At 39.0% G+C, this 144,179-nt stretch overlaps 1 protein-coding gene across 3 annotated transcripts; it reads left to right on the top strand.

The window, feature by feature from the left end:
* Positions 1-41,233: 41,233 nt before the first annotated feature.
* On the top strand, positions 41,234-115,564 carry MINDY4 (MINDY lysine 48 deubiquitinase 4). 3 transcript variants are annotated; one of them, XR_003992072.1, is made up of 18 exons: positions 41,234-41,461; positions 43,746-43,865; positions 45,274-45,482; positions 49,320-49,578; positions 50,632-51,050; positions 61,662-61,720; positions 61,936-62,045; positions 63,198-63,314; positions 65,134-65,222; positions 69,598-69,699; positions 70,649-70,712; positions 72,059-72,124; positions 72,382-72,449; positions 89,752-89,815; positions 91,417-91,516; positions 102,470-102,650; positions 107,415-107,487; positions 112,021-115,564. XR_003992072.1 is itself a non-coding variant. In XM_030490908.1 (18 exons), exons 1-18 carry the CDS (start codon positions 41,399-41,401, stop codon positions 112,067-112,069), a joined length of 2,232 nt encoding a protein of 743 aa, XP_030346768.1. In that variant the 5' UTR covers positions 41,234-41,398; the 3' UTR covers positions 112,070-115,564. The 3 variants fall into 3 exon arrangements, 2 of the variants coding, with proteins under 2 accessions (XP_030346768.1, XP_030346760.1); XM_030490908.1 differs by having other exon boundaries at positions 49,362-49,578; positions 91,417-91,578; XM_030490900.1 differs by having other exon boundaries at positions 41,235-41,461; positions 91,417-91,578.
* Positions 115,565-144,179: the final 28,615 nt, after the last annotated feature.

Genomic DNA, 144,179 nt, shown 5'->3' with positions numbered 1-144,179 from the left:
CCCTACTGCTCGAGAAAGAAAATATAGGAGGTACACGCCACGGGCCACCCTATGGTTTTACCTGCGGGATCACGGAGAAGACATGAGAAAGTGGGATGGAAAACCTACTTCAGCTCTGGAGCAATGGGTGTGTGAACTGAAGAGGAGAACAATGGTCAAGGATGATCCTCCCAGGAAAGCTGCTGCTCCAGCCTCTGGCGAGCAGTTTCCCGGATGGAGTGAAAGAGCTGATTTTACTCCAGCTCCTGTGATAAGGAATACTAATCCCTTTCTACAAGACAGAAGTGGAGAATTTTGTGATCACTATTAGAGGGGCCCTGCCTCCAGCCAGGTGGAGGAGAGGGATAATCGGGTTTACTGGACTGTGTGGATCAGATGGCCTGGCACATCAGTCCCACAGAAGTATAAGGCTCTAGTCGATACCGGTGCACAGTGTACTCTGATGCCATCAAGGTATCAAGGGGTGAAACCCATTTATATTTCTGGAGTGACAGGAGGATCCCAAGCGTTAACTATGCTGGAAGCTGAAATCAGCCTGACTGGGAGGAAGTGGCAAAAGCACCCCATTGTAACTGGTCCAGGGGCTCCATGCATCCTTGGCATAGACTATCTCAGGAGAGGGTACTTCAAAGACCCAAAAGGGTATAGATGGGCTTTTGGTATCGCTGCCTTGGAGACAGAGGAAATTAAGCAGCTGTCCACCTTACCCGGTCTCTCGGAGGATCCTTCTGTTGTGGGGTTGCTGAAGGTCGAAGAACAACAAGTGCCAATTGCGACCACAACAGTGCACCGGCGGCAATATCGCACCAACCGAGACTCCTTGATTCCCATCCATAAACTGATCCGCAGACTGGAGAGCTGAGGAGTGATCAGCAGGACCCGCTCACCCTTTAATAGCCCCATATGGCCAGTGCAAAAGTCTAATGGAGAGTGGAGATTAACAGTAGACTATCGTGGCCTGAACGAAGTCACACCACCATTGAGTGCTGCCGTACCGGACATGTTAGAACTTCAGTATGAACTGGAGTCAAAGGCAGCCAAGTGGTATGCCACAATTGACATTGCCAATGCATTTTTCTCAATCCCTTTGGCAGCAGAATGCAGGCCACAGTTTGCTTTCACTTGGAGGGGCGTCCAGTACACTTGGAACCGACTGCCCCAGGGGTGGAAACACAGCCCTACCATCTGCCATGGATCGATCCAGACTGCACTGGAACAGGGGCAAGCTCCAGAACACCTGCAGTACATTGATGACATCATCGTGTGGGGTGATACAGCGGAAGAAGTTTTTGAGAAAGGGAGGAAGATAATCCAAATCCTGCTGAAGGCCGGTTTTGCCATAAAACGGAATAAGGTCAAGGGACCTGCACAGGAGATTCAATTTTTGGGAATAAAATGGCAAGATGGACGCCGCCAGATCCCCACAGACGTGATCAACAAGATAACAGCAATGTCTCCACCAACTAACAAGAAAGAAACACAAGCTTTCTTAGGTGTTGTGGGGTTCTGGAGAATGCACATCCCAAATTACAGTCTGACTGTAAGACCTCTCTACCACGTGACCCGGAAGAAGAATGATTTCAAATGGGGCCCTGAGCAACAACAAGCCTTTGAACAAATTAAACGAGAAATAGTTCATGCAGTAGCCCTTGGACCAGTCCGGGCCGGGCCAGATGTGAAAAATGTGCTCTATACCGCAGCTGGGGAGAATGGTCCTACCTGGAGCCTCTGGCAGAAAGCTCCAGGGGAGACTCGAGGTCGACCCCTTGGCTTTTGGAGTCGGGGATATAAAGGATCCGAGGCCAGCTACACTCCCACTGAAAAAGAGATACTGGCAGCCTATGAAGGGGTTCGAGCTGCCTCAGAAGTGATGGGAACTGAAGCACAGCTCCTCCTGGCACCCTGGTTGCCTGTGCTGGGCTGGATGTTCAAAGGCAGGGTCTCCTCTACACATCATGCAACTGATGCTACATGGAGTAAGTGGGCCGCACTATTTACACGATGAGCTCGAATAGGAAATCCCAGTCATCCAGGAATTCTAGAAGTCATCATGGACTGGCCAGAGGGCAAAGATTTTGGGATGTCACCAGAAGAGGAGGTGACGTGTGCTGAAGAGGCCCCACCATATAATGAACTGTCAGAGAGTGAAAAGCAATATGCCTTGTTTACTGATGGGTCCTGCTGTATTGTGGGAAAGCATCGGAGACGGAAGGCAGCTGTGTGGAGTCCCCTGCGACAAGTTGCAGAAACTGCTGAGGGAGAGGGTGAATCGAGTCAGTTTGCAGAGGTGAAAGCCATCCAGCTGGCCTTGGACATTGCTGAACGAGAAAAATGGCTGGTACTTTATCTCTATACTGACTCATGGATGGTGGCAAATGCCCTGTGGGGGTGGTTGCAGCAATGGAAGCAGAGCAACTGGCAACGCAGAAGTAAACCCATCTGGGCTGCTGCATTGTGGCAAGATATCGCTGCTCGGGTGCAGAACCTGGTGGTGAAGGTACGCCACGTAGATGCTCATGTACCCAAGAGTCGGGCCACTGAGGAACACCAGAATAACCAGCAAGTGCATAAAGCTGCTAAGATTAAAGTGGCTCAGATGGACTTGGATTGGCAACATAAGGGTGAATTATTTTTAGCCCGGTGGGCCCATGACACCTCAGGCCATCAAGGCAGAGATGCAACATATAGATGGGCTCGTGATCGAGGGGTGGACTTAACGATGGACACTATTGCCCAGGTTATTCACGAATGTGAAACATGTGCTGCAATTAAGCAAGCCAAGCGGTTAAAGCCTCTCTGGTATGGAGGACGATGGCTGAAGTACAAATATGGGGAGGCCTGGCAGATTGACTATATCACACTCCCGCCAACCTGCCAAGGCAAGCGCTATGTGCTTACCATGGTGGAAGCAACCACCGGCTGGCTGGAAACATACGCTGTGTCCCATGCCACTGCCCGGAACGCTATCCTGGGCCTTGAGAAACAAGTCTTGTGGCGACACGGCACCCCAGAGAGAATTGAGTCAGACAATGGGACTCATTTCCGGAACAACCTCATAGACACTTGGGCCAAAGAGCATGGCAGTGAGTGGGTATATCACATCCCCTACCATGCACCAGCCTCTGGGAAAATCAAACGGTACAATGGGCTGTTAAAAACTACACTGAGAGCAATGGGTGGTGGGACTTTCAAACACTGGGATACACATTTACCAAAAGCCACCTGGTTGGTCAACAGTAGGGGATCTGCCAACAGGGCTGGCCCAGCCCAATCAGAACTTTTACGTACTGTAGAGGGGGATAAAGTTCCTGTGGTGCACATAAAGAATTTGTTGGGGAAGACAGTCTGGGTTATTCCTGCTTCAGGTAAAGGCAAACCCACTCGTGGGGTTGCTTTTGCTCAGGGACCTGGATATACTTGGTGGGTAATGCGGGAAGATGGGGAAGTCCGATGTGTACCTCAAGGGGATTTGATTTTGGGGGAAAACAGCCAATGAACTCAATTGTACGCTGTTGCCTGCTCTATAACACTTTTATAGCCCACCAGCTAGACATCTTCAGGTCGCCAGCAATTGACCCTGACTTCCCTCCGATCATCACCTCAACAAAGAATGAATTTTGAGGAAACCAGACGAGCTCAGCAGTGACCAGACGAGTTTGGCGGTATCATCAGCAGGCAACAACCCAACACTACGTACCGTCCCTCCTGCCCTGAAAGACTATTACAAGAGATGGAGCCTGACATCATGAACTGGATGAGTTCAGCAATTTTACAGGGATTGGTCCATGGACTAGGGAATGATATCTTTCTCTGTGTGTGGGTGTGGGTGTATATATATGTGTATATATGGGACAGGGGTGATGGTGTGCTGAGAGATGTGGGATCTGAGCATGACGTGAATGGTATGGAATAAGGGGTGGATACTGTCCTGGGTTCAGCTATAGCAGTCATTTTTCTCCTTCTTAGTAGCTGGTGCAGTGCTGTGTTTTTTAACTTTCAGCCTGGGAACAACGCTGATAACACCGATGTTTTTAGTTGTTGCTAAGTAATGTTTATTCCAACCAAGGACTTTCTCAGTCTCATGCTTTGCCAGGGAAGAGGGGAAGTCGGGAGGAAGCAGAGACAGGACACCTGACCCAAACTAGCAAAAGGGGTATTCCATACCACAGCACGTCATGCCCAGTATATAAACTGGGGGGAGTTACCCGGAAGGCCCAGATCACTGCTCGGGTCGGGCTGGGTATCGGTCGTCGGGTGGTGAGCAATTGTATCCTCTCCCCTTGTTATTTCACTAATCATTATTATCATTGGTGGTAGCAGTAGTGGTTTGTATTATACCTTAGTTGTGGGACTGCTCTTATCTCAACCCGTGGGAGTTACATTCTTCCGATTCTCCTCCCCATCCCTCCGGGAGCGGGGGGAGGAAGGGGGGGAGTGAGCGAGCGGCTGTGTGGTTCTGAGTTACCAGCTGGGCTCAAACCACGACACATCTCAATCGCCTTTCTGACAAAATGAAGAGACTGAGTTCATTAAATCACTTATCAGAAGTGTTTTCCCCAGCTCTCCAACCATTTTATGTGTTGCCTCTCCTCCCTGATTAGTTTATCCATATCTTGACACCAAAAGATACCAGTGTGGGTCTGCCCAATGCTCCCAGTTAAAGTGTTTTTGTTAACCAACTGCTTTCTCCCACCACACCTAAAAGGTTGATCAGACACACACACCCCCCAAAATCACACACATAACTCCCAGTCTGTGACTACCAGTGCACACTGAATTGCTCAGACTTATACACACAAGATTATCTTCAATGTTTTCAAAACACTATCATCTATTCTTCAAGAATTACCTGCATTCCTAGAGGCAGCAGATTGCATTTGTCTGTAATAAAAAGACCATTTGCACAGACCTAGCTGACAAGCAGTCAAAATTGCCCTCTCTAAATGTCTTGTCTTCATTATTATTTATAGGTGCTTCATCATTTTGATGCCCACAAATTTTATCAGCTGTGATTGCATATTTACTTTTGAATCATTAATGACACTGTTGACTAGTGCTGGGCTCAGTGCCAATCTTGTAAAATGACAGCAAAGCATCTCAAAAAGTTGTTTCATTAGCTACAGGAATGCTGTTTCTCTTGTTCTTAATCACTTGAAAGTTTTCTACAAACAAGGATATCTACTCATATGATCTATTGCTCATTATTGTCCAAAATATTGCTCAATACTAATTGAAAGCATTTGAAAGATGCTTTGGTATATTTATGCACAAAGCTCTCCAATTTCCTTTGATCAAGTGTCCGACAAGACCTATGTTCAATAAAGCCATGCTGACAAACATTATAATTGCACTACTATCATCTGTGTCTTCACTAATCAAATCCCATATCAGCTTTACCATTATTCTACCCAGGACTGGAAATCCCATAAACTGATATGTAGTTAAGTGGATTATCTGATACTTAAACCTCTAAAAAAAGTTCCTTGCTGAGTTCTCAAAAATGATATGCCACATACCATTGAATCCAGAAAAGATGAAATGTCTAAACATTTTCAATTGTTTGGCTTAATCCATTTGCAAAAACAAAATGTAAGGCTCCAATGCAGGGGCTCCAGAAGATTTAGCTGCACCAGTGAAGCTAGTGAAGTTAGATAAAAGGTGCTCTCAGCTCTTCAGCCACTTGAGCATCTTAACACAAACCTAACTTTGTTTAGCTATCTATATAATTATAGATAACATAGATAATTATATAGCCTGCTCATCACTACAGTGACCAAAATACTATATTCTAAGAATAAGATTGTGACTTCAGGAAGTGTATTTGTAATCAATCTTTCATCTATAAATGTCTCTGCTTAGCTCTGCATTAATCCCCACAGCTATTCACTTCACGCTAAAGTTGCAAGCTCAAGTAAGCACAAATGTGTGAACTCATAATCACGAAGGAGATTTCAAGAAATATCTGAAGCTTAGCACTTGAATTTATGGATGAGTTAGCCTGCTTCTTTCACTGTGAACAGTTTTGTCTCACAGCTTTAAGGAGCTCTGCTCACAACTCAAGACTTTCACACTCTCATGAGAGCAGAAACACTTGTTGGGAAATTAAAAGTATTGGTGGGTTTTTTTCTGTTATTTTCTCTGTGGGTTTTTTTTGTTGTTGTTGTTGGTTGGGGTTTTTTCTTTGTGGGTTTTGTTTGTTTTGTTTTGGTTTTTTTTACCAGAAAAAGTTTCAGATCTCTAGATTAGGTCCAGATCTAGACACAGTCAAACACAGAGTTACACTAGTAAACCCGAATTCTGTTCTTCTTAAATCCAAGGTTTGTATTGTCCTCCTATAAGGGTCCTGAATTCTACTATTCCATGGTCACTACTCCGAGCATGTCATACATTGTCATAACCCGGGGAGACCTTAGAGCAGCTTCCAGTATCTAGAGGGGCTGACAAGAAAGCTGGAACGGGACTTTTTGCTAGGTGAAGTAAGGATACGACAAGGGGGAATGGCTTTAAACTGACAGAGGGGAGATTTAGATTAGACATTAGGAAGAAGTTCCTCACACTGTGAGGGTGGTGAGGCCCTGGCACAGACTGCCCAAAGATGGCTGCCCCATCCCTGGCAGTGTTCTAGGCCAGGTTGGATGCGGCTTGGAGCAACCTCATCTAGTGGAAGGTGTCCCTGCCCATAGCAGGGAGGTTGGAACTAGATGATCTCTAAGATCCCCTCCAACACAAGTGTTTCCGTGATTTTATCATGATTCTATAATTAGCCATTGTTACAATAGGTTACTACACTAAAAAGAGCTCTACAAAGGGCCATAACAATGTGGAATAATGGCAAAATAAGAGAATTATACAGAATAAAAAATTTAAAAGTAGGCTATTAAAAATGCAGGTACATTGCAAGAACAAGTTCAGATGAAATACCCATAGAAAAGAGAGGAATAATATGAGGACAGGAAGTCAGAGCGGCTTAGGAAAGGAGACCAACTGGAGTCATGCCACAAGACTGACAGTTGACACTGTGTCAGCATTAAATACCACTTTCTAGCACAAACAAAAAAGGGCATCTATTGAGTTTTGATCTGTCCATTCCCATCAGCAGGGCACTTTTCATGTCACTGTTTCTTTCCATAATGGCAAAAACCTTCTGCTTAACGAGCGATATGTATCAACACCATGGACAGAGACACCTTCGCACCTCATGCCAGACCCAGCTGGAACTGGAGCTCGTTTCACTGTGAGCACATTTCAGTACCAACACTGACACCCTCCTCCCAACACCATTTCCACCCGTTCCCAGAGTCCAACAGCTTCCTCCTGCCAGCTGTAATTTTCAGCTCAGCCACCACCAACCACAGGCAAAATCCTCCCAGCAGCTGACGGCTCATTTCATTCCCTTCTGACAGCTGGTTAATATCAGAGTAGCTGTCGATTCAAAAATAGCACATATCCCATTGATGACAACGTGATAAGGTTGGCACAGGGGACAGTTCGTGGCTGTCCTTCGAACCTGATGACCACTGTCCACTCCCACAAACCTTGTTCTGCCAGACAGACATCCTAGTTCAAAATACTGCCCAGGCAGCTTGAATACTGTCACTGGCAGCGCTGTTGCGTCATGCATATTTGGGACAGTTCAGCATCTCTTCCCCCAGCCATTCCCCCTGTCGCAATGGCAGGGTCTATTTTGTGTTTATTTCCTGGCTCAAGTCTTTCCATTTGTTACATTTGGCTGTATTCCATGCACTGCTGAAGAGCCAAATAGCCAAGGGCAGAGGGCTGCTATTTCGCCTTTGATAGATGGGAACTTAAGTTACTCTTGGCAGCTGACTTGAAGCTTCTAAAAAGAAAAAAAAGGGGCTCAGTCACAAAAGGGCCATGCTTTTTCAGATTCTGCTAACAGGTTTAGTTAGGATTACCTGAGGTTGGTTTTAAATCAGCATGGGGAACATATTGTTTTCAGAATTATTTTCCTGAAGTGCAATTAGAAATGTCATGGTAAGAGCAGCTACAGGCTCCATCGACAAACAAAAAACCCCAAGCGAACACAAAAACAAACCCTCATTTGATCTTTTAAATAGCATCTCAGTTTTGCACTGTCAGGAAATACAGAACCGCACAAAATACAGGCAGTCTGATGTGAGAAGAGAGCCTGATGAAGTCAGAGATGTTAAATCTTTTGGAGCTTTCTTAATTACAAGAGTTCTAGTCCCTAAAGCTGTTGAGCCTTTTCCCATTTTTACTATACATTTTAGAATCATAGCAAGTGTTATGGTACACATATAATATTTATAAAAAGCAACATGAAGTTTTGTAGGAGTACACATGATATGGGAAATAGATTATAATGTCATTTAGTTTTATATGCTGTTCTTCTTTCAGAGTATCTCAAAGATAACTCTCAAGCAAACAACATCATCTTTTGATTTACACAGATAAGAAACTGCAGCACAATTGCTTTGTGTAGGATCCCCTAACTTGCTCTTGGTAGAGCCATGAACAGAATGGATGACTGTAGGGTCGAGTCTACTGCTTTAACTGTCAACCAGTGTTGCCTCTCATACACATACTGGCTATGAAAACTGTATGCCAGCCTACGTCAAACCTGATTTGGCTCCTGGCTGATGGAAGTGAATGCAGTTCCCCAAAACCCAACAGAGCTAAGCTTGTCAGCTGAAGGTTGAATCCACTATATTCCATATTCATGTATCCCTGCAATATACTATGTCTATTCTAAGTGTTTCTTAATCTTTTATTATTGCTACATCAACCATTGCAGAATTTGCCAGCTTTATATAATTTAGACTTCTGAGAACACCACAACATTCCACTTTAATATCTCCTTCTAATGGATAAGTATATAAAACCATACCTAATCAGTTAGCCTTACTTTCAGGGACAATCTCTGAATAAATAAAGTGTGACAAAAATGGACTCTGCAATACTAAGCACATAGATGGCTCTGGCATGATCTAGAGTTAATGACAAATGAATCCAGTCAAATACATGGGAGCCTGTTTTCATGTTAGCACTCATCAGGAATTAAATACCCTTGGAATATGGGGTGTTTAAGACTGGAACTTTTCAGTCTTGAAGTATAAAGAGGTGAAAACTTTAGAATACTCAAGTGACTTGGAAGTTAAGGTCTATCTTAACTTCAAAACATGTAACTTACAAAGACATGTACCTTTGATGATATTTCTCTCACAAGCTCTAAGTCTAAAACTGATGTGTGGAGGTAGCAGATCCTGAAATGAGTGTTAGGAAGTTAAGTCAGTAGGTGTGGAGGGGAAATAACTGCTTATGCTTGTAATTTCCTTTGTTCTTGTGCCTTGAGCTCTTCCCAATGGGCATGCAGTCCCCATTACCACTGCATATGGTAAGTAATGCAATACTGAATGCCACTATTTTGAAACAGTGGACTTTCTCCTCATTGCTTTGATTTCAGGAGGAAAACCACAAAACTAATTTCATTCTCCACTTCCAGCTCTGGAGGACAACTAACTTCTCTGTCTGAGTGACGGAGCCAGCAAGCCACGTATGCCACATGCAGATGAGGCCCCTGAGTTACAGAACAGTCCTCCTAGATGGCATGAAGGCAAAAAAATCCACTCTAGATAACGAAAGTGTACCATGATCTGCTGGCCTTTATCATCCTGACTTCTCTTCAGCTTGGTGCTCATCACTCAACAGGCTCTGTGTTTAGTCAATGCTACACAGTGTGTAGCAAGTAGCTGGAGAACGCCTGTGCTTGCTAAATCACTCCTGCAAGAGTTCAGCAGCTATTCTTTCCAGCTGGGAAAATCTGAATTGTTTCCAAACATTTTCCCTCCTGTAATACCAGAACTGATATAAAGAGCTTTCTTTGTCTGGCAAGCTTTGCTTTCTCAAATCTAGCTATTTCCCTTCTGCAGGACTTCCCCCTTTCTCATACATATCCCCCCTTTTGCAGCAGGTCAAGATAACTTAACCCAGAAAGCAGAGGCATCCTAGGCGAAGTGGGCTGTACGAACAACTGTGAGCTGCAGTTAAAAAACAAGCGGTTCAGGTGTGCAGAGTATAAATTACCACAGTCAAATAAGTAATAATAGTAATAATAATAAATAACTAAATAAACTTTCTTCTCTTCCAGATGTTTTACAAGTGACCTTGCCTGTAACTGGAAGCAATTTCTCTCATTCTGCTAGTCTCCTTTGGTTTCTTATGCAGACATCATATTCAGGTTTTCCAGACATATCAGACTTTTTACCAGCTGTCACAGGACAGTGGCAGGATTCTGCTTTTGGCTGAACATGTGTGTTAGTTAAACACTATACATCCAGAAAGATGCCAGAGAGATTATGGAGGAACTGGACCTTTTGAGATGTAGATCGAGATTAATTCCACCTCACTTCAACCTCCTTTGTACTTGCATCTTAGACTATTGGCTAAGATTTGACAGGTATGCTGACAGCAAAATCATGTTCAGGTAAAATACGGGTTGCTATGGGAAGGCTGTGGGAAGTTATTATTCTTCTCCATGTGTCACTTTCGAGGACACATCTGCAATACTGTGTCTGATTCAAAGCTTCCTATAAAAGTGAGATGTTGACAAACTTTAGGCAGGCCAGTGGAGGGCCATGAAGGTTGTTGGGGTCTACCAAACCAAAGAACATGATGCATGAGGGGAGCCTGAAAGGGTTTGTTCAGCCTGGAGAAGGCTAAGGAGATTTTAACTGATTTCTTTTAACCATCAAGTTGGAGGCAATAGAGGTGAAGAGCCAGGTTGCTGAAGAGTGCACAGTAGAAGGACAAGAAACAGCAGTTACAAGCTGAAGCAAGGAAAATCCCCATCTAAAAAATTAAAACTGGTTTTGCCATGACAGTGGTGAATCATGGGAATGGGGGCTTTTAGAGGCTGTGCAATCTCACAGAATCACAGAATTGCTGAGGTTGGCAGGGACTTCTAAAGATCTTCTAGTCCGACTGCCTTGCTTAAGGAGAGTCAATGACAGCAGGTTGCCAGGACCATGTCCAGCTGGGTTTTGAATATTTCCACAACCTCTTGTAGAAACCTGTTTCAATGTTCAACCACATTGTTGAACAATTTTCATCAACCTCATTTAATGTTCAATCTCACAGTAAAAGCCATTTTTCTTATGTTCAGATGGAGTTTCATGTGTTTGCGCTCTTTGCTTCTTGCTCTGTCAGTGGCCTCCACTAAGAAGAACCTGCCTCTGTCTTTTGTGCACCTTCCCATCAGTTATTTATGAAGCATCCCTGCGCCTTCTCTAGACTAAACAATCTCAGCTCTCTCAGCCTCTTCTCGTATGCCAGATGCTACAATGCTTTTAACAACCTGTGGCACTCACTGGACTCACTGGACCAAGTCTCCAGCAACTTCCCCATCATCATCATCCAGATTCTTAACTTCACTTTCTGCTTTTTGTATCAGCTTAACTTCATGAACTCCAACTCTACATATGCTTTCAGCTGTAAGTGCAGAGTATTACTTTTTAAAACCAGAAATGCATGAGAAACACGAGCAAAGTAAAATAATAATGCACAATAGATATCTGAGGTCCTATATCTGACACAAATATTGCATTGTGAAGAAATCATGTGGAGGTGTACATGGGCTTAAATTTGTGCACATAATTAGGATAACTTTGAGTGAACATCTGGATATGGACTCAAGATGACCCAAAAATACTGACAACCATAGTTATGACATGGAAATGTACTTAGAAGAAGTAGGTTTGTTCCTTCCTGCCAGAGAAGCGTAAGCCAGGAGGATGACAAATCTCCAAAGTATAAGTAAGGTGTGCTGTTCTGGGCAGATGTCTATCAGTTCTGCTCCATCCAAAAAAAAAAAAGTCTTTTGGAGATACTACTAAAAATCATCAGCCAGCCATAAGCACTGTACAGTGAGATTGCTGTGAAAGACTGTGACAAGTCTTAACCATGAGGAAGCTTAACTTCTGGTTTCTAGTCAAAAGCTGCTAATTTCGTACCTGCAGCTGGCTGCTCTTGGAAGAATGGCCCCAGTAGCCCACATGTGTCTCATCACGTGCTTCAGTACTAATGTACTTCCCTAGGAATATTGACAAAATCAATCTGGCTTGGCCTTTTAATTATTGACTGTTTCCCTGCTGTTGTTTTGCTTTGTTGGGTGGTTTTGGTTTGGTTGGTTGGTTGGGGTTTTTCTGCTGAGGGGTTTGTTTTTTTTTTTTTTTTTTTGTCCTTTGTTTTTTGGTGGGTTTGTTTTTTTTTTTTCTGATAGGGAGTTAATTTTCTTCTTTCTGAGCATTTTTGAAACAAGGACAAGAAATTATATTGGCCCCACATGTGAATGTTAGAGCAATGAACGTGCTCATTCCCGGAGAATAAGCAATTTTTGTAATCTTTTTTTTATTAGTATCTTCTTGGGAGAGCATAGAAATGAAATTCAAAGAAGCACTGTATCAACAAGTATTCTTGCTACTAAGAGAAAACTACACACATCTATTGAAGTCATATCACAGTTTCTACGTATTTAGCAGTTATTTAACCTTCCTTGCCAAGATGATGTTATCTGGAATTTGCATTACATTTTCTGTGCCTGCCTAGTACAGTTCCTGGTAAAAGGACTGATTTATCAGCATCAAGAGTACAAAGGTAACATTAGTCCTTCAAAAAGTGCTTCAACACGTGCTGTTAGAGCTACTTTGAAATTTGTGTGCAATAAATAGCACATTTTCCCCAAGACCCAAAGATTGCCCATTTCTATGCTCGTTCAACAAAAAACTGAAGGTTTTTTACCCAAGCAACACTGGTTCCCTAACTTGGCTTGACAAAATCTTTTACAAAGCAAAAAATTTGGTGACAACTAAAACAATTTACAAAAATATATGAAAAAGAAACACCTCTGCTACTGCAGCTGTCTGAAGGTCCCGTCCAAACTGCCCTGCAAAATTAAACCCTTCCAGGGAAGGCTGTGATGATTCCTCATCATATCAATTATTTCTATTAATTATGTCAGCATCAGGGGTCTCAGTGAGATGGAACTTTGGTACGTTTGTTGCTGTAGCATCCTTTGAAGAACAGTCTGGTGCCAAAAGCTTACAAACTAAGTAGAAAAGAGTCAAGGAGAGTGAGAAAAGGACAGCTATTCTTGTTTTATACTTGGAGACTTGAGGGGCAAAACGATAAAAGGGCTTCCACAAAGGGTTGCAAAAAAATCTATCTTCAAGCTGAGAGCAGAGTCCAGATGTCTTTGATCTCTTTGGAGCACAGCTGCAGGCTATTTGTCCTTGATACCAATCTGATAAAGTTTTTCATAATATTTTTGCTCAAGTCAGACAGAAAATTCCCTCTCTTATCTCCATACTACAGCCTGAAGCCTCCATACAATATATGGAAGTGTCTGACAACACCACTTCAGCCACAACATAGACTGCCCACCACCACAGTCATGGCAGCATTATTACATTAGCCCTACTTACACACCAGCCACAGGCTCATTTAAAAGCCTTCTGCAAAAAGGAATTGCTACCCACCCACTGAGTGACCATCTAAGTGTTCAAGAGGACTGGAATAGCAAAAGAAAGGTTTGTAACTGATTTGTGTTAATCCTGTCAGTAAAGTGAACTGCAATAGAGTTAGTACTGGTAATTTTGTCTCCTTTTTATAGTCACTGTTTTCAGGACAGCCTGAAATTTGATCTTCCAAATTTGATCATAAATTGGCCACTGATTCATCCTTGCAAGAATTACTGATTTTTTTGCTTGTTCTTTTCTTTTAATACGACCTGGGACTTATCACATTTCACAGCTGTAAAATTTCATTGAAATTTGAGTTATAACAACCTATTTCCACAGAACCATACTAAAAATCTGATTCTTTTCTCCCTTATCAGAATGCTTTAAGCAACTGTTCTCAGGGCCTCTTACAGGAGAATATCTAATTTGTCCCTTGATGCAAATCCAGTCATTCATTTTCTACATCTTCGTTTCCTACATCTACTCAAAAGTTATAAACTAGCCCTACGGAAGGTCCACGTGGTATCAAGACGACTGTGCTTGACCAAACATCAACATCTCACTTGACTAGATCCCAACATAAACATAATTAAAGTGTCCTTTCCATTTTAAACTAATACCACAAGTAGTTCATATGTATTGTAACCCTCTCTACTCACATTAAATCAAGATACAAAATATGCAGGAAACACATATTTCATAAGCAGAAATGTCACTCTTGGGAAGGAAACAATTTACTGCTGGCAAGTAAAGAGAGTCACTTCTTAATGACAATGTCATTAAGTCTACTCTACTAATGCTGCCACAACTGAATCCTGAGGATGTGCTTTGCTTTACAATAGAGTCATGCCCTTGGTTACACACAGGCAGGCTCTGGGCTTTTGAAAACTTGTGGGGTTTTTTAAGAATTATACCTTATTTTTGAGCTTCAAATCCCTCCCTGACAGAAGTACATTAGGAATGACCCATTGGAGTCAATGGGGTCAAACCAGTGACCAGGGGACAAGATAGCGGAAGAGCAGAAATAGTCAGTGTTATTTATACCTCATAACTGTTGTGAGTCTGTCCCTGCCCTGGAATAGGCATAGGACATAATAGAAAGCATTTCCCCCAAAGCTTACACTTCAAATGGGGGGGGATGACAAAAGGATGGATGATAAAATGGAAAACCAGAGAAAGAACAGACCAGATTGACCCAATACGACAACAGACACTTAAACAGGAACATCACCTTCTTTCCTTCTAAGCAACATAGAGATATTGGCACCTCCCGAGTTCTAGTGTATCCTTCTGTTGACTACACAGACCCAATTTAGGCGCCTATGTCAACTACCATAAAATCAGGCCAAATAACTTCCCCATATGCATAAAAAGAAGTCACTAGCAGGATGACAGGAACCTCAGGCCAGTGGATTGAAAACTATCTGAACTGCTAAACTGAAAGGGTTGTGATCAGTGGCATGAAGTTCACCTGGAGGCTAGTTGCTAGTGCTATAACTCAGGGGTCAATACTGTTTAATCTACTCATTAGTGACTTGCATGTTGAGACAGAGTGCACCTTCAGCAGATTCACAGACAATACAGAACTGGGAGGAGCAACTGACACACCAGGTGGTTGGTTGTGCTGCCATTCAGAGGGCCTTCCACAGGCTGCAGAAAAGGTCAGTGAGGAATCTCATGACCTTCAGCCAAGGCAAATGCAAAGTCCTGCACCTGGGGAGGAACAGCTCCATGTACCGGGATGGGCTGGGGACTGACCAGCTAGAAAGCAGCTTTGCAGAAAATGCCTTGGATGTCCTAGGAGACACCAACCTCAACATGTACCAGTAACGCACCCTTCCAGGAAAGAAGGCAGTCAGCATCATGGGCTGCATTAGGAGGAGCATCATCAATAGGTTGAAGGTGGTGATCCTTCTCCTTCACTCAGCACTGATGAAACACATCTGGAGTTCCATGTCTAGCTCTCAGTATGTGTCTCCCCAGCTCCAACAGCTCTCCACTGACAGTTGCCCTGGATAGTTTTTCAGTCACTTATACCTATACCCAATTAGATTTTCACCAACACTTTTGTGCACTGAGCTTACAAGACTATGACTCAGGACACACCAAGAGACCCAGAAAACGTCCCCCTTATCTAAAAAGCCTTTCTCCCTCTCAGAAAAAGGCATACACTGTTGTGCATAAACAGTATTGACAGAAAAAACTTTACAGCCAAAGAAAATTGTTACAAATGTGATGAAGCCTGATGTTTCGAAACATTAAAAATGTAATTCCAATAATTCATAAGTTCCAAGAAACAAGTTTTGATGTTTATGACAAAACTGGTGGTAGTTATGCTTCACAAAAGAAATCATTGATAGAATGAAACGGTTTTAATCTAAGCCATTGCTTTCAGTGGAGTGCTTGAAAATGAGATGAGATCCATCAAGACAAAAAAATAAAATCATTGCACAGCAATGAAACTGTACCTAAGTGGTTATTTACTATTAAAAAAAACCTTCAATACTAATGATGGAATGAAAAAACTAAATTCAGAGTAAGAGGATTGCTACAACAGCATCCCCCCTCCGAGGCTCCCTTTCCCAATGCACGGGTTAACATGCTGGTTTTTTGTACATGTGGTAGACTGGGATGCACAACAGGTTTCTACAGGAAGAACAGGGCTGAACAGGGATGCTATGCCCAAAGGACATCTACAGACTTTAAAACAACTCTCACAGGACACTGGGAGATGAACACCTACATCAGAGATCACCCACTCTCTCCAAGGGTACAGCTCAGTCTTGGCACCACATTCAGCACGTCACAACCATCCCAAGCACACCCTCGTGGTAAGTGCATCCCAAAGAAGAGCACAACCCAGGGAGATAGTTGCTTCAGCCACAAAACCACCCAGGCCTGTCCCATAACCATGAGTGACAAGTGCAATATGAAGACTGTTTATTTTGAACAGGAGGCACATAGAGGCCAACTGAGGTGACTGATTATTCTCCATTTGCCCTGCACATGGATGCATTCACACCCCAGTTAGTGTGAAAAACAACAAACTCGCTCACCCTTGCACTGTCACTTGGGATGAACAGATATATCTCTGAAGCCCCCTGCGGACTGCAAAGCCTCTCAGAGACTCTGCTCAGTGCAGAGCGCTGATGGACTTGAAGGAAATGGAGGCACACATCACTCAAGTGACAAAACCGTCCTCAGCTTGGCTGAGAGAAGAGCAGTGGGGAAGAGGGTGGACAATCCCTCTGCTAGGATGGGATAGCAAGTGGAGAAAGAGACCAATGGACTGAACTCTGATAGCCTGTGCTCCTTCCAGCTCCTTAAAAGGGCTGAGAAGCATCTTTCCGCATCCTGCCCAAGCTCCAGGGAAAGCAACAGCGCAGCATCCCTTCCACTCTGCTCGAGCAAGCTGCATGTTAGCAGAAACTTCATTTAATAGATTTTTCTTTCTGCACCTGCCTTTTCCTTTTTGTTCCCACTGAAAAATCATAGGAAGGACAAGGGAATATAATCCACAGTATGACTTTCTCATACAGGCCTGAGAACTGCTCCACCAGTGAAACCTAAACTTGTAATTTCTAGTCCACTGTGCTGTATCACAGTTTGAGAGAGTGATAAATAAGTGCAGGTCTCAAGGAGAGAGACTTTGTGTTTAAGTTAGTGCATCTGAGGCTGGTTTATTCTTGCTTTTATTTATTCTTTTCAATTCACTTGCTTCCACCTCTTCCAGCTCCTGTTGCGATCGCCATGCTCAGCTGTCAGCTCCATGGGACACACAGACCCGAGTCTGGGCAGTTTTCACACCAAATAACAACACATCAAGAATGAGAACATGGCTCCCGAGGCAGCGACTGTTTTCTGTGTCAGGCCCTCATGGAGCTTCTCACCTGGGCAGAGATTGGAAATTCTCCATCATCCCAGTCCCAATTATTATAAAGAAGTGGCAGAGAGAGGAAGGCCAATTCCAATAACTGCTTTTCAGGCAAACAGAAAAATTAACTGTTCTGAGTGATTTATCATCTCAGACCACTGATGTAATCCTTTACAAATTCAATTACAGCTAATTAAAAATAATTCTCTCTTCTGAATTGATCACTTGCAGTTCCAAGTTGTAGTTAAATCCTGCTGTAACAATGACCACACTGTAAGAAAGTTGCCAGGTTGGCTACTAATGTAATACCATAACATACTTGGTTGGCAGCCCTCTAGCACACTGGCTGGTTTTGAGTAAAGCAAGACTGGATTACAGTACTGAGTATCCTAATCTCTCTCGTTTTGTTTCACCTGTCCCCCCTGTTAATGTCAGGTTGCCTGGGAGAAAGCAGTGCTTGAGAAATGGCTGTTGCACTTCACACACTGCTTTACTTGGAATTACATTATCTCATTTGTAAAGAAGTGATGTTCTGGCTCCTGTCCACTCATTTTTTTTGTTTAGCACCAGCAGACATATGAATATATCATTATTAGCATATACTTAGTCTGAGGTCAAGTTCTAGTCACCAGCTCCAGTATTTGGTCTGGATAAAAATGCTCTGTACAGTCATCAATCTTCCTCTGACATTCAGGATGCATATGAAGCTGCTTGTTAGAATAATAATAGTAAGGAGATAGAAACTTGGAGCCATAGGCTTAATTATGGAAAGGGTTTAAAAGCCAAGCATCTCTCTTCCTGGCAGAGTATTGAGTAGGATCACATCTCCTCCAATTGTCAGGAGTTAGATCTTCATATTCTTCTATCACTCACTGTGAAACAAGGGCTTGGGAAGCAGCTACAAGAAATAAGCACCTTCCTCTGCTTACTGCCCCATGGCAGTAAGTGCTTAACTCCTGGGACTCTCTATTAGCAATTCTTTTATTATGTTATCTGGATAATAAACCAACTACTTACACAGCTTTTACTGACAAGATCAACTATGGGATTTGCAGTAGCAGAACAAAGCTGTTGTCTGCCTTCAAACTGCCAAGGTCAACACAAGCCAGAGCGTCACTAACAGCAAACGCAGCACACACAGGAAGGACATGGTTCAGGAGGTAAAACAATTTTCTGGTGTTTTCACCCTCAACCAAAGCAAGACTTGCCAGTGACTGACCCTATTACAATATCTGAAAATGGATGTTTCATCACACAGGCTCCAGAACAGAGGCCAGCAATCATTCTCATAGTGCATCACACTCTGTGTTCATCAGCACACAGAAATGCATGTCAAAAATATGATTTACCAGGAAGATTGACCACTCTCTGATACACCACCTCTTGAAGGGGCCAGAATATGGTAATCTGAAGAAAATCAGAACATCTGACTAGACCTCTAATCCAAGAAAATAACACTTCATAGGGGAAGAAATTTCCTCTGGCTCTTGCAGAGAACACGTTGCACATGATGTAATTATCCACATTTTTACTACTTTTTGTGCCTTAATTACTATTACAGTATGCCTGGCAAATCATCACTCAACAGCTTACACAGTCTTTTGACTACATTATTTCATTCATTAGATTATAGAAGCAGCCAAAGAAAGCTGCAACACAGATGCTGGTTCCTGTCCAACTACAACCCTCTAAACTCTCACATTCGACTGTATGGAGAGGCCTATTTACTCATTTGAAATTAACTGTCCTTCAATTAGGCTGCACTGCATCTTTTTGGCACATTTCTACAACAGTTGAGAAACTGCGAGTATTAGTCCCTGGGTAGATGCTGCTCTCTGTTTTATTTGCATTTTAAGGATGGGAAAAGAAAGTTACTGCACAATTTCAACATGCCTTCAGAGCAAACTTCATCCCATGAGAGAAGCAGAAGTATTTTGCATGTAGAGGATCATAGGAAGCCTCATTCAATGCGATTTTTATATCTTCTGTTCAGGTTGTCTGTCCTGCTCCAAGTAAGGCTCAGATCTGACAAAAGCTCTTCTGCTGTCAGAGCAATCTTAGCATTCCTCTCTCACACAGGCTTTCTGGAAGCTAGTGATGAAGCTGATCTCCCACACAGGCACTGGGGATAGCAACTGCTGTGGGCTAGGTCCTCACCACTGATTTTCACAGAACTTGTACGAATGCTATGGATTTCATATCTCTTTTCTGCGTCATGTTCCAAATCATGTAATCCTGTTAAGGATATTAGGTATTAACAGATAGGAAATAGAAAACAAGAAAAAACAAAATATTGTTGTATAAATTATAGAGGAGAGTAGAATAATTTCTATTGGAAGAGACCTACACTGATCATCTAGTCCAACTGCCTGACCAATTCAGGGAAAAACAATCTGCAGTTACTGCCCTGTTCACATGCTACAAGTGATTGATTATGGACTTATGATAATTGTTGTTCATCTCAAGAGTTTCCACAGGGTAACAAACCAGCTTTAATTAAAAGAAATTAAAAATAACTTGTTGAGATATGAGTTTGTTAATAGAACAGTGATAAATTACATGGTGGATTTAATTGGTGAGAAAGTGCTCTACCACGCTTAGTTCAGTTCTATCTATTTTCACACAGAATGTGTACACTTAAAGCATTTTAAATATACCTCTCTTAAAATGATTTAAGGAAAGAGAAACCTCAGTCTGTGACTCAGTACTGGCATTCAGACAATGTGGGGTGACTTAAAGGCCTTAAAGTAGTGCTGGGGAAGCACATCTAAAATATAGCAGCATATTCTGAAGGATTATCATTCTAGCAATAGCACAGAATTTATACAAAGCAAGTCTTCTGCTTAAACATTTGCAGTTAGACTACACCAAAAGGTATTTTTGGTGGGTTTTTATCTTTCCCTCCCCAGTTGCTACTTCTATATTGCTAAATTCATGTACACCAGGAGGCAACCACAAGATCTCAGAGAAACTCCTGCCAAATGGGTGGGTTCACTTCAGGAGCACTTGACTCAACTATGTGGCACTACTTGGGCTGTTAGACAACTCCTGTTGTTGTGAACATCTTTTCACCACTCCAGATATTGATGGTAACAAACTATGCAGCAGCCAACCAGATGTTTTTACGACGTAAATTGGAGGATGCAGAGCTTGCTGCAGCAGCACTGGAGAACAGGAGGAGCTTAGGCCTGTTTCTACTTATCATGGAAATCCTAGAATAATCCAAACCCAAGCTTCATTCCAGAAGAAACTGAATTTTGACTCCTATAAATGGCCTGGGAATTAACTAACATGGTAAATCACAGGCCCTAGAAAGCAGGGAGCCAAGTTAGTCAACAGTGTAGACATGTCCTGTATTAGTACAGCAGACTCTGGAGTGATCTGTTCTCCAAACCAGTAAGTTAGCTCAGGGACTGAGGTGTCTGTTGTCACTGGAAGGATGCTTGGTTTCTGAAAGATGTCAAATACCTGCTTTCTGCAAATCAATCTTCTCAGGGTATAACTGGGCATCTAGGGTCTGCCATTTTGTCACCCATGTTTCTCATATTTAATGCAATTTTTTTCAGTTAATTCTGTTCTGAGACTGATACCCCAAAAATATTCATGAGAAAGTATGCAGTTGAAATAATGTGGGTAAATAAACCTTTACATGTTTGGGAAGGATTGTTTTTGTGCTTGATTTCTATTGCCATAGTGATTTGCAGTGGGATGGCTGGTACTGAAAAAACACTGGTTCAGAAGAGGAACTGCACCAGTAAGCAGTATTAAAAAAGCAGGAGTCAGTATCTTCATGTCTAGACATAACAACACCCTACATCAGAGCAATATCATGAAGACATATGAGTTAGTAAATCAGAATTGTTAAATCAAAGCTGTTAATTTCTGCTTGTCTCCTCGCTTTTCCTCACAAAGAGGGGATTCTGCCAATGTTCCTCAGCTGTCCTCATCTTCCAGAGCCAGGACTGAATAGAGCTCAGGCTCTGTTGCTTTCACAGTCTTTTGAAAATTGCAGGAGTTCTTGGACTTGTCGTTTGGCAGCAACAGACAAAGAAAGACCACTATTAGAGAGCCACAGTAGGACAAAAAACCCTAACCAACACACAATTCTTTTTACAGGAGGTTGTCACTTTGAATTCACTGGTAAACAGTAAAAATATGATACAGATACTGCAGACCTCTGAGAGACCTCTGTATTTCTGAGAGTTTTGTCACTAAGTGCTATTAATCACTACTTCAACATAAAGGCAATCTCTTCTTTGAGTAAGGCAGAAGACCAGCTGTTACTCTTACCTCTGCAACAAGCTTACATTCTTCCCTTAACCCACAGTGGAATATCCTGTTTGTTTACTTGTTTGTTTGGTCTGACCAAAGTTTGCTACATAAACTAAAATGGGATCCAAGAAGGAGTAATTTCATTGAATTTCACTCCTCTTAAGGTAGACAGTAAGCTGCAGCTGCTCATTTGGTACAGTGAACCTGACTAGTGGGTCCCAGCTATTCTTCTAGACTGCCATTATCAGTAAATGAAGAGACAGGCACCTCCAGGAGGTGACTTATTTCACCTATTGGAGATATCCCTCTGAAACAGATGGCACAAATAGCTCACTAAATGCCACCTTCCTCATGTACTACCACAGCAACCTAGTGCAGCCACTCAGAAGTTCAGTACCTAGTTTGAAGTCAGATGATCCCTGTTACCAGAGGAAATCCATCCAGCTCCTTACCTCTTGTATTACAGTGTACTAAATCCATTGGATTCACTCTGCAGAGAAACTCCAGCACTTGCACAGTTATTACATGATCTTGCCCCTCAGGGTAGAAGCTCTTAGTATAGAAGCCCTCTCATTTTGAAGGCAGGCTGCATTCGGTGCAGATTTAGTGGGTGTGCAGCAGAGCCCAGCAGTTCTGCCAGAATCTCAATTCTCCAAGAAACCTGAAAAAGTGCCTCTGAACTCATTAAATACAATACAACTATAATAACAGTTACTCATAGTTAAAACGCCCTGGCTCCATAATCCATTTCCATGTGTTCAAAGCAGTACTAAAGACAGTAAGAAATTTAGCTGAGTTCTATTCTGGCTTGATATCATCGCAAGGGGACAAAATGCCACATGTAAGGAGTAACTGGGACTTCTCACTTGCATATCCAGTTTCTCAGGAAGGGACATATAGGCCGAAAACCTGCTGCTTGATTTACAACTGCCATTATAAAATTGTACAGTTGGGACGAGAGTCAGAAAAATGCTGGAGACAAATTTCCTACAATTTTGTATTCTTTTTCCCCATTCCAGGCACTTCTACTACAGTACCCCAGGACTTTAATAGTTGAAACGTGCTGCCACTCAACATGAGAGAGGATGAAGTGCCTTTCGCTAGCTACAGTAGATCAAATTCATCTCAGGGTTGACAGTGCTGGAACAAGTGGAGTTGTTTTGAATGACTGAAAGTAGAGAAAAAAAAGAAAAAAGAAAAAAAGACTGATTTGAATGGAATTCAGCTTGCTAACTGGCATGAAGGATTCATCAATGCCTTTAAATCATTCTTCTGGACCCTCTTACTTGTGTATCCTCACTAGTCCTTTGCTTCCCCCATTTCCTTCTCTATGTATCAAGGGATCTCATGCTTCATGCATCTCTAGTTCCTATGTTCTTCTTCCCAGAAGTTGGCTTCCACAGACACTAAGCTAGCTTTTTCCCAGCAACCAGCTGGACCTTCGGTAGTGTATTTCTCAGCTGTTATTCAAACACATTCTGCAAGACTTTCCTTTTCAAGGCATGATTTAGATCAAGTACTCTTTGTTTTCAGTAGCGCTGCATCATAAAATTAGGCAATTACTCTTGTAAATCTGTCAGGGCTGTAAGTAATTATCTAATTTAGAACATTTAAAATAAAAGGCAGGAAAATTCCACTCCCTCATATGTGTTGCTTAGAGGAATTAGCCTGGGGGATACGGGCATGCTGATGAAGTTTATTCTGTTGGGTGAGTAGGGTCAGCAATCAAAAAAGTCCATGAATATGTGGTCATCTTAAAATGAATTTTCCTTTGGCTGCATTCATCCTCCTTTTCTGCTCCAATTGCATCAAATAAGGAAGGTTATTGCAAGGAAATCAAATTTCTAACTTCAGCTATCTAGTGGAAGGTTATAGGGAAGACAAAGCCAGACTATCCTCAGAGGTGCACACTGAAAGGACAAGAGGCAACAGACACAAACTGCCACAAGGGAAATTTTAGGAGGACAAGGAGGAACAGCTTTTTTCAACGTAAGACTGGTACAACACTGGGACAGGTGCCTGAAGCGTTTGTGGAATCTCCGTCCTTGGGGATTTTCAGCACTTAGATGATGAAAATCTCAAGGCACATGATCTGACTTTGAAGTGAATCCTGCATGGGGCAGAGGTTGGACTGGAGACCTCCAGAGATCCCTTCCAACCTAAATGGATCTCTAATTCTAATAAGCAGAGACATGATTCTGTAATTCCGTATTTCTAACAAGCTTGCTAAGTACAGGCAAGGTTCACTCAAGCAAGATCACTTCACCCTGTCAAGCTGAAACCATGTGAACAGGAGCTCTAGTGCTGGGCTCATAGAAGCTCCTTCAGCATCAAGTGAGTGTAACTGAGGTGAAGCTGATGTTGAATCAAAATTCATTAAATACCTGGGTAGAGCAGTTCTCCAGTGATATTTTAGGCTTAAAGTCATTGTCCATCGTCCTAAATTGCTAGAAAATGAGGAAGAATGACTAAAAAAGCTTTAAAACAAGTTACACAGGCAAACATACTTCTCCTTATTCCCTCCCCCTCATTATATCTTTCAGATATAACACCAGGGCTCAAATCTCACTGCAAATAAAACATCTGACATCACTGAGAGCTTGTCTTCAACAACGAAGCCTGCCATTGCAGGAAGACTGCTTTCTCTCCAAATCTATCATGGAAGCACCATGCCTAGCTCCACACTAGCATCCACACATATTTCAAAGCGTCCCGATTTTTCACAAAGCAGATGTCCTGTTTCCCAGCCAGTTCTACTTGAGAGAGTCCCTACACCTCCCTCCATCTGCTCCCCAGGCCTACGCAGGCAACAAACTGTGCAACCTTGTAATGATGATCTTGGCTTTATGCCTTCACGAAAAAAAAAATAAAATAAAAAAAATAAAAAAAGTTCCTCCACTTCAGCTAGTTTTAGTATCTATAATTAGCTTCTATCAAAAAACATGAACATAAGACTGTAGATGTTTTTGATTAAGTTTGAGTGATGATCCTAAAGAGAGCACAAGAATATTTCAGAGCCACAAATGTTTCAAAGCTACCTTATGGACCTTTGTAATTTATAACGAGCTTTTAGTATCCAAGGCATGCCTTCAGTAAGAACGGAAACAGAATGATAAATGCTTGCTAAGGCTGCTGTAGAGCCAGGATACAATTTCCATTGGAATTTTACCCTTCCCTTCCCCCAGTGAAAAATTTTAATGTTTCTCCAGAACAGCAAATTCCAATACCTTTGATGGATGGACAGACCTCAAGATCTTCATTCAAATTAGATGAACATGTGAAGTAGGAACAGCCCTCCAGCACAAAACATTTTAAATCCAAATTTTAAATACCTCTGAATTTTGAAAGAGATTCAAGGTTCAGGGACTGTCTGTTACAAGAGGGAAGAACAAAACTGACACTGGAGTCAAAATACCAGTTTGATATTATAGAAGATGAACACTCATAACATCTGAAAGTTTTAATTGTAGGTTAACTGTAAATTACAGACTGTCTGAAGTAGAAAGATTTGGCCTTACTTTTTCTACAGAATTTCAATTAAAAATATTTTTTACTTCCCCCACATTCTCCTGAATTCCACTGTGCCTAATTTTAATTGAATGTTCTTGGTGTAATGAATTATTTAATCCCTACCCCACTTTCCAATCCAACACCACATCTATGAAGGTTTTCACTAAACAATCCTGAAACACAAACAAAACCTCTCCACACATCTGGATGAATGCTGGGGAAGCAGAGGCTCTAATAATTAGACATTGTTGTTAAACAACATAACACTAATGAGAACAGTTGTTTAAAACGGGAACACCATTGTTAGAAGGAAACAAATGCCCTGAAAAACAGAGCAATCAAAAGAACTGACATTCAAAAACATGTCAGCAACAACTATAACCTTACAGCCCCTTATCCATGCTGGAGTAAATAGATAATTGCTCATGCATAAACACAAGGGCTTAGGTCTCGATAAATAAAGGATTAAACTTTGAGAACATCCACAAACAACAGGAGAAAATACAAAGACTACAGACACCTCTTTTGGAAGCAAGTATGCAGCATTATGCTCTGACCTCCTGCACTTACAGACTGGCTCTGTGAAGCCTCTATCACAATTGAAAGCTGAAGATCCACTACTTTCTCCCTCAGTCTGATCTAAAATATGGGGAAAGTAATTGGTAAAATCGTAACATCCAAACAAATAATCTCTTCTTGAGGCTCACTTGCGCAGCAAAACCTGTGTGACGTAGGCTGATGAATGTGAGATGTAGACGAGGCAGAACTTTCTTCTCCAACTAAAACCCCCTGTCATTCATGGACTTTACTAGACTCACTCCTTACTCAACTTCTGTGAATCTTTGTTTTTAAACCCTTTTAGGCATGGATGGATTTCCCCACCATCAGAACTGTTGTTAATACAAGAAAGAATCCAATCAAAGTGAAGTCTGCTGGGTGCCATTCAGGTTTTGCCAGACCTATCCACTGTAGATTTTCTTGCACCTTCTTTTGAAATATCCAGTATGGCTTGGATAGATCTAGCCCAAAAAACATGACCCAGCAGCGTGCACTTGCAGCCTAGAAAGCCAACAGTGTCCTGGGCTGCACCACTAGCAGCGTGACCAGCAGGTCAAGGAAGGGGATTCTCCCCCTCTACTCTGCTTTTGTGAGACCCCATCCCTGCAGTCCTGCATCCAGCTTTGGGACCCCCAACATAAGAAGGATGTAGAGCTGTTGGAGCAAGTCCAGAGGAGGTCCATGAAGATGATCCGAAGGTTGGAGCACCTCTGCTATGGAGACAGGCTGAGAGAGTTGACATTGTTCAGCCTGGAGAAGAGAAGTTTTGGGGAGACCTCAGAGCAGCTCCAGTGCCTAAAGAGGTCAAGAAGAAATTTGGAGAGGGACATTTGACAATGGCCTGTACTGACAGGACAAGGAGCAATGGCCTTAAACTGAAAAAGAGGAAATTTAGATTAGACATTAAGAAGAAATTCTTCCCTGTGAGGATGGTGAGGCCCTGGCACAGGTTGCCCAGAGAAGCTGTGGCTGCCCCATCCCTGGCAGTGTTCAAGGCCAGGTTGGACGGGTCTTGGAGCAACCTGCTCTAGTGGAAGGTGTCCCTGCCTATGGCAGGGGGTTGGAACTGGATGAACTTTAAAGTCCCTTCCAACTCAAACCATTCTGTGATTCTAGGATTCTAGGAAAAAAAAACCATGATTTTATCTTGTTGGTTATGTAAATTATAGAATTGCCTCCAAAAGTTAGACTCCAAACCCTGCAAGTAGGGTCTGGATCAGCTAATCCAATTCTGAGTCAAACATATTTAAGAAGATTATTTGAGATCTTGCCATAATCTAGGATTGTGGTGCAAATATGCAGTACAGTTGTCTTGTATTTGATGGCAGCAGTGCTGAGGGCTGAAAAACTGGCCAGGACAGAAGCCAGAGAAACTATATGATTGTTCCTAACATATGCATATACACGACCCTAAATGCCTGCAAACCTATGGCTAACTTCAGCCTTATTTTTCAACCCAAACATTAACCATTTTCAATTGTTATGTAGTTTCTGCAGATTTCACACAGTCTGGGTACAAGACCCAAACAACTTTGCAAGCTGCTGGACTGGAATGGATTCAAATTACAGTGTAACAAATGCAACTAAGCTTAAATTCCCGCAGGAGCTTGGGATAGACACAGGCTCTCAGCAAATAGCCGAACATTCCTTTTTTAGCAGAAATACTCGTAAGAAATTAGTTTCAAGATCTCACGGGTGCATAGTTGAGGCTCCAAAGGCTATTCTGTACACACACAAGTATGTTATTCATGCCAGAACTGCTCATCCAATCAAGGAACGGAAACGCTGCTACTGTTTGTGGTTCATTTACCCAAATGTTCCCGAATACCTCAACGGAAATTTAGAATAGTTGGGACCACTACGACAGTGAAAATATTCAAGAAATGCATTATAAAAATCCTAACATTACACCAAAAATCCTGTGCTGCTCTCAGAGGAGGAAAAAAAGAAGAAAAAAGCTTATGTTAAATGGGTTCCAAAACACTGGAACTGTTACTGGCTAAAAAGGAAAAGTTTTTGGATAAGCAGTGGATGAAGACCTGTAAAAAATAGAGTTTTACTAATTCATTATTGAGAATATTATTTAGGTTTTGTATTAAATTACATTTCAACTTCAATTAACAAGACACCTCCCCAACCCCCACACACAAATTGCTACAATATGAAGTAAAAGGCAATATTTTGTTAAAAGTTTCTCTTTTATTTATGGTTAGGACAACGAGAGGAGGGTTAGCTCTCCAAACAAGCGTCTGAAAACAAAGGAATCACGAGTCATGAGCTCGCCCTAGTGTTGTAAAGTAAGATTGCATGGAGTAATTAGAAAATCCTTTATGTTCTACTTTGTGTTTTTATAAATCATTTTACTTGTCTACCTTTTCCATATTAAAGCCAAAAATTACTTGCCTAAACTCTGATTTGTTAGTATTTAACAAACGTTTACTTATCTGGGTCTCCCATTTTACAACAAACTGAACATACTCAGATGTTTTGATGTGCATTTTGAAGTCAGTTAATCAGCTAAGATCAAAGCAGTAAATTGTTTATTTTGCAGACCATAAGCATTGCAGTATTTATCACGGAGAAGCCCTAGCAAATTGCTAATTAAGATTTTACTCTATAGCTTCAGTGTAACACAGAAGAAAAGAGAGGGGGTAAAGAAGCAATAGCTAAAAATCTGAAGCATTTCATCTGGGATTTATAAGAAATTCCCAGTTCATTCATGACCTGGTTTTCAGAAACTACTCCATTTACATAAATACTGTCCACATGCAGCTACATGCTGTCTTCCTAATTTTCCTCCTCTTCCTGCCTTTTTTAATTCCCAATAAAACAACACATTTCAAGCACACAATTTGATGCCATTAATGATTATGCACTCCAGCTTAGAGGAGAAAAAACCAGACAGTGTTTTTGCAAAGCAGTACCTATCACAATTGGCAAAGCGGTCCTCTTCAGTCTGCCTATGAAGAAGAGGACAGAAGGTATCATGAGGTGTGGGATGGCCTACACTTCAATTTCAACGGATGTGTGCAGTGGGCTGCAAATTGTGGGAGAAAAAGAAAGGAAGGAGATGTCAAGCCTTTGAAAAGTACAGTAGGAAAAGCTTTTCAAGGACGTACGCAAAACCTTCTGCAGTTTGCTCAGTGCTGAGAAAAAAAACCCAGCAAGCACGTTGCCCACAGCGGGTGAATGCCTTAATAGTTAGATGCTGGTAGCACATTTTAGGAGAAGAAGAGAGTGTTTTGCAGCATGCAGAATATTGCTCTCCAACAGCCATACTGCACAGATGGGGGACGGGGGGGAACACTGTCATTTACCTGAGACACAACTGTGCTCCAAAGACATGCAGACCTCTATATTTTTCCTTAGAAAATACAATGACACCAGGAAGAAAACTGCTTGACTGTGCCAATGCATCAGTGTAACTGTATAAAAGAAACAGAATAGTAATGATTTGGTATGAGATGATGGTGATCAATTCATGTCTGATGTCCAAAACCACTGCAAACACACAGCAGGAAAAGCTTGAGATGGACTGAGAAATTTGATGGCAAAACTACAAGTAAAACATTTCTGTTTATTCTTAACAGCTTTAAAGGTGTCTGAAAGGAGGCTAAGGCAGGGCCTTCTGGTTGCTCCATCTTCTTCTTAATCCCTTGCTAAAATCCCCTCCCAAGGAAAAAAAAGGAATCTCAATTTCAAAACAAAATCTTTTATTTCTATCATCTCAAGCAGAACAGCTGGATTCTGCAAGAAGTAACTGCTTGACAGTAAAGGATTTAGAGAGAAAATACAAGAGCAAGGTTAGGCTGGAGAGGAAGCTCTACAGAATCAAAGCAAGCAAAAGTGTGAGACTCAGGGCAACAATTTATTTTGTTGACAATTATATGCACAGAAAAATGTAATATCTCCTGTATTCTTTTGATTCATATTCTTGCATCAAACATACCTTTTATCTGAAGGGAAAAAAATCTTAAAAGAGAAAAAGGTTGTTTGAAAACTGACTTGACAGTCAGAACACGTATTTTGTTCCTGTAATTTTATGCTGCATTTTGTTTATTTTTCAGTCTATGTGCCTAAGAATATTATTGTTTACTATTGGACTTGAGATAATTATTTTCCTGACAACAGTGCCAATTCTTATTTAAATGATGAAATATACTCTTGATTTTCCACAGTCATATAGCTTTTACTAGAGATAATTCAGAAGCAGTGATATCTTTCCACAAAGTTTATCAGTTTCTCTGGATCTTTGAGAGGCAGAATGTTGCAGAAAAAAAATTAGCTACCAAACTTACAATGCTTCTGTTGAGGTCTTCAAGCACAGGACTGGGCACTGGCTTAAGGTTTAGTTAACTGAACAAACCATGAAAAAATACTGGACACAACATTAGAAACTGCTGAACATAAAGAACAGAGTGAAAAGCTGAAGAAACTATACACAGTGCTGTGAAGGATAGAGAGATTTCACACGATGAAGGAGGAGTTTTGTGAGAAATGGCCAAATTCCAGAGGTAATCAGAGCGACCATTTGGGGACCGGGATCTTAAAAAGCCAACAGGACCCAAGTACTGTCACATCACCCAAATGACCTAGATGACAGTATCAGAAATATCAAATCTGGACACGAAGAGTAGCTCTATTCTGATTATTTGACTTTTGGGATGGTGGCAAGTGGACTCAGCAAAGGAATAATGGTCATTACAGAAGCATTCCTATGCAGGAAAGTAGCAACAGTTCCTATGAAAGGTAGAGAGAACACAGAAAGGCTTGCAAAGGGGTGGTGAAAATGCATTTGCTCAGAGCGCAGCAACCACCTAGATGAATACCCCCTCATTTGGACCAGAGGAATTGCTATCTTCATATGTGTTGTTTATATAGCCAAGAAAAATGAGCAATGTTTTAATGTAATGCATGTTGTAATGGGCACTTGCAAACACTGCACAAGAGCTTCATACTTTCAGGATCCTAAGCAAGCCATCTAAGTCACCACAGTATCAAGCCAATGGAGCTTGTTTCCATGGAAGTATGGGCTCAGGAGGACTTCTATGCTCAAACAACTGCTCCAGCAAACAAAGAATGTGTATCAGAAAAAGGAAAAAGAAGTTGGGTTGAAGTATGGTCATCTAAAATAGTCCGCAGTGAGGAGAGGTTGGCTGATACGAAATTCATCTATCCACAGCCTCCGTGTTCTCTCTCTTCTCCTGCTTCAGAAACTGTAGGGCAACAAAGTTCTGTAAGAATCTTAGCAGATTCTATCCGGTAAGACAAGATGAAACAAAAAGGGGAGAATACAAGAAAAATAGGCTATCAGCTACATGTAAGAGTTGCACAAAGAATGAACAACAAAGCCTACTGTTATCAGACACTGCACGAATGCTCCAAGTACAGTCCCACTGCTAAGTTGTATTGCTTCCAGATTTCCAACTGGATAATGACAAACATTTGTTTATATTTACTTTCCAAGCATTAAGGTAAGACTACTGCCTCTGACTCCTGCTGTTTAACATCTTGCATTAGCAAATAGTCCCGGAGATTTTTACTAAATTAGTTTTTAACTATTTAAAATGCAATATTCACAGAAGTATGTCAACCCGATATTAGGAAACTCATAGCAGCATTGTACTCAATAGATACACGTCATTACACACATGTGTGTAGTTAACAGTGAAGTATGCTTCAAGATATCCAGCAACATATCTCTGAACAACAGGGCTGATAAAGAACAAGGCATCCATCACACTCCTATATGAAATATTACAACAATATCAAAAATTACACAGCTGCTTACTCTCAAGGCCTCAGATGCAATTATAAAACTCAGTGGTAGAAAAGTACATATTGTTTGCTTTCATTTGTGTACTTCTATGAAATTTAACTCTTACCTGTGTTTCATACCTTTTTTATCACTGAAAGCTGAGATCCCCATTAAATCAGTACTACTTTTTCACAGCAGCAAGACAAAAAGATGGATGGAGTTCCAGACTGAAACGATGCCATAACTCACACTTTATGAGTTATATAAAGGATTACATTACTGTATTTCAAACTGCATCTGGCATCTCTGTGATTACTTGCTCTGTGTTTGTAACTCTGATGCACACAGAGCTGCACAAACCTTTAGAGAAACACCAGGGCTACCACGCAGTACAGAAATAAAGGCTTTTTTGAAGCCCTGTCCTTTGCTCCTAGTCCTCCTTAAATTGATGGGAAGTGAAGAATGCTGAAAAAACAGCATGGAAAAGCCTTTTCTTTTTACAAAATGAAACAGCTTTTCAATCCCACATCAAAAAAGTTCTTAAGAAAATATTAGCCAAAACCCATTGGAGGAATACAAATTATCTTCAACAAGACAGCTATTAAAAAAAATGTTTAGATTTAGTATACTTGTTAAACAATACATAGTAAGGTAAACAGAATCCACTTATGGACCAGGCAGATTCTGCTGGTTCCAGTCAATCAGCAGAAAGGCACCTTGATTCTGAACTGTTCAGAGGGTGGTATTCTAGTGTGCTTTTTTTTTAAGTGTGCATTCTTCATGTATCATTTTTGACAGGCTAATTCTTGCATCATGAATTTGCAGCAGTAGTCCTGAGCAGAAAAACAGTGCAACAGCTTTTAAGCATCATAATTTAACATCTCATCCTTGAAAAGCTTTTCAAAACTTCTTGCTGTTATTGTTTTAATCTTCCAGTCTTTCTACCTTTGATTTCTAACAGTTAAATGAAGAAAGTTCTGATAAACACAGGCAACAAGATGATATTTCTTTGAAGTTTCCTCTTTAAATGACAGATACTCAGTTGTCCGAAGGGAGATGATACAGCAGGCCCCCATCAGACCTCTTTAATTTACATTCACAAATATAAAATGGCCAGGGTGTGCAAGCAGGAACTAGCTGCTTAGCATAGCAGGCGGCCTAGAGGCGCAGCCCAGGAAGGTACCTCAGTGCAATGGTGATGTTCTACGTGAATGGAAGAGGTCTTGACCTAGATGAGAGCCCATGAGGAAAGATGTGGGTGCATGGAACATTGGGTCCTCCTTCCTGAGCCCAGGGCTGGGACTGCAGCAGCCACAATAAAGCAGGTGTGCTCTGGTCAAATTACTGAAACTGGAGACCTGGTGGGGGAGTCGAATGAAATGCTTGACATCTAATGACCACCCTAATGGCAACAGACGTCCTAAAGACGGAGTGAAAACAGGGTCTTTCAACAATGGGATGACTAAAGCCAAGTTATCAATTTTGCAAGAGTAACAGAGCCACATGTATGGGTGGGTGTGTTCCAATATATTTAAAGAATTGTGTACTTTTGCAGTGTAACAGTATAAAGATATTATAGGAAAAGAGAAGCATGGAAGAAACCCTGAGGTTAGGAATCCCATAATCTAATTCCAGTTTAGCACTGAAACTGCACACTACTGACTCCCATGAGGGAAATGACAGTGATCATGAAATGCTGAGTACAGAAACTGTCAGGTTTGGACTGGTAGCAATAGGAGGAGTTAAACTACTTACATACAGAATGGGTTGGCAATTCATCGGAATGAGATGCAGAAACAGAACTCCTAGAAGAACCTGCGTAGGAATCCACATGAGAGATGCTGTTTTGGATTTAGACTCAAGTGCTGCTTGGGAACCAGCTCAAGTGGAATCACTTGAAGAGCTGTTCTTTAGCAGTGATCAGAACACAATTAGGTTACTATAGAAAAGGGCAGATCAGTGAAGAAAGAACTAGATAAAAATTGGAAAGAAATGGAACAATGTAAAAACAAGGCTATTGTCAAGAAAAAGATGAAAAGAACAGCCCCCAAAGCAGGAACAATCACATCTACAAACAATCTAAGACCTATACAGAATACTGGATTAGAAGCCCAGATAAAAACACCACCAAAAGGGAAAAAAGGAGAAAAAAAATACAAGCCAACAAACAAAAAGATGATAAATCCTGCTTGGATCAACAGGGAGTTAAGAAGGCTGTCAGAAGGAAAAGGTCAGAAATCAAAGAAATGGAAAGCTTGCCCACATGCAGAGAAGAGAAAAGGCATACAAGATGGCAGGTCAGATGTAAACAATAAATTAAGAGGATGAAAATTAATTCAAACAGCACCTTACAATGGATACTCAACTTCATAGCAAAAAGCAAAAAGTTCTTCAGTAACATTCAAGGCAGGAGGCCAGCTAAGAAATCACCACGACTGTTTGATGAACAAAGTATAATAGGAGCATTCAGGGGTAGCCAAAAGCACTCTTGTACTTGTCTCTTCTGATGAAGACCTTGGGAAGATTCCCACATCTCCAACATCCTTTATAGTGAATAAACTTCCATACACAAGAATACTGGATCAAACAGACAATGCTAATAAAACACCAAAACTGGGTAGCATTCTCTCAAATGTGAATTTGCAAAACTGCTGGCAAAGCCACGCTACACACCCTTACTAACAGATCCTCTGCCAGAGGCCTGCAGTGCTGTTAACGCAATTCCCACCTACAAGAAGGGCTCCAGAAGGTATCTTAGAATTACAGGCTCACCAGTGACCTCCTTGGCAGTGACACAGTCCATAATAAAGAATAAATTTTGAGCACATGCACAAATACACTCTATTTGGAAAGAATTAGTACAGCTTTGTAAAGGGAAATCCAGCCTTGCAAGGCTGCTGGATTTGTGTGAGTGTTATCAGTCAGTACTTGGAGAATCCCATTAGCATGATATATTTGTATTTTGAAATAACTTCTCATTAATAAGCTATGTTGCCCCAGGGTTGAAAAGAAATTATCACATCCAGGACATCACCAAAGAGCACCCATGCTCAGAAACATGCTAATGTCACCTCCAGGTGATGATCAAAGTGCAGTACCATGCTTATGAGAGCAACTACCCTGGCGACAATTCAAAAGCCGTTCAAGTTTCCTTGTGCAACACTTCTTCCCACTATGTATTTTAATACTTATGCAGCTTATCACCAGTAATTTCCTACATTCCTGTTCACAGCAGATCCAGAAGAGAATAAGTCAACACAAACTACTTAACATTTTTAAATAAAATGTACAGTTGCAGAACTAAAATGATTTCTAATGAGTATCTGCACCAGTAAGTCAAGTTCAAGCTAAATGTATCATTTTGGTCAAACCCAGATTCTACAAATCAAAGTGGATATCATAGCCTTCAAGAGCTTAAACACTGCTTTAAAAGAATCTGTCAATTATTTAATAGAAAACCTTTCCTAGCATAGTGTTGCTGATCTATGTCTCCCACCCAAGGTTAATTTAATGCTTAAAATGTAGCACTTCAAGTACCATTGCCCAAAATTTATCTTGTAAAAAAGGTAGAGAACAAGGAAAGGCAATTATTCATGTGAATAAGAGAACATGAATCACAAAAGAGACAAAATTATATCTATATAATGCAGACATGCAAGGTCCATCCATTGTACTAGGTGACACAATGAAAGGAGATTTAAATTGTAGGGTAAAGCTACATACAGGACATACAGTACCTTTTTTTTTTTTTTTTTTTTAAAGCAGAAAGAAATCTATTTCACCACAGATTCTGGTCAAGTCAGTCAAGGTGCTACCATGCCATTCAGAAAACCTCTTTAAACCCACCCAAGTACATCTGTACTGTCAACACACAGTCTTCCTTCCAAAGGTTTCACATAATCAAGAACACACAAACATTTGTTAGTTCCACAGAGGAACCCACACCTGCGACATTTAGACAAAGGGTAGTCCCAAGGCAAAAACAAGGAGTAGAAGTATCAGGGATAGGACCTGCTTAGCAGGAAGAGGACCAGACACTTGACTATCTTTATCAGTGAGCCTAGATAATGATTAACAAAATGAAAAAACAACTGAGACCTCCCATGAAGTCTCAAAGGTTAGGTTCATCCTGTTTCCAAGTACCTTTCAGTAAGTGGCCAAGAATCAAAGCACTCTATCAAAACAGGCTGGTATAGCTGCCCACATTATTTGTGACCAGGACTCCATTTCAGAGCCCCTACCTTGGGGTCTGTCACCTTAACGTAGAGAATCCTAGAGCCAGAGGGCAACACGAAGAGCCACCTCCCTGTCAAGGGAGATTTGCTGCATCCCCTGGGTTTGGATCAAGGATGCTGAGGAGTGACTGCCCGGGCTCATCCAGCCCTTGGACACTTGCTGCTCATTCACATGGGCAGCAGTGAGTCAGGGGAGAACATGAGCACATCAAAACAAAAGGCCTGAATGACTAGAGCTGTATGACAGGCAGATTACAGGTTACAGTGAAGGAATTCAGAAACAGGCCAAAGCATATGGAAATGGTTCTAGAAAAGCCAGAGCTCATCCACAGTTCATGCTTGCAGGAGACTTTTAAGGGCTAAAAGAAAGTGCTTTTTCTTGCACATTAGCAGTGAAAGGCCGACCAAAAAAAATGTGGCCTGTTGCTCCTTAGAGCAGGTGACTTTAAAGGCAAAGACACATCAGGTTAAGTTAGCCAATTTCTTCTTTGCCTTATTTGTCACCGACAAGGTCTCCCAGGTCTCTGAGATCCTCTCCAAGATGAACTACTGGCGGGGAACATGGTTGAAGTCAAGTATTACCTGTGAAAGCATGATTTATCCAAGTCCATAGAACCACATGGGCTTCATTCATGGGTGCTGAGAAGTTACTGATATCACAGCAAGGCTGCTAACTATCATCTTTGAAAAGTTGTGGGGATCCAGGGAGGTCCTCAATCACTGATGAAAGATAAATGTTGCACCTGTCTCTAAAAAAAGGCCAAAAGTTCTACCCTTCAGCCTTCCTTCAGTTTGTGGGGAAATGATGAAACATGTCCTCCTGGAACACACTTCTGAGTACATGAAGGAGGCAGTGGTTATTTGGAATAGTCCATGGCAACGGACATGGAGGCCTCAGTAGTCAGCAACCTGCATACCAGGAGGCAGTGTGCCCTGGCAGCAAAGGCAGCTGACAGCATTCTTGGCTGTATTAAAAGGAGGATGGCCTGTTAATCGAGGAAAATTGACTGAAAGAAATTATTAACCCCCCTGGATCTGTACTCATTACATCAACACGATTTGTGGACAAGCAATGTCACATACATTTTTGGGACCCCTGGTACAACGAAGACACTGATCAACTGGACTGAGTTCAGTAGAGAGTCACCAAAATGGTCACAGGCTGGAGTACACGTCCTGAAAGAAGCCACTGAGAGATCAGGGCTTGTTAGGCCTGGACAAGAGAAAGCTGCAAGGAGCAAGAGACCTGTTAGACTGTATGAGTAAAGGTTCATCTTCACAGACACAAAGAAGCACAGAGATAGTGCTAAATGGGAAAACCTGAATAATACCCTGCCCTGACTATTCCAGGCTATCACCAGAGTCATTAACTTGAAGGAGCACAGATGAACAATAGCCAAGAGAACCCCAGTAACGTACCCAGAGAAAAAGAGCCCCTGCTGCAGCTCCTCTTAGGGTTGTCACAGGAGAGCCATCAATGAGAGTCGTGTTTCTTTCTTATGCTTTCAACTCATTATTTCCCTACACGTCTGCCTGAGCTAAGGACTGAAAAGACAGGCAACAGAAAGAAACAGCAGCAGACCTAAACAATGCTCTGGCAACAAGGAGCTCAACCAGATTTCTTGTTTAGCACCCCACCTACCAGACCTTTCCTGTATGAATCAGTCACTCTCCAAAACCCTTATTTACAAAAATGCCTTTTGTTCACAAAAAGTTTATGCATTTCACATTCAAAAAAATCTTCATACATTTCACTTTCTCCTTTAACATACAATGAAATGTTCTGCATTTTTACAAAAACCACAGGAACATTAACTAGTCAAAAAAGGTCATCTTAAACAGCATATAAAAATCAAGCTTAAGTGCAATTATGTTCTCCACAGCACAGAGCAAAGAATGAGTGGAGCCAACAAACCGCAGCACATACATAATTGTGTGCAATTATACAAGCAATACGTAACTTGTTCTAATTACTTTGCATTGATATCACTCCATTGTATTCCAAAATCTGTATCAAAAAGATGTCAGTCAACTCCGGGTGTCTTTTAAAAGCTAGATCTATTCCAATCATTGTGCATTACTCACTCTGGGAAATAATGGCATTTACAGACACCAAAATGTTCAAAAAATATCTTACGAATTCTTTCCAGACCTCACATTTGCTGTATTGCTGGAACTGTCACTCTCATTACTGACAGCATTTCCCTTAGTCCCTTAGCAGAAGAATGTTTCTAGACCGCATACATTCAGTAGCTAGTGGTGCTGAACTAGCCAAATTAAACTACATGCCATGCTACCCCAGCTGCTATGTGAACAGGCGGTGAGCTCGAAGTGTCTACCACTGTTGGTTCTCACCAACTGGGATCTGAAAGATGGGATAGTGGTATTTGTGAGTTTGATGACTAATTAAACCTAGAAGCCTATAAGGCAGCCCCAGCTAAAGTTACCTCTCTTGTAAGAAAACAGGTATCAAAATCTGGGTACAGATAAACAGTGCTGTCCTTTTTGCAAATGCATGCTGCATCATGTACTATAACAACACAAAATGCCAGCAAGTTAACGCATGCATGGCAGACAGCTGGGACAGCCAACAGGCTGTTTGCATATCCAGTTAACTGAATGGATGGCAAATTACCTCCCCTGATATCTTGAAGGCACATGATAGTTCAGTTCCATCGCAAGGCAATCTTCTTTTCTCCAGATGTCCCCAAAAGACATACAGAGGAACTAACTAAAACTGTTGCAAAACGTAATCTCCTCAAGCTCTCCAAGAACATACCAAGAGTACAGCACCTACCAACCAGGTTCTTTGAAATACTCCACATTTGGAGGGTATAATGCTCCATATCAAATTTACTTATTCATAGATATTCGATGTTACACAGGATTCCTGGTTTAGCAGAGCAATATAAAATATACCAACACCACAATATGAGTAAAAGTTACACTTAGCAAAATATATCAACTGCAATACACAGCTCAATCACATCACCAGTATGATCCCCATTACTGGTCTCTATAATATGTCCACTGTTACAAACTGGGCACTCCTGGTAACTGGGAAGAAATGCGTAGGCTGAAGCCAGGTCAAGCCTGTTGCTCTCTTCAAAATGACTTTGTGAGTTGTTTAGTTTTTATACTCTCTGTTGGGCTGAGCCATGTATACACTGGCCCTATGCTGTCTGGCTAACTCAGGGAGACACACTCTTCTAAAGAACTCAAGGAGAAATATTTACACCACCAGTTGATACACTCAACTGTTGATAGGTGTTTATCTAAAACAAAGGTTTATCCAGTCCCCTTTGTGTTGAGATGAAGTGGGCTTCTTTGCGTTATTCTCTGAGCTTCATGGGCACATCATCTTGCCCATCTCCACTGACCATTCCTCCATTGTAGGGGTTTATTTAGTAAGTCACATTCCATCCTCTGTCAGCCACAGAGCTGACATGCATGTGAATTCAGGCTGAGATTTCAGCTGATGCCCTACCAAGTAAAATTATACAAAAACCAGCTACTAGTCTTGCATATACACTATTTGGTACCTCTACAACACAAAACTAACCCATAAGTAAGCAAACCACCAGGCCTGGAAGCAGCTAAAACCAGCTGACTTGGCTGGAGAAGAGAAGCAGGGAAGAGGGGGAAGGAGAACTGTGCTGTAAGCAAAGCAGCAGCCTGAGTTCAGAGATCTACTACGCAACAAATGATGGGCCTTATGGGTCAGGACCAAAAGGAAGGTCAACAAAAGAGCTATTGCTGTGGGGATCTGCCACAACCTGTTCCACTGAGAAGAAATGACAACTTCTTTATAGAACTGTAAGAAGCATCATCATCACCAGGTCCTGCCTCTCATGGACGATTTTTTAAGCACCTCAACATTTCATGGAAGAGAAATGTGGCCTGGCACAACCAACCCAAGAGACTTGTGGAGTGTGTTGACAATAATGTTTTCATGTTGTGCTGGATGGACAAGCTGATGAAGAGGGGTGCTCTGCCTGATCTCCTACATATGCATATGGAAAAACTAGTGGGTGATGCAAAGTCACATGCAAAGTCCTGCAACTAGAGTGAAATAAATCCACTCAAAAAGACAGCCAGAGCGTTGGTTATGCAAGAAAGCAACTCTGCAGAACAGGATCCTGGAAAGCAGGTAAACAAGATGAAAATGAGTTGGTAGGATGCACTGGCACCCAGCCACATACTATAATGCACCAGTAAAAGTGCAAATGCCCCTCTGTGAAGCACTCCTGAAGTCACATATGGAACACCATGTTTTCCTTTCCCCACTACTCAGTTTAAGAAAGAAATGAATGAAGCGGACCAAGTACAATGAGGTACCAATGAGGCAATTTTAAGGGGCTGAAGCACACAAGGTGCAAGGAGCACCTGGGAGAGCAGTATCTGCTCAGCCTAAAAAGACCAGGGAAGAGTCTAGATGATATAGACAAATATTGAATGTGGGTTAAAGAAAAGATAGAGCTAGACTTGTTTCAAAGGGCACAGTTAAAAGGCAAGATGAAACAGCCAGAAGCTGGAGCAAGAGAATTTTTAACTAGATAAGGAAAATATTATACGAAGAGCGGTCAAATATTTGACAAGGTTGCCCAGGCTGCAGAATCTCCATCCTGGGACAATATCCTGCTTTGAGCAGGGTACTCAGCTATACAACCTCTCCAACCTAAATCAGATCCCCAAGCCTGAAGTATTATTCATCACAGTCCTTCCTGCATATATTGTATTGCCGGCTAATGCAGGTGCAATCTGAAAGGAAACATTCAGTTGATGAATGCTGCCACCCAGGACTTTGCCAGTATGAGGGATCGAGCTAAATTTAGCACCTGCATTTTCCTTTTGTTTGTTTTATACAAGAGCTCAATTTTACTAAAGAACATATATTGTTCACTCTGGAGAAGAGAAGGCTCCAGGGAGACTTTAGCACAGCTTCCAGTGCTTAAAGGGACCATCAAGAAATATGAAGAGCAACTTTTTAAAAAGGCTTGTAGGGATAGGACAAGGGGGAATGGCTTTAAACCGACAGAGGGGAGAGTTAGATTAGATATTATGAAGAAATTTTTCGTGTGAAGGTGGTGAAGCCCTGGCACAGGTTGCCCAGAGAAGCTGTAGCTGCCCTATCCCTGGAAGCATTCAAGGCCGGGGTGGACGGGGTTTTGAACAACCTAGTCTAGTGGAAGGTGTCCCTGCCCATGGCAGGGGGGTTGGAACCAGATGATCATTAGGGTCCCTTCCGCCCCAAACTATTCTGTGGCTCTATGACACGCTTAAAAACTGCATTAGCACAGGAGTAATAGGTTGCAAGTTAACTATGTGTATAATTCAAAAAAAAAAAAAAAAAAAAAAAAAAGAGAGAGAACTGTGCCTTCACTCTGACTTGAACATTCCTTTCCCCAAAATGTATTATTTAAAGCAATAAAGCAATTAATGGGATGCTTGCCGCAGCGTTACACCACGAGCTCTTCCAGTTCGAAGCCGCTCCTCGGCACCCTTCCAGGGGGAGGAGTTCTCCCTGTTGCCGATGACACGGTCTCCACAGCAACCCCCCCACCCCGGGCACCGGCCCGCCGCGCCGTGGGACCGCGGCCGTTCCGCCCGCACCGGGAGCTGGAATGCCGGGAGGCGAGAACGGTGTGGTAGATGGAGCGAAGAAAACGCACCCTAAGCACACTTTGGGTTAAAAATGGAGAACTCCTTTGTGGAAGAAGTGGCTGCATCACTCGTGAGAGAATTTCTCAGTAGAAAGGTAACTTGTCTCGATTTTCTCCAGCAAGTACAAATGAGAATGGCACATGAAAAATGTAAAGTATTAATGATAGATTGAGGAATGCTAGGGGGAAGGAAGGAAGGGGGATAGAACGACACACGACTTCTTCAGCCTTAAAGCAGCCAGACATGAAGGGTAACGAGCTGGGGAAGTACCGGCACTACATTTCCCACAAAGCCTTTCTATTGCTGAACTTGGAGGCCAGCATCCGCCTTGCTTGGGAAAGCCCGAGTCTTTCCCACAACACGCCTGCAAAACCCCAGATTAAATCAAGAAATCCAGTTTCAGGTTTTTGTGGTGGTTTTTTTTTTTTTTTCCTCCTCATTAATTACCCATCTTGCTGTTGTCCTTGTGTTTTCAAGCGGCACAGAAAAATTCCCAGGAGAAATATTTTTTTTTTTTAAAAAAGGCAAAAGGCAAATGGTTCTAGAGAGACTGGTAACGTTTTGGGGTTGGGTTTTGGGTTTTTTCCCCCATTTTCTTTTTTGGCTTTTTTTTTTTTTTTTTTTTTTGGTGTGCTTTCTTTTGATTTCGGGTTTGATTTTACACTTTGTTGTTGTTGGTTTTGTTGTTGTGTGGGGTTTTTTTTTTCTCTCTCCTCCTCCTCTCCCCCCCCCCCCTCCTCCCTCCCCCCCCCCCCGTTCTCAGCTGTAGCCTGTCAGCAGATTTCTCGGGAGGGGGAGAAAGAGGACGGGGAGGAAAGGAAAAAAAGAGGCCATTATACTTTTCCCAAACTTAATGCTGTAAAAGGAGTGTGGGACTGAGCAGAAGAAAAGGCACCATCACATTTCCAAGTGAAAGCACCAACCACCATGTACTTACATTCAACCCTAAGGAAATGCTGCTGATGTCCAGTCCTGTCAGTTCTCCCATGTCAGCAATGACTTAGCTTGTACCAGAAATTAAACAGCCACTATCTTACTAAGTGCTGCACAAGCCTCAATTTTCTTTACCTGTTTTGCATCCAGTCTCCAAATGCACATTTCAATGTTTGTGAGCAAAGCTGAAGCATTTGCCAACAGAATTTCAGGTGCAGAATTCATTATTTGCCATTTACTGCCAGGGGAGGCTCAAATCTGTCAGTTCACAGATTACAAAGATTTTTTCAGATGAAAAGACATATACATTTCTGAGTTAGATATGTGTCACGGTAAAACTGAATGAAAGCATAAAATAAAGGGGAATGCACTGCAGGTACACAGGCTCTATAGCTTACAATACTAATACACACTTGAACTGCCACATCTATTTTATACAATAGACTCTGGAGTCAAAACAATAATCCTTCGTGCTTCTGCACAAGCATTCCCCTGCTTCCCCCAAATCTTCAATACACACTGGAGCTGACTGTGATAATGATCCTTTATTTACCACAACTTATCCATCATTCCCTAAATCTAAGCCATCAGATCCATGTGCAGAAAAATATATCCTTTCTTGTAACAATAACCTTTCATAGAAGGAATTAAGACTTTCTATTTCAAAATGGTGGTCTGGTATTGTACCACTTAAATTGGTTTAATGCACAATAAATCAGGCTCTCCCGCCAGAAAGCGAGATGCCTGTATATTTTGTCTCTGAAGTGCCCATTTACGCTGACTAGAGATTCAAAGTACCTGAGGATGTTTGAAGCCTCCAAACCAGCTGATGCCAGAGACATCTCACTGATCTCTAACCCAAGACTGATCAGAGTAACTTCAATTCATGATAAAGGCTCTGAAACCACTGATAGCTGGAGCACATTTATGTTCAGACTTTGTAATTACCCATGTCAGAATCACATTTATGAAAAGCTGTCTCACATCTTGATGGAAAAACCAAACACAGTATTTCTGGAACTGTCTGTACCTGAAGTCCAGGTGTTTGCTGGGGCCTTCATACTGATCAGCCAGCCTTATGAGGCAGTTCAGCAGCTGAAGTCACTTGCATGGAAGCCTTTCTTCTTTTGTCATGCTCACTAATTTCCATCTCACACACAACACAGCCAACTTAATTATTTTCACGTCTGTGGGCTGTAATAAGGCAAGATTGTACCATTGAAGTACAGATTCTAACGGTTAGCTTCTTATTAATTACTGCCATCCAGAAGTTTCATATTACATCCAACGAAGTCATAGAATCATAGGATAGTTAGGGTTGGAATGAATCTTAAGATCATCTAGTTCCAACCCCCTGCCATGGTCAGGGATACAAGTCAAGGCTAGAAGATCTGTTAAGTTGTACCGTCTCAAGTACTCTAAACTCTGACACTTTTCCTTCTCAGGGTTTGAAGAAAACCATCACCACCATGGACCAAGAGCTTCCACGTTCTGAACTTAGCATCAATAACAGGAACGAACTTCGGAATGTCCTACATCTACACTCCTTGTACAAACGCAACAAGGTAAGGAAACAGGTGGTGCTCCCCAAAACGTGGGATCAGGTACCATGAAACTGCACCAAACATATCAAGACTGTAGTATGTCCAAATGGAAGAGAACTCCTGCTTGCATCTGGTACTGCACTGCTGGGGACACACTGACAGTTCTCTAAGGAATGGAGAGCTTAAGATCTAGGTGAGACTGCAGCTCATGGGATGAAGCCGAGAACCTGGCAGTTCATAAACCCTTCTACAAACTGCAACCTCCAATAAACCAGGAGCAGTTACTCACTTTAGTACCTCTTCCATCATTATGGCTAGATTATTCAGTTGTGGAAGTACCTTTACATGCCCGTTTCTATTTGCAACTTTATTTAAGACCTGGCAGATAAAATTATACTTCTAACATTTATTATTCTTTGAAATGTAATATAGACAGCAATATTTGATGACAGGGACATCAATGAATGATTTCCATTTCCAGTTCACTCATGACTTAAGGCACCACAATGCTTTTGGTAAGCAGCATGAGGCTATTCTGTAATAGGTCACTCAAAAAAAATAATCTTTCCGTATACTTCATAAAAATCACAGAACGACTTGGGTTGGAAGGGACCTCAAAGACCAAGACCATCTACTTACAACCCCGCTGCCATGGGCAGGGACACCTTCTTCCACTTGACCAGGTTGCTCCAAGCCCCGTCCAACCTGGCCTTGAACACTGCCAGGGATGGGGCAGCCACAGCTTCTCTGGGCAACCTGTGCCAGGGCCTCACCACCCTCACAGGGAAGACATTCTTCCTAAGATCTCATCTACATCTCCCCTCTTTCAGTTGCATCTCTGTAGCAGAAATTGTAGTGAGTTTTGTGTGTGTGTGTTTTTTTTTTAATGAAATTCTCACGTATGCATGACATATTTTCCAGAGTACTGCTGAAAAACAGTGTAACAAGTGGGGTGTTGGCCTATAATTAAAGAGCTATCTCATGCACATGGTAAGAGTTTTATAGTCCATGCTTCTCACCAAGTTCTGATAAAATAAATGACAAATACTGAAATCAGTCACTAAAAATCCTTCCAGTTCATTCTACATTCTTCTGAAGTTGACCAAGTAACATTAGAAAAGGTGTATCCTAGCACAGTTACCATCTTAGCAATGTTTCACTAAAACAAGGAATGATTGTAACAGGTTGTTTTTTCTGTATCATGCTTACTCCATTTAACACAGCAACACCTGCAAGCTCTTGACATTCTCCAGCTGACATCTACTTTCCCGGATTGTTTGTACAGTCACATATAGGATACACCCACAGGCAGCTAATCTTAAAAGTAGTTAATATGTTCAGCTACTGTACAGTGTAAAAAGAATATCCTATTTTAGACTAACAAACAGTTTCAATAGTCACCCAGAAGTTTATTTTTCCTTTTGGATAGGCAAAGGAGAATCCACTGAAAACACTTCTTGAAATTATTACCAATTACTTCCTTGAGCACCGCGGGACTTCCCGAAGCATCAGTTCAAGTTCTGCTCTGTCAGCTCCTCAAAGTAAGAGCTCAACATCTCACCAACCCGACTTACCAGATGAAGATCACGTGCATGGGAGTGCCACTACACTCGATGAAAGCAGAACTCAAGCCCACAGGTACAGTCTTCTCTCTCTTTATCCTGTGCAGATGCTATTTTTCTGATAAAGTAAGGGAAGTAGTATTACGAGTTTTATCATTTATACCTTCAGCTACAGTACCTTCTAATAGTTATCCTAGTAATACAAAGCTTAAATTTCCAGGTTATTAAAATCCCCTATGCAAGCCACCCTTTAAAAATGCTTTTATATTCCCTACCAGTTAGAAAGACTGATAATCTCAGTTACATCTTTCAGTCACTGAAGGACATAGAAATTTAAGCTTTAATGTCTTGCAAGTTGGAAATATTCGAATTGATGCATATTCTGATGAGAAGTTAACCACCTGCACTCAAAATACGGGTATATTCATGCCTTATATAGTCAAAAGCAACGCCTACCATCTTAAATTCAGTATTGTTACCAACAGTACAGGTTCAGTTATTTCCATCTTGCAGGACACCTGAAAACACATGTAACCAAATATTGTGACTGTATTTCTTAGTGCCTCAAGGTGGAGTCACAGCCCTAACTGTGCTGCAATATAAAGCTTTTAAAATGGGCACAGAGAGTAATTCATCTTCCCAGTCCTGACTCTCAGAGAATTAACCTGATTTTAGTTCTCATCTGAAACACAGCATGCTCCAAGTAGCTAAGTCTGATCATCAGTGCTTGCAGGACCCCAGCAACTTGTTATAGAGGAAGAAAACCAAGTTTTTTTAAATTGATGCTACCAACTGAGAAGCAACACTTCAAAAGCAGGCAGTGCAAAAGAAGAAGTAGCTGCTTCTCTTTTTCAGATACAAAGCTTTTAGCATGTTGACAAGTGCTCTTCTCTCCCCGATACTATCCCACATCACACTGCTTCAGAGCTTGTACATGTCTTATTTTCTCCCCTTCCCCAGACACTGCAAATTGTCCGTTCCCCCTGCGAGCCTCTCCAGTGCCTGCAGACTTTTCTTACTACAGCAAAAAGCTTTTTATGAGAGAGGAATCCACTAACACACTGTGTTAACAGGAACACCATCACAGCTAAACACGCACCTCACGGGCCCTGCCTGCCCCCAACAAAATGGCGTCCTCCTCCCTCCTCCTCAGGCACTTATAGCCCGTCTGGCGCATGCGCATTGGTAGCTGAGCACTTCCCTCTCATGCCCGCTGCGGCATAGCGAGTGCTAGGCTGCTGTCGTAGAGTGGTGGTCATAGCGCTGGAAGTGGTGCATTATGGGGCCGCTCTGCTTTAGACTGGAGGCCACTCTAAGGTTTTAATCCTCCAGTGGTGGGGAAGGCATGTGCAGTGTGGTTGTTTAGTTGACAGCCACCCCTTCTCCCCCCATCACCACAAGTGTGCCCTCCCTCACTGTGCACACGTACATGTACACACATGGAGAGAATTAAAGCTCCACACGCAGAAGCAGCACATGTGGGTGATGGGAGTGGGATGTAGCATGGTGCTGTGAGGAATACAGGGTGAAGTGTTCCTTCCGCCAAAAAAATCAGATTTAAGGAAAATTGGAAATTAGAAAATGAAAAGCAGAAATGCCCGACTTTTCATGTGTACGACCTTACCCAGCCACACTGAGAGCTGCCATCTCCAAAGGGGGCCAAATCCTGTATTGACTTGGAGGTTTTCATCTAAATCCTGTGTGATTTTGTATGCATTTTCTTGCCTTCATCAGCACCAACCTAACTGGTTATGTCTTCCCAAGGTGCGAGAGGACAAAGTGTGCTGGAGGTGCAAGAAAGGAAAAATGGGCTGAATGGGTGTGACGAAGGAATGTGGGTTTTGGGGTCTGTCCTGATAAAAATAAATGTTTGTAGCTGTTTTCTTCTTTTGAAACCAGCTGAGAACCTGACACTCAGACACAGGTAGGCACTCCTGGACAGGTGGCTCCATTTTTCTCTTAGATCAGGTCTTGTTCCAGCCATTTTGGTGGCAGGGCTATAGGAGAGGGCTGCAAAGCTGCCATAACAAGAACTGTCATGGGTAGGTGATGGGTTGGCTTGGCCATGTCTGATTTTAGCCCACAAAATGGACCAGTGAGAGAAACACCATGGGAACATGCAGCTCTCTGATCCTCCCAGCTATTTGCATCCGCTATGGCCAAGAAAAAGTCAGGCATTAACAGGTCAAACAGCCAGTGCCTGAAGTTAGTTTTAATTTCAACTACCTGGATAATTTTTAACAATGCTTTTAGGAGTGGAGAATATAATCAGACAGGTACTTTTCACTTGGTACTTATTAAAGAGTCTTCTTTCCTCTTAAGTTACCTCTTGAAGTCTTTCTGAATGTCTGTAACAGTTAAAACAATCTCCGAGCTAAAACACTCTGTCCTTTGGCAGTGAGGGGTTACGTGGTCTTAGTTCAGGAGTAACAGTCCTCAAATGCTCCTCCCAGAGACTTATCATGCTGCCTACAGTTGCATATACACCATATCTTCACAACATGAGACATACTACTTCAGAAACCAATTTTTAGCTGGTTAAATGAAAGGAATGTTTTTGTTGTACTAGATGCTTCAACTCATGGAATTGCTTTACTAATGAAATAGGATGAAGAAAAAGATCCTAAAATGAAAAAACAGTTCAGTGACAGTTATCGTAAAGAAGGGTAACATTTTCAGGTTACACAGAGTATAAATTTACCAACTGACCCAAAGAGGTCTCAGTGAAGTGGGAACTACTCAATAAAAGAACTTCCATTTAAGAGTAATCTAATATGCAGACAGTGAAACAGATCCTGATGAAGAAAATTGGACTTCTCATGATTTCTTACAGGCTTAAATAATGACTTTTTTTTTTTTTTTTAATTCTTAATAACGACATGATTTGTTAAAATATATTTGTAAGAAAGAAATGTGTATAGTGTTGTAAAAATGGAATGTCAGATCCATAGGAAACTCACCTGCATTTCAGAAAAGCTTGTTTATAGCATTCTGTATGTGTAGGAAAACAGATGCAAATGTGTGAACTACACCTTCTGTTGCTACCTGAAGGCCCAGGCTAAAGAATATGGAAGAGGTCAGATGACAGCAGCATAGTAACCTATTGCCAAGGAAAAACACAAATCATAGAATCATAGAATTGTTAGGGTTGGAAAGGACCTTAAAATTATATAGTTCCAACCCCCCTGCCATGGGCAGGGACACCTTGCACTAAACCATGTCACCCAAGACTCCATCCAGCCTGGCTTTGAACACTGCCAGGGATGGAGCATTCACAACTTCCTTGGGCAGCCTGTTCCAGTGCCTCACCACCCTCACAGTAAAGAACTTCTTCCTTGTATCTAACCTGAACTTCCCCTGTTTTAAGTTTGAACTGAAATACAAAAGTACATTTCTTTTTGAACTGTGTTATACATTCAAACAAAGAGTGAAAGGGATCAGTAGATTCAGTCTAAGTTAATGATAAAAAGAGATGTTAGAAAAAGTGTTACCAAATTTTCAAACTGCCAGAACAAAGAAGATAGAGAAGGAATGGGAATGGCTGGTGGTAGCTTAGGAGCTGTTTGATTGGATCTATATAGTTTGCTTTCTGTGATGGTATGGTAAATACCAGAAGGTAATGGTATGGTAAATACCAGATGGTATGGTAAATACCAGATGGTATGGTAAATAACAGAAGCATAAGATTAAAGGGTTACAGATATTATAACCAATTGCGACACATAATAATGATATTGAAATAGTGTCCTGAAGGCCTACATAGAGATGTGAAAAGTGACTGTATTTGAGTACTGTTGCTAGATAATACGTAACTTAATTTGACAGCAGTGATTTAATTAGCTCAGAGATGTTTTCATTGATTTTATTGTGCATGTTTTTGCTGTTTGAAGTTTTGCCTTTTTCTGCCTTGTAGATATGATGCTGAGAATTCACTAGATAAAATCTTTCCATCCAGAAAACATCAGCACAAAAGTGAAAAATGCCATACAGGGGCAGTACACAACAGTCACTTACTCTCTGATGGCAATAAGAAGTTAAAAGATAGTCGAGAAGATTTAAAAGCAGCAACGATTTCCGAGGAGCTGAAATCCACAGTGAAGGAGAAGCCAAGGCCCAGGTCTAGTCTCATTATCAGAGGAATGATGGCTGGACCAGTAGCAAGTTCACCAGAGGTGATTTTCAACCCTTACAAAATATTTGGTTTGGCCATAGATTTTATGTCTAACCTTTTGGGATAAAGTAATTTGCAAATAATAATAAAATTACTTTTACATGCTAATTCATTAAATCGGCAGTCTGAAAATATGTGGTAAGTTAGAGGAGTGTTTCTAGTTAATGCAGAAATTCCAACTGTTTCGGATAGAACCACTATGTGCAAGTAACCTCTGTCTGTCTGTGATCTTAGGTTACAGAATTTCTTTGTAAATCTTTTTGATTCTTTGTAGCTCTTGATGGATGGGATTCTCCATTTTCCTAGAAAAATTGCTTTTTTACCTTAATGGTATCTATGGCTTTCAAAGTTTCCTTAGCATCTCTTTTGCCCTTTTTTTTTTTTTTTTCCATTCCCAAAATCCCACATTTAATCAGTAGCAGTTTGGAATTGAAAATTACTTTTAGCTAGAAATATGTTTCTTAATTGGTCCAATCAGACCGTATTCCATCAGTAAGTGTTTTCAAAACACAGTTCTAAAAGTCTTGCCTCTTTTTCTTCATGCTGTTTTTATCTAGACAGGAACCTTCCCTGTGAAAAATTAGGATTGTAACAATAAGAATATTTTTGTTCTTATTTTGTTCACAATTTTGAACAAATAATTTAGATAACACCAAAGAGAATATGGAAGTTAAATGAATTAGTTGGATTTTTATAAATATCTCTGATTTGGAAATAAAGACTGGATACCTGTAGTGGGCAGTCTTTCCAGTAAAATCCCTTTTGTTTTTTTCTGAGTTGGGTACAACCCCCAAATTAAGCTTTTAGAAGTTATTTCATTGATGTTCTTTAGTAAAAGAAAGCAGTTTTTAACAGTGTATAGTGCCTTTAATACTACTCAAATTTTAAGTAAAAGTGTACATCTGTCTTTTTATAGTTTTTAAAAAAATCTGATTTAATATATAACTGATTCCTAACAATAAACAAATTGCTTAACCCCGAAATAAGTGATAGAGCTTTCCTTTGTTTTCATGCTAAAATTTTAATCTATGGTTTTAATGGCACTTATTTCTAGGATCTGCAAGAAAGGAGGCTTTCAAAACGATCCACTAGCATAACCAGTGCAGCACAATTCAAGGCTGAAGAACACGAAGGAAGTGACCTGAGTGTCCCAAGTACTGATTTTCAAGAAAGCAAAGGATCTTCAACACAAGCAAATATGGGGTTCACATCAAAGGCTATGTCAAGTTTACGCACAAGTTCAGCCTTTGAAAAACTAAGAACTGGCCCCAAAGATACAGATGACTCTTTTGCCAAACTGCTGACTGAAAGAGAGAGGACCAAGACAGAAGAAAGAAAATCACTTCCAAGCTTTGGTACAGACAGCAATGAGAAAAGCCTTAAAGTGAGTGCCCCTCACAGACATTCAGGGGCTGGAAGAGAGAAGAGAGAAAGATCCCTCAAGAAAAATGAGATTCGTTTGTCAGGCCATAGGTAAGAATATTTGTAATAATATTATACTAAAATGTTGAGGAAATGTGATGGAGGACTAGGATTGACTGAAGTATACCTTCTGATTTCATTGAGAGGGAGTGGCTGGAAGAGAGGAAGATACTGAAAGGCAGAGAAGTTGATTTAACTTACTAATTTTTGACATCCCAAACCACTCATGACTCCTTTCTTGGTTAGCGGAGACACCCTAGAGGTGCTGTTTTCTTTTTACTGCTTCGAAAGGAGCTAGTTACTAGTTCAGACTTAAACCAGGCTGGATAAAATTATTTGGGAAGACAGTGTCTGACCAAGAAATCTTTTGTCCTAACTTCACTCAGCTGTAGTTGGACATGCTGACACTTCCTAACTTATGGAGCAGTAGTTGTGGAGTGAGCAGAAGAGGAGAAGCTGGGCTGAAAGGGGACTGCCCCAGTGTACCGTTTTGTGCAGTGAACTGCAGTGCTGTGCTCCATTGCTGTAGTAAATGACTTGTCCCCGGAAGTGTTCAAAAACCAGGTAGACGAGGGCCCCTAGTGACATGGGTTAGCGGTGGATTTGGCAGTCCTGGGGGAATGGCTGGACTTGATGATCTCAAATCAACCTAGTTGATTCTGTGATTCTGTGATTCTATTTGAAATACCTTCCTTCCTTCCTTCCGAGGACTGGTTTGGTGTCAGCAAGAACAGAAGAGGGAGCTATTTCCTAAGCAGAGTCCATCTAATCTGTTTTCAAAGTAAAATGGGGACATTCCTGCCAGACGATTTGAGTTAAAGCCAGTGGAGCATTTGAATTCATGCTGAGCTCTGAGCTCCTGAAAACTCTAACTGAAATCAGCAGGACTGCTGATACTCCTGAAGTTAAGTGGAAGTAACAGAGAGTAGAAGTGAGCCTCCAAATAAACATTGACCATTACAATACAAGGCCTGGCTCGTGCAAGATTTTTATATCCCTTTGGCCGAATCCCGCAGTGTTTGAGAGCCTTTCAGGATTTGGCTAGAGTGCTTGAGCATTTCGAGGCATGAAAAATTACAGTGTAGGCATGGATATTTGTCTGGATCCTTTTCCATTCTTTGTTACTACCTGACACCTCTGACATAAGTGCTAATCTAAGTGTTTAGATGAGTAGCTGAAAATCTATATAGGATTAGCCACAGCTAGTTCATTCCTAGGCGCCTGCAATTCTGGTTTTGTTTCCCACAGAAAACTGAAGATACACAAATCTTATTTTTCCTTCCATTTCGTGTACTTCATATGCAAAAAAAAAAAAAAATAGCTATTGTTGCACACAGGCAGCAGGCATCCATTGTCTCCATACGAGAAAAAAAATGAAGCAAAACCACTGCCATGCTTCAAAAGACAGGCTGAATGTTATCGAATAAATGCTTACTAGCTGAGTGGTCAGAAATACCTAGCTCTAAATATGTCCTGGGAAAATACAGATCCGCGGTATTTTGACTCACATGTTTTAATGAAAGAAATGATCGAGCTTTCTTTTCATCAGCTATCTAATTCTTAGCCACTGTATGAAGTGTGTGCGGCTGGGAAACATCAAGAAGCCAGATTTGTGACTTGATGTTTCTGTCTTACAGTATCAACATGAAGTTAGGCCTCTGAATACCTTATTTCACATAGAAGTTTGTCCTCATTAAGAATTGGAGACTCTGTCTTTCTTCAAATAGATATAATTTTGATTTCTTGACAAGATTTCTTGACTTGGATTTCGGTGATGATCCAAATTAAATGCTAACCTGCAAAGAGGATCTTTTAACCTGGGCAGAGCCTTGAATGGAAGTGAGGAAAGGTTCCCTGCCACTTAAATATCTTGAGGTGGCGTCAGTCCTCCTTTGAGCAGGGTGGTTGGACCAGATGAGGACCAGATGAGGACCTCCAGAGGTCGCTTCCAACCTCAACCCTTCTGTGATTCTTAATGCTGAATCCCCTATAAGAAGTAAGTATTTAGCACTATCTGAGCACACAGCATAAAGAATGAGGGTCTATATTGAAATGGAATTAATGATTTTTAGGAACTGTAAAAAAATAAACAGTTGTTGAAGTTGATGCCAGACCTTGGATTAAGATCTTTCTATTGCTTTTCCAGAAAAACCATGATGAATAATGAGTTGTTTGGGAAGGCTAAATGGTGTTAGAAGGTCAAGATTTCCCCATGTTCCGTAGCTTGAAAAAACAAAATTGGGAAAAGGCAAGCAAAACCACTTCACAGCAGTCGAGAAAGAGTTCTTTTGTCTCAGCTGCAGAGACATACTACAGTTGTTGCTTATGCAGCCTTTGAAGTTGAAGTGCTCTCTGGGTTTTCCATGTCCCTTAATTCTATGAATGCGTGCTAGTGATGTGGAAACCCTCCAGTTCTCAGCTGGATAGTTTGTAAGTGAGTAAATCTGGGATGGCCAGCTGCGTTTTGACTGGGCAGTTCTGCAGTGTAGTGGAACCACCTTATGCTGAATTAGATGGGCAGATATTATCTGGAGACCTCAGTTTCACCTCTGATAGTTAAGAAAAAGATGAACATGTTGCCATGTTTGAACTTTTAGTTTCCCTCCCCAATTCCAAGAAAAATAGCATAGAAATTAGAATCAGAGCACTGAAAGAATAAAAAAGTATAAAATTGGAATCAAAGATCCAAGGAAACAAGAGAGCTTAGCAATCAGGACCTGAAGTTAAGGGTGTCTTGCCAATTTCATAGAAATTAAAAGGGGATGGCTATCATAAAAACAAAAAGAAATGGGAATATTGTTACGTCAGAACAAAAATTTCCTCCTGCCATTAATGAGCAAAAGGATACAGCAGTGAATCCCATCGTCCAAAGGCAGAGATATATAATACAGTTTTAAGAGCAAGGAAGATAACTGATTCTCTGCTCATCCTTTCATTGTGAACAATCACCGTACTTATCCGGTTCTTCTAATTGCATCTGCCATACCCTCCTTTGCCTTGCCATCAGTCTTGGCTACAAAACTGAATGTGAGCTAGTGGTTTCCTTTCAGCCTGCCAGTACAGATGGATATTTCAGACAGGAGGGACAGTTTTATGACTGTGTAGCTTGGCTTCAGATGCCTTTTCCAACCAGAACCTAAGTATCTCTGATGCACTTCATCTCCACCACCAGGAAAGTGACTGCCAGTCAGTTCAGAGAATTTCTCTTCCTGCAGTAGTCTCTCAACTGAATTCGCCTTCACTGAGCGCTCTTTAGTGGTTCCCAAAATATCACACATTATTTGGTGATAATAATGATAATAATTATTTGGTAATAATAATAATTTTTTGTAGCACTGCTCTGCATTCTAACACAAATAGGGTAGGGTTAGTAAATTGCCATAGATACCAAGTTCCTTAGTGGAACATTACTCATATTTCATAGAATCTTAGAAGTTACAGATGGAAAAGACCATTTAAGGTCATTTGTTTCTATGGCAGTTACTCATTAATCTCTCTGTATATTTGCTGTAATACTTTTTCCAAGGGTTTGTCTAGTCCAGTCTTAAATGACTGAAGTGACACCTCTTCCCTGAGAATATATTCCAGCATCTAGCAGTCCTTAGCCTGAGGAATTTCTCCCTTATATTTACCTTGCACTTGCTTTTTTTCTGCCATATTATCCATAGATGACATTAATTTTTGACTGATCTTTCTGTTCCTTTCTACACATTTGCCTATGTTCTAATTATTCTAATTCTTCTTATTATTCTAATTCTAATTATTCTAATTATTTTTCATGTTCCTTTAGGCATTTTTTGTCTAAAGCTTGTATCATCTGCTTGTATTTTTATCTTCCTTGCTCTGCTGTTGGTTTTCTGTTAGGTTGTATTGATTTGTTTATGTTTCTTCCGTGTATTTATTTAAGGACTCATCTGACTTTGTCACACTATGATTCTCACTAAAACAGGGTAAGAACAATCACTTTCCACTCATGACATGATTCTCAGCTTTACAAAATCAGATTAGCACATTTGTCACTGCAGTTTATCCCAAGTATATACCTTCTTTCTTTCAGTTTCAAGCAGATCGAATGCAAAATGTGAATGCAAAATGTATCCTCAGTGTTATAGTGTGTTTTCCTTCAAAACGGTCTTTGTAGCATAATTCTGAAGACAGTCTAATCTTCTATGGTAAGGCAATATGTGTTGCTATAGAAAAGTTGTCTCTCTTCAACTTCCTGCATGTCTGTGTAAAACTGACAAGGAGTGAATGGCTTTACTTTGCTTTATGAACTACCTATGGCTTTCTTCATCCTGAATGGGGACCAGTACAGGTGAACCCATTGTATTACTGAAAATTCCTGCCTTTTCCATTTCATACGTTCCAGAAAAAAGTCCCTGAAAATTCACTTTTATGAAGCTAGGAGATCCTTAGAGGAAAACAAAATACTAATCTTCTTCAAAGAAATCTTTTAAAGCCTTTAAAAATATTTGCATGTTTTTTGTATTCTTTTAGATACCCGAAACTTTCAAAATAATATTTTGAAAGTGCTGTGGTCCTTAAAGGATTAATATTCATGCTTTCTGTTATTAACAGAAATAAACAAGCTTATTTTCTATGTGAGGATCAAACCTTATCTGTCACAAACCTATGATTGACTGCCTAAAACTGCCAAGATCCTCTCACGCATTTTTATCCTGAATCATTCCTGGCCCCAAGCTGTGCTCATTTACATGAACGTTAGCAGAGAATGCTGGCCATGAGTTTCTGAGCAAATTCAGAGCAGGATTTGAACTTCCCTTCATCAGCACAACCAACAAAACAGAGCACAAGCAATCCAGGAGGTTTCTGGACTGCACTGATGATAACTTCCTGACACAGGTGATCAAGGAATGTTTTCCTGTGAGGGTGGAAATGCTGGAACAGGTTGCTTAGGGGGTCTGTGGAGTCTCCATCCTTGAAGACAGTCAAAACATGGCATGGTCTTGATCAACTTACTCTACTGTAACCTGTTCTGAACAGAGGTTTGGACTAGGTGAGCTCCAGAGGTCCTTTCCAGCCTCAGTTGTTCTGTGATTCTGAACTCATGATAGAAATAAGAAAGCTGAAGCAGTTGCCCTCTTTTAAATATGGGCTATCGTTGAAACAGGAAAATACAGTGCCTAATGAAGGTTAATATGCAAATGTCGGATTTCATAAAGAATACTAAGCAATATTCCAGTTCTGTGATTTTTTTTTTGATAAAATTGAATTTCCAACTCAAAGGAAAAAGAGTTCCATCAAAGTTATGTAATATACACTGTTTACCCAACAGTTATGATTGGCTCCAGCCTTTTCTACTCTGCATTTTGATATAAAAATAGGTTTTCTAGGAATAGTGAATTCTGTACTGTTTGCCCAGTGGGCTGTAATATTTCACTGTTATATTCAAAATCAGTGTGTCAGATGAGATTGCTTTGTCTAAAATAATATCTGGCATTTTGGTAAGTAATAAAGTTTTATCCTGTGAGATGTTGAGCAGTTCCCAAAAGTACTCATCACCTCGATAGCATATTCTGTGAAATGAAGTCTGAGCTCAGATGGCCACATTGTTATAACCTGGAGCCTGTTTAAAATCAGTCAGAAACCCCCAACTGATTTCAGTATATGCCAGCACACTCAGTGACATGCAGTGTGTATGAGCAATGCCTGAGGAATTCATTAAATTTTTCTCACTATGAGAGGAAGAGGATGTATTGGGCAATGGTGGCATTTCTAGGAAATAGGAGTTTAGTCAGAGTGCAACATTTCGGATAAAAGAATGGAAAGGAATTCAGAGTTGGATCAGCCTAATAGTAAATTACCTTTGCATGTTTCCTTCCATCTTTGTCTGTGATCTGTATGTAGCACCAGGCATTGTCCTTAGCCACATGAAGAAGCACATGGCATCATCTCAAGCTTTTGTCAATGCTGTGGTGTGGCTTTGTAAGCAGGAAGCACAATAAGAACAGTGCGGTCGGCACCTTCCCTGAGAGACTACCCAAACCCTCCTGGGTTGTGCTCAGCTGCCAGCTGGGGAGTAAGTCTTTATTTGATTATTGCAGTTGGCAGTCAGAAGAATGGCTGTCAAACAAACTGGGATCATCTTTGGGAAATATGGATTTAACTAGTCCATATGCAAAGAGAGAGAGAGAGAGACTGAAGTTGCCAAATCACACAGTAGTGAAAACCTTCAAGTATCTGGAGTTGCATAACACCCTTTATAACATAATGCTTGGACCGGAAAAAAGAATCTAAAATAAAAGTAAGAAACCGTAGTGACTTTTGTTTTGTGCCAATGGATTTATGGCATCAGAGCCTTCAGCATAACATCTGTGTGTGCTGCCATTTGCCCTTTTAGTATTTTTCCAGCACCCCATAGGAAGAGGCACTTTGCAATTACTGGAAATGACAAATGGCTTCTGTATCATTTCTTTATTTTTGGAAAGGATGTAAAACTGGAAAGGTCCAGCCCATTGCCTAAAATGCATTCAGTCAATTGAGAATTTGCCTTTTTCATGCAAACACAGAGGGACTCTAGATCTTCTCAAATGTAAAGCAAGAGCAGACAGTGCACATACTGTTTCACTGGTAGAGCTTCATGCCATTTCCTTTCACTGTGTCTACGTACTAGTATCGGGGGGAGTATGGTAGAAAGCAGCATAAGAAATTACCTGCCCCTTAAAAACAATCAGTTGTTTGCAGGTAGCACATGGAAATATCGTCCCCCAGTGTGTTATGCTCCCGAAGATTACTTTACCAGGAGGTAAAATCTCTCTCTACAGTACATGTACTCACCAATAGGCTGTTACCCGTATTCACCTTTTTTGTATAAAAAGATAAGAGAACTATCCCACTCCTCAGTGTAAGCTTTTGTCTTCTTCCAATTTAACACTTGATATTGGCTTTCAGGAAGATAATTTATTTTGCTAAAATCTGTCAGGTTACAGTGATTTTGAATATTAAAAATCTGAGGTTTCTGACAGGAAATGTAAGGCCACAAAAAGTCCACATCCTTAAAAATAAATGGCCTGAAAGTTGAAGCCCAAAATCAGACAGAGTGGATACTTCATGTATGACAAACAGAACAAAGGGTTGAATTCACCTCTACTAATGTGAACTGATTGAATGTAGTGTGTAATGTGTAATGATTGAATGTTGAAGTCTCGGAACCCTGCTCAGTGCCTTATGTAGTGTCTCTTTTTTGTTATCTTGTAATCATCTTTATTTAATGGAATTTTAGCTCCCTTTTTTATTGTACTGATACTTGTTTATGTTGCTGTTAACTGTTTTGAATTGCTGAATGTAATGGTCAGTTCACATGAGTGGGTACTGTGTTCCTTGAAAATTCCAGTGTGGGGATGTTACACCGACAAATCTGGTAGAGAACAGTATGAATAAAGGAGCTACACTTTTATTATAGTAGGTTTGGTTTTGTAGCTGGAGATAAATATTTGTTCATTGCCTAGGAGAGAGCATTCTGTTCAGGTGAGCCCAATTCATCATGCAGTTCAAACCATCTTCTAGCTTAGCCTGCGATTTTCGTCATATTTTTTTCATATACAAACTTTCTCTGCAAAGATGTAGTTTTCCTGAGTTGTCACTACAGTGACAACTAATAAAATTCAGCAGGACAAATGCAGATTCATAAGTGAGTTTATTAGAAATGCCCATTTCAATGACAAGTTTTTCATTTACCTTTTTCATATCTGCAAATGAGCCATCTTTTCATGAATTAGTTTTTCATACTGATAATGTGCCAATCGAGTCAGATGTAGGTCTTAACTAATAAGGCAGTTTGGAGAAATTAGGTGTATGAGCTCTGTTACCTTTGTCAGCCAGACCTGCAAGCGTGGCAGAGTTTATATTAAATCTTCTTGACAAGGTCTTTTTCCTATAGAAATGCATTGCCTGGTATTGATTATTTCCATTGCTTCTTTACAATTGCTTTTAATAATTCTGGTTTTTATCATCTTGCCCCAAGTTTTTGTCATCTTGTCAACCTGCAGTATGTATAACAGCCTTGTTGACCCTTTTGTAAGTAGTAATAGAATCTAATCTTTTTCTTACCTGCAGATCTTATTCATACACCAAGAATGTCATATACATCTTTGTATGGCATAACAGCACGGGACTGGATGATTGCATTGCAACTTCTAGGCATCCTTCTGACCCTAAATTATTATGCAGAAAAGATGTATGTCCGGTAGAAAAGCTGTTGTAATCAGACAGTGAAAATAAGTTTTACCAACAGTCTTAAAGCCACTGATGATCAGTGTTTGTTTTTTAAGCCACTTTGCTTATTTGACCTCCTGCATATGGCAGTATAAATAGGAAATTGAGGAATGTACATGCATTATTGTGCCAAGAAGTGCTTTCTCCATGAGTTCAGCTATTCTGCATAAATTCAGTTTTCTGCAATGCATGAAGATCAAATAGGAATGTTCAAATATTTACAGAAAGTACTGTATAGTATGTTTATAATGAAACATATTTTCTTCCTGTCCCATTTTTCTGCCATGACGAATGGCTTCCCTCTTCCTAAGTGTTCTAACTGTATGGTTTTACATGTACAATAAATTTTCCTGGAACAGTAACTATATGCTGAAATGGAAATTGCAATAAATGTCCTGACAGTGTTTTGAGAAACACAAGTTCCCCTTAAGGAGGGAACCTACACCTGCAAAAATACCCACTTAACCAGAAAATACCCTACATCAATCTTCGATGTCAGCTCTTTCCTCAGCTTGATGGGAATTCTCAGCCTTGAGATTTCAAAGCACTTTGCATCCCGGGCTTGGTTCTTCCTGGAATGGGTATAGAACCAAAATCTTTTAGACTTTCCAGAAAGCAATAATATTACGAAAACTGGTGCCAGGTGAGCTATATGTGAATTGTACTGTAGTTTTTATTTTCATTTATAGATATTTTCAGATAAAATGCTACTGAAGAGAAGTGTTTGGGACAACAATGAATCAAGGGTGCTAAGATGATGTAGGGAGTGATCTACATGCCTAAACATAGTGCTATTTGAGACTGTAAGGTATCCAAGATATCTGATGAAGGTAGAAGATACGATACAGTACCTATAGGAGATCCAAGCCATTCCAAAGCTGCAACTGAGGGTACATAGGATGCTGTAACCTGTAGTGCTGCTTTCTTAAGTGTTAGGAGCTCTGTTTTTCCAAAACTAGATTGAAATGGGTTGACCTAGGAAGAAACACATTATTCTCTAGGAAACAAGAAACAATAGTGTGTGATCTCAGACAAAACAAAAATGTGGATTGCGATTATGTCTAAGAGCAGTTAAATGACATGAGTACTGGGCTATAAAACATTTTATTGGCAAATGACGAGGAGAGATGAACATACTAGCAAGTAGCTAGCAGAAAGAAATCTCAGCTGAAATTCAGTATTAGCAAAAAGCAAGGGGAAAATGGATTGTATTTTAAACTATAACACAGTCAGCTATATTAAACTCTACATCACATTAGAAGTACCATTATATTCAGTGAGAGCTCAATACTACTTGTGCCACTATACAAATTTGCTCTCAGTCGTCTTTATTTATAGTTACCTTCTGGGCTTCCTATTTATTTTCACCACCATAGTAAGGTAGATGATTCATTTCCATTCTATTTTTTCTGAAATGTGTCCATCCACATTTCATTGGGTAAATCCTTTAACTTGTTTATAGAGAAAAAGTGTTTCTTTTCTCATAGTATCAAAGACTATCACAGAAAGGTGCCAAAATGCTTCTAAACTGGGAAAGTCCTGAGTGTGATATGTCTGTGTTCTGGTTTTATTCATCTTTCACACACTGAAAAAGGAAATTAAGTTAATGGAAAGTATGTGATATGACAGTAGTTGTTGCTATAATGATATACTATCATGCATACAAAGAATGTTGCTGAGGAAATTACTCCATACTATTTTTGAAAGGACTGTCAGTGTAATACCTCTTTTTCCAAAGCAAAAACCAATGATGCAGTATTGGTCTTTCAAAAAAAAAAAAAAAAAAAGAAGATGACAATTTTTTTTTTTACAGTAGTTATTTGAAACTTTAACTTGGTTCTGAATTCATTTCGGTACAAATTCAACAGGAAGAATAAACCCACCTTATCTCCGAAAATCTAACATCTATTTAAGTTCTGACTTCACAGCCAATAAATGTTTAGTCCTTTTAGTAGTTGTTTGTATGAATTTTTAACCTGTTATTTATGTAATATATATAATTAAATCACAAGGGCAGTTGTGAATGACTGCTACATATTAGTGGATTAAAAAAGTACCCGGATAAAGGACTCCAGTCTAACAGCTATTCCCACTTATACTATTTGGATATTTCAATTAATTTAATGACTAGCTTGAATCTCATCCTGATTCCCCCTCAGGGATGTAAATTTTATTTTATCTCCTGATTCTTCGAACTGAGAGGCAATAAAATATATGTGAATATCCTTACTTAAAATGGAGGGCAGTATAAAATCTGCCCCTGTATATGAGCTTGCGGAGCTTGCGGGACCTGACATATACCGAAATCACACAAGTGAATGATACCTTTATGCAGGCATACTCCATGTTTCTTCTTGTTTATTCAGACAACTTTTCCTCATTAAAAATGAACATTTGGTCATTCATTTTTGATTAATTTTCATGTAGGAAGTCTCCAACATCCACTTGCTATAAAGAAGACCAGATGAAAGATGTCCTAGAATTAGGTAAGTTATGCCAAGCTTCAGTTTGGCTTTTACCATCCTATTCCTCAGAACAGCTGTAGCCAAATACATATGAGTTGCTTCTTTTGTAACTCTTAGTTGATTAAGAGAAACACAAGAAAGTGTTAATTGTCGTATTCATGACCCTCTGGCACTGAGCCTGCTGGGGGAAGCCATTTTTCTCATTCAACACATTATACGATTTTTTTTTCTTTCAGTTGATGTTGAGGCTGAAGAAACAACTGGAGAAGTTATTAAGAACGCGGATCTTTCAACACTGTATATGCTCCAAGTAGTATCAAAGGCAATTGATATTTCTCTTGCAAAAGTAAGACTAACTATGATGGTAAATACAAATAGATGTGTGAGAATGTTGTTTCAGCCAAGTTAGTCTAAGCTTCAATGAATTGCTCTGTGTTGCATGTTCGAGTGTGATTTAACATGTGCTGTATTCATTCCTGAATATATTCCTTATTTGGTATTCAAGAGAGAAAATAACGTAGGGATGCCATTTAAAATTCAGAAAAATACTAGAAGAGCATGCCAGAATGCATAAGTCCACTTGAAGCACAGATAATAGCTTTAATTAAAGAAGCTTGCATTATCTTATTAATGAGTCTAGTCAGATATTTATGTGCTTACCCTCCAGTCCTTTTAATTGACAGTGGTTCAGAACAAGTTTATTATTCCCCTATCACTGTTTCTCCCTTTGCTTATCTTCCTTATTTTGAGCAGAGATGGAACTGTTATATACTTTTAATATTTTCCTTCCCATTCAGACAGAGGGGAGAAAAAAAACCCAGATTAAAAATAGGGAGGGTGCCTTCCAATTTCTTTGCTAGGTCAAAGAAGCCCAAGTAACTGTACAAACACTGAATGGTCTGTGCTTACGTACACAGTTTTACTTTAGCATGACTGCAATTTATTCAGTTTAGCTATTCCTCAATAGTAGTGGTCTGCAAGTTTTCAGGCCAAGATCTGAATTTGGCATATGCTGACATGCCATCTGACTACAGCAGTCAAACATTTGAGTAACATTTATTCATACCAACAACTTTGACAGGCAAAACAGGATGCCTTTTCTCCATGCTGTGTCCAGTAGGGTCCTTTTCTCCCTAAGGTAACCATTAGTAGGCATGGCTTTACTAGCTGTTAAATTTAAGGGAATATTCTGTAATGCTTCCATGGGAAACTGTGCCCCAGACAATCTGCTTAAAGAGTTTCCTATGCTAAGTGGCACACAGCATTATGAGTTGAAGGAATATTGCAGGAAAAGGAAAAAATTGCTCCTTTTCATTTGAGTGTTGCTATTTACAGTATGTATAAAGCAGAAAAGGCTGGTTATAGTGAGTTAGTCATTAACCTTCCACACCCTCCTTTCCTTTCTACAAATTTCTGCAAGAAAACATACCTGTGATTTGGATTTGTTTTTAAAATGAGAACTTTTTTCTTCTTTCTTTTTTTTTTTTTCTCTTTGTAGGAGTTAAAAAATCTTTTGTTTGGCTCTAGTCTTTGTTGCTTCAGTGAAGAATGGAAAATACAGAATTTTACATTTAATAACATACCGCAGTTAAAATATGGCATTGTGCAAAAAAAGGTACTGTAAAATACTTCCTTAAAGTGATCTTTGCGTTTTACACTGAGCTTACAAAAGCTGTGTGTTTCAGCGGTTAGAAAAAAAAAAAAAAAGTCTTCTAAAGACTCTTCTCTTTCTTTAACTTCTCTGGTTATCACTGGATGATGTCACCTTGTCAAGTCCTGTTAGGAGATGGATGGAATATTTCTGAGGGAATCTTAAAGTAACTGCAGAAAGTGTGCATGTGCGTGTGTGTGTGTGTGTGTGTGTGACGGGGAGTTATTTGTAGGGAGAAAGACAAGCCACTTCAGCTGAAAGCTAGTGGTGGTAAAAGAATAAAAGTGCATAAATCAAGGGTCGAGAGAAAAAGTGTATGTAAGGGTAATGTTTAACAAGTTTAAGATGGATCTTGATCTGTCTCAGAATGGGGGGACATAGCAAGAATTGCCTGCAGTTTCTGGGAAATCACTATGAGATTTTTGCTTCTTAAAGATTTGGGAGTCAAATGATGGGGGTCACTTGATGGGGGTTACATCATTCCTAAAGTGAAAGGGAGCAAATGCCCCTGCAGTGTCAATGGGACCGGTACACTGGGACTGCTGGTGGGACCACCTCTTTTGCAGCCATGTTTCTGTAATTCTGGACTGCAGCCACAAGATGCCGGCTCGTCCATAAAACAAAGTTTTCATCAGTTCCAGGCATTATCTACCTAGTGGTAAAAAGATAATAAATGTTAATTTAAACTCCGAAAGAAACCATGGCAGTAATGTTCAGTGGTCCACAGTAAATGTTACTCACTGGCCATTAACTACCCTACTATAAATTCCACAACAAGAATAGTAAACCAGCACGTTTTGCTCAGATGTGTTTATTTCATATAGTTAATATATTCCTCCTCACTTTTAAGGAGTTGAACATTTCAGCTGAACAATTGTTTGATTGTCTTCTACATTAAGTTACCGTGGTGCTATAGGAAGATGTTTAGAATGGTTCCTCTGTTTTGACTGAGAGGCTTTCTCTTGTGGACTGAAATAAACCTTGCTTTTTTCCTTAATATATTTTAGATGATTCACTCTTTAGTTATGTAAGTAATTATAGAGAGTTAGAGTGTGTGTAATATAAATGAGAAAATGGCAGGTATCAATATCTAAGCTATTTTCTGATTATAGGGCCTTTATTTTCTAGGTTGCATACTGTGCATACTGCCTGTACCTGTAGGTCCCATTCTCCTAGGTGTGATGCTCTACCTAGGACAACCTGAGAAATAAAATCAGAACACAGACTCTCCAGAAAACTTGCTGGCTGGTCCATACTTTCTTACTATCATTGTTTTTCCCCAGTGATGTAGCTGGCTGGTGCAGAGAGCTATGCAAAGAACCAAAATCTTTGGGTAGTGATGTAAGTGGGAACTTGAGAGGAGGCACAGTGCTCAGAGAAGGTAAAAGAGCAAGGCTTATTTCACCCTTTGGAAAACAGATTTAATTTCTCTTGGGGAAGTTAATGTAAGCTGTGGCTCAGGAAGGATCAGGAGATCTTTCGTTTGTCTACATAATCACAGAACAGATTTTAAGAAGACTTTCTTTGACATTATAGATGTCTAGGCATTTTCAGGAAAAAATAGGTGGGAAAACCAATACCAGTCACTAACACTGATTTTCATTGGCTTGCAAAAATAAATAAAAAAAAAAAAGAGTAACAGAGGGCTTGACAAAGTCATGGAGGAAAAGAGAGATGAAAGAATAGCTTAAGCCTGAATGGAAGCACATACATTGCAAATGTTTTCACCAGCATCAAAGAGTGCAAATTGTTTTGCTCATTGAGTGAATATTATTCCCCTCAGGGTGGACCGTGTGGAGTACTGGCTGCAGTTCAAGCTTGTGTCCTACAACGGCTTATCTTTGCAGACAGTAATAAGAATAAAGACATTCGGTAAGTCAGCAAGTGACAACAGAAATATTTTCCATACAGAAGTAAAAATTTATTTTTCTCTGCTGCAGCCACTCAGGAGCCTTTTGAGTTTGAACTTGTTGAACTTGAGAGAGAAAGTAGTGTATGATTTTCTTGTATTTACTTCCCTTTCAACCACAATAATTTAGAGGTTGATGTTTTATTCGTATAATTACTTGCTTGTGATTAACCCAAGAACCTCTAAAAAAATCCAACAGCTTGAATTAAGGCCAATGAAAATTGTTTAACCTTGAGATGTCATGGAGATATAATTTCAAAGAAAATCTATTGAGGATTTGAAAGACTATGAAATTTTTGCAGGTTTTGACACTTAGAATCTCAAGGAGGGTGAAAAATTCAACTTACAGCTATTTTTTTTTTCTTGCTATTGTGTTCAATCTTTCACAGTTAAACTCCATAACAGAATTTGAATTTAAATTCTGTGTGTATATTTTCTACTTACTTTAAAGAAGCATTGTTAAATATTGCTAGTGTCAAGGAAAATTGCTTGGACTACTATAATATTAATGTACTTGTCATTTTTGCTTTGCTCATTCAATGAAGTGCTAGAAAATAATGTCTGAAAGGATTACTTTTATTATCAGACTTCTCGTATTCACTTTTGTTCTTAGTAAGAAATTAAGTCCATTACAAAACAAAAATTTCACTAAGCTTTCCTGTGCTTTATAGGTACAGTTTGTTGAACAAGCATAACAGTATTTTAGGTTTACGCTGCCACCACCTTGTGTTATTTGTGGATTATACACTGACCCCAATTTAGTCAGAAGAAAAGCTTTCAGGCTGAGATTGTTCTTGAACTTCATTACCTTGCAATGTAAAAATGTTCATCATGTATAAAAACTGGGCCTTAAATACACAGTTTTCTGCTTGGAACTGTTTAGGACAGTGACACAGGCTTTGATTTTCCTTAGTTTTGTCTGACTGGCACTTAGTGTAAATTCATTGTTTGAGCTTTTTCATCAATAATGGAAAGAAACAGGCACCTGTAGAACTTCATTATTTGGCTTCAGCACCCGGGATGGGAGGTGACAATTAACCAAAGGATTATCAGGCCCTATAGGATTGACACATGTGTCCAGGTCCAGGAGTGCTGGTGGGTAGGCAGTTCTGGTGTGAGACAGCTAATAAGCCATTAGGAATGTTTAAAACCAGGCTTAGAGCCTATTTGAATAAATACTGAAAGTTTTAATGTTACTACTAGTATTGCTGTTGCTAATTATTAGTTTTACTGGTTGCTTGTGAACCCCAAGACAAGGGCTAAATAAGATGGTATGAATTCATCACTTGACAATTGCCTGTTCCTTGAAGTCACCTAAAGGCAATTACCATGTGCTGGTACAGAGATAGGGTTAGTGGTATAATACATGTGCAGAGGGTAATGTCAGGTTAATTCTACGACATTATGCAGTTTATGTTTTTTCTTTTTTTCTTTTTTCTGTTTAATTCTTTCAGTACATCACATCTGTCCGTAATTCATACCAAGAGCCTGCTGATGAGAGCACACTTTTTCAAAGTGCAAAAATTAGCTAGCAAAATTTTATTAGCCTAATTCAGATTATAATACGAGTGGACTTCAAGGCAGAATGAGGCTCTTTTCCACATAAAAGAAAAACTCAGAAACTTCCATGCAAGAAAATCAGTACATATTTAGATTTTAATGCTAAGGAATCTCCACAGAATTCACCGAAGAATTATTTCTGGTTGTGAAAACCAAGAGTTTGTTTCAGCTTGGAGGACTTTTGATCATCTGCTCCTTGGTCCCTTTGAGTCTCAGGTCATCCTTAGTAAAAATAGAGATGTTAACCTTTTCCTCTTTCAACATTATTCAGTGATCGTAAATGTCATAAAATGATGTGGCACCCAAATAAGTTGATTGAGGCCAGATTGTTTAAACTATAAGTGTCCCAACTCATGCCAGCTACAACTGATCCTGTTTACATGGCAGTATTTGCTTCTCCTATTTTCCCTGTGCTATTATACACAGAGTTTTAAAAGATTTTGCTTTATTCATGAGATAAACATATTTTTCTTATGATGTGTTTGCCATAGGCAGAAACTTAGGCAAGGAGAAAGAAAAGGAAGTCTCAGAGCTCAAAATGAGAGGGTTAATATTCCTTTCTAATCCTCACCTGAAATTTCAAATTATTAACAACTTTACAGTAAGTGTTTGACTTCAGGCTTCTTCGACATTCAAGAAATAATTATCATGTCTTCTTACTCTGCTACCTCTCTCAGGCACATAAATTTGTTGCTATGCTTCCCATAAATTTCTGAGTGTCTGTATTAGAACACAGTCAGAGATTAGAGAAAGTCGTGATTTTATTTTTTGTACTTGAAAACTCTCACCAATTATTTCCCATATCTCACATCCTTCAGAGGGAAACATTCTCTAAATGAACATTATATTCAAGGCAGACATTGAACTTGAAAGTCTGTTTAATTTTTTGATGTTTGGTGTTTCTTGTTTAGTCTTTTGAATTATTAGATCTTTTACTGAAATGCTGGGAACAGGTTTTGACATAATCTCCCATGCTGGTAACACTCTAAGACTGATACTATCTGAATTTCAAAGACTGCCATTCTTGAAGCCACTAGAGAACATTCCAATTCTGTGTCTCCCAGGGGCATGGATCTGTTGTTCATTTCTTCAGGCTCATGGATGTTAGGTTTTATTCTTAAATCTTCCATTTTTCCATTATGTGACTTTTGGCCTCCTGGTCCGTTTTGCTTCATTCTCATCTTGGAAGTTAGAATAACAGGAGGTATTCGAAGACTTCACAAAACACAGTTTGCAGGAAATGTGTTGACAGCCATTGCTTACATTTTTGGGACCAATAGGCTGTAGTTTTGCACATCATTGTGTAAGTTCCAAGGAAAGCATCAAAGTGAAAATATTTCAGAAAAAGTGGGTCTCCACAGACAAATACTGGGTCAGTCCCTGGTTTTATGTCACCACCTTATTAAAAAAATGCAAGCATAGTGTTTATAGCAGATGGTACTTTAGATAAATTTTAGTAGTAGGCAAGAACATTATGGTGCAGATTCGTTGATAAGAGTTAAGAAATAAAAAATTAAAAAAATGAAGTATGAAGACCATTATAAACTAAAAATCATATTTAATATGTAAAAAAATCCTATTAGAGAATATTAAATAATTTTATTATGGTTTTAGAAATCAATTAGTTTCTCTTGTCATGCCAATACAATATTGTTCCCTAAAGTACATTTGCCTGCTTTTTTGTCCTACCAATTATAAACATGTGTTCTAAATATGTATTTGTTTTAAAAGATTAGTTTTCAGGGTATGATTGTAGATCCTGTATTGATGATACCTTATTTCGTTTTCTCTTGATTTTGGTCCATTGCTCTTAATGATAGCAATAGTTTTGGTTCAATTGTTCCATATAAATCAGACACCATCTTTCGTATTAATCTCCTAGAGATTTTATCTCTTAGATTCACCTGTATTACAAGTGTATTGTCATAGAACATATAGACATAGACTAGTAAGATTACAATTGCTTATCTTAAATATCCCTTACAGCAGTCTAACCATCACTTTGAGCACCATAAGATCATCTAGATCCTCCAAATGCCACACACTGCTGATAGCACTTCACCTTGGTGAATTAACTTCCCTCAACTTTCTGGAAGAGACCTGCCCCCTGTGCCCAGTTTGGTTTACTAGCAAGCTAAAGAGGAGGTTGTTCTAGATACAGCTCTATTCACTGGATCTGATTATCTTCAGTAAGATCCAAGGTATCTTCTTAAATGCCTAAAATGAGATTTAAGGTGGTTCATCTCAAAGAATGGTTCCAGAAAGTCCATATTTCAGTGGTAAGTTCAGTTGCATCTCCCTCAGCACTTTAGTGCTGAATAGCAGCAGCACATTCTCCCAACACCTTTAGTCCAGTGCTGAGAAGACTCATACTGTGTGCACAGTGAGTGCTCTCACGGCATTTCATTCAAATGTTTAATCCTCAAAGAAAGGTCAGATTCAGCTGTACCTTTATAGCTGATATGTCATCTCAGTAACAATACTAGCTCTCTGTTCAACACACAGGGTTTTTTTGAGTTGGCCATCCCAGTTTTCTCTTTCCTGACTATAGAAGGAACTGGGATACCTAAATTATAATTTTCTGGGGCAACTTGCTGGAACCTCATGATTAGACATTAAAACACCTAAATAGTCTCTAAAAGAATGCTCTTGTTCATTTAACTACAAATTTACTATGAATCTGTGTATACTGTAATTGGGGCAGTTTGACCTCTAATGAGTAAGCTTCCCAACACACATTTTGGTACTTGACTGTTTCTTGTATTTTCTGGACTACAGTTGTCTTCAGCCTTCAGAAGTTCACAGGACCAAATGCCTCACCATGGCAATTGCAGACATATTGTGGCGTGCAGGAGGCAATGAAAAAGCAATTGTGGCACTGTAAGTAGGAGAAGCAGTTTTAATTATTGAATAATGCTCCTATGCTTGTGTCTGTTATATATGTACATAGTTTACAAAATGAAAGTTTTGTAAAATGTATTTATGCAGTCTAAAATGGCTTAGGGAGAAATGCAAAATGTCATTTCTGCTGTCCCAGTAACTGGAACAGAATAGTCAATTCTTTGTAATTGCTAGGAAAGATCCTGTGGATTTCATTGAGGCTAGGATTCCTCCAAATCTTTACCAAGACTGATTTTTCCGGATACAGCATTTTACTCCCAACAATTTTGTATTGCAGGATATTCTATTATGGGTGGAATTAATTTCTTTTTGCTCTAGATGCCTACTAGTAACTTAGTTTATGCTATGCAATTCGTCTGCTTGTACACAAGACATCTAACTTAGACTGCTAGCTTTGGCTGTACTGGATCCTACACGCTATTTTTAAGTGAGACAGGTTTTGTGAGAATAGGTAATTTTTTCTATTAAATCAACTAAGATAGCTGTAAAATAACAGCAGCTTTTGAGCACAGAAGTTCTTCTTCAAACCTGAAATAGAAGCAGGAAATTCAAAGACATTTCAAATGATATTTTGCATATTTTACATCTATAAAATGTTTCCTCTGTGATGATATTGTACATATGTTCTTCTGCTTGTTTTAATGTCATTGCTGTAATATTTGTTTCCAATAAAAACTGTCATTAACATCTTAAACCTATATGTATCATCATTCTGTATAAACATATTAAATAGACTGAGAGAGCTCAGCACTGCTGAAGAATATGTTTAATTGATAAAAGCTTGTTTAATATGTAATATGAAGTTATGTATTATTATAACACAAAATCTTTGGCTCATCTTTCAGTTCATATAATATGTTGATTTCTCTTTAATGCCATTTTGTTCCTTTTAATATGAACTTTGGTTTTGTCTGAATATCCTCTTCAGGCCATCAGGAAGACAGCAGTTCATTCCCATAGGAAAATACAAGGCAGATGGAATCTTAGAAACTGTAAGGCTCTGTGTAACTCAGAGTAACATTCTCCATATCCTCTTTCTACCTCTTCTTATTTTAGTGCAATGAATCTGATTTCCATTGCTCTCTTAGTGTTTTAAAATCTTTTATGTCAAATTAGTTGAGATCCAAAACCCAGTAGGAAATAGCAAAATCCTGTAGTCTGTCTGGCTCTGAATTATCCCAGTGTCTGCGGGCAATTTGGACTTCTTGAAGTCCTTTTTGTTCTATGTACCTTTCAAGCATATAAAGTGTGCCTACTTTTATTGATATGCAGTAAAAGTGAACGTGGATCCTTTCAAGTTGACCAGCATGGCCATGAGCATCAAAAAGCAGTATTTTCTCCTTTGCCTTTTTTTTTTTTTTCCTCCAGAAGCTCCAAATAGCAAAACAATCTCCAGTTACGCCTTATTTCCGTCTGAAGCTCTCAAATGGCTTTGCAAACAGTGATGCCAAAAGCCAGGCTTTAGTGGTTTAAGGAAATCTTACTGGCCTCCTAAATGCAGGAATGAACAAGGTGTCAACAAGGTGTCAACACCTTGTCAGAACCAGACAGTTTTGGAACAACTGGAAGTGAAAACTTGTTGAAGTAGTGTGAATGCAGCAGAAATCCTTGGCTAGAAAATGTTCTTCCAAGAGGCAAGATAAATTATTTAATTAATATGTTAACATGATTCTATGCTGCTGGCTGTTTCAGAGAGCAACTAACACCATTATGCTGCCTCTAAGTCCTGCTTATCAAAGGTCATTTGGACATAGCCACAGTGAAAATGTGATGGAAAGCAATATAATCCAGACTGCTCGATCTTTCCGCACACAGTATCTGCAAGACCAACATTTCTGTCCAAATCTGAAGATGGAAAATAGACAAAGAATGTTGAAGTAAGGGCCTAGGTCTATGAACTGTCCTGAACTTCGTGTTAAATAGAAGTATTCATGGGAGTATTATGATAAGAAGTGTGCTGATACATCCCTGCTATAGATGGCTCACCACATAGGTACCAATTCCTGAGCCACTTGCCCATTCTGTCTTCTAAAGCTGCAGTATTCTTATGTTGCAGGAATTGTTTTTCATTGCATAAACAATGCTTAAAATTGAATCAAACTGTTCAACAAACTTAAAACCAACAAGAAGCAGTATTTAAAAATTCAGAATATACAAGATGCTGAGATGCAATATTATACGTGGTAACACCAGGAAGAGGTAGATTTCATTAGATCTTTACTCCATTTTGTTAGCTCAAATCTTTCCATTCAGATTTAAAGTTTTGGCTACTTCAGTTCAGCTTTCAGGTTATAAAAGTGAGTTGTAATTGTTTCAGTTACTTTCTTTTTCTTCCCAGCTAATACTACATAGTGCCACAAGATATGAGGATCTGGTTGTTTTTCTTCAGCAGAATATTCACCAGGTACTGTGTATAGAGAAAACACTAAACCTGTTATAGTTCAGCTGCCAGTCTTTCTGTATTTATCAGTCTCACATAATGTCTCCTGAACATTGTTTCAAACACTGTATGGACATGCATTTTAACAAACAGAGCAGCAAATTCAGTTTTAGCATAAATGAGAACAATTCTTTCTGCTTTCAGTTAGATTTGCATTTCTTTAAAACAGGGCAAAAAATGTACACAACAAGCAAAATAAAACTAGTCTTTTTCTTTTTCAGTTTGAAACTGGTCCCTGTGGGTGCATCCTTCTGACTGTGTCTGTCATCTTATCAAGATCTATCAATCTGTGAGTGTCTTTGTATCCCTGTTTCATTAACTGCAAAGCAAACAAGCTGTGCAAAGTGAGAGAGCAACCATGATGTACTTAACTCTCTGGCCTTTTTGATCTATCATGATGTTTACTCTGATAAATATAGGGGAGTTATGCAGATTTATTTTTATTTATACATAGACACTTTTATATATTTATATATATAAATGCTGTTAAAGTGGCAGTGATCACTCCACCATACCTGATATAAAGGACTTAATCTAAACATTAGGCATCATGTCTGAGGTAGTTGCCTATGCTCCCTGTCTTGACAGTTGAAAGCAAGACTCTTTTAGAGGGTTATTTACTTCACATACTTTCGGTATCTGTCTTAGGTAGAGATGAATAACTTGCTTGTAATGCCCAATCTCTCCATCAATGATAATGATAAAGAAAGGCTCGTACACAAAGGATTGGACAGCTAATTTTTAGGTGGTTATAAGTAAGGTATGACAAATCTGGTCTCGGTTTATTGGTGTAATAAATATGCTGGGCTCTAAGGGGTAGTCATTATAGGCTCTTTTAAAAACTCATTGAGGTTTGCCAAAGCACAGTTGCAGTTCATTGCTTTTACACAGATTAAATGTATTGCAGTGGTACTGTGAATAGCAGAGTGGGTCAGAATAAAAAAGCTTTCTTCATTTTGTCAAATTTCACGTTTGTAAAAATCTCCTAGAATTACCTGCAAGTGAAAAGAACTGTTTCCTGACAACTTGCAATAACAACTGACGTGAAGAGAGCAGCTGCACTTGAAAGCAGCATGGGGTTTATGTAATCTTTTATTTCTTACATCTCTGCATTGTCTTGAAAATAAATAGCAACTTAGTCCAAATTTGTGATATGCATTCAGTCGCTCACCTACTAAGATTCCTACAAGCATTTACAGGTTGGATTTTTTTGTTGTTTTGTTGTCATTTCTTCCTTTCTTTCGCTTACAGTAACACTACAGGTCATAGGCATGACTCCACTTTTGCACTCTAACACAAATGACATGATAATTTTATAGCATATGTCATTTATTCTTGTTTTTCTGATCTAATTACAGCAGAAAGGTCCACGTTAGTAAAGGTATTTGAGCAAGACTTATATATTTGTTATTTGGTACGATCACCAAAAGCAGCAATGTTCCTGATTGCTATTGATTGCATTGCTTTACTTGCTGTAAAATGGTAAACATTCATTAATAATATAAGCACGGAGCTTATATTTCACATCACCTTTCAGTTCTGGACAGATGGATTATGACAAGGCCAATCAATCATCTGTGTTTGTATTTGGGGGAGCTAAGTGACTAAAGGGAACATGAAGATTCCTTATGGTGCCTCTTTGCATTTTTAGGTATCTAAATATTTTTGCAGTTCTGGTCCACAGTGTTAAAATTGTTTATAAAATGTAGCTCTGTCTTGAGGAAGATTCATGAGTTTATCACAGAACTTCATTTTAAAATACCATTACTCTTCTAACTTGATACTGTGTAACACATTGCACTGATACCTATCTTTTGTTTATAAGAAACAGCATTTTTTATCTGTCACTAGATACAGTGGAATGTGTTTTCAGACCTTTGCATAATTTTTTTTAGAAATGCAAACTAAATTTTGTTTATGTAATTTTCAGCAGGAGATTTGAATGGCTATGTCATAGTGCTTCTCTTAGGATATTACAAATATCAAGACAAATAACTCATTGCTCATATCATCAAGAAATATGTACCATTTAGTGAGTGTTACAAGCATTGTAAGTAGTTATTTACATAACTGGCATAGTTCTGGATGAATAGTTAGAAACAAATAAGAGTTAGTTTAGCTAATGGAATTTGTATCCAGTAATAGATCTCCCTGGATTTTATTATTTTTTTTTTGGTCACGTTTTTTAAAAGAAAATCAGTGTTTTGTTTTGTTTTATTTAAAAAAGGAGAAAATTTCATGGGAGTCTCAATTGTCCTGATTTTTGTGTGCATATTCTATTGAAAATGCTAGATAATTTAATTTGAGTTGAGAAGTTGACATATCTTAATTTCTCAAATAATGTTGAAATGCTTCTGTTTTGGTCAGTGCTTCACTATGTGCCCACAATGCTGCCTCACTGGGGTCCCTTTGTAAGTAACTCTTCTACAAATAATTGACATTTCTTGTAAGCAAGTTGAACACTAAAGATGGGAGTGTCTTGAACCGTGGTTATAATTAAAATAACATTGTGTAAGATGCAGAGGTTAGTCCAGTGGAGCCAAACCAAAGCATTTACATTTGGTTCCACAAAGAGAAGACTGGCATTTTGATTAATGAATATTGAAATATTTCTTTCAATCAAAAATATTCTCCCCAGTGTTTTCTGTTCCATGAATAATTCCAGTGTTTACTGAACCTTTCACTTCAGGATATAATTAGAAGAAAATAATAATTCCTTATTTTATATGGTGGGGAAGCATTAATTACAAGTTAAAAGCAGAGCAGTGAATGCGGACTAAATGGTGAGGTTTTTTAATGGAAGGATAAGTGTCACTGTATGAAGTCCTGTGCAGTTCAACTCATCCAGAAGTGAACTAGGAGTGCAGGATAATGAGACCACAAAGCTTTCAGACTTCCTCCGAGAAGTCACATCTGTGGACAGATGCTTCCCATGTCTATACAGATGGAAGATGGCATGCAGTTGTGACCATGCCACATAACTCAGGAATGATAGCTGTGGTAGTTGGTGTGGTTCAGAATGATCCAGGCCTGTTAGCACCTTCTTAAATCTGTGACTAAATTCTAGCAGTTCAGAAGGATCTCATTGTGCCAACAATGGAGTAATCTCATCTAAATTTAGCCTTCTAAAAATTATGCCAGGTCTCAGTCCTCTCTGCTCTGTGTTCAGTGAAAGGAGAGAAGCTTCTCTAAGAGAGTCATCCCACATGAAAATAAGTGTCAAGAAAGGTGAGGAGAATTGCTATGGGCAATGCCTTTTTTTTTTTTTTTTTACTATTTTGCAGGGAGAACTACTAGCTAAGACTTATTTCTTAGATGTTTGCTATTTACAGGGTAATGATCTATCTTACTTATTTACTTTCTGTGGAAATATTTACATCTAGGCTTCCTTTATGCTCAAAAAAGAGAAATAGATTATGATTCATTTGACTTATTTTGAATGCTTAGCTTAGAATGAGATAAATCATCTGCTGAAATGCTTACTTATCTCCCCTATATAAAAAGGAAATCTGAATAAGCTACTGTTATGGAGGCTTTGCACGGTAAACATCAAGTGGTGAAATTAATTCTGCCTTAGAGTGACTGGCTGATAAAATGGTAGATGAAATTCATTGTTAATAATGCAAATCATTATACATGATGAAAACACAGTCTCAACTGTACTTACCTAGTGATGGGCTTCAAATAGACTGTTATAGAAAAGGAGAGAAATTCTGGCACTATTACTGCTGCTTTAATTATCTGAAGATATCAGTTCAGTTTTCTATGATAGACAAAAAAGAAAAAAGGTATTGGGAGTTATGGTGATAAGAAACGAGGACAGAACAAAAACATGATAGTGTGTTCGTAATAACATATGATCTTCTCATGTCTTTATCTAGCATGTAGCCTTATCTCCCCAGGTCAGTAAAAACACATTAGAACCAGAAGACACTGGAAGACAAATTTTCCCTTTAGTGTGGGCTAGCTTCTATGTGAGGACAATTGAAATCTTTCCTCTTTGGCATTGAAGAGGACTAACTTGGATGTGATAAAAGTTTAGACATCCATGAAAAGGTTTAATAAGGAGTGATTATACATTATTTCTCAGTCCAAAACCTTTGGTATTGTCATGGAAATGCTCAGGCTTTGATTTTAAAACAAACCACTTTTTTTTTTTTTTTATCACAGCATAAGTAACTCTCAGTATGGGGAGATGAGGAGGCCAAAAGTATGAAAAGGTTCAAATGAATTTAGGCAAATTACTGGAATGTACATGATAAGTACTTTTAAATGCTCCTGTCTAGATAAAATCTCCATGTGCCCTGTTTTTGTGTTCTGCCTTGATGTACGCTACTGCTGCTGCTGGCTGGATGCTGGGATAGGGTGACTTTTGGTCTGGCTCCATAATTTTTACTTTGTTACTGATTATTCTTGTAAATGGAAATTCCACATTTCATCCAGGTCTATCAAGCAGTTGTTCTAAATCACTGACAATCTAAGTATTTTTATTTAATGGGAACGCATGCCAGGAAATGCAGGGTTTTGCACTGCTTTGTAGATTTTGGTAATGAGTTTATCATGCTTCATGCACTAATGATCATTACTGGTAGAACTGATAACAAATGGCCAAAGAGGAGTGAGAATTCCTGAGGAAGTTGCTGAGAACGTGTTGTTGCTTCTGGTACAGGAAGGAGTGCTAGTCACTAACAATTGTAACATCCTTTTTTTTTTTTCCTTACAGCTGGTGAAAAATTAAAAAATAGTGGGCATATTGTACTAGCTCAGGGGACTAATCTTCCTGAATGTGCAAAATGTGTACCAAAATCTTCATGTTGTTAAGAGCTACAGGATATTTTCCATGTACCTGGGAGAGACTGAGCTTAAAGGTGGACTTCAAGCCCCCATAGAGGCCTCACTGAGATTGGTACATTGCATGTAGGAAAATTATGAATACTTAGGAATGCTTTACACTGACCTGCTAACAGCAGCTTCAGTAAACCGCACACTCTTACTGAAGTTAGAACATGATCACCTCTAACATTTGGCACCTTCCTTACTACGCTCACTCATGCAAAACCGTAGCCGTACTGGGATGTGGCTGATTCTGATCCATTCATTGAAAAGCCGCCTGTAAATTTCAGCTTCTTGCCAACCAGTCACAATGTCTGTTTACATTGCCATATTTTTCTAAGTGCAGTAACTTTATTGCATAAAACCATCATTACTAGAACTTATTATAATAAAGAGCATACTGGGTGAGAAAATGTCTTAGGTCAAATTCCTCTGGGGAAAAGCAGTGTTCTGCAGTTTTCATGCTACCTGGAGAAAATAAATAGAGGCTTATTTGAAACACAGACTTACTGTGTTTCTCACAAGTTTTCTGATGAATAGAATCAAAACCACAGTGTTTGCAATCTCTTTTGTTGACTTATGGATTCTTTACCACTTACTGGTAGCAGATCACAAATGTAATTCTGCAGTCAGTATTGGTCATTTGGGTATCTTTTCATTTTTTTCTCTGAATTGTTTGTGTAAGAATAATAAAACAATGGCTTTATCTGTGTGGAAAAAAAAAAGGGAGTGATTTTGCAAGTCAAGAGGAGTCTATGTACTTCATTAAGGTTGGCCACATAAACCTAGAAAATACATGAACGCCTTTGTCTTTTTTGTGATGCCACAACTTTAATAACTATCCTTCTGTAGTCTTTACTGCTCCAGAAATGTGTACATCCCTGTTTCATAATTATTTGTGCTGGTTCCATTCCTGAGCTCTGGGACATTTGATTCTTTGTTTTGTCTTGTTTTGTTTTGTTTTCAAAAGCCAGTGCCTTTTTATTAAATGGAATAAATGACATTTTGATTCCTTATCGGTATAGGACTTCTCACAGCAAATCGGTCTGTCCTTAATTATAAGCAGTTTATCTAGTTGTCTGAAATCTTCTATCAGTTAACAATTTTTTACTAAGGAGACTCATATAATTAAAACTATGTTGTCCTGTTGCCTTGAGCACTTACTCTTCATTCCTGCGGTACCATTTTACTGAACTAGGAAAGTTAAATTTCCTTCATCTGTCATTCTGATCTATCCTTGAAATAAACACATGCAAGCATCAGATCATGTGAATAGCTGTCCAGTATACCTATTACATCTCAAAAAATATCCTTCCCTTAATAAACGAAGCTGAGCTGCCCTTGGCATGTTATAGGGGAGAGAAGTTTTGACTTGTTTGAACTTCATGTAACAGGAAAGCCTGATCAGACAGGCTAAAGGACCAGTGGCTACAATCGCTCTCTGGTTATGCAAAGTATCTAGCTTCAGCATTTACATAACTAATATACCTTCTTTAATGAATAACTTGCTTATCTGAGGAATTTTATTTTTGAGTGCTCTGAAGATGTTGAATGAACTATGCATTGTTATCACTATTATGCCCTGCACTATGCTCAGATATATCCTTTTGTCAGCCTGGATTTGATTGTGTAATTATTTCTCTGGTTGCAAGCTATATTCCAAGAATCTTCCTGCTTTGGTCAATTGGCAAACTATTTTTATCATTTTTTTGAAATATAATAGTTCTGTCTATATTCATCTCCACAGGACAGCATTTCACTGTGAGACATAGTGTTATATATGTACATTATGTATTTATAGTACGATAATACCTACGGGCTGTAATAAAGATTAGAAGCTGTCCCTGGCAAAGAGTCAGAAGGAGTAAAGCTCCACCCAGAGTCACCTTGGCATTCCACCTAGTACTCCCCAATGGCTCTAACCAGGTATGCACTAACTTACAGGGCAGACAGATGTGTTCATCCTTGTTTCACACAGCAGAATGTTACCTCAGATTTTCTGCAGGGTAAGAGTACGTATATATGCAGTTACTATGGGTCACACTCCACCTGTCCTCAAGATCAGTTTTTTTTATATACTTCCTAATATCTAGTCTAAATCTTCCCTCTGTCAGTTTAAAGCCATTCCCCTGTGTCCTATCCTACCTGCCCTTGTAAAAAATTCCTCTCCAGATTTCTTGTCAGCCCCGTTAGGTACTGGAAGCTGCTCTAAGTTCTCCCCACAGCCTTCTCTTCTCCAGGCTGAACAACCCCAGCACTCTCAGCCTGTTTTTATAGGAGAGGTGCTTCAGGCCTCTGATCATCTTTATTATTATATTTTATTATTATCATACATTTATATTATTATTATACTATAATTATTATCGTAGTAACCTGTATCAAGCCTTTTTTTCTCCACATCCTTTTCTATACCCTTTCTGTATCCTTTTCTGTATCATTTACTGTGACATAACCCTGATTCTGACATGTTACTTGACTTTTAAACTCTTCTAGTCACGTAGGGCATTGAAAAAGCAAGCAATGTTCTGTTGGTACATGAATTGCAGGTGGAAGAATGGGTCCTCCGCCCTCAATCCACTTTCCTTAAGTGTCACCTTTTCCTGTCTCAGTGCCAATCTGTAATTTAGAGTTCCCCTAAAAAGCACCTATTCTCCTCATGCTCTTTGGCTGGTGAAGAAAGGCTTTCTGTGAAGTGATCATTCGGCTTGTCCAATGGTAAAAGCAACTGCAACTTCACAAAAAAGATCCAGTCACGAGGGGCATACTCTGTTGTTGATGGAAATATGTTTTTCTTTGAGCCCATTTTCTGGGAAAACCTTTTCAGAGGTAGTGCTCCCCCACCCCACCCCCCCAGCTGGGAGTCCCTGGGATACCAACAGCCAGGGGAAATTATGTGTGTGAGCAGTTTTCACTCAGTGTTTACAGTTATGTAATATAAATAGATGTCATCATGTATTTTGCAGCTTAGTCTTTTGGTGTTTGAAAAAGATAGGGCAGCAGCTATTTTTAAGGGGAAACAGCTGTCACTTACGTTACTATGCTAAAAAACAAGCAGCTTGACCTAACTGAAAAATCCATATTTGAGAGTCTCAGACCTGTCCAAGAAACATTTGTGATTTTGCAACATGGAGGAAGCACGAGATTAGATGTACCAAGAACAGTGGGAGGAGAGCAAATAGGAGAGTTTGTGTGGGATCCAGTCCTCGGTAGGGAAGAATTGAGTCCTTTTTTGTTTGGGTAAGTGAACTTCTGTACCTCCTGCTTGATAGGTTGCATGCAATTCATAATCTTCAGGATTTTCCTTATCTGTGAGGCTCTATTGTGGGAATTAGGCAGGGGCCCTTCTAGTTGGAGTGTTCACTGGGCAAGAATTGCTGGCTGCATTAATAAATATATTGATAAATGTAGAACCGTAATGAAGCTCAGATTGCAGCTTCAGCTGCTAAGACACAATAAAGAAGGGAGCTTGCTTGAAAGAAGTTAATGTTTTTCCTTCAAAGAAAGACAACAAGACAGGGATAATAAGTGAGACAGCTTTAGCAATATTCGAAGGAGGATGTGAGACCAAGGTTTGAAGCTACGAGATTTATATTCTTTCAAAAGTAGATATGCTGTGGAATATGTTGGTGTATAAAATGTCACCTTATCACACTTGAGAAAGAAGGGACCCAGGGGAAAAAGAATAAAGATAGAGATGATGGTAGAATGGGATTTTGAAGACAAGATACAGAAAGGAGATTAGGGTGTGACACAACGCAATTATGTAAGCATCTGTCAAATAAGATTGGAAGATAAGGAAGCTATGTAGCCTGCTAGGTAAGGAGTGTGACCCAGGTGGAAACATGAACACAAAGACAAAGAAAAGGAACAGTTGAATTAGGTTTGAAGTTTGCTGTACTGAAGAAAAAAGGTTAGTGGTAAAGGAAACCAAAAAAATGAAACCAGATTAAGCAAAAAGAGGAAGCATCAAGAAGACAAAGAGGTTGTTATACTAATTCTGTTTGGCATCTTGCTGGGTAAGACTGGTATACTGGGAAATAATAAAAAAAAAAAAGGGGGAGGTGTGTGTGTGGAAGCTGGGATTTGTACAGAGAATGGAGAGAGACACGTGACTCCTCTCCCTGTTAAGAAGATTCAGGAAGCCTGTCACCAGCATGGGTGCACAGAGCAGAAAGTGGACTATATACTGAGTGATAGGAAATTCGGTGTGGATATACAACAGAAAGATTTCTTTCAACAGGGGAAAAAAGTTCATGTCGTTCCCCCGGCACATCCAGTTCTTTCTAGAACAGATCAAGATAAATTATAAAGCTGAGGAACATGCCTGAAGAGAAGGAAGCTTATTAGTTAATTCTCTGGAAAATTTTCTGATGTCTAAAGAAAGAGTGCAAAGGAACAAAAAAAGTGTGGTGAGCAATAAATAGGTCTAGCATTAGTGGTCTGAGTCTTGGTGTTGGAAAATACAGAAATAATGTGGTTCAGATGAGGTCGGATGAGACCTTGAGTCATGCAAAATAAACAACAAGTAATTTCCTTATCAATAAAAAGATAGCAGGAAAAGATGTGAAGTTTCTGTGTAGAGTGGATGTGGCTGATGTTAGGAATAATTTAAGGAATGCTCCAAATCTAAAGTAATATTCTGCCTTACATTTCAGTAAGGAAAACAGCCTGGTGCAAAATCAGGATAAATAATTGGAATCCATGCATAGAAACTTAATTAATTTTGTGCAAGGTAGAAATGAACCTTAAAAAGTGATGGCTACACAACATGAAGGAAAAAATTAACCATGCATCTTTTTGCCGATATCTCATTCATAGATTTTGTGAGACTTTCTGAGCTCTCTCTCACTTTGTCAGACTTTAGGAATGGACTTGATTCTAAAAGCTTACATTCTTGATCGTACTATACTACTTGTCCCATTAAAACATACTGTAACCTTGCATCTCTGATGCAGTAAGTCTGGAGGAGTGGGTGCTCTTCATCTTCAAATACGGAAATAACTGGCATCTCAGGTCATAGATACAAAGACAGTGATGCTTAATACCTTTTTACAATAGAGGTCACCATATAACTGTGTAATAGCAAACAATGCTTACATTTAAGAAAGGTGGAAAAGCAGACCAAACAACTTAGCTTTTATCTCATCAGGTTGGAAAGCTGTACACAAAATTCTGAAAAGAGAGTAAATAACTACAGAGGTAAATAGAAAATGGCAGGGAATGCAGTCTGATTTTATAGAAGAGAAGTTATACAAGACTGAACTAATATTCTAGTTTGATAGAAGAGCTGGTTTTTAAAGCAGGAAATGAAATAGATGTATTCTATCTGAACTTCAGTAAAGCATGCAGTTGTAGTACCAGTACGTATTTGAATTAATATCAAATGAGAAGTCATTTGCTAACATGAAAATAAGAGGTCTTTTAAAAATTGTTAAGGGAGGGGACTCAGAAGAGTTATCGGTGTGGGGAAGGTTACTGATGGAGTTCCTCAGTGGTCAGTCTGGGATTAAACTCAATTTTTGTTCCCTACAGTAATGTTGGAAAAAGGGAGTGGTGTGCTAATGAAATGTAATGGTGACTCAAAAGTTGAAAGGCACTGTCAGTAAAGAAAACAAATCATGTTGTACAAAAAGTGTTGGCTCAGCCTTACGATGAGGGTAATAAAAAACAAATTTCTTCTAACTACAGAAACTAGAAGGTCATGCAAACAGGGAGTACTCACTACTGTACTGTGGGGGTTCATAAGTAGTAAATGACAGGATGAGGAGTTGAGAAAAGTAGTGGAGCACATAGTGACTTTAAGCCAGCATTATAAAATAGCATTGGATCTACTCTAAAGGTGTGTCAGCATAAATAGTTCTAAGAGGTGAAGAAGTATTAATAGATTGTGCAAAGCACTGATGTGTCATTGAAATACCATGTCAAATTGGGTTCAGACATTAAAACTGGGAGAAGTGTAGGGAAAGGGAAGACCAGGAGAATAAGAAATCTTTCTTATAAAAGAACAAAATTTTTGATCTTTTCTAGCCTAAAAAAGAAATTTTTGAAAGGGGACATAACTATTTGGTAAAAAGTGGGAAGGTAGCAGTTGTAAGCAAGCAAGAAGGACTGAGAAGAGTTATTTAAATTAAAGAACAATATTAGCACAAAATTAAAGTGTATCAGTAAACTTAGCCTGTGACTCATTAAATTACTCAAAGTATGACTAGATTTCAGGTTCCTACACTACTACTGAGAAACGTATGGAAAGCCAAGAAAGCAGCTAAGAAATGTGATTTTCTTTAGAAGAGAGTAACTGGGATGGCTCGATTTTACCTGCCAGATTGCAGAGAACATCATCTTCCTTTCTTCCCCCTCTCCGCAACTCTGCTTTGTCTCAGTATGAGATAGTCCACACCACGGCTAATTTAAACACAGAATGTTGTTCTCAGAAGTATCTGAGATAAGTGGATTTAATCACCCGTCAGTTCTGTAAGACCATCCATGTAGGATCAGAGGAAAGGTCCATCTAGCCTACTAGCATGTTTTTGATAGTAGAAAGCTGTGGTTGCTATAGGAAACTGCTAAGAAATTGGGTGAATGTAGAGCAATTATTCTGCTGGTATATTCTCCATGTTTCCGATAGTCTGTAATTCAGAGACTTCCTAAACTGGCAGTTGTATCCGGACCATTGAGTTTATTAGTCCTTGATGAACCTATCCTCTGTGAATTTTTCTAAAACTTTTTTGAACCCTTTAATTCTTTTGGCCTTCATGACATCCTGTGGCAATGAGTTCCCCAATATAATTACGTGTTTTGTGAAAGAATTTTTCCTTTTGTTTGCATGAACTGCTTGCCCAATAAGTCTACAGTGTTGCCTAATTCATATTATGAAAAGTAGTGAGTAAATGTTCCTTAATCATCTCCTTACCATTGAAGAGTTTTTGAACTACTGTTGCAGCCCATCATTTGCTCCTTTTGTAGGGAAATGGTCCTCATCTGTGTAGTCTCGTCTCATAGGAAAGCTGCTCCATATCTTGACAGTGGTTTCTTCTGACCATCTGAACTTCCTCTGATTCTACTATATTTAAATGACCAAGTTCTCTTACTTTTGAGCTAAAATTTACAACAAACTGACTATTTGAAACCAACTGTTCATGCATCGCTTTTAATTGGCTTGTCCAATTGAGGAGTCCTTTTTCAAAACTGGCTACAGGGTGTTGTCATTTCTATAGCAACCTTATTTCTCAGCTTGCAATCTAAAAAAAAAAAATATACTCAGACTGTCTACAGTGCCAGCATATTTGTGAGTATGATTTATCTGCCCAGTCATCCCTGGTATATAGCAATTAGATAGTCATGCCCAAGTCCCCCCAGGCTCCCCTTATGTGCATCAGGTAGAAAAAAGGCATTTAACAGTACAGTTTCTTCCTCTACTCTGAAATTATCTAAGCAAAGTCACATAAATTACCTTCAGAATTCAGTTTCTGTCCATATACAAAAATGTAAAGAAGCCCAGAGCGAATAGCTGATGTTTATTTGTTTATCTTTAGATATAAAAAAAAAATCAGTGATATGAAACCAATCCCTGAGTGATTGATTAGATTTGTCATCTTCTCAATCTTGTTTTTTCCACTTCCTTCAGGAAATCAAAGTATTTCAGAAATGAACTCTTTTGATTTTAGGGACATAAAGTAAATTTATTAAAAAGACTCCAAAAATGTGAAAGAATAAGTATGATTCTACTACAAAATAGAGCAGTAACAAAAAAAAAGTGTCAAATTTCAGCCAGTGTACTGTCATACTGTGTACTATTCAGCTATTTGCTAAACACAACGTCAACAGGCTTAAGCAGATCCTGGTTTAGTATCTTAATGTGCTGCACTCAGGAAGACATACTGCATTCAGTAAGAAAGATAATCTATTTTCAAAAATGAAATAGTGGGTTGAATATGCCAATAAAATGATCACTTTTCACATCAGATCTATTTCTCTGAAATATAAATACTTCCTATAGTATGTTAGCACCCGGTAGCAGCAGAGCTGATGAATTAAATGTGAATTAAGTGTGCATGATTACCTCAGGACTGTACATTCTAAGAACTTTGTGAATTTAGCAGGTAGGTGAAAAAGTGGTAAGTAGAGAATGAAGCCACTTCTTTGCTTTCACTGGTTTGAATCCCTTTTTTCAGAGACGCTCTTCCCTTCTTTTTTGAACATTCATTTGAAACCTTTGCAGTGTGCCAGTATAAAAAAAAAATATTATGGAACATTTACACAATAAGCCAGTCACCCATCCTGTCATTTTCCATATCCCCATTGTAATTATTTAAAATCCTTATGCTTGAAGACGAGTTTTTCTCCCTCCCAACCCAAATTCTATTTTCGGAGTAGACTTGTAATTGTGTGTTTGTTAATATAGCTGTCTGTTGCCATGAACAAAGTGAGGTCACCAATTTTCTGTTACAGCTTTGCCGCAGAGTTAAGGACTGTAAAACAGCTACTTGAATGCACCATTTTTTTTGTTTTATATTGTTTTATTTTGTTCTCCTATGAATCCAAACAATATTTAGGGTAAATAACTGACATGAACTAACATTTTGATAATCTGGAGTTATTCCTAGTGTTACAGTTTGTATTTGTATGTGACTTTTGTATTTAATATTCAATGCTCAGAAATTCTCCATTTAAGACTTGGCAAGAATTTTCCTGGAAGCAAATTGAGAATTAATGTGTATGAAACATTTTTTAAATGTCTTATTTATCTATCTCAGTATTTGCTAAGAAAACATTCATATGATTACAGATTGTGTTATAGTGTAGCATCCAGTGTTCAAAATGTTTATATTTTTGATTTATATTTATGCACTTTCAAAACCTTAGTACAGTCTATACAGATCACTGTAATTAATTTTATTAATTTACCATCAGTGCTAAGGTTTATACTGCCATTCTTCTAATTCTGGTATTTTTGACCATCTGTCTTAAACTCGTAGAATATTTTTTAATAATTTGTATGTCCCAGAATGGATGAATGATTTTAAAACATGAGACAGATTTATAACCATAATGGCTACCTTGAAGTTAGCAAGTTATGGCAGTATGTCTGTGACAATTCAGAGCAGTCAAAGGTTGGGCTCAGAACGTTATAATCTTCAGTACCTTACATCCTTAATAAACACATTATTTATAACTTGAAACTAACAGTTTCAACAAGGCTAAAGATTAACATGAAGTCACCAACAGGAGCATGGAGAGAAAAAGAGATTTGTAATATGTAATGATATTTTTTTTGGAAAGGCTATTTCAGGCATTCCTGCCCTAAAACCAACAGCATTAAAAACCATGAAAAAATATGTATAATTCATACCAGATGTATTTTGTTGATTTCTGTCATGATGAGATTTCTCTATTGCTTTAGAGTAGATATTTGTTCAGAAGTCACATCACACATCTTTTGGTTTTGCCATAGAATGACTTCCACTTTATGTGATAATAATGTGAAAAAAAAAATGTTTGTTCCATGCTGAGCAAAAAGACAGTTTTGCCTTAGGATAGAGGTACCTCACCCTAATCACCCTCTAAGGAGGGAAAAAAGAAGATTTAAATATAAATGTTTCTAAAAAGAACAGTACAAAATTAATGAACTATGTGGAGACAAGTTTTGCCAAGTTATTTAGTTTCTGTGAATGTATAAAAACACATCTGCATTTTGTCAAGATATCAGAAAAGCTGGACTAAGCAATCCCGGTACTGCTGAATGGAGAATTCAGCAATTCAAGTGTCCCAGGGCAAAAACTGAAACACACAAAAGTTGAAACTATGACTTTGCACGCATTGGGAAGTATGATGTTAATCTGAGTGTATTTGCTGCTGTCTTTCTCTTATCTCAACAGGCTACTTCTGCCTTTGCAGAAGCCACAGCTTCACTCACTGCATAGAGAATTCCAACTCTTTCCTCCCTGGTTTCAGTATAGACATAAGCTGCATTACCCACATTACAACTGAAAATAAAAATCGAGCTGGGAAATCTTACAGAGTGGTCTGAAATTTAGCAGATCACAGTGACAGCTTTTTAATTATGTATCAACTCAGGAAATGATTCCTGCTGAAGATTTTGCTTAAGCATATTTGAACACATGCTTGATTTTAAGTATTTGTCCAGGAGATTTTAAAAATCAGTACCTTGTTTTCTGACTGAATAGGTTGTTTGGTTTTGTTCCCACAAACTTTACAGTGTTACCAGGTGAGGCAAACTCCACCATTCTGTGCCAGCTCACTCTCCAGTTAGAATTGTGTACTACGATGACTCTGGAAAATATTGATAATGTATCACCAGGAAGAAATATTTACTATTAACACTGTTCTCTTTGGTAGCGTCTCTTTACTGGCGTATGATTCTGTCAAACAAGCGTGCAGAGCATTGGGTTGTAAATTAAGAAGGAGGGATTCAGTAGAGTCAAGCCTTTAACTCATTGTATGATGATGACCAGGACACTGACAAGTCCCCTGGCTTAAAATTAATGGGGTTGTCAGTTTTAAAGTGATTTAAAAATTATAAATGGAAAATTCCATATAGGGACATAGTAGTCATGAATTTGGTTTGTTGTCCTGTTTGATAGCCAGGACACCAGAATGAACAAATGCTTCAGATTTGCTTGTCATTTACAAACATCTTCACGGCCTGACAGAAAACAAAACACATTATTATCATTATCTGGTATTTTTACAATGCATAAAGTGTACTTGCATTTAAAAAAGCCAATGCCTTTTATTAATACACAATAAATACACCTGCACAGAAGCTGGTAAGTCTTTCACAGGTATGAATAATAATCTTAAAGCCATTTAGAATAGGTGTAAAGCTCATAGCTATATGCCTGATGCTTGTTTCCTCATTAGCAGAGATGATTTGAAAGGCAGATGTTCTTCTTGAAAATCTGTGATACACCTCTAAGCTCCCATATTGTTTGTACCTACAGAAGAAATTAGAACTTCCTCCTATTGTCTTTGTCGTATGTCCCATCGTCCCTAACTGACGCATATTGTATAGTCTACTCATTTCAAACAAGGTTATGGCGTTTTCAAGATGAAACTGTTTCTAAAACTAAAAAATGGCTGAAATCCAAAGATTATTATCGCCTCATCCATTCCTTGCAATGTTGCATGAGAGAATTTTCCATATCCCAGGCACACTTTCCGTGGTCTTTTCTTTGATTTCACACTAGAAAAAGATGTTATTGTGGCACTTTGTTATGATTACCTTTAAATTTTTTTTTTTTTTTTTAAAGGGAGTTGTTATTCAATGGCTATGATGATTTGAATGTTTGTAAGTATCATTAGGGCTGAAAATCTTATATATTATATTCTGATTTTGGTGTTCAAAGACATCACATGAGAAAATAATTATGTAAAGTTTGGGATGAAGACAGGGAATGTCCCAGCTTTTTACTTAAGAAATCAATTTTTTAACAGACCATGTATAGCAAAGTTGAAGGGAAATTCCTAGCTAACTTTACTCTAACCATTTCAATTCAACTCTTAGTTTACCACAAAGAAAATATTTTCTTTTTAAAAATAATTGTGCTAATTGTCAGGAAACATAAATATTTGGGTGCATAGCAAATTTTACAAGTAGGTCAAATGAGAATGAAAAGGCCAGATGTATACAGAATTGCTAAGTTTTTGATTGATGGTCATTCAGGCATTCTCTCTACCTTCGTAACAATACCAAAATAAGAATGGTAAAAAACAATTGAGATTGACGTATTTTATACTGAAGGGCAGTAGCTTTTTTATGAACCATAGAATTAATCAATGGAGTCTATTGCCATAGCTGTCCCGGAATACAGTATACTGTTTTTTCTCAAAACTGGATTAGACATTTATTGATGTATAAAATAATGTTTGCAATTACATTATATCTGCAGGATAAAAATTATCACAGTTACAACCTTTATTTTTTAGATCATCAACCAATCACAAATTCAATAATTCCAGGAGTTATGCAAGAAGGAACTTAGTTTGGGGACGTACTACTCCATATTTATCAATAATGCAGTTTTATGGACTTTTCTCTTTGATATCATAAAATAGAAAAAGGGATCACACAGCACTATTATGAATGTGTAGACCTCGAGTTGTTTTGTTTTTTAATTCTCTTCCTCTTTTCATGGACTATATAGTGTATATATTATATCATCTTCAGTTTGTGGTGGGTATATTCCACGTACTGCTGATAGGAATAACACATACACACATTTGTGAGAACATCTTATCTGAGTACTGGAGTAGGTTGCTGAGGTAGGTTGCAGAGTCTACCTGTTTAGAGATATTCAAAATGCATCAAGACATGGTCTTGGGCAACTGGCTTTAGGTGGCTCTGCTTGAGCAGGAGAGTTGGACATCGTGATCTCCAGAGGTCCCTTCCAACCTCAACCATTGTGTGACTCTGTAACTCTGTAAGACAAGTAGTCCAGTAGTTCTAATGTCTGAAATTCTAACTAGTAGTGACAGTGGCTTTGTTTCTCCTCTACAGCTGTTTTCTTCAGTCTAGCTCTAACCAACTTTTGCTTGCCACAGGTTTAGCTGATGTATACTTGCCGTGCAAAAAAATCACCTTGAAAGGATTTCAAAATGAAGAACTGTATTTATGGTTGGGAAACAGTTTGGGATTTTTTCCCAAGATTTAGAGATGTTAAGTCTAATGAAAAGAAGGAATCATGTTTAAATTTGTGTTATCCACTCTTAATTTAATTGTATTCTCCACTCCTTTTCAGGGTGCGCAATGATTTTGATGTGCTTACAAACCGGTTGATTGGCAGCCATGGCTATTGCACTCAGGTAGGTTAAGCATGTGGTCTTTGGGGGTGTCATACACCTCTGCTTGCAGAACTGTGAACTGGCCTCTGGAAAGAGATGGCATTTCTTATTTTAAGTTTCTTATGCTTTTTGTTTTTCCCCATAATGTCAAGCACCTTCATCCTTTATTCTTTTTTCTTTTTTGAGTTTTGGCATATCGTTGGCTTTGCTTTGAGAACCTCTGCTTTTTGGCATGGTTTTCTGGTGTGTGTGTGTCTGTGCCTATATGTGCATGTGCTCATACTCCTCTCATCCACCTCTTTTGTACTCCTTAGTTGATTTCAGTGCTGAGATACCACTGAGACTGCAAACTGTGTTTCCTCCCTGCCATTTCAGAAAGGTGACTGAGGTTGCATGCCTGTTAGTACAGCTCCTCTGTAAATGGTCATTTCCCAGCTTGCTGAGCTGATGCTGACTGAAGCTAACTTGTACTTCAAACTGGAGACAATGACTTATTATAGGTGTGTCTAAAAGACGTGTGGTGCATGTTTTTCTCTTCTACTGTTGCTAAAAGACTTTTAGACTGTGGCTACACAGTCATTTGTCAAGAAGGTGGTGGAACATCACTGGCAGATTAGATGTCCTAAAAACACCAGTAAGAACCTATAAACTTTGGGGTGTCCTTCAGGAGAAACATGGAGCTATAAATGTGTGCAGTATTTTAAAGTCATACATCAAGTCCAAACTGGCAATACCAGTGTTATTCATGTCTTTGGGCATGGTAATTTGAACTATTTTTTCTGGAAACATTCTTGTTGTTTTCCATCATGTTTCTTGACATATGTTATTTATTAATAGTCAGCTTGTTCATTGCTGTAGCACATTCTGCTGCTAGATGTTGTTACATGCTGTTACATCCTAGCAGGCCCTTGTAGGATCTTACGCTAAGCAAAATGTCTAGATCTCTGTTCCTTAAACTTTACACACACTTGCAAGGGCACATGCACACCCCCCCCACCCTCTCACACGTATTTAGACACTGACACACTTGTACTTCTAGTTCAATTGGAGAAGAAGTAATCAACAATCCGCTGTAGTAAGTATGTTAGTGATACGGAGCAGATGTGAAGCCATATGGGTGACTGTCTTACTGAATGAAACTTAAGTTCATCCAAAAATAATCAGTGAGAAAGAAAGAATCTTTTAATGCATCTTCTCGAACATAGCAAATGCATCATTAAGCACATGCAGAAATATCAGATAGTACTGTATAGGCTATTAATTTACATCATTCATTCTGTGGCTGTAATTGTAGAGCAAAAGGGACACCAAAATGTTTGAAGTTTTTAGAAAAACAATACTCACAAGGTTGAGAGCAGTTTGCATCTGGAAGATGAACATTGAAAACTCTGCTAATATTTTCTCATATTACTTTGGGAGTAGACTTTACCTAAAATTTCTGAAAAAAAAAAAAAGTATAAGCAATCCTAATCCTTACCCTAAATTTAAAACCACCACATAAATTAAGGGTCTGGTGCATGTGTAACTATTCGTCCTCAATTAATCTTCTACTGATATCTGGTAGAGACAAGATGTTTACTGGGATTTGCTTATTTGTTTGTTTTTCAACATGTCGCAAACAGGAATTGGTGAACCTGCTTTTGACTGGCAAAGCTGTGTCCAATGTTTTCAACAATGTGATAGAGCTGGACTCTGGAAATGGCAATATCACAATTTTGAAAGGTATCACAAGCCGCAGTGATATTGGTTTGCTGTCGCTCTTCGAGCACTATGATGTTTGTCAGGTATGCTTTCTAGTATTTTGATTTTAATTAAAAGTGAAACAATTACATTTTAAATTAGCTTGGAGTGAGTGTAGCAGCTAAGAAATTATGGGCTTGATTCAGTTGTTCACTCGGAGGCATCTAGTGCTGTTTTAGAGCGTGGTCATGCTTCTGCATGCAGGTTCTGTGTTACTACTGCCACCCCTTGGTAAATGACTTGAGTGGTGCACAGCTTCTCAAATCGTACATGCCTGTATCATTTTTTAACTGATCTCCTGAAGAAAGAGTCAGCTTAAACTAACACTGCTAGTTAAGTGGCTGCCATAGAGATCTGTATAGGTGAACTAGGAACTGCTCAGTGCAGTCTGTGGAGCTGAAAGCTGTTCAGCTGACTAAACATAATTGTGTGCTCTAGGCTGAGCTGAACAAGCTCCCTTGACTGTATTCTCTAGATCTCCACTGATTATAGTGGAGTTGAGACACCCAGCTCACATTTGGGCACCAATGTCTTAGTCATGTGTATGTAAGCAGCTGAATATCAAGCAGAAACTCACCCTAAGTATTTAGTTTTCCACAAGTTCCTGTGTCATAGGGAGCCAGATTGATTGAATTCTCTACTCTGTGCTGTAATGGTGGTCATATTGTATTAGCAGTTAAAAAGAAAAGGGTAGGGGGCAATTAAAATATGTGTCTATATAATGGGAATTGTCTTTTTAACATGTCTTTGAAATTAGTATTTTAATTATAGTCATAATGAAAATTAAAAGGTAGATTAAAAATTGAAAATATTGACAGCCATTAATTTACCTCTGGAAAAACTTGTGTGAGGATTTCAATGGTTCTCCATCAACAGACATTGTCATCAAGATTGACATCTTTCCAAAAGGCATGTTCTTAAACAGGCAGTCTTGTGTTTGATGCAAGGATATTATTTGAACTTCTTGCTTGTGTTAGATGCTAGATTAGATAATTGTAACAGTCCCATCTGGATTTGCAGTCGGTGCCTCTATAAAAATTTGAAAGTGATTAGCAAAGAATTTGTTTGTACTGATCTAATATAAATGTGTGACTGAAAACAAAGCTTGATTTTAACTATTTTCCATATGGCTAAAGTCAGTTATGCTTTTCTACTACTGACAAATTATAATTTTTGTTATTCTTAACTACTGCAGTCCTTTACATTATTCACAAGATTATAACAAGGCTTAAATAGCAAGTCAAGATAGCATATCAGTGTATCCAAATCAGATTAATTCAGAACATACTGGACTAAAAATAAATTAGCTTCTGTGTCTAGTTCAAGCTCTTTGTCCTTTTCTATAAACAATGTAACATTTAAAACCTCAAAAAAATGGTTATGCACCACGGTAGCATTTTTTCCATTTTCTTGTGAGGAAAATGACATCTAAGTAGCAAAATGGTAAGTTAGGTCACTGCAGGCAAGAGCTATTTCTTTCCCATTTTCCCTCTAAAAATAAAATAAAAAGTTACTCAGAGAATCAGACACCATCTTCCACTTATTCTGCTAATTATACAGTGGAGAGGGTCTGTTTCTTCTACTACTGTGCTCTTGCACGGGAGCTGGACTCGCAAGCAGTGTTCTGTTTTCCAAGCCAGTGACTCTTAATCTATTACAGAAACTCCAGTAGATGTAGTTTCCTTTTTTTTTTCCCCCCAGTCTACATTAGTTAGGCATCTGCTGCAAACTGTCTTGCTTTTTGTTAAGAACATCTGTGAGTTCTCTGCATTTCAGTTCGTATGCCTCAGTTTATGCTGCAGTGCAGCCTTGGGACTAGGACTGAAGTCAGATTCTGGTGGCCTTTGGCCTCAAGTCAGGGTTGTCTCCACTGTGGCTTCAGCATGAGGGGCCAGATTCTGCTTTCTGTTACAAAGATATAAGTTTAGAACAATTTAGAAAAAATAAATGTCACTGACAGTTTGCAGTAGTGGAACTGAGAATAGCATTTGGCTGTAAGTCTTTCAAACTGAGTCTTTTCTTCCTTTCAGTGTTTTGGTAAGTTGATTCAGCATCCAGTTACATTGTGGCTCTGAGGATGGTAACAGAAGCCAGTAGTGGAAAAGGATTGTCATTTTTGTTTGTTGGGCTTTTTTTGTTTTGGTTGGGGTTTTTTTGTTTCCAGGAGTAAGAAAATCCTGAACATGATATATGGTGAATCATAGACATTAGAGTTGGAAAACTCCCTTTAGGTCATATCCAGCCAACCTCTCAGGGGATAATTCAGGGTATTTTTATGTCCTGTTATATAGTAGGCTTTCCTTAAAAAATCTGTATTCATGAAGTTCCAGCCTTTCTGTTTAGATGTCCATTTTTTAGTTGATTGTTGTACATATAACTGTGACCTTTCTTACCTTTTTTCTTACACATCTCTACTTTAAAATATGAGAAAGTGCAAATACAGATTTGCATGTACCTGCAAATACAGAGATTTTAATATCTACTATGCAGCTTGTGCTTTAGATATAGTAATATTAAATCTGACTGTTCATTTACTTAGTTTCCTCTGATTATCATTCTTACTTCTAATCCAGCTTGCCCCCTAAACAATTCATCCCCATCCGCTAGACATTTGCAAGCTGATGTAACAGTTCCTCCCTTTTTCATCAGCACATCCTGTCCACCACTTATTCTTATTGCTCTGTTCTAGATTTCTTCCAATTTACAAACACATTTAGGAAGAGATATGCAAGATTACAGGCTAGATTCAGTAAATCTGCATGGAGAAAGATTTCTATACCTTTTTATCTCGCTTGTCCAATACATGGAGTATTTGTATATAATCCATAATTTCCTTGGTATGTCTTCTGAGTTGAAAATATCATGAGGGCATGAGAACTGAATTAATCCTTATGTCAAACTTTGGCAGTAGCGCAAGTCAAAACAGAACGATCAGCCCCTTTTTCTCCAGTGATTGCCTGAAGAAGCCCTCTGTCGCTGATCTTTTAGTCCCTTTCAGTGGATCATGCTGGATGTGTCATCTTTGCTGATTAGAAAAATGTGTGCTTCATGTAATTTGTTTGGAACTGTTATATCTAATCATCACTGCTAACATATCACCATACTCAATATGTTTTTTGTAATGTAATTACTTGTTGCAAGTTTTTTCACAGTGACGAATGGATTTATTCAATCTGTTCTATCTGCAAACGTTTAGTTCTGTATTTGAATGCAAAAAAGCTAAAAGTCCAATTCTGTTACTTTTTGGTAGGCAAGTTATACATCTTTGGATTTCTTTTGTTTGTACTAAGCCCATATTTAAGCTATATTATTTCCATCTGATCTTATACATTTAACTAAGATGCTTAAATTCAGATTTTTGTTTCCTAGGATTTCTTTATAGCTCCGAAAGCAATAGAAACATTTCCAAAATCTGGTCAGTCCACATAAAATTGGTGCAGTTTTTCCTCTGTTTGCTGGAGTGCAGCATGCAGCAGTTCAGCAGTAGTCTCAGAGAAGTCGCGTTGTTTCTGCAGCAGGGACAAGACCTCAGAGAAAGGGGTGAGGCACAGAAGTGGCCATGGCCAATTATAGTAGTTGCGAGTGAGAAAGTCCCTGCATTTGGGTCAGAGTCTTTGGCTTAAATGTCACATTAAAATTGCAGGTGAAAAAACCTGGAATGATGAAAGTTTTCAAAACTTACTGTGATGTTAAAAATAGAAGCAGATGGAAACACATGCTACTTATATTTATACCAGATCACTTAAGAGACTAACAGTGACAAAAGGGAAAAATAATCTGCATTCTCATCCGAAAAATTTAGAAGATACTATTCTTTTAATTGTTAATGATGATAATAATGGTAATAATATCTAGCATTTATATGTCATTTTGTATGAATAGATCTGTGCTTCACAAAAGAGGCAAGTATAATTACCATTTTACAGGGGGGTAACTGACAAACAAAAGTCAAAATGTTTATCCCAGCAAGTCATCCAATAAGCTAGTGGCTAAACTGGGAAGAGAATACAGGTCTTCTGAATCTCTTATTCTGAAGTAAGTAGGGTACTGGCTGATGAATTTGGCTGTCCTTCTGAAATGCTTTTTGAAATCACTTTAGGTATATGCTGTTGTACGTGAAGTAGTGGAAGTATTCAAGGTTACTTTTGAACCTTAACACTGATTCTTCTTTGTCTTCACTGATTCTCTCCTGCTTTCAACCTGTCCTGCTATGGTAGTTAAACCTACTATTATCTGATCTCCCAAACTCACCCTGCTCTGATTCTTGACAATGTCCAAGTTTCTGCCTGAGCTGTCAGCATTTCAAGAGACTGAAGCTTTATAGTTTTTGCATTTCTGAAAATGGAGGAAGAATGTGGCATCGGCAAAGAATTTATCCTCATTTTTCCAATTTCTTTTCAAAAAGAAGGACAAACATAAACAAACAGAATTTATGCATTAAAATTCCACAGATGGGAAATATTATCTTTGATATTTTGATGCAACCAGCACACTCTGTGCTATAACAAGACCTACTTGAATTATTAAATTCAGCACACATGCTCTCTCTTCTGGCACCTCACCTGTTTATTTGCCCTGTGGAACATCCTTCCTATAACCTTTTTAGCTGGGAAATATATCTGCTAAACAGGCGCCTTTCTCAGTCAGATGGACTGGATTCAAGCCAGGTCATTGGTGGGATTGCAGAAGGGGGAGGTTTAGAAAGAGGGTTTTAACCAACTTGTTTAAGAAACTAACAACAAAAATATGCATGTGCAAAATGGAAACTGATGGTTGGTTTTAATTTTCCACTTATTTTTCAGTAATGGGTGTGTGGTAGATATTGTGCTGCGTAGATGCATTTGACAAGGGACCCTGCAAGACATTCCTGAGCACCAGTGTGGGCAAAAATGCGTGATACATACAAGTTTGACTGAAACAAGGCTGACAAAGCATTGGCCATTTAAAAAGTGTGTTCTTCATCCCTTATTTTTACATCTCCCTTTCTAGCCTGAAACCAAAATTTTCTTTAATGAAGTCCTATTGTCCTCCTAGTCATCCGTGAACAGTTATTTTCCCAGAGGCCAGTCACTGTTGCTGGAATATTGGCATTGATTTATTGTCAACATCCTTCCAAATAAAATAGAATCACAAAGATTGTATTCAAGACAATAAGAATAACAAACCCCAAATGTTGAAGAGAGTTCTGCATGATTTGCAAACAGACAAAATAGAAAATGAAAAGGCAGATATTTTCCACATAGAAAATGTCTCTCTAGATTATAAATACCTGCATGTGGATCCAGATTTATCCCGTCTAATTTTAGGTCCCTTATAGGTTGAAAATGCTTCAGTTAAGAGTCCAGCCAAGTCCTTTTATAGCTTATGAACAGGGGGTTGTCTAAAGATCTGACAAGACCTATCTTTTCCTTCTTTGATTTTATAGACAGCCAAATCCTAGGGGCCAACATAAGTTAGAGGGCCTGGAAATAGGTGCTGAAGAGTTAAGTGGACTGAATCTTGACCTACCTTTGTCATTTGTTGCAGTGAAGCAACTTACTGAAGTGAATTATAAACTCCTTCATGTGTGTTGAGGGAATGGCAAAGTGCTGAAATCTGAATGAGGGTCTGAATCTCTCTCAACATTTCTCCAACTTGATGGGACATACCAGAAAAGCAGCAGAGTGGGACATGGATCAATAAAAGATCCTGAGGCTACCTAGTACCCTGACATCTTTCTATCTTGCCACAGCTGCTATCTTCTTTTATGTTGTGGCAGCATAAAAGAACTTTAGTCAAAAGCCAGTGCTTTCCCAGGGTCTTTGGTTAGGGTTGAATGCATGCTTTTTTCTATTCTTCTTCATTAATGTTGCCCTTCTCTCTCCCCATCCTCCCCTGCCCTCACGTTCATTATCAGAAAGTTTTCCTTTTCTGCAACAAGAAGGATTCAAAGCTGCAGAGAAATTATCTAAGGCTCTCACACAGCAGTATTGCTTTCTGCTATAATTTATAAATATCTGGCTAAAACTTTCAATTTCTGCCTCACCTGGCATGGTCATTATGTTATGCATAGTCTGAATGACAAATTTTGTGAACATTAATTTTATTTTTCTTAATCTGATTGAAATCAAGTACATGTCAATGACATTAACTTTACCTTCACAGTGTCCTTTAACTAGATGGAAATGTAATAGTATTGTGGCTGACCTGGTATTTTAATACTGCTGGTCAGATAGGCGAAGTCAGTCAGTGACGTTCTTGATCACCCAAAGGTATCTATCTGTTTTTACACCATTGACACTTCAGTGTCAATGATGTTCACTGTTGGAACATTGTTTAATATTAATTCAGTAAAGGTCATTGCAATTGTGGGGAAAAAACATTGGCAGAACAAATAATAGGCTGTGGTCTTTAACAGTGAAAGCTTTGTAATTATCCTTTTGTCTATCAATCCTACTGGATTCAGTACAACTAGAAATGACACAGTTTGACAGAACCCAGACCTTTGTGGAATCACATCAGTCTCAGTACTGTATTGGATGATTACTATGGAAAATAAGCATCTATAACTGTTGTATACGTGCAAGCAAACCTAAAGGAAGAAATAACTGAATCTAATTTTAATTAAAATAAAAGAAAAAAATAAAGTCCAACAAGCAAGGAAGTGAAATTACACTGAGTGATAACAAAACTCCTGGAGAAAAATGGCATCACACTTGCCATATACAGTGATCTCCCCTGGTTTTAATATAATCTTTTCTTCTTTAAATCATACCACTGCATAGACATGATAATCTAATGTTTGTTACTGTTCAAGGTAAATCATGTAATGGAGTTGAAGAAACACAGTATCTAGGTTATATTTCTTGTTTGTTTCTTTTGGTATACACATGGCAAAAGATAGCGGGTTCAATGAGCAAATAAAAGCCAAGTGCTGAAGTACCATACACTCATTCTGGCAGATACGTTAGAATAATTCTCCAGTAATAAATATTTGTCTGTAAATTTAATTTCCCTATTGTGCAAATACACACTGAAGTCAGATGTGGAAAAAGACCACCCGGAGTGTTGAAAACGAGCCATTTGAAGGTACTTGCTTTTGAAAGGTTGACATTCTCCAAAGATGAGAATTGTGTCCCTGAAATTTATGAGCATTCTTAAGGGATTTGTAAGGGAGAGAATCAGGGTTAGTGAAGTCTCCATAGGAATTAAAAACATGCAGCACAAAAAGACACCTAATTCATTCTCCCCCTCCTTATTTTTTTTTTTTGCCTGAAGGTTAATGATCATGTTTGAAAACAAATATTTGAATAGTAATGCATTATTACTTTTTAATTTATTATAATACTGCAAGCAGAAAAGAAAAGGGGGATTCTATTTTTGTTCTGCAAAGAAGAAATACAGCTGTTGAGCCCTTTACAAAAATGATAATATTTAATAGAATAGATTCAAGTTACATATTCCTGATTTGCTTTTGGAAGTCAGAGCCAGCATTACACTCACAGGGCAGCATACAACAGCTGGAAGGAAGGGCCCCATTCTCTGGCAAGCACTTGTTGAATAACACACACTCTGAGTTTGAAGGGTTTCATGAGAAGTCAGAACTGAGTGTTCATGCTTGTTCTTCCCTGTTCTGCTTCAAAGTCCTGTTATGTTCCCAGATCACTACCACCAGCCAACCTGGCCAGTCAATTGAAAAAGCACTCATAACTCACCAGCTGGACCAGTTAAATGAGAGCATACTTTCAGTCCACTCAAGAATTGATGCTTCAAGAAGCAGGCAAAAGAATCCTCACAATGAGGATTGTCCTTACTTTGCCAGTAGCATGGTTCCATATTATATTTTGTAGAAAAAATTTAGACATGATTTGGGGAATGCAATGGAAGAGGGAATTTCCTTATAAGAAGTCTAGACAAAGAAATATGTTTGGGGAGATGAAGGAATTTTAACCTTGTGAATAAAACCTATTCCATGCTGCTTGACCTTAAAGCCAGAGTGTAGGTATAACCTGAAGTTTCTGGAGAGCCACAAGCCCCTGGAAGGTGACGTTAATGGGACAGAGTGGCCAGTTGTTTTGAGGAGAAGCACACCTGCAGTGACCACCCAACAGCTGGAGCACAACTTGATGTTAAAGGCAGCAGCCAATCGTCAACCAGAATAATTGATGTAACTGAAAGGAAGACTTCCCGCTCTTTATGGGAGATGAGGATTTGACCTGAAATGTTTTTAGATTCTCATTATTGTCTTAAAGTTCATGTCCTCACCTTCTTCTGCAAGCATTGTAACTGAAAACTATTGTATGTTTAGAAAACGTTCCTGCAGACCTTACTCATCTGAACAATTTGTCCTGACTTCAATAGGACTGTTCATGTGTGTAAGAATTGGAGTGGATGTGTGCTTTGAAACACTGTTATGTCTCTCTAATCTTGTTTTGTCAAACATTGTTTGATGAAGCTTGGAAGTTACTTTAGCAGGCATGTGTAGGAAGAACACATTTTTAGAAGACTGGATGTTCCTTTTTGGCTTTGATATATCTGCATATTAAAATATGCATGTTTGTGAGACTGAATCTTTTTATCCATATGCCTCTAATTTGCCATCTTTTATTGCATCTGCGTATTTCCCTTCATGATAACTCCTGTTATGACTATTTTTGTGAGCTTGTAAAAAAATTCTTTACTTTTAAGACAAGAATTTACATAAAAAACCAAAACTGTTTTATAAAAGGCTATTATAAATAGATATTAGTGAAGTAATGAGTCAGAGAACAGTTACTTAATTAGCTAGAGACTTGTTATATAAGGAGAAATTCTCACTGGGGAAGATAATTGAATTTGTACTCATGTAACACTTCAGATGATATAAATTCTAAATCTCAAGAATAAAACCCCCACACACTACTTATCACTTAGGATGCTGTTTAGATTTTTAATTAAAATGGCATATATATTGGCTTCTGCCTTTTAGTGATATATTTGATGCACTTGTGTGCCCAAAGTGAAGAACTGAGGAGTGGACTGTAGAAGCTGTATCTGTGAATCTATATCTAGAAAGCATGTACGAGAATTTTTCTGTTAAAAATCTTCTAGTTTCCACTAGCACCCATGGCATATGCTGAAACATTATTTAAATCCCATAGTGGTAAAGGTAAAAGTTGCAATAGGGTAGATGATTTCTGTAGATTATATCAACATATTATTATACAAAGCTCTTCAAAACTACTGAGCCTCTAAACTAGCAAAGTTTCTTTGATCCATGTGTCTGTGTTATGGAGGCAGAAAACGATCTTGCATTTCTATGCTCATACATTTGCACACTTGGCTGCCATTCCTTGTTTTGCAGATTAGCAGCATACCAGCAGTGCAATATCTGTTTAGCAAAGGATACGCAAAACTAGTGATAAAGATGGTTATACACAGCATCCTGCACAATAGTGATTCTGTCTATTATAAGAATAATAAGCAGAGCTGTTGTCAGAAACATTCCACTGAAAGCAAACAGTTTGATTTTGTTTTTTATTTTCCCTGAGCGATTTATTAAAGATGCAAACCCCAACGATTCAATGGGGGAAACACCAGTATTATTTTAAACTTAGCATACAGCTTCAGTGACAGGAATATAGCTAATAATAAATATCTGTTGTAGCTGAATGTTAAAATCCTAGCTGGGAGAAATTAGGTTTCTTTGCTATATGAAGCAATCTAATCACTATTTTTACTCTATTATTTACTACTGAAGGTGCTAATATCATTAGCTGATACTGCAGTTTTAAAGCAGCAGGATGCAGTAGGAGAATGGTATCTGTCTCAGAACACATTAGTGTGAGGTGGCGAAAATACTACAAGATATTCAGTGACCTCAGGGGATGCAGAAAACTTCCATGACTCATTTTATATCAGCATATATTTATAAAGTTTCAAAACCATAGATGTACTCTCTCAGGTATTAAAGCATATGTATGTCTACCTTAAAACATAAATTCCATGATAAATAATAGCTACGAGCCTCAATTCTAAGCTAGACTTGAACCGTAAGGTCTATGGGGTGAAGCAGCATTTAAAAAATGATTAAACTGATACATTAAAATGAACACATATATAGAGAAAAGTAATTACAAATCCAAAGAATTGCTGTAGTAGCCTACATTTTAAGCATCTGGTAGATTTAAGAAAAATACTTCAAATCTTATTTCACTTGGAAGAGACCTACAATGATCATCTAGTACTCTGCCAAATAGCTCCCTACTACTACTGAATAAGCTACTCCTGAATAGCTTAAAATTCACTCTCCTGAAATCCAGGGTAGCAACTTTGCTGTCCTTTTTTCTCATTACACTGAAAATTTTAAACTCAACCACTTCATGATCATTATGCCCAAGACAGCCACCTTTAAGAATATTGAATCAAAACAAGTGCTTCTGTTACTGCTTTCTTCTAGTAGCTGAAAACATTTTACATATCTGGACTATGAAGCTAGAAGAAGATGCTAAAGTGAAGGGAATGTATTATGTTCTTAATCCAAGAAAAGATTTTGGGTTCAGTTTAGTTGCTCACACAGTCGTGTCTCATATCATCTGAGATCCTATGAAGTCTCCTGCCTGGCTTCCAGGTACTGCTGCATAAAAGCGTGGTCTCCCATTGATCTCATGTAATATTCCTGTCCTAAACTCACTGTGGTTTTATAGCTATTGCAGAGAACAGGATTCCTTTTGGTTCTGATCATCAGGGATATGATCTTTTTGCTGTAAGGTTACTACAGCTGGATTTCACTAACTGCCTACAACTCAGGGCTAGATGCTTGCTTGCTATGTTCCATGATTTACCAGACCTATCCTGATCTGCTTCATCAGCAGTGTATAATGAGCATTCATTAATGTTTGTGTACGATAATAAATAAGTGAATTGTTTCTCCCCCTGCTCCCCATGATTTTCTAATATTTTGTATCTTCTGTTTAGGTTGGTTGTTACTTGAAGACCCCTAAATACCCAATTTGGTTGGTATGCAGTGAAAGCCACTTCAGTGTGCTTTTCTGTTTGGAAAAGGATTTACTAGGTGACTGGAAAACAGAGCGAAAATTTGATCTGTATTATTATGATGGCTTGGCCAACCAGGAAGAAGAAATACGATTAACAGTTGGTATGTACAACTCAGTAACTCTGCATTTAATCTCTGATGGTGGCAACAAAAGAAGCCAGTAATACAATGATGTTCTCAGGCATTAAAGATTAGTTGTGTGCCTGCTTCGTAATTTTAATAAGTAGTTTTGATGATTAATTAGAAATTAGATTTCACAAGGATATTTTGAGAATAAGCTCCTGAAAGGGTTAAAAGAGCATGTGCTACCTTATACAGACTGGTAAATCTTTCGGTGACACTGATTTCCAAGGAGAACATTGTGATCTGGTCTGTTTGTGCTCCCAGTGCTATAAGCCATATTTAACTACTCCCATTCTCCCGCACTTCTTCTCACATCATTTCTACAGGCAGAAAGTCCAAGTCTTCTGTTCTTCAACCCTACATGCCCGTAGTAAAATGAGCAGAAAGGGTGAGGAAGCATGAAATCCTTGCCTCCAACAACTGCTACTTTAGAATATGGCAGTAATCTGCTAAGAAAGTCTAGCCTCTTACCTGCTTGTAAGCATACCTGGAAACATGCAAAAGATCTTCTGGCTTGTTACACTCATTCTTTCAGGAAACCATGCCAAATTATGCAGCTGCTTTTACAGTAGTTATGTGTTTCTCCACCTGGAGGGCATTTGGACAAGAAGTATTCTGATGCTTAGAAAGCTCCTGCTTATTGCCATATTAAGACATTCTCGACCACTACATTTCTATTTGCTAATAATATCGTACTTATCTTTTATTTTCTTTCCTTCAATATATTTATACAATCTAATAAAATTCCTTCTCAATCTTAAGGAGGCACTCTATTGTAGTCCACTCTTTAAAAATAAGCTGTATTGCTTATTTGCACCTACATTCTGGTTCTTGGACAGGATGACTTATACATGGGTGTTGTATGTTCTAATTGAGTCTATGTGGCAAAGACATTTGTATGGTGGGAGTGCTGGGGTCTTTAGCATCTCACAAGATTTGGTAGTAAATTTAATTGTCTTTCTGCCTGTTATTTATCCTCTTATTTTAATTAAAATCCCTGTCATTCTATTGCAGTGATCACATCATTATATATTATCTCAAAAAATGCTTAACCTTTACACTTCTAGAGTTGCCAACTGGTTCCCACATGGTCTGTCCCAGATAAAAGATTTTTTGTGACACAGATGATACAGTTCAGCATAAGAATACAGAGATTAACTTTTTTTCTATTGTGTTGTACAATGTAACATATGGTCCAAAAAGGATGTCCTGATCTGTCTTTACATCATTAGTAAGTAAGGAATGTTTCCAAAATCCAGAGCTACCAAGCACTCTGAGATCCCTCGATAAGCAAGTGCTCAGAGTACATGAAAATTTTTCTCTTTGCTCTTCAACCTGTCACAGCATATTTGTACATTTCTCCTCAAAAACTTGTATTGAGAGGTAGATATCTTTTTGTTGTGGCTGTAAGCTCTTCCAGGAATGTAGCCTAGTAAATCTTTTGTTATCTATGAAATTCTGCAAAAGGCTGTAAAACGCAAATAGTTTCATCATTCCGGGGGAATGCTTTCCTAGTTCTGACTGTACAGTAATCCTTTGTTAGGTCTGCAGAAATACTGAAACTACTTTAAATCCAAAGGTAGCATTGATTGCGCATTTAAACCATGCATACAGGACCAGATGGAAATATCAAAATGCTAAGTATTACTGGTATTTCCATTGTGGAAATATCAACAAGCTATGATGGTTAGGCAGTGTTACCTAGAGATACAATGTGAGGTCCTGGGTGCTGCACAGCCACATCTCACTGGTGCTGGTTAGCAAAGCCATTTGCTTTTCACTAGCAAGAAGGTAAATTCCTTGAAATGGGAATATTTTTTTATAATTAGGAAGATTACAATCAAGCTCACATTTCAGGAAACCTTGAAGAAATTACACTGGGCAAGAAAAGCAAAAAAGCCAGAAAGAGTAGGATTACATTTTAGGGGTAATGGCAATTGCCACTTTATACTGAGAATTTGCCCTGCTTCTCATAACCTATGAAGATGAGAAAGACGAAGTTTCTTCCTAAAAGCAGGCAATGCTTGCTAGTGAATTTAACATAGTACTCTAAATAGATGAAGGTTCTTTCCATTGGGATAGAAATTTCTGATAGGCAGGGAAGGACAAGACGCCAGTGTATCTAATTTAATAACCATCTGCATTTTGTTCATCTTCTTTTGTTGGCTGTTTAGGACTGAGTAGAGATTCTGTGATTTTCTTCTATGTCACAGAGAGCGCTTGTACGAAAGTGTGTTGTACTGTTCAGAGAGATACTGCTCCTCCTTTCTAATATATGCAGTTAACACCTACCTATGTTAATATTTATAATGTGGCATCTCCAAGTGAAGATATAGGGAATTCTTGCACAATCGGTTTTAATAGATCATTCTTACATCTCACTGGTGCATATTTTCAACTCAGTATCCTTTTAAAGGTGTTTTCAAAAAGCAGCTGAACACTTGCTAAAATGTATATAGCTGAATTTCTCAGAAGATTCTTCCAGAGTCATAGTCACCATCCTCAGCCTCTTTGCAGATCCCACAGAAGGTAGCACAAGCAGGGAAATTCGCAGAGGTTCAGATATTGGAGGCAGCTTCTAGGGAAGGCTTGTATATTGAATATGACACTTTCTTTCAGAATCCTTTTTTGCACAGTTAAGATAAAATTGTTCCAATGTGCAAAAAAGTCTTCTGGAAAGGTAATTAATAACCATCACTTCCTAAGGTTACCATTAAAATTATGAGCAGTGTTTCTTATCTGGGTGATTATCCGTTCAGTTTCCACTCTTCTGAACTTGTGCTCATCATATTTCCCGAATAGCAAGTTTATCTGTAACTGTGCTTGCATTTCATTTCTCACTACCCTTAGCTTAGGATATAAGTGAACATATAAGAGATCATATTCGTATCCTTCTTGTTGACTCCAAGATGGAAGAGTGTAACTTCAGTATTGCTTGCTCTAAATGAGATGTCTGAAACACTTTAACACAGTTTGTTAGTTAATTAACTTAGCTAAATGTTCTTTGCCTACTCCTGTAAGATACACCTTTAGTGATATTTTTTTCCCTATTCCTTTGTATGAAAAACCTCCATTCAAATCTCCCAGTTGGAAGAACTCAAGTATAAAAATGACAAAATTCAGCAAGTTGGCAATGACAGGAAAAGGCAGCCATGCCATTTGCCTAACCTGCTACCAGTACTGTAGTCAGGACAGTGGCTGTTGCTTCTCACTATAAGAAGATCCAGAATATCAGTATCAGGAATTTTTAGAGGGGTCCAATTACTTTTGGAGACCTTTAATGAACCTTTATAAACTCTTCAATATTAGGATAAAAGCAGCGCTGTGAAACTTAAAAGATTCCTGTGTACCTCTAAGTTCCTGAGGATCTAGGAGAAAACTACCAAAACGTTATGTACTTTTAAATATTGTCCATTTCCTACCACTCCAGCCCTTACAGTCAATCAGATTTTTCTGCATGTATTTATACCAACAAAATCAACAAGCAAGGGAGAGCCAGGTTCTCTCTCTGACATGAGGACGCCAGATATATCTGAGATTGGCAGCTGTGAATGTAAGAGCAATTGCCTCCCATCCTGTCTAGATCAGTCTCACAGAAGCAGACCCATATCCTACACCCTGTCTTGGCAGCGTTTGTTGCTCACAACCCACCCATTGGCTGGATGACAGACAGAAAAGAAGAAAAAGAAAAAAATGTTGTCTGCTGCAGTTTAAAATGTTTTACTCCAAAACAGGAAACAGCTGAGCAGACTGACATCCAAGCTCGTTGCAGGATGTTTTCTCCCTAGGAAGTTCAGCAACTACTTTCACTGTTGACAGATCCAGTGCCTGAGACACTGGCCTCTCTGTTTTCCCCAAAACAGTGCAATTGCCTCTCTGTCCCGAAAGAATGCTCACAGCCTGTGGTAGCTCTCTTATGTGCAGCACAAAATCATCTTCTCCCATCTGTGCATTGCTTTGTCAACAGTCAAGGGCCAAGGGTGAAAGAATCTTAACCCGGTTTCAGCTGGACTTAGGATTTCCTCTTACAAGTGTAGAACTTCCGCTGTCCTTAGTATTTGAGTAATGAAAATTGCTTTCTTAGTAATTATGACATCAGCTGCAAAATAAAAACCTCATTACAGCTCTCCACCATGTTTTTTCACTTTCTAATCTGAGATTTTCCTTGAAACTGTCTCTGTATTAATAAACTAACCTGGGTCTGGGCATGAGTCTGAACACTGTCCTGTGATCATCAAGTTGTCAGCACAATTCTGGGCATGTTTCTGGCCCAAAACAAGTAATACTGGGCACAATCTGGGATCATTCCTAACAGTGTTTGCATTCAGTCTCCCCCTTTCAGCCTTTAGCCTTCCACCACATGAACAGGCAGTAGACCATTAGCTGAAAGGGTTCCAGAGGCAAAGCAGTGACTGCCAGACTGTTCACTATAAGGTCAGCTATAAAGCCTCTGCTGTTTGCAAACTACCAGAATCATGGTACACACTCCTGAGCATTCCTGGAACTGTCCGTGTCCACTCTGTTCAAGTGATGTGAACATGAGGTGATATTCAAGTGCCAGCAGTGCTCACTTTCCAGGGTATTTCAAACCAAAGTGGCTACATGCCTGTTGTGCACTAGGAGACACAGAGTGTGAGTGATAGTCTGTCACTTCCATGGGTGAAGGTCCTAGAAGCTACTGTGGTATTCTATATGAATAGAAATATACTCCAGGCACTAATAATGTTTGATATGTCTCTGCAGACACAACTCAGATGTGTGCTGAAGATAAAGAAAATGATCTTACTCCTCCACTTGAGCACTGCATTAGGACAAAGTAAGTGAAACTAAGGTTTTAATACAGATATATTCAGTTATTGAGATAAATAATAGATGTAAGGCTGGAGTGTGGTAAAAAATATTGCAGAAAGGATCCAGTAGGCCAGACTGTGTTAATATGTATTACACATTTAATTGTGTATTGTCGTCGTTAACAGCAAGCTGGCTAAGATATTCAATTCATACATCACCAAGAACTGACTGAGCCAAATTCGATTTGGGAGCACAGTTTGATTTCAATAGATCTAAATTTAGATTCCTGAAAGTGATTGATTCCTGTTGTACAGGTATAATGAGAAAAGGAGAAAATTTCTTCCATCTTCATCTTTTCTTCAGTCTTTTCTGAAAAATATAATTGCACTGAAGGACCTGGGTACGATTCTTGATGCACAAAGCCCTGTGCTCAGTGGTCTCAGTTTTCTTAAACTTTCCGTATGTCTCTGGGCAGCACAGAGTTTCTCAAGATCACAAACCACTGTGTTTTGTGAAGCCATTCTTGACAGTTCTTAAGTCATATTTTCTGCTTAAATACAAGGGTAGTTCCTGTCATGTTAGGATTTTCATGGCCATATTGAGGTCTATATGATATTAAATTATGGACTTTGAAGTAATTTATCCAAGCCATACTCAAGTTAATGAGAATATTTTCAGTTTAATGAGACATGAAAGAAGCAAAATGGAGAAATTTAACTGGGTAGAAAAATCAGTTTTATATCAACACCAGCAGCACTGCTTTGAAAACTGCTATCTGAATATCTTTGGAGCAAGAAGTAAAAGCCTCATTGTCAAAGACCGTAACATTTGTTAAATCAGCAAGCCAAGCAGCTTCAGATTTCTCTTGTAATTTCCCTCCTCTCCTTGCCACAATTTGTCTTCTAAAAAAACACTGAAAAAAATAAGGACAGTGGCTGCCAAACAGTGTGTTCATGCAGGGCTGCCATTATAAAGTTACAGAAAAGTAGAAGAGGCATCCTGTAACATGACAGCAGTGACATTAGTCCAGGCTCCCTGCACTGTATTATATTGATTACTCTGTTCCAGTGACACATAAGCATGACCAAAAACTAAAACAAATAATATATAGCTTCAGAAACCCACACAGTGGGGTGAATAATACATTCAAGTACTTGAAGTTGCTGTTAGAACATCTTTCGTTCTTGGCATTCTATCAAAGTTATACAGTTTTTGTAATGGTGATATTTGTTTATTTGAAGTTCCCTGCTTTAATCTACTGGAGAAGTAAATTACCAGCAAATTCCAGTGTCAATTTATTTTGTTTGTACCATTCTCAGGACTGTCTGATTTACCCTGATCAGTCTAGCTCCTTGTTTTCAGTATTCTCCATTTGCTTTGAGGGTATTTATTCAAGCATGGCCTTGCTGCTAAACGTTTTTCGTGTTATATTTTCCCTTTTTGTTTTAAGAACTTTTTATTCCAAATATGAAACAATATATAAGGAAAAGCAAAACCAAACCCAACTAACCAATATTTTAACAAATTGGAAGGTAAAAAAAAAGGAATGTTTTATATTAAGCAGCCATGGAAAACAGTCCTTAACTAACTTTTAGTCAGGCAAGCAAGGAACCAAAGAGCTATTACTTATTTTGACCAAGCATTTTTGATGTAGCTTCTTATCAAATCTTTCTCATTAAAAAATGCAGGATAATTTCTCAGGCAGTGTGGAGAATTTTAAAGTCTGAACAATCAACTGAGAAGATTAACTGTTGTTTCCAAATATTTTTGGGGGTTTTCCTTTCATTCACAGGACTCAGTTCTCTTTTAATCCATGAAAAGCCTTCCCATTGTTTACCCTAATACCTGAACACCACCATCCTGTAATGCACTGAGTTTTATGCCTAACATCTGCCTGCTATTTGTTCTCTTATCATATCCCAAAGGGAAAACTGCATATTTAATAGACTGAAGTTATTATTATTAGAGGAGAAAGGTTGGTTTGCTTCTGCAGGAAGTGGAGGCTCATGTTTTTAGTCCCTATTCTACAAAATGTCAAAAGAGCAAGATTTGAGTTAAAAGGAGGTAACACGTCAGATGGGTAAAATGACTAGTCACTGACAGTGACCACTTTAACCTGCAGGTTCCCAACCAGAGTCAGTATATGTGCTTTTATTGTGGCTTTCAGCCCTAGACATCTGTAGAAGCAGTCAGATTCTGACCAAGAGACGTCTGGAATGTGCATTTCTGGGTTCTTTGGGAGATGCCATGCAGACGTCTTATTCCATTCTTCCCTGAAGAATACTCCCATATTACAGTCACAATCCTCAGCATCTCTCTGCACTGACGGAAATAACATCTGTTAGCTCTGCCTGAGGGGAATAAAACTTTGATCTGATATTATAATCTGAATTCAGTGGTATATTTTGTTAACCCTCTAACATCAGCTTTCCTCTGTGGTAGTGAGGTTGCATGATACATTAGTTCATCTGTTTGGCTTTGAAGTGAGATATCGAATGGAAATTTAGTGCAGAAGAGGAGAACATAGGCATTTCATCCTGAATTATTGGTGTGCTCTAAAACAATACCAGATTATTAGTACAGGAGGTATTCTCTGAATGTTATTCCAGACTGAGCATTGTTCCAGGCCTGAACCAGTTCCTTTTGTGTTCCCGTTAACTCCATGACCCTTGAGTGAGGTTGTAGTTGAACCAGATGGGTCAAGTGTAGTTTTCATGTTGTTATTCTGATAAATTATAATTGAATCAGCAGCTAGAATCTGTGCTCCATTTGAATTACATTGTGGCAGGATAGTTTGGAGAAATGATCACACTGCGTTGTCTGGACAGTTTTGTTTCTGTCTGTAAAGAAAAGAGTTGTTCAGTATCATCAGTGTCACTATTTGACACCTTTTCTTATGCAGATTCAATAGGTGAAAAAGGTTTTGAATCTGTCTCCACAGGAACAAAGACAGACTGCTTTTCAGTCTACAAATGGCTCAGCAAAAATGGTTTGAAAATAAACACAGGAGATAAGGCTTGTTATGAAACTTACCTCGAGTCCTGCTTCAAAATACAATTTTCTGGTTAAGCTCTTTATTGAATTTAAAAAAAATCAGTTCCTTACTGCATAGCGATTAGCAACATCTTAACCCATAACAGCAAAAATGGTATCAGCACGTTAATATTTTCACAGAGTACAGTGTAGTCTCAGAGCAGATTTCATTCAGTGTGTTTTGGCCTTTGTGGGATCTCTGAGGATCCCTCTCAAAGTTTTAATCACCCTGGTGATATATAAGGTGGAGTCTTGGGAAGATTGTACACAAAGGGGTGATTGATGGCATTACTTGAAAAATTCAATGGGGACAGGAGGTGGTGATTGTAATTCCCACTTGCATTTGGTTTTTCTGAGGGATGATATTCTGACAGGGACAGTTCTCACCACTGGTGAATGCCAGACTAGGTCAAATATCCCCAGCTGGAAGACACTTTGTTAGCTTAAGATGTGAGGCATCACTGTTGTGTGTTCCTACTAAATCCTGGGATGAGGACATTCTTTCTGCAATTTTTTAATTTTTATTTTCTCAGCAAAATAAAAAAAAGGAAGATTTCACAATAGCACTCAGTTGGCCACTTCGAGACTTTGTTGAATACTGCATTAATTCAGCTTTTGGTTTTGTTTTACATTTAATTGACTTGCTCAATGAAAGGACTGAGCTGCCATACCCTTGCTGACACATTCTTTCTTCAGTGACAGAAAGAATGTGGCAGTCTGGCAACTCAGTGCTGCCTCCACCCCCTCACCAATGTCTTACTACTGTGCACATGCACTCTTGAGACAGATATTCAAACCAGATGTAAATACTTGACACTGTGAATGCAATAGTTTAGTTCTCAGATGTGGACTGGAAACTTGCAAACATGAGAAATGACACAGACAAGGGTGCAAGTCATGCAACGAGTGGCTCTGAATGTACAATAAATTGACTCACTTCAACCCAGTGAGGTCATTGGAGAGCGTCATCCTACCTTCACCTAGTCTTGGTTCAGATCTTTGTCTTCTGCCATGATTTGAAGACACATTTGGCGACAAATGCAGGACTGATACCTGCTTTGCATTCAGTGTTGGTCATAGTCCTGGAGTGGGCAGCTGAGCAGCAGCAGCTAATACAGGTAAAAGATTTAAAAAAAAAGATAGCTGCTAAATGAAATGATCTGGTCTCAGAGTCACAGAGTTCCTAATTGCAGGCCTGCCTATATAGGAGTGTGCAAATTATCTAGTAACACCTGAGACTGAGCACTCTGTTTATATAGTATTAACTCATCTTGGGGATTCTCTACGGTCTTTTCAACAGAAAGGTACTAATTCTGAGTCTGTTGCTGCTGAGGACTCTGTTGCACAGAAAAAACTGGAGGAAGGGTTAGGAGACTGACCTCCAAAGTTCGAGAAGATGTGATTAGTTATTCCAAATGAGTCCATCCTAATCTCTCTAAGGTTCATTGGGTGGTAGAAGGGTGTTGGGTTACCTTTCCAATGATTTATTAACTGACAGATGTAAAATGATTGCTTTCATTTATAGGTGGCAAGGAGCTGTTATTGACTGGAATGGCACAGAACCAATCTTGTGACTGACCTGACCTGCACTTTATTTGTAAAGACAGAAAGGAAATGACTGAGTTAGCACATACCTACAGGAAATAGGACAAGACTTGTGCCGTTTACGATGAGGAAGAATGACATGGTTTGAAGGCTGGAAGAGTTTCACCTCAGTCACCTCATGCTTTCTTATAATATAAACAACACTTACATAAATTCCTTGTCACTGTCTTTAACATACAGCTTCTGAGAGTAGACTGTTTCCACCACAAAGTCAAGGTTACAGATGAAGCAGTGAAGTCAATGTCCCCTTGAGGTCTCTTTCTGGATCCACTCTGTATCCCGCAATTGTTTCAAAGCATCTGATGGAAGATGCTGAACCCAGATTTCTGTCAGTGTACATGCCTTCTCTGTACTGTCTAGTTCTTCACCTACAAAACTCCAGTGCAAGTATAAAATATCCAAGAAATGTATACTCACTTCTGTACCTGATAATAGTAAGTCTGCTTTTGCAATAAACGCATTGGTAACCATATGGGCTTTTCAGATAAAGCCCGACCTATACAAAGTTCTTGTTGTGTCATAAAATTTGCAGTAAGGATTATGGTTTCGTGTTACCAGAATAGTAACACTACTACGTTCCTTACACTGCGTGCAATCTGTGTGTAACAGTGCCTCACACTGATGTAGCTTATTTTTCTTTCTGGATGAGAGATAGCTGTATCAGTATCTTTATACCATTGTAACTACTTTATACACCACAGATCTGTGGTTTGTTTCTTTGTAAGTACAAAAAAACCCAGAAGAGCTGTTAGGTTTGAAATTTAAATGGTGCCTATCTGTGATAGATACCGTTTTTCATGATAAAATAAAGTGCATGTACTGAAATGATGCACTGTGGAGACGTATCACGAGATACTGAAACAGCAGTTTGTATTCTGACATGAATTCTTTAAGCGACACATTTTGGCAACACTTACCAAAACTGGAACAAGTTACTGAACTGAAGACGGGAAAAAATGCCTTGGAAAAACAGGCAGATAGATGGATGATGTTTCTAGAATTATTCCTCTCTCTTGAGAGTGAATATTTCATGAGAGTTTAGTAAAGAACTTTTGCTTTCAGATATTTATGATAGCACCTTCTTCCTAGTCAGTATGCAAACTCCTCTGAGTCCTGATAAACTAGTTGCTCTTCCTAAAATCAATATTTCCAACAAAAATTCAATGTCCTGCTGTGTGCAGTACGGAAATACCAAACTGACTATGCAAATACAGATCTTGGAGAATTAGCATTTGAGCTAGATTTGGAAACCAACCTGAATATAAGCCATAACGCAATACTAGAAAGGTTTAGATAGCCTTTGAAAGAATACTGGCCTTCCCCTTTGCTTCCCATTCATATCAAACTGTCTGTATGCAGTAAAGCACCTCAGACTTTCACTTATTTTAATTGTATTTAATTCAGTCTAATGTAATTGGTTTAGATCAGATAGATAGGCAAACTTTAAATTTTGTGGAATTAAGATCTCCTGTTCAGCCTTTGCAGCATAGGCAGCATTGGATCTGAGCTCATTCCTGACTCTACTACAGGGGCGTTACTTTACCTTTAGTAAACCCTTTCATCTTTGTATATATAGAGCTATGTTTGTTCTGTCAGCTGTAGGTGGACTCAATACTGCCTTTAAGATCCACTCATCATCCATACTTCAAGCACTCTTTTATCAGGAAGAGCTTGCCTCAGTGTGAGCTTCAGTGTTTCTGGGAGTGGAAATCCCAAACAGTTAAAAAGATCCTAAATCCAAAGCCTTTGTTGCTCTTGAAATTTCTATGAACTATAATCCACACTTTAGTTTGATTTTCTCACCTACCTCAGAGGGCATTTGTAATGTAAAATAAGATTTTTTAAAGACTGCATTTAGACAGGAAATAGTGTAGAGATGAATAATGGAAGAAGATTTTTGGAACCAGCTTTAACAAAAAATTCCTTTCTGAATTTTCCAGTCTAGTAAACTTACACCATTTACTTTAAAACATTGCTTTAAACTATGTCAGTTTGGAGATAATGTTCCACTCCCTGGTGGAAGGTAAGTATTCATCTGGAGAAGGAAGGAGCTGCCTTGTGACAGACCAGATTTCATTCAACTGAAATATGGGTGTCTACAGTGCAGTCGTGTTCAAAGGAGCTGTTCTCTATTCAGAGGAGGGGAGATATCAGGGTGTGATGTATCTTTGCTTTAGGACGAGAAGAACTATACTCCAGACTGTAGGATGATGAGTATAAAGGGAGCCCAAGAGGATTGCTTTAAATGGATATCACCCATGAAGATGTAAGGATTTTTCAGAATATAGAAAGAGTATAGATTAGTGGATAGAGCTTGGAAATAAATTGTGGTTTATCGTTAATCCTAGAGGGTAAATGAAGATGAGGAGAAGCCCTGAGCTCTGTCCCGCTTTCTAAAAGAGCCTGCAAAGAATTCTGAGGCTCCTTCATCACTGGTTATGGAGAGTTTTTTGTTGAAACTTAATTTCTATGACAACAGAACCTCAGTGAGGGAGATCTTTCCTACCTATTGTCTGTCAGTGTATCCATGTATATTTGTTCTGCAAAGTCCACTGTTCACCTGTCATCTATTTAAGATGAACTAACTCCATATTCACCTGTGTACTCACTCACAAAGGCAGAAATAAAGCACTTGGACCACTTCACTAAACCACCACCTGTGTAGGAAAATTCCACCAAGCTGGAGCACTGAGGATCCTAGCACTGCTAACCTTCTTCCACCATCCTTGCTCCTGGAGCCTAAAACCAGTATCCTCCTTCACCAGGGTTCAGTGCTAATGTCTGTACTAGGCAAGAGAGATGGCTCTTCAGATTTGCTAGGGCATCCTTCCATAATGAAGTGTGCAACCAGAACATTAATGTAGATCTAGTTCTTCTCAGAAATATGACAGAGCATTACCTCAGTCACTGTCTGCCTTGAGAAGAAGACTTGCGTATTTTTATTCAATATAAAGCACCACAAGTTATTTCCCTTAAGACATTTACAGGCCTTTTTGGGTCAATCAGACAAGTCAATGCAATGTTATGTGGCAATGCAAAAACCTTTGCGCAGATCCATGTAGAATCATATCCTGTTCCAGCAGCATACATCTATTTTTTTAAATTATGTTTTCCTCTACATTGTTTCTCATTTTCTTTTCATTGCCCAATGAATGTGACTTCCTGAAATGAACAAAACAGCAACTGTTTGACAACTGAGCATTAAAAGACACCGGTGACATTGACACTTGGTCAGCATGATGTCTGAATTTCATTCTCTTTTCTTCTGTGGCATAAAGAAATACACCCTTTGCTGAAAATTAACCTGTTAGCTAACAACAGACATGACATATTGTGTATGTAGATGAATACGTGAACGGAGATACTATTTTGGTAAGGTGTCATGTACAAAATGTATATTTAACTTTGTCTTGTACAGAATGTCCCATACGAATAAAACATTTAAAGCAATGGTAATAGTAAAAGCCCAGATTTCCTTCTCTTTTTTTTTTTTTTAATAATTCATTTGCTAGTGGAAATTAATCTGGGAGATTAGATATAAATGTTTCATGGGCCTTGTCAGGTCAGTGGAATAATAAATTAGGTCTCCTCTTCTGTGAAAGGAACCATAGTGCAGTCAGAGTGGGATAAAGTAGCCCACTCTGCTACTTATGCTGACCTTGGTGGTGTTACACCTAGGTGACTACAGATGCTTAAACCAACTAGTCTGAAGCTAGTTTAAAGCGTGAGGTACTATGTATCTGACTCCACATGCACAAGTCCCGCGTGTTCTGACTGAAGCCTACTCAAACGGTAGTGAAAACTGTAAAGATCTCATTTCTTCTTTAGTCTATGAGTTGCATCATCCCGATCAAAATCAGAGCAGAGGGAGTCACGTTGCAGAGTTTTGTTGAGAATTTGGGCAGGATGGGTATGTGCATACACTGAGTAGGTTTCTTATCCATTTGCAGGTCTTCTCTCCACCAGAAAAAAAAAAAAAAAGATTATTATTCCAGCAAACGCTTGTGAGAAATCATCATTATGAGTAAAACTCAGTCTTAATTTGATGCATGTGCTGGTGTTTGTTTTTCTACATATCTGCCCTTATACTTGTCAAATCTGAGAAAACTTTGAGATATGATGACTGTTGTCATGAGTGAATCTCTGGTGTCACCATGTGTTTTGTTCCCAGGTAGAGCAAAAAGGACAACTTGAATCTGTTGTTTCCAAGTCTTCACTTTCCTGAGGCAGATTTCTTTTTGGTTTTTGTTCCTGATATATGTAATGGACTAATCTAAAGTGACAGGAAATGGTCACTTTAGAAATCAGAGGAAAGCTGAAGAGCTTGGGAAAATGACAGAGCCATAAACCACGTTCTTCAGAAGTGATAAGTTGCTTAGGGGCTCTAAAGATTCAATTGCTGAAGCTGAAGTACTTGAAGAAGGCACAATGTTCTGGTGGTGGCTTCATTAAACCACAAGGACCTCAAATCACTGATTATTTCTAAACATGCTGGTACCATTTTTTGGTAGGAGTAAAATAGTCAGTTCTTCAGAGTGCCTACAGGATTTGGGGTATGATTACAAAAACATAATGTGATAAAAATTATAGATTTACATTATTTTGATAACTGTGTCTCATTTTCCTGTCCCAGGGTAAGTTTGCTACAGAGGAAACTGCCCCGAATTATTTCATATTGAACATACCTTGTATAAGGACAGTCATTGTTGAGGAGGTGATAAAAAGTTAACCCAACCAAAGTTTGTCTTGTAATAATTTGTCTTTTCGGTTTGTGTTTGCAAAAATATAAAACTTAAGAATCAAGCACCAAAGCCTTCATGGCTGATGTGCATTATTTTATTTTTCTGTTTGTTAGTAAGATCATGTAGGAAACAGAAAGGTTTCTTCGTGGAAAGAAGTCGATTGCTCCTGCATGTCGGTATGATCCAGCACCCAGCCTACAGCATAACCTAAGGAAAACTCATCCCATTGAGAACACTTTGTATATACTAGTGCTCTTCATTTGTTTTCCTTGGCTAGAAAATAATAAATCTAACATTAGCTCTGAAATAAAGAAACATTTTCTCTTTAGCACTTTGTTTATAAAGCTAGAGAAGGAAAAAGGGCATTTTCAATCAGATATTTTATTTGACATTTCAATCAGGGTGGGGAAGAGATTGTTGTTACAGTGAAAAGCAATCACCTGTTGTGATGTCCCTCATTAACAATACTTGTTGACTATATCAACATGGAAACAAGCGCTGATTTTAAAAAGAAAAACTCTCAAGTACGCAAAATGACTTTTTCTAGGATAAGTATTAATCAGTAGTCCAAGATTTCATCTGCTGTGGGGTTTTTAAATTTTTCTTTTGCTTGAAAGAAATGCAACAGCTGACACTTCATGGAAGTTCTGCTTAAAGGCACAATTCTTAGCTGTTCATAAGAGTGATTCTATTGAGGCTTTTGCTAGACCCTCGAAATTAGAGCACTGCTTCTTTGATCTCTGGCTCCTGGCATCAAGGTGAGTTTCAGCTAGTGTGTGGTTTCCATGGCACTGTACACATTACATGTTATTCAAAGCCTATTCAAGAAAACTGAGATCATTTAGGAAAAATAGAGTATAATGAGACAGCTGTAGGCAGGTTGAGATGATGTGGTCCTCTGCAGAGACCAGATTCAGGTACTCAGAGATGGTAAATCTGGAAGCAGCACTGTGACATTAATGCAGCTCTGAAGCTGAACTTATAAACCCTCTTTCTTTTACGGAGATTAATTGACATGCAACAAGGTTAAAGGGTTCAGATGCAAAACATTTTGGTTTTGCAGCTGCTTCATGCATTGCTTACTAGGAGATGTTTGCAACACAATCTGTTTGCTTGATGTATCAATGCCTATAAAGGCACTGGAAAATAGTGAGCATCCACAATCTCAAAATAAAGGTTTTTCATGTGTCTGAAAGTGGTCATGACAAATCAGAAGCTTCCCACATTGTCAAGTAGTTTTGGCAATAGTTATTCTGCTCAGTTGGCTTCCTGTTGTAGGAAGTTGAATCTTAGGCAGGATCCATCTACTCTAGACAGAGGCGCCTACAGGGTAGATACCTCCGTGTAAACCAGTGACCCAGGTCTATCTTTAAAGCCGTGTGGGCGTGACCCTCCTGACTTGTTTTAGTTGCCTAATAAGCGAATTGCGTTTTTCACTTCCCTGCCTACTGTCATGTGGATCTCCTCTGGTTATGCTGACTATCGGGAGGCTAGGATGAGTAGTTCAAATGACTCCTACTGTGTGTGAATGATGAAGCCAGTCAAGAAGAATGTGTTTATAGACCCATATACTTGACAAAAGAAGTGAATGAGATAATGGATTAGAGATTCTTCCTGGCTCCTGTATCGTTCTTACCTCTGTCTTTCAGTCACAGCTTTCAGCTGTAACATAGAGAAACATCTCCTGTCGTGAAAGAAATCACAGGATTGAGCAGCAGGTATTTGCCAGCGTTTGGAGAAGGAGCTGCTGATAAAATTTGGTTACTCATGTGGGCACACAGAAGGCATATCAGAGTTGAGACCTGACAGGTGTCCTGGATGTGAGATTTTGTAAGTGTAGATTACTTGTATAACAGCACTAGGACTGTGTCACAATCCTAAATCCTGATAAAACACCCAAGATATCTGTACCTTGTGTGGGTGTTCTGCTTATTTTCTTATCATCATCTTACCATTTGGCAAGGACTTCCCAGTTAATCTAAGAAATATTCTAGGCATTTGTAAAAATACTCTACACACTGGAATTCAGCAAATATTTATTAATTGACAAAACACTAGCAAAGAATGTGTAACCAAAAAAAGAACAAAACTGTTCACCTCCTCTCTGTATGACACACAAAGAACATGAGGTTAAAGTTACGTTCTGCAAACATACCTTTTGCTGAGATGCACTTGGTTTGTTAAGTGTTGAGGATATGAGCCAAGGTCTCCAGACGTTGAGTTCTGGATCATTGCTGCAGGGAGCATGGAAAAATATAGCTTCTCGCTAAGGGAAGGGAGTGGTCCATGATCTCCACCTGTGCAGATCTGAGCAGCACAGTTCCTCTGAGGATGTCCGGGTTTCTGCAAAGTTATTTCCAAAGAGAAGTAAAAAACGAAGATCAGAGTTACTGAGGAGCCACTCAGTCAGCTGGTGCATATGACAGGGGTCACATTACTGAAGTTTTGGTAAGGAATAAATCTTAAACATCAAAAAGGCATCATCATAAGTGGGGGCAGAAGGTGCAAGAGTCAATTTTAATAACCTAAGTAAAAAGAAAACGTCCACCTTAAACACTGAACACGGGAGAGGCTATAAATTATTTTACTCTAGAGGTCAGAATATCATAAATATTCAGTTTTTGTGTTACTCAGATTTTTTTCTTCTTAGTGGTACAGTTTTAGGCCTATACTTCATTTACATGACCATTAAATTCAGGAGAAAAACATACTAAAGGCCGAACTCATGCCAAGTGCAAATCTGTTTTCATTGTTTCATTGAAATATACCGTTTTCAGTGTTTTTCCATATTTTTATTTATCTCTAATGGAAGATAGTTGCCTTGTACACTATTGCATTTTGGCTGAGGAAAAAGTTCATGGTTTGTGTCTTTATGTCTTTTTGTCTATGATACATCTCTATATTCCTGGTTTTAAGTGGCTGTAATATGTTGTTGATATGATTTCATAATCTACTGTCATATGTTTTTTGTGTTTGGATAATAGAAGTAAAAGGGAAAAGTATCACAATAGCAAATTGCAGATTGTAAATGTCGATCCTAGATAATGTGACAAATGAGTAATGCTTTGCAATGGCGTGTGAAGAAAGCTGGTCTTTTACGACCACTTCCATGCAGAACAGTTTTATTATGACTGACATCCTTCTCAGGGCTGAATTCCTATCACGCACAATATCCTTCCTGAGTCCCTCTTGGTCAAGTCTGTTCTGTAAGAAACAATCCAGTTTTATTAAAGTTATGAATCCAGTTTGCAAACCTGACAAATACAACACCCACATTAGAATCTGCTCTGCTTTTATTGGTATTACTTTTTAGGAGTTTTCAATGTTAGTAGTAGATGAAAATCTGAAAATTGGCCTTTTTTTTTTTTTTTACATTACAAAATATAGTTATGGATGCCCAACTGTCTAGTCATCTAAGAGAGAAAATAGGTGTCTAATGGCTGCATGCCACATGCTTCGAGAAATATGTATGTTCATGAGTAGCAGAGGGCACAGAAAGAGGAATTAGAATGATCATTATTACATCTCTTTTAATTTTGGGTGAAATTTGTTAGGTTTTGTGCAACAGTGATAAGGAATCCACTAATTTTTAACAGAATAGTGAGTTACAAATAAAGGGAAGCATCCTGAAGAATGAGAGACTAAGTCATGAGACCATGAGACCATGTTAGGAGCTGATAAAGTCTCCTCTGAGTGCACCAGCCTGGATTTAAATTCTTCTAACATCTTGTGCTCTCCAAATGCACCTTGCTCCTGTGCTTCCTCCTTTTGAGTTTTCTCAGCTGCTAAGAGCAATGAAAGGCACTCTGTAACTTACAGTATAAAGACAGCGTTAAATTTTATTCTCTCCTTGCTTGTTTTGTCCACTTTACATATCCTATATCTAACATGCAACTGAATTAGGAAGCCTCTTTCTTTGGTGGAGTCTGACAGCAAAATGTCAGTGTAGTCTGAAAGAAGAGTGATTTATGAGGTTTCCAGGATGCCAGGAGCAGGTGACATTTGCTTAAAGGAAAAATTATGTTCCTTGCTTAAAAAAATAATCAAGTAAAAGTAAAGCCATACAGAGAATATATGTTATCTACAATCATTCCAGAAAGAGTTTCCTACAGAACAACAATTACAAGTAATTGTAAGTCTCTTGGGAACAGCAGTCAAAAACATCAGCAGTTAATTACTAGAACTTCCTAAATCAACCTTCTTTGGCATGACATGAAGTGAATGAAAGCAATAAAAGCAAGGAAGTGCATTGTGCTTTGTCCTGTCCAACTCCTGTTCGGACAGGCGTAGGTCACAAGCACAAATGTAAGCAGGCATAAATAGTTGTTTTTTATTTTAATTCCTGGCCTTGGGTTAAATTAAATCATCATGCTGGAAAGGCCAAGGTGAAACGTAGGGCTGGGACTTCAGACTGCGTAAATCCTCTGACTTCAGTTGAGTTGTACCATGGCCACACCTTCAGAGCATAGTCCCTGTGCTAGTAAAGCATCAAAGAGTACGAAAAAAGTATGCCCTAAAATGGCTAGTAAAATAGAAACTGAACAATCTGTTCTTATTGCTGTCTTCACCAATAGTATTAGCTTTGGAGAATGTATGTTGGGGTGCTGCTAAATTTCATGATACAAAGCTCTGGGAGGTGGAGCTTTTTCTTTGCCTTTCCCCAGTGGTAGTTGGTTCTGGGGGCAGCAGAAGGGTTGTGCAGCTTCTGCGGCTGCTGGAATGAGTCTTGAAAGAAAAGATTATGAACCCTTATGTTTGTTATTGGGTTTGAGAAATGGAAATTGTTTCAAAGTTGATTACTTTAAAACCAGTCTGCAAAGTCTAGAATATTTGCTTGATAAAGCAAAATTACTCCTGCTTTTCACTGATCCCTTCATTCTTGCCCTTGCATCTCACAGTGGGGTGGGGAAGATGTTCCACCATGTGATTTGGTGAGTCTTCCAGGAAAAAGGAGTTTTGAGTAGGGATATGAACGGTGCAGGGTTGCAGGCGTCACATATATTTGACTCAGAGTGAATCAGAAGGAAACCCGGAGGAAAAGCTAGTGTCTTAATTGGAGGGAAGGAGCCAAAGAGAAAGGCACACAGTAACAAACGAGACAGAAGCTGTGTTATCAGGAAGAGTTTTATAGGATCTCAAAACCTTCACAGATGTGGGTGAGGAGAAGCTGGTGATTGACATAGGGTGGGTGAAAGCAAGAGAGTACAATAAGATGTTGGCCAGACAGTTCTCCAGATCTTGGGAGCTTAATGCAGCCTGGGCAATGGAAAGCAGCAGAGCACGGTATTTTCGTATCTGCAAATCATGCTAAGTGTCATGTAAGGGCTGGCCAGAAGAGTCATAAACCAGGCAGCGGGCAGGAGGCTTCCCTAATCCATTACAATATGTGATGAAGAGCTAATCATCATAAACACAAAGGCTGGTCAAGAAGGCACCCCCATAACATAATTAGTGCTAATGGAGTACTCTGACTCAGTCACTCCTGGGGCTATCCAGGAAGGGTGGTCAGACCATGGTCAGGACTGAGAGCCACTGAGATGGCTTGGCTTGGCTTGGCTGAAGAAACCATTCCCAGGCATCCTTGAAACCTCAGAAAGAGGATTCATAGTTGGATACAAGGGAGAAACATTGGAGGATTGTGTAAAACTTGTTGTGGGATGTTTTTACTGGAATTGTGAGAGTGTGTGAAACTTATTTTAGGATATTTGGGGGAAGGATGAATCAGTGCAGCTTGGGGAGGAGCCAGTGTGGGAGAACTGAGAGATAAGGGGGTAAAAGCAGTTGAACATGTACAAACAAGGGCTGGCCATGCACTGCGGTTGCTCAGCTCAGTCTGTCCTGTCTCTACATTAAACTCCATTTCCAAATATTGTCCTGGTCAAGGGCTCCCTATGCTGAGTGCACATGTGTGTATGGGGTCTAAGCACCAGCAGCTGGAAAAGGGGCCATGACTCACAGAGATCATGTGTCTGCAGGGACAGGAACCAGAGAGACTACGGTGAGTGTTTCCCTAAGGAACTGCAGTCCTCTGTGTGTGTGCACGTGGGTATATATGATTTGTCAGTAAACTTCAAACCAGACTAGCTGGCGAGAAGGGCAAGAGGTCTGGGAGCTGTGTAGGAGAGAGACCATGGACCTGGGGCCCAACAGCAGAGAGATCAGAGTTGGCAAGTTGGCTACTAGAGGGTCTGTAGGTCTGAATCAGCTACAGGAGAGATTGTGAGTGTGTGTGCACGCCTGCTGGGAATGCTGGCAGAGTCTAGGAATGTGGAGCTGTGGCAGCCTCACGTCCACTGGGCTCTTGGATCCAACTGCCCCTAACATCCATTGTCCTGAGTCTCCCCAGTTGTTCATCTGATCCTCACTGAACCTTGTTTGCAGTGGCTAGCATTTAATCACATAATGCGATGTAAGCCACTAAGGGAGAGAGCAAACTTTTGGATAAGTACTTTAAGCTATTTAAAAAAGTAATAAATTTAATGTTAATACTTTTGAGGGCTTGCACTTGTCCAGCAGTACTGGACAACTTAAACCCCCTGAGGCCTTTGTGTTCTCTGAATCTACGAGATGGTAACTCGTTCTTCCATCAACAGCAGTTCCTGAAAGGGGTTGTAGGACATAGTGTGTTGAGTTAAGCAACTCGCAGACATCGCCTCCGGTCCTTCATTCTGCTGTAGGCATACGTGAAAGTCACGTCACCACCACTCTTGGTCTGAAGAGGTTTCAAATTTCCCCCTCCATGAGGTCATCTCTCTGACTTCTTGCTCACTAAATGATTCAGATTATTTTTTTCTCCATGTCTCTACAGATCTGACTTCTGTGCAATGGACCAATGGGTTTCTGATTTAATATTTCCTAGCATCTTTTCTATAATAAAGGTGAACAGTTATGAAATGCCACACCAGTATGTTGTGCCTCACATCTGATATTAATCACAAATCCAATATTAAATGTCAGGTACCTGAACTAGAATTTTATTATTGATTCTTAACTGCATGGCACCCCAGTGAAACTCTGACTAATACCCAGTTCCTCTTAGCTGTGCTTTTTAATGGCATATAATATAAAAAGGTTCTCCCTGTCAGAAAACATTCAAAGTATAGACAAATTCAAGCAAAGAATTTATATAATTGATAACTTTAGTCTGTGATCAAAATCCAAAGTGAAGCCACCACCCACGGTCTTACAGAAAATGCATATCTACTCTCTTCTCTTCGTCATGCTCAGAAATATTTAAGGCTTAGATGTGCTTACCTCCTGTTTATCATTACATGACCTTTAGTTTCATCTGTGGTCTGTGATTTTCAGTTTATTGCTAAGGATTTTGAAAATAAAGGACTTTTTTATTTGAACAAATAAGCTAATAAACACATCTGGATCACGATTTCCTAGGAAGGCTTTTATACTCATGGCCAGTTGTGCTATGTATGTCTGCAAATCACACAAAAATATTAAGTGTGAAAACAGAGAACAGCTGGAAGAACAAGCCATACAGATAGGGAAAGTGATACTTATCCAGAAGATATTACCAGTTTCTGTGTCAAAAACATGGCTATCAGGTTTCTCTGTAATCACTGCTACGTTTAAAAACAAGTGTCTCTTCAGATTAAAGTAAAATTGCATTTTGTTTACTTAAGCTCTAGTCTGTGTTCATTTTATACCAAAAATGGAGCAAAATGAGGGAAAGAGCTTTGCTTTTTCATCTCCTTATGAAAAACATATAGGTTATCTTGGGCTGTGAGAGTGCTTGTGAAACGGTGGTCAGGTCTGGAGCACCTCCAACATAAACTGATATCTCAGTAACACAGTTTTTTTAAATGCTATTTTCCTCTTGAAATGGAAGCTGTCAATTTAAATTTTATTATTGAAATGTTTTGTCTGAACTCATCACGAACACATCTTCTAGGGTCAGATGAACAGATACCTCCTCCTGGCCTACCTTTTACAGCTACTTTAGAAAAACACAAATACATTTCTGAGAATGGAGCACAGTATACAAGATGAATCATGGCTTTAGAGAATGCTTCAAGGGACCCTTTGCTGACAGCTGTAACAGTACAGAGGGGTTTCTTTAATCCCCCCACTTTCTATACATGGATCATAGCCAGTGGCATCTGTATGCAGATCATAGGCTAGGGGAAAAAATAATTCTAATTCTACTTTTAATTCTAATTTTTGTGGTCTTTTTCTCCATGCTCTTTCTGAGCTTGCAGTGGGTTTAACTACTTGTTCCAGCACCAGGATCAGCATCATTTACGCACAAGAAGCCCTTTATGATCTCAAGCCTCGTCAGGCTGTTTTCCAGATGAGATTTTTGAGCAATTCCAGTGCAGTGTGTAGGAAACGGCCTCTGGTGACATTATTGTGCTCTCAGTGCCAGTGCCAGCATGTGCCAAAATGATTGCTACTATAACAAATAAACTAAGCCATGTTTAGTTGCCCTTTGTGTAAATTAGGATTGAGAGCTGTGAATGTAACATTCTCCAAAGCTAAAGTATAAAACTGCTGTTTTATCTAAAATTAACAACATGCAGCATCCCACTTCAGATTGTACACGTTTTTCTGAATGCGCCCATGTTGTAAAGGACACAATTTGTTACTAATTGTTAATATTCGTTGAAAAGGCACAGTTTTTTAAGCTTGGGGAAGCAAGAAAGAAAACATCTGAAATTAATAGAGTCCCAATATAAAGACATAAGTAGAAAACAGCAAGCAGTTGTTCTAGGATAGAGTCACAGCACACAGAAATAATCATTTTTTCACCTGGCCTTCTGTACCTGAGAAGGTCAGGGAGGACAAACTCTTTTAATCATCCCTGAGCACAGCAAGTTACAAAGCAGAGCAGCTCCAAGCAAACTTAATTTGCTTAGAGCACTGGAGCTCTAAGCTGATGGTGAGAAAAAGAATAAACCTCAGAAATTTTTAAGCAGTTCCATCCTACTGACACTTTTGTACTCTAACATGAAGGATCTGACTGCCAAATCAAAAACATTTCCCATGTGGATTGGAGTGGATATTGTAAAATTAGAAATAGAACAGTTCCACAAGAATTAATCACAGAACTGACTTACCTTTAAATACTTCTCACTATTCATCAGTATAATGATGTCATAAATATCTCCTGTCAATATAGGCATAAAATGTGTAGAGAAATTCATAGTAGAACCTTATAGTCCTACACATTTCTGGTGACCATCTAAGAAGGCTGACTGCATCTCTACCCATATGATTCTTTGAGAAAAAAAAAATAACAGTTATGACGAGGAATGAAGGAAACTAACTCCATTTAAAAGTTCAGTATCCTATTAAAGGGCTTTAAAGGTGAAATTCTGTTTCTATTGAAATCAATATGACTTGATTTCAAAATTAATAGGATTTCTCCCCCCAAAAAAACCAACCAAAAACCCAAACAAAACCAGCATTGAGGAATATGGAATCAAATAAAACTCTGTAACTGGTAATAGGTTCTTAATTTGGTAGCTCCCAAGACACAAAATATATAAAATAGTGTGTAAGCCAGAAGAAGTCAAAGATCTGTATTAGTCCATTGGGCTAGCCTAGTGCAGCTGCATTCACTTTTATAGCTATGGTGTACTGCCAGTCCTAACTAGAGGATCATGGTCAGTGATGTATGGTTCCCCACAAAAATGATAATATGGCCACTTTCAGATGGATTAAATGAATGAATAGTTACATATTCCTAGACAAAATATACCCTGGATTTAAACAGAAAAATTCTGTTCATTTGCTGTAAAAAAAACCTATGGCCATTTGACTAAAGAATAAGCTACACCAAGATATTATTTTTAACAGTTGATTAGAGTGAAAACATTTGCAATAGGGAATAAATTGTTACATCCATGCAGTTTTTACTGAAGAAGGAAAAATGCAGATTTATCAGGCAGGTGAAAATAATCAAGTCCTGACAGATGAAGGACTGTTTACTGTCATTTGTAGGAAAAAAGAAAACATTAAGAATACTTGGAACTGAAACAACCAAATCACTGATTCAACAGAAAATAAGGATGTGAAACAAGCAGTGCTGCTACCACAGCAAACGTGCTGAAAAATTAGTCTGGGCCAGAACAAACGGGACCTTTCCTTGCCCAGGGAGGCACGAGAGAATCATTACTGCCTAAGCACTCACTTAACATTCCCTGAGAAGCAATTTATAGAGAACACTGCATGCTCTCCTCCTCTCCTTTTAGGGAAGCTGTGTGGAGTGGATAATCCTGGAGCCTTCTCCTGCCAAAGAGCAAAAAGAATCATTACTCTGTGTCTGCCGTATGTAATCAACCTCTCCTTAGGCTTATTCTGTAAGAATGAGAACTAAGAAGAGAACAGAAATCTGCCACACACACTTCACTTTAATACTAGAATCTCCAAGACACCTCAGCTCCTCCCTTTCTAAAGATATTTCTGGAAAATTAATAGCATTTTAAAATGGATTTCACAAATTTAGAGCTGTCCAGACAGCAAGAGCTATAGGGATTGTTTTTATAATGACAAGAGTCCCTTGCTTTCTATTTTTGTGCTTAAAAGCAGTAGATCAGATTGGTCGCATTTCCATTTAAACATCTGATTAATATATCTAAGTTACTGTCTAGTTGCCTTATGGTTTCAATAATATCCAGAGAGATATTATTTCCAAAAAGTGATTCAGATTTCACATTCTCCTCTAAGGATTGTGTCATGTATGCAATAACAGCTTGTTGCCAGCTAGTTGAAACCCAGTGTCCCAGGTTTTCCTCTAGTAACAACCTAGGTGAGCAAAATGATTCACAGATTCAGTTGTTTCAGCAAATTGTACCAGTGGTGCCTGAAAAACTTTCTTAAAGAACACTAATATCTGAGGAAATCTTGCAAGATAAATTGTAAACTTTCAGTTGCGGACTGCAAGGGAAAACATGTTTCTGCTGCATGACAAATATCTTAGAAGAGTCCATGCCAGTGTTAAATCACCAGCAAGAAAAAAAACACCACTAAAATTGGACTCCTTGAGTTTGATGCTTTATTGCAAACTCAAACATTTCAAGAACAGTGATCTGATTTTCAGAAGTGTTTTTCTTCCTGCACATTTACCCATATAGATATAAGCATCTCACTTGATATATATGATAATGAAAATATGGAAGCCTGCTTTGTAATTTTGTAGCATTAAGGGTTAGTAGATAAATAATGGTTAAATTCATAATGAATACAGAAAATCTTCTAGAAACTCAGGGTACAATAGGCCCAGAAGATATCTTGCAATTATTCCTTTTCCATGTCTTTCTGCTGATAGCATATAATAACCAATACTCAGTAACCACAGTCTAAACTGTATATTGTAGTATCTGGCACAAATCACTCTTATCCCTTACTGGCTCCCCAAAGTTTGGAAATGAAATAAAAACAATATTCTCCTTTCTATTCTCATAACTTTACAGTAACTTCTCATTAGGTTTCATTTTACATGTCAGAATAAAATGTGGATGAGACTCTAGGGTGCACATAGGCCCAGGCAACAGTTTAGTTTTCTTAAAATTATTTGTATATGTTAAGATGCATATGAAGTTTACTTGATTTTTATTGTTTCAGGGTTTTTTTCTTTCCAAAATCCGTGGCACTACACCAAAGTGATGGAGTTTATAGTTCTGACCCTTAAGACTCCTGTCAGCAAACTAAGGATGTAATTTGCTTTGGGGTTATTATAGCTCTGAAAAGGCTCAGTTAGACTTAACCTGATATTGTTTGAATGAGTTTACAATCAAACACAAAGCCAAAGATAGAGTAATGGCTCATATTTTTTAATGTAGGCATCTAAGATCTTTTTACACCAGCATAGATCAGCACTGTTGGAACATCGAAGGGCTTTTTAGATTATTTTATTTTATTTTTCATTTGCCTAACAAGCTTGGCCACAGTTGAAGCTTTTAGCTCAGTTTTTTTTTCTCATGGAAAGGCTAGATACTGCTGAAAATATTTATTTTGCAGTGACAGAAGAACTTACAGGGACACCTGAAGCTAAACAGAACTCTATGTGTTGAGAACATCTGTCTATTCTCAACAGGTAAGTCTTTTCAAGGACCTGGAGGTTCACTCAGATGATTTCTCACAGGTTCTTACTAAGGTTTGAAACTTCAGTGTTCTGGAAATCAGCCTGGAACTTGCATGGTTTAAGAACAAAACCAAAACAAAACAGAACTTTCTGGAAGTTACTTCTAAGGTGATCGACATGTTCTATGAATTTAAAATAGAACAAAGCTTGCTTAATTGTGTTGACTGGGTCTGAAATACCACAAATCCTACGACTTCCGCATAATTCTGGCAGATTGATGTTCAGTCCTAGCCAAATCTCAGTTGTACCAAAGAAAGAAAACATGTAAGAAAAAACATTATTTTATGGAGTAAGTCAATTTTTCACTTGTCAGGAAAGGTACAGATGAAGACTTAAATGGGTTTTCATTTGTTCAAGAGCATTTTATCATCAAAAGAATAGAGCAGAAAGGAAAGTCTTTTTTTCTCTGGGACTGAATCTATACTTTGTGAGTAAGCCTTTGACAGTGTTTCAGTTTGTGTTAAAGTGATTCAAATTCTATGCTCAAATTCTATGTAATATTTGGCTTCTAGAAAGAGAGAGCGAAAGTGGGAGATATGTTGACACACAAACCATAGACTGCACCTAGAAACCCAGAAGGTTTCACCTTGTGATTTCTGTCAAGGGAGTTAATGAAATTTCCTCCTATTTACTTGTGGGTAATTGCAAGAATTTGATGCTGAATGACTAAATTAAGAATTTTGAAAATTTCATCTGGGTTTGGGGGAGAGACCTCTTTTAGATAGTTCAGAGATAATAATTAAAGAAATAAAATAGCAAAACCAGAGCAGATTGTAAATAAGAAATGTAGCCCGACAGAACTCTAGCAAACAGTGTTATAAGCAAACCTTCAGCCAGACTGTCTCTGACAAAACGCTTTCCCAACTGTTCAGCAACTATGTGCTTTTCTGCCAAGGCACATGGAATAATTCATTATAAATAAATGCCTTTATCTATTGGCAAGGCTATTGAGAATGTAGGTGGCGTTACAGCACTATGTCCTACAAGAAGGGTACAAGCCCCCACAAGATGTGAGGTTGAAGTGGTGTGGATGCCCTTTCTTGTACCTTGGTGAGGCCTCCATTTTCAAACCTACCACCTTGACCTCTCCTGACCTTTTTGCCTTTGGAGGTCACCTCCAGCTATGTGCCTCCTGTAACCTAATCTGCTTCTCCGGTTACATGCCTCACAGTGCATAACAACATTTCATCAAAAGACATTTCTAATTAATATGTTCTGGATATGATCCTACCTTAGAGAAAAAGTCCAACTGATTTAAATGGGAGGAGGCTCAATCTTTGTTGTGTGCTCTTCCATTAAGAATGTACCAAGATCTTGTGAAGCATAATCAAATAAAGTAATTTGTCTCTGACACTCTTTCAGTCTCTCATGAGCCTTTAGGAAGCTGTTCAGTTCATCAAAAGCGCCTTGGAAAGTGTTTCTCTTGGAGGCAACAAAAGGCACAAACATGATTAGCTGCAGATGAACAGTTTATTTTTAAAAATCAGGAAATTAGAATCAAGCTTTAGAAATCTTTTTTGCTCTATGGCACCAGCAGTTCCTTCTCATTGCACTTGGGAAGGATTATCTGAGTGATGTTGTCTTCACTGTTGCATGTTTTGAAGATGTCAGTGGAGTGCACTATAGCCAAAGCAAGCAGTATACACCTCTATTGCTCTGTCAAGAGAGTCATGTTCTTTAATGGCATTTTCCTCTCATGCACTCGTGTAACATATTGTGCTGATTTTCCAGAGCTGGAAAACGAGCGGAAAATGGCTGGGAGTGCACAAGAGCATCTGCTGGAGGAGTGGTTGCGTAGGGACTGCATGCTGCCTTTGAGTCAGTGTTTTTCTTCAGGGATGTGCTCATGACTAGCAATTTGAATTAATAGAAGCCAAATCAAAAAGTGAATTGGAAAAATATTGGGGGTGCGGGGGTGGGGTGTCTGTTTTATGGCAATACCTTTAGGTCCCAATCAACCTTGCAACCCTTTGTCTTGGGCACTCTAAACCTAAACTGGGTCTATTAAATTAAAGATGACCATGGCTGGACTTGCAGTCTTCCATAGTGATCAATTGTTAGCACCCTCCCTGAAACAGTTTTGCTCCATGTAATTTTTCACTTTCCCAGACAATGTTCAGAGATGATTCAAATAATATTACAGGTCAGAGACTGTTCCCAGTAGACAGTATGGGTGAGGCCACACTTTTTTTCACATGGAAGAAGGTTTAGCCGTATAGCCATAAGATGAATCATACCGCTTGCCTTCAGGGCCTAGGAAAAGGTCCTGGCCTGTTTGTCATACTTGTGTTGATGTATCTTTTTGTAATAAGAGGAAAGGCTTGCCTTTTAATACTTGTAATCTCAATAGAAAATAAAATCAAAAGGGAAAAATCAAAGAAATATTATTATTTTCCAGATGGTACAGAGAGATTAAAGGCATGTTTACTTAGTGCAACGGAGCATTATACAGACATCCTCAAGCTAGGGCTGACCTCTGGTTGATACATGTTCACCACAATAACGGATAGTATATCTTTGTTGGTCAGTCAAACTTTAGAAGTTGGTTCATATTCCATATAATCCAAAAATCACTGAGAAAACAGCCAGTAAGAGTTGCAAAAAAGCAGCAAAGAGACATAAAAGGAGAGGGCCTGACTATAATCCTTGTATTAAATCTGTGTCTAATTAAATGGCTGAATATTGAGTCTGGTTCTGTGCAAAACCTCTACTTCTACTGAGTAGTTGCCAGTGTCATTTTCTGATGGCACCTCCCTGCCTCAGAGCTAAAAGTCCCTTCAATTTTTGACAAAAAGATCTTCAGGCTGTTGCAGTGCCAGAGAGATCCATTCATCACCTTCAGTTTTTAGCTCCCTGAACTGTTTCTTCACCTTTACAGAGATTTGAAAGAGTTTGAGTCTTCATAGAACTGGAACATGAATTCTAATACAATAGAAAACACCTCCTCTTAGGCTTTCTGAAGATTACACATTTATGCTCGTCATGTGCCAGTCCACCTTTTCTACAGAGGGACACCTCCAATCAAAGTATATTGAGGCATCCCAATTCAGCTTCCCTTTCTGTGTGTGGATGAATTAGCTTCCAGCTTTCCAGGAGACACAAAATGAAAGTATGCTGTTGGCTTCATATGCTCAGGAAGTACATCATGGCATGTACAGGACCAGTTTGCAGGGCTCACATGTTCTAATCTTTATCAATTAGTTAGAAACTTGGACCATGAATTGAAACTTAACAGGAGTATCTGAGCTCCACAATGAAATCCTCCAAACTTGTTTTTTGCAGGGTACAGTAGGCCTCTTTAGAGCTGGGTGCAACTTCTCATTAATATAGTGATAATTTCGGCAGAGCTCATAGCTGTTCATACATTGGTCCTAGCCACTGTCATGTTAATACTATTGTGAGTGGAGAAATGAGACACAGAAAAGCTGTAGTGACTCTGTCAAAGTTACAGAGGAAACCTAGATTGGACCAGGAGACCTGAGTGGAATGCATAGATTAAAGTTCATTGTGGTGACTACAGGACCATCTTTCCTATAAAGGGGTTTCTGACCTGGTCCTATGGTAGTTTTAATACATCAATATTTCCTTCATTTTTGCCACTTTGCCTTGACCACTTGTAGTTTTTCCCAAAAACCTTCTGGCTGAAGACTTGTTCTATATCTCGATTGTCCACCCAGTGGAACACTTGTGACTAAATTTATCTGCCTTTTATGTTGTTCTTAAATTGCCTTTAGCGTGTGATGTTTCCTTATCTTGGACAAGAGAAAGGAAAAAGGAAGGAGTCTATTTCTGCCATCTCTTTCCTCCTGCAAGAAACCCCCCTCCCCCTTCCCTTCTCCCTGCCTTCCAAAGCTTTTGTTAATTTAAAATTAGCCCTTTGAGATGTTCTTGGGAAAATCAGGCTCCACACAGTGAGTAAGTCCCCGTGGAGAGGTCTGTTGCAGTAAACACAGGGCAGAGTCTCAGTGAGTCACCTGGCTGATGTTCCTCTACTGCATGAGGGAGAGCAGCATAGGAAGTCCATAAAGAAACATGTTGCCACCACCAGGGAATCCATACGGGATTCTTTAGCATTTCCCATCCTATCTGGGCCGCCTACCAGCCATTCACTGCAAGCGTCAGTCCAGATAGAGATAGTAATTAGTGGGCACTAGATGCCTGTCTCTGATCTCATTGCCATTGTTTGGCCAAAGGAAGGATTCAGAACAAGGCTTGGGGTCAAAAATAAGTTCTGAAATACTTTTTAAATATTCAAGTTCTCCTGCCCTAATGGGTTTTTTTTGCGTTTTTTTTTTCTAATTTCCCTTACAGCTAATTTTTAGTGACACCAACTGGCCAAGGCTCAATTGTAATATACCCCTGGCAGCCCTGGTTGGCTCGTAGAGAAGATATTGGCTTGCATCAGAACAGTCTGATATATCTATCTCCACACACATACTGTTCAGCCCAGCCATCCAGAAATACTTGGGAGCAAGGTTGCTTCCTAAAATGCCTCTGTCTCAGCCTGTCCCCATAAAGACATCGTAAAAGGGATGTGGCAGACATGCCATTCTTTGTCAGCTTTTTGATAAAAATAAGAAAGCCTGTAGGACGTTTTATTCAAACCACCTGCCATGTTTTTTCACAGAAGCTGTGTGAAACAGGAAGAAAAAAAATACAGAAAATAAAATTTATTGGCATCTTTATTATCTGTTTTGTTGATGCACAGTGGAACACATGGATGGAGGGTTTGCTTTGCAGGAGGAGGAGGATGACAAATGGTAGCGGCCTGTTTCAAGGGCGTTGCTAGGTGGAAGGTTTATAGGAGCTTTTGACATCTCTTTGAGGGCAGAGGGAAAAAACCTGGACCTGTGAACAGGATGGACAAATATATTTACATTAGGAGTGATATGAGGGCAGCTTGGAAGATAAACTTTTTTCCCATTCTCTTTCTTTTCCTACTTTCCACTTCTATGTAGATCAAACTTCAGATTTTAGGAATCCCAAACCTCACATTTCTAATGCTGCAGTCAAGTAGATCTTCAGTACTTGCTGTAAAATGTTGGTTGCTTAAATCTTCTTCCAAACAGCTTTCTTATATTAGTAAACACCTGTTTGTGATGAGTAAATGGATATTTAACTCTTAAGTCTTGCTGGGCACTGTAAAGAGACACATCTGGTGTCTCATTCTGCTCTGCCTCCCACCCCACCAAACAAAACTTTTCTTAAGCTAAGGACGGATATTTTCTTGATGTTTTCAAACTGTTTGTTTTTATGGCCTGGACACAGTTACCATGTGTTACCAAAAGAAACCCAAAATCAATGGTAGGTCTGATGTTTTGCCCAGAATAGGGCAATGGCACAGAACCAGGACATTCCATATTACATTTTCATCTTACATTTTCATAGACATCTTTTACACTTACATTTTTAAAGCATCCATAAGATTAATTAAAAAAAAAACAACCTAAATGAAAAAAAAGTGTAGGTGTCACCTGTCAGAACTACAATGATAAGCAATCATTTCAAATCAAAGATTTTATCAAAATGAATAAACAATAGTGTTCAGATATGGAGCGTGTGTTCACAACCAGGACAGTATTTTCTGATTTATATTTAATTGCTTCATTTCTAAAGAGCTTTATAGTAAAATAAAAATAAAAATTTACAACTTTAACATTTCAGAACATCAATCAAATATGAAGAAGAGAAATGAATAGAAAACCATGCCTGAAATGAAAGAATAATGAAGAAATAAAGGATTGTCGCTATAAAGTAACCGAACAGCTGAATGAACATAAAGGAGAAAACCAAAAAGCTTCATAGGCAGAGACCCTCCAGTGGTGTGGATATACTAATATATCACTCGTGCTTGGTTTTGAGTGACCTTTATAGACTTCTATGTTTGTGTGAATAACAAGAGTCTCAAATTCAGGCAGAGTAAAGAAATGCATAACTCGACTTACTATGGCTGATTTATACCATATTTTCATTGTGATAACTAACAGAACACAGAATCCAAAAGAAAAATTGAACTCTACCGTGAAATAGTTCTCCTACTTCCTATACCTGGTGGGAAAAGAACAAGTCATATTTCAGTGTTTCTTTTCCCTCAAAAGATTTTACATGGCAGAACAGTTTGCAGCTATTATTCTGATGATCTTGTGCCTGGTAAATGTTAAGACTATTTAGGAATTTCAAAGGGAAGTTTTCTCAGCTTTCTGAAGATACGGTTTCCCGAGCACTGAAATTCAGTGTCACTAGCTTTTGCTGCCCAGAACTGTGCAGCTCTGTATAAAGCAACAGGGAATTCCTGTAATTTCATATTTGGAAACAAACAAACAAGCAAATAAACAAACAAAACCCAACTTTTCTCTCATTTCAAATTTTGAGAGGATACAGTTTCCATTACCTTTTCTTTTAAGGATGCCAAGGCCCAAGACAGACCAGCAGGCGATACTTTTTCCTAAAAGTCCCTTAGAAGCTGTATTCTGGTCTCTTATTTGAGACTCGTGGCCGTATATTGGTAATTTAATGTAGTAAATCTTGTGCTTCTGAGGTTCAAGACAAAACAAAGACACGTTGCTGTTGTTATCTACATAGGAAAGATAAAGTTGTGAGCCATGACTGGATTCCCAATGGCATCACTAAACTCTGGCAAAAGTCCTTGGAGGCTTTTAAAGTTGCTTTTCATAGCTGGTCTCTGTCCCTAGCTCATTAATCTTAATATGAACGCCTTTCCTAGGTCACTGTCTTGCCGTTGGTCACGCCTGGGTCTTAGCAGAATGTGAGCAGTCTTTTTGAGCTCTCCGAAATCTTATTACCTGGTCCTGCCTCACTGGTTTATATCTCTTGGAAATCATTCCAGGCTATGGGAGCAGTGAATGCGTGATGTTCAATGAACTGTAAGCCACCCACTTAGATTATCTCCAGTATACTCTGAAATGTATTCAGGACTTGGCTTTAACAACTTAGTTTCAGTGTTTTTCTAAGGACAATAAAGTATTTAACCAGCTTTCAGAGGGTAACACCTTATCCAGCAATGTCCAGCACAGACTTAATTTTGAAGTTAAGGAAACACAGGTGCATGCTGGAGGCTGGTTGCAACAATACGTCACATTTCTCTTCTTCCAAAAAATCTTAGGGGAGAGGAACTCAGCGCTTTAGAGGGACCCTAAATATACCATCCCCATGCATGCCTATGATGTAATGTATAACACGCTGTGAGCAGAGTGTCTTTCTTAAAGTGAACAATCAGGCAATACCTCCATTCCCTGTCTGTCACAATTCCTCAGGATGCTTTGCCATACACGAATGAAGGGGTGGAGGAGAAGAGAAAAACAAAAAGGCCAAGGCATTCCTAGGAACATCTTGAGGACTGTCAGGAAAAACCAGATGAAATCAAGGCCTCTAGCTATAAAAAATAGTTATTGTGTTCTTTTTGGAAAATCATTATAGATGCTCAACCAAGAGAAGAGCTATTGCTAAAAAAACCTCAGCAATAGCTTGTGGAATTAAATAATGTATTCCTTAGTGACTCTTGTTTGCCTTTTTTTTTTTTTTTTTTTTTTTTTGGCCCCAGGGAGCATTTTAAAATGCTTTAAATTATTTATCTTGACTTAGGTCAAGACTAATTAAGTTTTCATTGGCTACAACTGGGCATGTCCAGAAACTATGGGATGAGTACAAGATAAAAGTGTAGGTGGTAGGCGAGTAGGCTAAACTTTCTTGTAACTCATAAATCCTGAGGTAGATCCCTCCAGTTTATAATACCGACTTGAAAATTATTAAAGGAAAAGGGAATCTTTTGTTCTCTTGATGCTTTTAAGCTTTTCTTTGCAAACAATTTTCTGAAAAGATGTTATAAACTAATGTTGTCACATGAAAGCCAGAGGAGTTAGCAAGTTCAATAGCTGCAAGGATATATGGATTTTAAAGCTAAAAGAGACTGTTTTAATCATGTGGCTTGATTGATTCGTAACACAGGCCAGCATATCTTAAGACAGTAATTCCTGAGTTCAGTAACATCTGATTGAGATAACAAAAGTGTTTCTTAACTAGTTTTCATAAGAGCCCTCTTCATCTCAGCCTTCTTGTCTTATCAGTATGTGTTATGATATGAAATATTCCTCTTTTATCAATAGAATAATGGAAGGAATTTTCAGGGATATCTCAAAGAAGGAAGCCCTGAATTTCAGCCAAGAGATTGATCTCAGACTTGAGCAACGTGAAGATCTTTAAGGTATGCTTATCAAAGGGTTTCTCCACAACCACATGGATAATGAGGAAGATCTCCACTCAACCCTTTCAAACTTGCCTGAGGCACATGTTTCCCACCCCTTGGAAAACCTAATGTGCGGTGAGAATATCAGCCTAGCTTGCAAAGCAGGAACAGTTTGTTCTGAGCTATTCAGCACGCTGCTCCCTCTGCTTCATGTTAGCACACTAGCTTTGGTTTCAAGACGCTCCAAATTAAGCACTTTGCAGGCAAAGAGGCTGGCTGTAGAGGTTTACAGTGTTTTCTTCAGAGGGTGGGTTTACTTTGGAGGCCAAGTAAAGAGTTGCCAAGCAGCTGCCAGAGCTGATGGATAGAAGGCAATTGCAGGAATGTCCAGAAATGTTTCATTGTTCTTTAGTTGTTTAAACAAATGAACACAGGATGAACTCCAGGTTGTACTGGGTGTGGTCATTGGCCAATGGGGGGAGTTTGTAAATGTATGTGCTTTTTTAAAAGTAATTTTGTTATTATTTCCTGTGATTTTGCATTACTGATTGTTGGAGAATCCCAAGAATGTAATAACTTTACCTTTCTGTTGTTGTTGAAAGAAATCATTAAAATTCAGAAATTAATTGGAGAAAGCATTTGTATGAAATTGAGACCTAGTGGGCATAAATTAATTTAGTCTGCAAAAGTGATTGCTGAAAGTGCTGCTGATACCACACACAAACAACAACAACAAAAAAGATTATTTCTATCACAAAACAGTCGCTACGTGTTTAGTGGTGTCTTTTACATTTGAAGATTAAATGGGCCAACACATCAGGACACACCATGTGAGCACTTCATATAGGTAACAGCATTTTCCATTCACAGCTTATGGGTTGAATAGTTTCATACCAGACCGGTTTCTGGAACAAATGTCCCTTCTAGTAGGTTGATTGAATGGGAAAAGAGGCAGAAGGGAAAGTTGTAAACCTGGAGTTTCTCACATACATACATACACAAACTGCATGTGAAACACAAGTAGTTTATCCCTCTGTTGTGCTGAATTTAATGAATATTCATTTACAGGATGAAGGAAAATAATGATGGCCAAAGATCATCAGAGTGCCAGGTAAACATTACAGATATTAGAAAAAATGTAGTCAGCCCAGAAATTAAGCTTCTAAATCTGTTTAGAAACCATCTAGCAGCTGTGCTGTTGAAAAAAATGGTGTTTCAACCATTTGGAAAATCAGACACTGTTCAAATACCTAAAAATGACAATTGAGTTATGTTTTAGCTCTAAATAAATGGTAAAACATTCCTTTACCCCACTGAGACTGCATCAGGCTTTTAGGCAGATTAATTCAATGTTGGCAGATGAACGGATAACTTGCCTATGGAGTAATTTTTACTAATAGCGATAGCTGATACTAGTAATTACAATTTTAGCTAATCCGAGTATTACCTAAATAGGACAGTGAGTTCCTATGTAAGGCAACTCATTCCCTGCTATCTTAAATGGTATTTGCAAACTTTCTCATGTGGTTCTGGTGTTGTTGAAAAGGAATGCAGTGGTGGCTCCACAACGTGCAGTATGAAATATTATTCTTCATTTTGACCTTTTGAGAAGGTTTGTTTTTTGGGAGGGGTGGTTTTTGGTTTTTTTTTTCGGTCTGGCTTGTACTGTGGAAAAAAAAGAGATTAAAAAATTAGAGGATGAAACAGAAAGTATGAAAAATGAGGTTCTCTGAAATATTTGCTGTTAGATACAAGAGTCCCTCACATTTTGTGCTTCTGGACCAGCTTGTTTTCTTGCATTGTCTTGTTCTGAAGACATTTTGGTCACATTAAGCAGAAGGAAAAATCACCCAAATAAGGCAGAATCATGTCTTGCCATGGGGAAAATGCTTCTTTGAGTGTCTTGCTTTTCTGTCATCATGTTTGTAGAACAATGTGCAACCTTCAGTATTCTGTGTAATACAGGGGAAGAGAATTTGTACTCCTAGAAGTCTGGGTTGGAAATTTCTATCTTTTATCAGTATTAGAATGTGCTGCCAATGTTTCAAGTATTCCATACAGCTGTGTCGCCTGGATCAGCATTTTCTTGATGGAAACACACTCTTCCACTTCTGTGGCTAAAGACATCAGATTTCCTGAATCCTTATGAAAGTTGACTGTAGCAGAGACACTACGAAGAGAGAGATAGATACTCATGTAACCTAATTTTAAGCATCAAAGTTTGTCACAAAAGTCAGCAGATTTAAGCTCCATGTACGACTTCCTGTTCAGAGAAGAGGGATGAATGTTTGTTGACAGCCTCGGAAGGTGCATCTCTTTACACCAACCATTTAGGAGACAGATCACATAACTAGTATCTTCTTCCAGTAATAATGAGTCCCTAGGGTTTATGGTATAGAGTTTTGCAGCCCAGCAAAGGCAAATCATGGGGAACAGATTTAGCCTTTGCAAAGAAGATACCTTTCAGAAAGGACCATTTATCCTGCTAGCATTAGATTGGACCCAGTCTCACTGAATCAAGCATTTGATAGATCAGGGAACTGTAGTTCAAAGATGCTTTTGAACAAGCATCTCCTTGTTTTCTCCTTCCTTACAGGAGCAGAGGGAATCAGTACAGTCTTATTGAGGATTTCTGACCTCTGTCAAGGATGTTACCTCTTACAAGGGCTGAGTAAAGAAATGTCAGACCTCTGTGCATCTGGAGTAAATCCTTGTGATTGATACATAAGGACTGGTTATTCAGATTGTGGTGCTGTGAAAAGATTGTGTGCACTGTGAAACCTGGATATTTGGTTGTACAGAGTCAAAGAAATTTTAGTGAGCAAAAGCATTCCTTCCTCCAGCCTATGCTTAATGCAGCTGATCCTGTGCCTGTGATGATGTCCTAAGACCCTCAATATTTTCCCTTCTTTTTCCTTCCTCTGGCAAATATATTTTGTCTCTTGAGTAACTTGCTTGTCTTCAGTTACCCAGTAGGAGTGGCTTCCTTTGAGATTTATCCCCCTCCACATCTGCCTCAGTGACCATTGCAGTCCCACCTGGCCAGGAGACTTGTCTAAGTGAAGCCAGCAGGATCCATTTCTTGGCCTTCAGCAGCTAGCTTTGATTAGCCTCTGAAGACCAGAATACAAACATAAATAAGAATGCTAAACTACCACACCATTAGCAACATGGAGTTAAGCATCAGGAAAGCATTTATTTCACATTAAGGATAAAACTGTCAGAGAAGAAAGAATCATTAGATTTGACAGGACATTAACAGCTAGAAATGATTTGGAAGAGGTTGTCAGGGAAATCCCAAGACTGAAATATAAATTATGTTGAAACACTGCCTATTCAGTGATAAGTTAATGCTTAGAAATACGACATCTGTGCAGTTTCTTCATACTGATAAATCCTGAAGCAATTCCATATGAAATTGCAGTTCCTTCTACTGAGCCATCTTTTGTCTGATGTCTGTCCCACTCTTGGAATGGTTTTTAATAAATACAGAAAAGAACTGGAACAATATCAGAAGGTGATTCATAGGCAAAACCCGCATGCAGTAGGTACACAAGCTTATGTGTTGAGCAAAGCCACTGCTCTTAGCTACCTGGTTTCAGACCAGGGCCTGGAGATAGGTGGGTCAACAGGGGTTCACTGGAAAGAAAGCTTAGAAAGAAAGGAAAGTGCTGCTCCCCTGCCTCAACAGTTATGAGCGTCCTCATCCTTGTTTTTCTGAATTTTCGTCATTAAATTAATAAGGAATTAATGAACACTGTCTTGGTTAATGATAGGGCATAGGTCTTTACAGCAGACCAGTATGGGTAGCATAGTCAGATGTTACATAGTAATATCTGCCTATAATAGATCTATCATGTACCAAGGTGACAGATTGCCTAGTCTGACCTGGTTTGGGAAATTGAATTAATTGTTCTAGTAACTCCCCTGCTGTTTTCTCACTTGTGACTGATAACAAACTACTGGAAAACATTGTTGAAATCTCTGTGGCTCATTCATACCCTAGAGAACTTCACAGAATCACAAGCTGTAGAGATAAGAAAGGACTATTAAATGATCCAATTCCTTCCAAGTAGAGGTTTTATCTCCAGTGCACACTTGGTTTTGAAAAAGTACATGTTCAGTATTTTAAGAAATTATGTGCTTGTAAGGTCTTGGTAAGGTTTCCCCTCCACCTTGAGAATTTTGCCTAGTTTTTATCTTCCTAAGGTTATCTATCAATCTATCTATCTATCTATCTATCTCTCTCTCTGTCTCTCTGTCTCTCTGTCTCTCTGTCTCTCTGTCTCTCTATTTATGTATATGACTTGAGTAAGTTCCTGATTGTGTTTTTTAACACCTCATTAAGCAATATGATACCCCAAACCCTGCATAGCCTACAGCTTGGATAAACAATTGACTCTTATTAATATTGACCCTCATTATTAATATTGACCCTCTTATTAATAATCACCCTCATTAATATTCATTACCTTCTCCAGCTTGCTTCAAGTCACCACAGCCCCATGGCTGCAGTAATAACCAGGACTGGGAAGACCTAAATTCAGTGCCTTGCTCTGCCATAGTTATTCCATCAGACTCTGATTATTCATCTTTAGTTCTTTTCATTCCTTGTCAGTGAAAATGTTGTGGATGTTTTTCCTTTCATGAGCTGTCTCAAATTTTCAATACTGAATCTGTGTTATTTTGCTGTCTCTTTTCTTATCCCTGTTTCGAGTAGGTCCTTCTTGAATTTACTTTTTTTCCAATTAATCCCTCCCATACCTACAGTTGCATTTAGATTCCCATTTGCTTTTGCCTCTCTGACTTTCTGGATGGAAGTTTTTGCTCAGCAAACATTGACAGTTCTGGCCAACAAGTGCTCCTCTAGAGGGGAGCAGAACTTTCTTTATTCATAGCATGTTTCTGGTACAGGAAATACCCCACTTGTTTGCTCCTGATCTGATTCATCCGGTGGGTTCAAGGAAAATAACAGCAAATAATTTGAAAGGAATTATAGCAATTTCTGCCTGGTGTGCTTGAGAAATTTTGCAGTACCTTTCCATTGCTTTTGATGAAAGCTCTGAAGGTTTCTGTGTGGGGAGAGATTGGCAGGTTGTTTTTGTTGTTAAACTGAGATAGCAATGTGTGGGTGGAAGAAGGTTTTATTTGATTCAGTGATTGGAGATGGGGGGACTTAATCTTGACTGCAATATCCTGCTTCTCTGCTCAGTGGAAAACACTTGCTCCGAGTGAACAGTTAAAAGTCTCTGAGAGCAACAAAGTGCTTGACAGTCCTGGTTAGCAGCATCCAAGGACGATGCCCAGAGTCTATCTAAAAATTGCATTCTACATCTGAAAGCCAAGAAGAAAAAAGGTCTGAAAGTTGTAGCTGCAGAAGTTTTGCACTTTATAGCTATCTAAACCCATTTAAATGGGAATATTTTAGCCAGGGGACCATTAATGCATTGTCATCTTCCACTTTATCCTGGCCAGTATGCCTAGATTGTGCAGGTCTCAAATCTCACAGCTGGCTCAAACCAGCCAGGAGGAATCTGGTCCTGCATCCTTCTGTCTCATTCATATTAGGCAAATGGAAGTCTTCATCTCAATAAGCAGTACACGGTTAGACCTGATACAGACTATCTAGTTTTCTCAGTTTGGGGCCAGAAAAGGCATTGGTGATAATTTAGTTCAATTGTCTAAAAATCAAGAGAGAGAAATACATCATTAATCTGCCAGAAAGAGGGGCTTGACTGGAACAGTTGCCCCCTAATATAACCAGAAGTATGAAAAAAAGGAAGTATTTCCTGATAAGCATATTAACCAAGGAAAGATATTTTGGTTTTCCCTGCAGCATAATTTTATTTCATATAAAGTGTAATCTAAACTGCATAAGTACATTGTCAGGCTCCTCACACAATACCAAAGGATGCTCCGTGTGGAAGCAGTCCAGATGAGCCTTAGAAACCAGTCTGGCTGCTTAAGTTCTGTGCTGAAATACTTCGTAGCCATAGGACCTCTAGAAATTATAGACAGTTTGAACGGATATGAAAGCAGACAGAATGAACTTTAGTAGAAATATGATTTAATCTGAGTCAAAGCTCACCATGACAAACTTTCAAAATCTTGCAAATTTAGAAGACTCCTTTCTGGAGTGTTTCTATGTCTGTTTTAAATTGGGCATCTTGGCTTCAGAGCAGAGAGTATAAGAAGTTGGCTAAAAGCAATGACCGAGAAAGGGTTTGGCCGTTCTTTGTAATTATTTTGAGGGAAGATGAAGGAGAGAAAGAGAAGAATTGCTTAGGGTAAAGCATAAAACAGAAATTGTGGAGATTATCTGAAATGTAATATGTATGTATTTCAAAAGTAGATTTTCCTGGCCATGCTTCCACTGAAGTTTGAGAACAGCATTGTAACAGGAGACACAGCGGAAGGAGAGAAAGAGCTAACTGCTTGTAAGATGGAGCTTTATATATCTACTGAGGCAAGAATATGCTATGGATACTTTTTAGCAGTGGTGAATTGAATTTGGTGGTGGAGCATTCATGCAGCTCACTTCACTCCTAAGAAACAGATGCTGACAAAACCACCTGTCCTCTTTGCACGTGGGCTAGCTAAGATATTGTGAATGCTGTTCTCATCCAAACAGAGGAAGCACATGGAATGAAAATGTATCTATCTCCCTGTTTTTCTTTAGTATTTATGCTCCAGGGTTGAGATGGTTTAGGAGATTAGGGACAGGATATGGAGGATTTCAGCAGAGGGCTGTAGTTCTCTGCAAATGAAGAGGCTGTTTTATGTTCAATAAAATTCTGTAGTTATCTCAGTCTAATTTATGGGGATGCATGCCTAAGTCTGTTCCTTCGTAGTCCAATTTATTGCATTCAACAATATCAGAGTCCTCGTTTTCAATCAATCAGCTCATAAATTTGAAATAGAGGAATCAAAACTGGAAGCAGGTTATAATTTATTTATCCCATTGGAAAATCCCATTACACATCTATACACTATAGACTACTGGCCAGTGCCAAGGATGGGGCTTTTACATCCAG

Source organism: Strigops habroptila, chromosome 1 (assembly GCF_004027225.2).
Source record: "Strigops habroptila isolate Jane chromosome 1, bStrHab1.2.pri, whole genome shotgun sequence".
NCBI classification, from domain to species: domain Eukaryota; kingdom Metazoa; phylum Chordata; class Aves; order Psittaciformes; family Psittacidae; genus Strigops; species Strigops habroptila.
Note: the sequence above shows the minus strand (reverse complement) of the source record. Positions and strands in the feature narration are given on the sequence as shown.

Coding starts and splice junctions, on each gene's coding strand:
- MINDY4 (XM_030490900.1), top strand. CDS start 41,399: ATGGAGAACTCCTTTGTGGAAGAAGTGGCTGCATCACTCGTGAGAGAA. Junction 43,866..45,273: donor CCTTGTACAAACGCAACAAG/GTAAGGAAACAG, acceptor CCTTTTGGATAG/GCAAAGGAGAATCCACTGAA. Junction 70,713..72,058: donor CAGATGGAATCTTAGAAACT/GTAAGGCTCTGT, acceptor TTTTCTTCCCAG/CTAATACTACATAGTGCCAC.